This window comes from Glarea lozoyensis, assembly GCF_000409485.1.
Source record: "Glarea lozoyensis ATCC 20868 chromosome Unknown GLAREA9, whole genome shotgun sequence".
NCBI lineage: Eukaryota > Fungi > Ascomycota > Leotiomycetes > Helotiales > Helotiaceae > Glarea > Glarea lozoyensis.
In genome coordinates, this window is record NW_007361004.1 from 327,126 (window position 1) to 449,021 (window position 121,896).

General features: G+C 45.8%; 39 protein-coding genes across 39 annotated transcripts; 22 read left to right on the top strand and 17 right to left on the bottom strand.

The window, feature by feature from the left end:
- Window positions 1-1,609: 1,609 nt before the first annotated feature.
- On the top strand, window positions 1,610-1,846 carry GLAREA_08048 (uncharacterized protein; the record flags this gene model as incomplete). The annotated part of the gene is made up of 1 exon (XM_008090095.1): window positions 1,610-1,846. The coding sequence occupies one exon, from the start codon at window positions 1,610-1,612 to the stop codon at window positions 1,844-1,846; it is 237 nt and encodes a 78-aa protein (XP_008088286.1).
- Window positions 1,847-2,386: 540 nt separating this feature from the next.
- GLAREA_08049 (P-loop containing nucleoside triphosphate hydrolase) lies at window positions 2,387-4,074 on the top strand (the record flags this gene model as incomplete). Its single annotated transcript, XM_008090096.1, has 2 exons — window positions 2,387-2,946; window positions 2,994-4,074. 2 exons carry the CDS (start codon window positions 2,387-2,389, stop codon window positions 4,072-4,074), a joined length of 1,641 nt encoding a protein of 546 aa, XP_008088287.1.
- A 2,588-nt stretch (window positions 4,075-6,662) lies between these two features.
- GLAREA_08050 (uncharacterized protein) lies at window positions 6,663-8,354 on the top strand (the record flags this gene model as incomplete). Its single annotated transcript, XM_008090097.1, has 1 exon — window positions 6,663-8,354. One exon carries the CDS (start codon window positions 6,663-6,665, stop codon window positions 8,352-8,354), a length of 1,692 nt encoding a protein of 563 aa, XP_008088288.1.
- Window positions 8,355-9,698: 1,344 nt separating this feature from the next.
- GLAREA_08051 (heterokaryon incompatibility protein) lies at window positions 9,699-11,483 on the top strand (the record flags this gene model as incomplete). The annotated part of the gene is made up of 1 exon (XM_008090098.1): window positions 9,699-11,483. One exon carries the CDS (start codon window positions 9,699-9,701, stop codon window positions 11,481-11,483), a length of 1,785 nt encoding a protein of 594 aa, XP_008088289.1.
- A 2,360-nt stretch (window positions 11,484-13,843) lies between these two features.
- GLAREA_08052 (Protein kinase-like (PK-like)) lies at window positions 13,844-15,856 on the bottom strand (the record flags this gene model as incomplete). Its single annotated transcript, XM_008090099.1, has 1 exon — window positions 13,844-15,856. One exon carries the CDS (start codon window positions 15,854-15,856, stop codon window positions 13,844-13,846), a length of 2,013 nt encoding a protein of 670 aa, XP_008088290.1.
- Window positions 15,857-17,860: 2,004 nt separating this feature from the next.
- Window positions 17,861-20,295, top strand: GLAREA_08053 (uncharacterized protein; the record flags this gene model as incomplete). Its single annotated transcript, XM_008090100.1, has 3 exons — window positions 17,861-18,047; window positions 18,157-19,588; window positions 19,635-20,295. The coding sequence occupies 3 exons, from the start codon at window positions 17,861-17,863 to the stop codon at window positions 20,293-20,295; spliced, it is 2,280 nt and encodes a 759-aa protein (XP_008088291.1).
- Window positions 20,296-21,197: 902 nt separating this feature from the next.
- GLAREA_08054 (uncharacterized protein) lies at window positions 21,198-21,353 on the top strand (the record flags this gene model as incomplete). The annotated part of the gene is made up of 1 exon (XM_008090101.1): window positions 21,198-21,353. One exon carries the CDS (start codon window positions 21,198-21,200, stop codon window positions 21,351-21,353), a length of 156 nt encoding a protein of 51 aa, XP_008088292.1.
- A 2,163-nt stretch (window positions 21,354-23,516) lies between these two features.
- Window positions 23,517-24,134, bottom strand: GLAREA_08055 (YbiA-like protein; the record flags this gene model as incomplete). The annotated part of the gene is made up of 2 exons (XM_008090102.1): window positions 23,517-23,781; window positions 23,845-24,134. The coding sequence occupies 2 exons, from the start codon at window positions 24,132-24,134 to the stop codon at window positions 23,517-23,519; spliced, it is 555 nt and encodes a 184-aa protein (XP_008088293.1).
- Window positions 24,135-24,635: 501 nt separating this feature from the next.
- On the bottom strand, window positions 24,636-25,166 carry GLAREA_08056 (uncharacterized protein; the record flags this gene model as incomplete). The annotated part of the gene is made up of 2 exons (XM_008090103.1): window positions 24,636-24,861; window positions 24,928-25,166. The coding sequence occupies 2 exons, from the start codon at window positions 25,164-25,166 to the stop codon at window positions 24,636-24,638; spliced, it is 465 nt and encodes a 154-aa protein (XP_008088294.1).
- A 1,399-nt stretch (window positions 25,167-26,565) lies between these two features.
- Window positions 26,566-28,050, top strand: GLAREA_08057 (uncharacterized protein; the record flags this gene model as incomplete). The annotated part of the gene is made up of 1 exon (XM_008090104.1): window positions 26,566-28,050. The coding sequence occupies one exon, from the start codon at window positions 26,566-26,568 to the stop codon at window positions 28,048-28,050; it is 1,485 nt and encodes a 494-aa protein (XP_008088295.1).
- A 1,130-nt stretch (window positions 28,051-29,180) lies between these two features.
- Window positions 29,181-29,989, bottom strand: GLAREA_08058 (Isochorismatase-like hydrolase; the record flags this gene model as incomplete). The annotated part of the gene is made up of 4 exons (XM_008090105.1): window positions 29,181-29,325; window positions 29,378-29,508; window positions 29,576-29,708; window positions 29,775-29,989. The coding sequence occupies 4 exons, from the start codon at window positions 29,987-29,989 to the stop codon at window positions 29,181-29,183; spliced, it is 624 nt and encodes a 207-aa protein (XP_008088296.1).
- Window positions 29,990-30,715: 726 nt separating this feature from the next.
- GLAREA_08059 (uncharacterized protein) lies at window positions 30,716-31,757 on the bottom strand (the record flags this gene model as incomplete). Its single annotated transcript, XM_008090106.1, has 2 exons — window positions 30,716-31,179; window positions 31,226-31,757. The coding sequence occupies 2 exons, from the start codon at window positions 31,755-31,757 to the stop codon at window positions 30,716-30,718; spliced, it is 996 nt and encodes a 331-aa protein (XP_008088297.1).
- A 2,934-nt stretch (window positions 31,758-34,691) lies between these two features.
- GLAREA_08060 (uncharacterized protein) lies at window positions 34,692-35,352 on the top strand (the record flags this gene model as incomplete). Its single annotated transcript, XM_008090107.1, has 3 exons — window positions 34,692-34,784; window positions 34,835-34,963; window positions 35,017-35,352. The coding sequence occupies 3 exons, from the start codon at window positions 34,692-34,694 to the stop codon at window positions 35,350-35,352; spliced, it is 558 nt and encodes a 185-aa protein (XP_008088298.1).
- Window positions 35,353-35,573: 221 nt separating this feature from the next.
- Window positions 35,574-36,305, bottom strand: GLAREA_08061 (uncharacterized protein; the record flags this gene model as incomplete). The annotated part of the gene is made up of 2 exons (XM_008090108.1): window positions 35,574-36,148; window positions 36,209-36,305. The coding sequence occupies 2 exons, from the start codon at window positions 36,303-36,305 to the stop codon at window positions 35,574-35,576; spliced, it is 672 nt and encodes a 223-aa protein (XP_008088299.1).
- A 384-nt stretch (window positions 36,306-36,689) lies between these two features.
- On the top strand, window positions 36,690-39,753 carry GLAREA_08062 (Class II aaRS and biotin synthetase; the record flags this gene model as incomplete). The annotated part of the gene is made up of 3 exons (XM_008090109.1): window positions 36,690-36,771; window positions 36,921-37,066; window positions 37,111-39,753. 3 exons carry the CDS (start codon window positions 36,690-36,692, stop codon window positions 39,751-39,753), a joined length of 2,871 nt encoding a protein of 956 aa, XP_008088300.1.
- Window positions 39,754-46,319: 6,566 nt separating this feature from the next.
- GLAREA_08063 (uncharacterized protein) lies at window positions 46,320-47,799 on the bottom strand (the record flags this gene model as incomplete). The annotated part of the gene is made up of 3 exons (XM_008090110.1): window positions 46,320-46,505; window positions 46,556-47,729; window positions 47,777-47,799. The coding sequence occupies 3 exons, from the start codon at window positions 47,797-47,799 to the stop codon at window positions 46,320-46,322; spliced, it is 1,383 nt and encodes a 460-aa protein (XP_008088301.1).
- An 801-nt stretch (window positions 47,800-48,600) lies between these two features.
- On the bottom strand, window positions 48,601-50,444 carry GLAREA_08064 (uncharacterized protein; the record flags this gene model as incomplete). Its single annotated transcript, XM_008090111.1, has 3 exons — window positions 48,601-50,120; window positions 50,177-50,264; window positions 50,334-50,444. The coding sequence occupies 3 exons, from the start codon at window positions 50,442-50,444 to the stop codon at window positions 48,601-48,603; spliced, it is 1,719 nt and encodes a 572-aa protein (XP_008088302.1).
- Window positions 50,445-51,338: 894 nt separating this feature from the next.
- GLAREA_08065 (uncharacterized protein) lies at window positions 51,339-52,859 on the bottom strand (the record flags this gene model as incomplete). The annotated part of the gene is made up of 1 exon (XM_008090112.1): window positions 51,339-52,859. One exon carries the CDS (start codon window positions 52,857-52,859, stop codon window positions 51,339-51,341), a length of 1,521 nt encoding a protein of 506 aa, XP_008088303.1.
- Window positions 52,860-54,348: 1,489 nt separating this feature from the next.
- GLAREA_08066 (uncharacterized protein) lies at window positions 54,349-54,816 on the top strand (the record flags this gene model as incomplete). The annotated part of the gene is made up of 2 exons (XM_008090113.1): window positions 54,349-54,602; window positions 54,666-54,816. The coding sequence occupies 2 exons, from the start codon at window positions 54,349-54,351 to the stop codon at window positions 54,814-54,816; spliced, it is 405 nt and encodes a 134-aa protein (XP_008088304.1).
- A 3,805-nt stretch (window positions 54,817-58,621) lies between these two features.
- On the bottom strand, window positions 58,622-60,726 carry GLAREA_08067 (uncharacterized protein; the record flags this gene model as incomplete). Its single annotated transcript, XM_008090114.1, has 5 exons — window positions 58,622-58,728; window positions 58,782-59,643; window positions 59,693-60,277; window positions 60,327-60,394; window positions 60,441-60,726. 5 exons carry the CDS (start codon window positions 60,724-60,726, stop codon window positions 58,622-58,624), a joined length of 1,908 nt encoding a protein of 635 aa, XP_008088305.1.
- Window positions 60,727-61,747: 1,021 nt separating this feature from the next.
- Window positions 61,748-63,380, top strand: GLAREA_08068 (uncharacterized protein; the record flags this gene model as incomplete). Its single annotated transcript, XM_008090115.1, has 3 exons — window positions 61,748-61,772; window positions 61,829-61,990; window positions 62,038-63,380. The coding sequence occupies 3 exons, from the start codon at window positions 61,748-61,750 to the stop codon at window positions 63,378-63,380; spliced, it is 1,530 nt and encodes a 509-aa protein (XP_008088306.1).
- Window positions 63,381-63,472: 92 nt separating this feature from the next.
- On the bottom strand, window positions 63,473-64,588 carry GLAREA_08069 (NAD(P)-binding Rossmann-fold containing protein; the record flags this gene model as incomplete). The annotated part of the gene is made up of 4 exons (XM_008090116.1): window positions 63,473-63,606; window positions 63,660-63,822; window positions 63,875-64,474; window positions 64,526-64,588. 4 exons carry the CDS (start codon window positions 64,586-64,588, stop codon window positions 63,473-63,475), a joined length of 960 nt encoding a protein of 319 aa, XP_008088307.1.
- A 916-nt stretch (window positions 64,589-65,504) lies between these two features.
- On the bottom strand, window positions 65,505-68,537 carry GLAREA_08070 (ClpP/crotonase; the record flags this gene model as incomplete). The annotated part of the gene is made up of 5 exons (XM_008090117.1): window positions 65,505-66,456; window positions 66,505-66,761; window positions 66,821-67,902; window positions 67,952-68,338; window positions 68,396-68,537. The coding sequence occupies 5 exons, from the start codon at window positions 68,535-68,537 to the stop codon at window positions 65,505-65,507; spliced, it is 2,820 nt and encodes a 939-aa protein (XP_008088308.1).
- A 1,151-nt stretch (window positions 68,538-69,688) lies between these two features.
- Window positions 69,689-74,102, top strand: GLAREA_08071 (Ankyrin repeat-containing protein; the record flags this gene model as incomplete). The annotated part of the gene is made up of 5 exons (XM_008090118.1): window positions 69,689-70,423; window positions 70,477-70,728; window positions 70,795-72,817; window positions 72,877-73,266; window positions 73,381-74,102. 5 exons carry the CDS (start codon window positions 69,689-69,691, stop codon window positions 74,100-74,102), a joined length of 4,122 nt encoding a protein of 1,373 aa, XP_008088309.1.
- Window positions 74,103-74,373: 271 nt separating this feature from the next.
- Window positions 74,374-76,470, top strand: GLAREA_08072 (uncharacterized protein; the record flags this gene model as incomplete). Its single annotated transcript, XM_008090119.1, has 3 exons — window positions 74,374-74,859; window positions 74,941-75,812; window positions 75,861-76,470. The coding sequence occupies 3 exons, from the start codon at window positions 74,374-74,376 to the stop codon at window positions 76,468-76,470; spliced, it is 1,968 nt and encodes a 655-aa protein (XP_008088310.1).
- Window positions 76,471-77,293: 823 nt separating this feature from the next.
- Window positions 77,294-78,443, top strand: GLAREA_08073 (uncharacterized protein; the record flags this gene model as incomplete). The annotated part of the gene is made up of 4 exons (XM_008090120.1): window positions 77,294-77,567; window positions 77,639-77,752; window positions 77,802-77,977; window positions 78,030-78,443. 4 exons carry the CDS (start codon window positions 77,294-77,296, stop codon window positions 78,441-78,443), a joined length of 978 nt encoding a protein of 325 aa, XP_008088311.1.
- A 1,856-nt stretch (window positions 78,444-80,299) lies between these two features.
- On the top strand, window positions 80,300-82,632 carry GLAREA_08074 (glutaminase GtaA; the record flags this gene model as incomplete). Its single annotated transcript, XM_008090121.1, has 5 exons — window positions 80,300-80,505; window positions 80,553-80,845; window positions 80,894-81,336; window positions 81,388-82,451; window positions 82,557-82,632. The coding sequence occupies 5 exons, from the start codon at window positions 80,300-80,302 to the stop codon at window positions 82,630-82,632; spliced, it is 2,082 nt and encodes a 693-aa protein (XP_008088312.1).
- Window positions 82,633-83,054: 422 nt separating this feature from the next.
- Window positions 83,055-83,918, bottom strand: GLAREA_08075 (uncharacterized protein; the record flags this gene model as incomplete). The annotated part of the gene is made up of 4 exons (XM_008090122.1): window positions 83,055-83,436; window positions 83,490-83,630; window positions 83,684-83,775; window positions 83,898-83,918. The coding sequence occupies 4 exons, from the start codon at window positions 83,916-83,918 to the stop codon at window positions 83,055-83,057; spliced, it is 636 nt and encodes a 211-aa protein (XP_008088313.1).
- Window positions 83,919-84,773: 855 nt separating this feature from the next.
- Window positions 84,774-87,168, bottom strand: GLAREA_08076 (FMN-linked oxidoreductase; the record flags this gene model as incomplete). Its single annotated transcript, XM_008090123.1, has 3 exons — window positions 84,774-84,861; window positions 84,915-86,777; window positions 86,849-87,168. The coding sequence occupies 3 exons, from the start codon at window positions 87,166-87,168 to the stop codon at window positions 84,774-84,776; spliced, it is 2,271 nt and encodes a 756-aa protein (XP_008088314.1).
- An 806-nt stretch (window positions 87,169-87,974) lies between these two features.
- GLAREA_08077 (Kelch motif) lies at window positions 87,975-89,534 on the top strand (the record flags this gene model as incomplete). Its single annotated transcript, XM_008090124.1, has 1 exon — window positions 87,975-89,534. The coding sequence occupies one exon, from the start codon at window positions 87,975-87,977 to the stop codon at window positions 89,532-89,534; it is 1,560 nt and encodes a 519-aa protein (XP_008088315.1).
- A 1,028-nt stretch (window positions 89,535-90,562) lies between these two features.
- GLAREA_08078 (uncharacterized protein) lies at window positions 90,563-91,757 on the bottom strand (the record flags this gene model as incomplete). Its single annotated transcript, XM_008090125.1, has 3 exons — window positions 90,563-91,008; window positions 91,062-91,608; window positions 91,668-91,757. 3 exons carry the CDS (start codon window positions 91,755-91,757, stop codon window positions 90,563-90,565), a joined length of 1,083 nt encoding a protein of 360 aa, XP_008088316.1.
- Window positions 91,758-94,866: 3,109 nt separating this feature from the next.
- Window positions 94,867-97,103, top strand: GLAREA_08079 (C2H2 and C2HC zinc finger; the record flags this gene model as incomplete). The annotated part of the gene is made up of 5 exons (XM_008090126.1): window positions 94,867-95,378; window positions 95,523-95,869; window positions 95,908-96,697; window positions 96,745-96,925; window positions 96,975-97,103. The coding sequence occupies 5 exons, from the start codon at window positions 94,867-94,869 to the stop codon at window positions 97,101-97,103; spliced, it is 1,959 nt and encodes a 652-aa protein (XP_008088317.1).
- Window positions 97,104-101,231: 4,128 nt separating this feature from the next.
- Window positions 101,232-103,208, top strand: GLAREA_08080 (uncharacterized protein; the record flags this gene model as incomplete). The annotated part of the gene is made up of 1 exon (XM_008090127.1): window positions 101,232-103,208. One exon carries the CDS (start codon window positions 101,232-101,234, stop codon window positions 103,206-103,208), a length of 1,977 nt encoding a protein of 658 aa, XP_008088318.1.
- A 908-nt stretch (window positions 103,209-104,116) lies between these two features.
- GLAREA_08081 (uncharacterized protein) lies at window positions 104,117-105,206 on the top strand (the record flags this gene model as incomplete). The annotated part of the gene is made up of 3 exons (XM_008090128.1): window positions 104,117-104,195; window positions 104,248-104,457; window positions 104,611-105,206. The coding sequence occupies 3 exons, from the start codon at window positions 104,117-104,119 to the stop codon at window positions 105,204-105,206; spliced, it is 885 nt and encodes a 294-aa protein (XP_008088319.1).
- An 871-nt stretch (window positions 105,207-106,077) lies between these two features.
- Window positions 106,078-106,566, top strand: GLAREA_08082 (uncharacterized protein; the record flags this gene model as incomplete). Its single annotated transcript, XM_008090129.1, has 1 exon — window positions 106,078-106,566. The coding sequence occupies one exon, from the start codon at window positions 106,078-106,080 to the stop codon at window positions 106,564-106,566; it is 489 nt and encodes a 162-aa protein (XP_008088320.1).
- A 576-nt stretch (window positions 106,567-107,142) lies between these two features.
- GLAREA_08083 (Homeo) lies at window positions 107,143-110,818 on the bottom strand (the record flags this gene model as incomplete). The annotated part of the gene is made up of 2 exons (XM_008090130.1): window positions 107,143-109,608; window positions 109,655-110,818. 2 exons carry the CDS (start codon window positions 110,816-110,818, stop codon window positions 107,143-107,145), a joined length of 3,630 nt encoding a protein of 1,209 aa, XP_008088321.1.
- A 440-nt stretch (window positions 110,819-111,258) lies between these two features.
- Window positions 111,259-112,813, top strand: GLAREA_08084 (uncharacterized protein; the record flags this gene model as incomplete). The annotated part of the gene is made up of 2 exons (XM_008090131.1): window positions 111,259-111,343; window positions 111,399-112,813. The coding sequence occupies 2 exons, from the start codon at window positions 111,259-111,261 to the stop codon at window positions 112,811-112,813; spliced, it is 1,500 nt and encodes a 499-aa protein (XP_008088322.1).
- A 579-nt stretch (window positions 112,814-113,392) lies between these two features.
- Window positions 113,393-114,892, bottom strand: GLAREA_08085 (Protein kinase-like (PK-like); the record flags this gene model as incomplete). Its single annotated transcript, XM_008090132.1, has 5 exons — window positions 113,393-113,503; window positions 113,555-113,911; window positions 114,052-114,114; window positions 114,308-114,717; window positions 114,778-114,892. The coding sequence occupies 5 exons, from the start codon at window positions 114,890-114,892 to the stop codon at window positions 113,393-113,395; spliced, it is 1,056 nt and encodes a 351-aa protein (XP_008088323.1).
- Window positions 114,893-120,289: 5,397 nt separating this feature from the next.
- Window positions 120,290-121,480, top strand: GLAREA_08086 (uncharacterized protein; the record flags this gene model as incomplete). Its single annotated transcript, XM_008090133.1, has 2 exons — window positions 120,290-120,307; window positions 120,416-121,480. The coding sequence occupies 2 exons, from the start codon at window positions 120,290-120,292 to the stop codon at window positions 121,478-121,480; spliced, it is 1,083 nt and encodes a 360-aa protein (XP_008088324.1).
- Window positions 121,481-121,896: the final 416 nt, after the last annotated feature.

The window sequence follows — 121,896 nt, forward strand, 5'->3', positions numbered from 1 at the left end:
TTTGCAGTTTGCTTGTTCAACAAACAGATTCAAGCCGTTCTGGACAAAAAATAATCGAGGAGTGACGTCTGGTGCAGTCCAAGATAGCCTACCCGCACGGACCATAATGATCTCCCTCCTTCTGCTCCCCATTTTGGGTCCCACATCATGCTAGGCAACTTGTGGATATTCACACTCTATTTTATTCCTGTGAAAGCTCATTTGGAGGTCCAGAGCTTGCGAGACCAGAGCTAAAGTCTTTCCTGCATGCACCAATCCGTAAAGCAACAAGTGCTAGCTACCGTTCCTATGTTTCCCAGCACGCCGGCTGCAAACCACTTCCTTCCTACCACGAATTTCGAGATCACATCATACGAATACGTTGAGGACACACTGTGGACTGGCACATACGGGCTTGGGACTGGAGATGGAGGAATGATCAATGGCATAAGCGCTTTGCTTACACATGGCTAGATTAGCATGTTTGTGATGCATGTACCACTGTGTCTTTGTTTGGCAGCATAACATACTAGATGTGTGTTTGCAGGCGGGAGCGCTTGATCTGTTGATATTGCCCGCTTGACTCGCGGTGTTTGATTTATATGTCTGTTTGCATAGCCCCCTAGACGGTATGCTGCGTGAAACAAAGCCGGGCTTTTGATAGAGCCTCTTAGTAAAGGCAGCGTAAAGACATAGAGGCCTTGAAATTGAAAATTCATGGACTTGTCATCACCCTTTTTGAATTTCCTACGTGATGCTATAGATGCTACATGTAGTGGATGGGAGATGGCTCAGTGGTCTAATTGACTGAGACTCATCTTCCAATAGCTTTCTAGCTAAATGGATGTAATTCCAACGTAGTGTGTATATCTATCTTTCGAAAATTGGGGCCCACGTGTTTCCTTTCCTAAACAAAATTTGTCGCGACTGTACATCCATCCGCACACACGCTTCCCACCAGGCTGTCCTAAATCTATAATTCCTAGCATTAGTGTCTTCGCATTAGTGTCTTCATCAGGGTGACATATCAGCCACTGGCGTAGAACCTTTCGATAGAATAATTTCCGTACACGATTCGCTCCTTTTAGACATCACGAGTTTTGGATCCAGGGTTTGCATTGGGTAACCGAGTGGAAGTGGATTGAACCCACTGTTCCAGGAACAGAATCCTCGTGTGGGGATTTTGCCGTGTTGGACCCCTGAATTGGATGTGGATTACCGGGGAATAGTTTGCATTGGGATATTTCTTAGTGATGGTCTCATTATTGTATATATGTGAATAGGGGCAGATCTCTTTGGTATATTTTGCGAGTGTGGTTTTCCAGGAGACTGACCTACACCTTGAATGATTGGTTTCTCACAGAGGGGTACTAACCAATGTAGAGTGTTACAGAGTCCAAAGTTGTACAAGGGAAGCTTGAAAGGTGTTGGTCGTTACATGAAAGGAGAAGCTTTCAAATCTCTAAATATATGAACCAACAACCTAATTCCTGCAGCTAAAAGGCACCCGCTTCAAGGCTTTAATATATCTTTCTTCCGTAACTTCGTTTCTCGATCTTCGACACATGGCAAGTTCATTTATTCAGGGGAGATCATGACCTGAAACGAGAAAAGTCCGACGCGAGGCAACATGAACGACGTCTCATTCGCTGGCAATGCGTCTGGAGGTGGATTCGCAATGGACTTGGCCCTGGAGAGCGTTCGGGACTGGGGAGCTTCTCATCTCACGCCCCCTGGAACTCGCAGGCCAAAAAACGGTGCAGCAGTCGTGAGAGGTGAGGTTGGATCTGTCGACTCTTCTCCTCGATCTCCTCTTTTGTACAACGCGACGCCATTCTATTTTTTGTCCCGTCTCCAGCTGGCTTGACTTCCATTATCATTCCTTCAATACTTTGATACTTTGTTACTCCTATAGCTTTGATCGTCATAGCGGTGAGATCAAACCACACAGACAGCCGGCATCCGTGCGGCTTTCAAAAGGACCTCTCATCCTCCTCTCCAGAAATCACCGCACACTACTGCAGAAAACCCGCGCCGTCGAACCCGCGCGTAGAACCCCTTCAGCCCAGGCGCAGTAACTCCAACATCTAGACCTGAATACCTTCATTTCTGTCCGCGACGATTCTGCGCTGTGTTCTTGGTGGCTTACGGCTACTCGCATCCATACGATCTCTCCAGGTGGACCTTGGGATACACTTTACACGAATAATTCACTTCCACCACGTCGACCACAAACACGGTTTTGACAATTAAACCAAGCTCCTAGATCTGCGCTACTCCACGCCAGGTACCATCGTTAGCAAACACGAAAACCGATCGCGTTCCAGAATTCATTACGTTTCCACTACCGCCGAATCCTACAATAGCTTAATACCCAATAATAAGCTTATAATCCCCTCCTTAAAAAATGGTGTCTGCCAGTCAGCGCCCAAGCGCCGGTGCTTCACCTTCACCACCACCCAATGCGAAATTGCCAGAGATTGACAGAGCGCATCCTCCGCGACGAACAAGTCTAGGACAACTCTTGCGTCGAACAAAATCCAGCGAGCTGAAGGGTAGCAAGAAGCAACAAGCTTTGGCCGCGCGAGAAGCCGAAGCCAGAAAGGAACGAGAGGCAGCTGCGATTCCAAAGAGTCCTCCGCGCCTTCCAGATCTGTACGGCGGTGCGCCTCCTCAGGTCATAGAGTCGTTTGGTGGTGAGGATAGACCTGATTCTGTTGCCATTATCTCGGGGCGAGTTGGTCAAGGTCGCGCATCAATGGACCAAGGACGATCTTCTGCTGCGACGGGCAGTGTGCCTATTCCTCCAATTCCAAATAGTGGGAGCAGAAATGGTGACTGGGTTGATCCGTACGCTCGTACTGAGAGTATGACGCATCGTGGGCGTTACAGTTATGCCAGCAGTGCTGTGAGCACGATCAACAGCCCGAGAAGAGTCAGGAGACGGAAGGATCCTACTCCATTCAAGTAAGTAAATTATTAATCCGGGGCTGACAAATGCTAATCGAATACAGTATCCTGATTATCGGTGCTAAGTCCTCTGGCAAGACCTCCTTTCTCAATTTCCTCAAGACATCCCTCGCACTTCCAGTAAAAAAGAGATCCGCGCGAGCCCCTGAGCCCCTCAATGATGATATTTTCGCACCTCCTGGACAAAAGTCTGGAAACTTTGATTCTCATTACTTGGAGACTGAGATTGATGGGGAGCGTATTGGATTGACGTTGTGGGACTCGGAAGGTTTGGAGAAGAATGTGGTCGATCTACAACTCCGGGAAATGTCTTCATTCCTGGAGAGCAAATTCGAGGAGACCTTCACCGAAGAGATGAAAGTTGTCAGAGCTCCTGGTGTTCAAGATACCCACATTCATGCAGCATTTCTCATTCTGGACCCAATTCGACTGGATCAGAATATCGCGGCCGGAAGACAAAATCCAAATGGCAACGGTAATGGCACGAACGGAAAATACACATCTACCCCTCGCATAGTTGGCGGACTGGATGAGGACCTCGATCTACAAGTCCTACGCACATTACAAGGCAAGACAACGGTTGTCCCGGTCATCTCCAAAGCCGATACAATCACCACAGCGCACATGAGCTTCCTCAAAAAGACAGTCTCCGACAGTCTCAAACGAGCCAACATCGACCCTCTCGAAGCCCTCGGCCTAGACGATTTCGAAGAAAGCCGCACCGAAAATCGCATCGACGAGGCTGACGAACCCGATTCCGAAGACGAAATCGACGATCTTCCTATCCAAACCCCTGAAGCAAGTTCAACCCCCAACTCCAAGCGTTTCTCCTCAGGCTCCGTCCGCCGTCATAAACGCAATGAAAGCGATCCGGAAGAGACACCCTACCTCCCTCTCTCCATCATCAGCCCCGATATGTACGAGCCTGGTATCATCGGTCGCCGTTTCCCCTGGGGTTTTGCGGATCCAATGAATGCCGAGCATTGCGATTTCGTGAGACTGAAGGAGGCCGTGTTCAGCGAATGGCGTGGCGAGCTACGGGAGGCGAGTCGTGAGCTTTGGTATGAGGGATGGAGAACTAGTAGACTTAAGCATCGAGAGGGTAAACCTGTTCCTAGACGATGAGTCGAACGTTTGCCTCGAGCCGAATGTTTACCTATTCCGAGACGAAGACGACAGAATTTGGACGAATCACTTTTTGGCGGCAATCTTTTGTTTGTGTATTTTTTTTTTCATTTGTTCATAGCTGCATACCCCCCCGCTTTGCCCTTGATTTTTTTTGTGTTTGTGCTGATTTCACGGTTGCGGAGATGTTTGTATTACCCTTTTTTTTATGATGACAGATGGCAGATGTGCTTTGACGTCGAAGGGGTTTGTGACGGTGTTCTTTTTGAGATTGACTGAGAGCGAGTTTTGTTGGTGAGATTGATGATAGCGAGGTTGTGGAAGGGGTCGGATGGCGGACGGAGGTGGTTGTGGATATGATCTGTTATTTGCGCTGGCTCGCGCTGTTTTTCTTGAGTGGCCTGTGGTGGTGGTGGTTGGGTTGATTGATGGTGGTCGATGGCTTGTGGTGGGATGTGGGTAGGCGAGCAGGCAGGCAGGTAGATTAGTGAATGCAATTATATTCAATTGAACTTTCGTGTGTTTCTGGTGTGATTTACTTTTCACGCGTGTGAGATATGAGAACGGATTGGGGATTAGGAGATGAGAGATTGGATTTTTTGTGAGAGAGTGGAAAGGATTAGACGCGAGATTGGGGACGAAGAGTCTGGTGTGCGGAGTTTGCAGATGAGGAAGTGTGAGAGAAAAAATGGTCAGCTATGAAAGATAGGTAGAAAGGTAAAGGTAGGTTGAGGGAAAGAGTAAGTGATGCATGTAAATTAGGAAGGTGATAAGTGTGGTAGGTCGCAGGTGCTGTAGCTGCTCTAAAGCCTTGATCTCAAGTTTTGAATGCTGGGCGTGAAGGACAAGGAGGGGAGGACATGTTCGGTGGAAGATTGAGGTGTAGTTTCGAGTAGTTGAAATGATTTTCGAGATGATGCTGAGGGCTATTGTGACGATGAGAATGATGTCAGAATACCTCTGTGTTCGGATATTTCCAGCCGAAGTGAGATACTCCATCTCAACTAAGTAAACGCGTTTTCGAATCAGTAACTCTAGGCCCATAAGAGGAGATGCGAAGTATGTTTAATGCAAAATTATAGCTGTATGTTTCTCTCTTCCCAACTTATTCTTTCCACGCGTTTCTGATGCCGATTCTGAGAATGTTCCTACCTTATTGAATCAATCAATCAAGTGATTTTCTAGGTTGTGTTTAGATGTCGAATTTGTTATCAAGAAGGTGTTTTGAAATTGTGTTTGCAGGTTTTAGTAAGAAAATGGATATGGAGGTGTTGAGAGCAGGATTTTGAGGTTGTAGAAAGGGATGTCGTACGTGGTTTTGAGAGTTCGTGGCTTCAATGTGACTCTTTCTCACTAATGGTAAAGGTAGGACAGTTATGATACCAGTTGTTGACTTGTCAATCTCCTTCGACAATTTTCACTTCAACGTGATTAGTCTGCAGCCCTGACGCTATTTGAGATTTTGGACCCTGGATTTTCTTTTTAGTTCTCCTGCATCATTCTGTTTTTCATAGAATAGATCTGTTCTTTCTGGATAATTCAGGCATACACATGTCCAGCAAAGAGAGACTGATTCTACGATACAGCAGCAGTAGGAAGGGGATGTTGTGGAGTTTGCATTGTAAATATTTCTTGGAGACGGTAAGAGAGTTTCGTGGTACACTGGTACATATGATTTATCCAGGAACTCATGTTTTCATTGAGATCATGATGTTGAGAGTTTTTGCTGGGCGGGGGTCCCGGGGTAGATGAAAGAAAGGGGCTAAGCGAGAAGGCTAGTCGGGTTTGAAAAGGAGAGACTAATCCTTTTCGAGAGCTTTTCAGAGGTGGAGAGACTTGGAATTATGCTCAATCATGATAAAGTGTTATTGAAACACTCCCTAACTCTTTTATAAAGAAAGTGGAGGGAGTTATAGTAATCTTCTCTTGAAAAGTTGATATTTGCAACTTAGTTCCCCTTTTTCCGGACATTGTACTCGTGGCTAGAAAATTACTGTATAACAAATCTAGCAAGATAACTTTCGATACCATTCCTGTTTCTCATCAATTCTCTATGAATATTCCAACTCACAGTTACTTATATTGTACTTCTCAATATACACATGATCTCTCAGAGACGCGAAAGTGGTGATAATTACTTGAAAATCTCGTTCTGATTTAAGTGCTAATTGAATTGTACCAATATATACAGCATTTAATTCCCGAATGCGAAATTGTTATCTTAGATGCTCTTTATTAAGTTACTTATCAACTCGATGAAATGTATTCTGAATCTGCAATTTAAGCGAAAATCACGTTTCCGGCCCTGTGCACGTGCCAAAATATACGTGCCTTCTCTCATTGGATCTATTATCAGCTCAGCAGCTGCCTCCTCAACTTCTTGTTTCAATACGTTTTTGGCACGAACAGCAAGCAGTTGAGGCCCAAGAGATATAGCAATCCGTCGTACCCTTATATGTTTCACCTTCTCCTTGCCATAAACATTTGAACAACTTTTCGAACTCATTTTCGTGTGGATCTCAGGGAGTTTATCGACAGCCTTGCGAGCTCAAGGTTCATCAACGTTTCATTGCTGTGCTTCTTTTAAGATGCGTCTCCTCCACACGAGGTCACTCAAACTAGTCGATTTCTTCTCGCACGATCTGCCACCGTATGCTATACTATCGCATACATGGGGCCCGGCGAACGATGAAGTGCTATTTGAAGACATTCAAGCGGGAAGAGAAAAGGTGGAACAAAAGGCATCATTCATTAAGCTCCATTATACGGTTAATCAGGCAATTGCAGATGGGCTGGAATACTGCTGGATTGACACCTGTTGCATCGACAAGAAAAGCAGTGCTGAGTTACAAGAGGCTATCAACTCGATGTTCATGTGGTATGCCAAAGCAACCATTTGCTATGTCTTTTTGAGCGACGTTAGTCACAGCAGCTCTGTCAAAGATGAAGAAGCTCAGTTTCGCAGGTCTCGCTGGCATTCTCGGGGCTGGACTCTGCAAGAGCTTATCGCCCCTCGAAAGATAGACTTCTATGGCCATGGATGGACTTTCATTGGAACTAAAAGTACTCTATGTGCAACACTATCTGATATCACTCGAATCTCACGCGATATTTTGAATGGCAACGCTTCCATCGAAACTGCCTGCGTGGCTCAACGCATGTCATGGGCTTCTCGACGGGAGACATCGCGACCCGAAGATCTGGCATACTGTCTGATGGGTATATTCTCTGTAAATATGACAATGCTGTACGGAGAAGGCGAGAAGGCCTTCGTTCGGTTACAGGAAGAAATCTGCAAGGAGTCAGACGACCACTCCATCTTTGCCTGGCAGGACACAGATGCTGTAGACAGAGGCGATCTTGGTCATGGTGTACTTGCTCAACACCCACGTTGTTTTCGAGATTCATGGGCAATTTCTGTTGAGGATAAAAGACACAAAAGCAATGGTCCTCCTATTTTTTACATATCCAGGTCGCCAATTGCAATGGTGAATCAAGGACTGCAGATGAATTCCTACCTTCTAACTTTAAAATCATTAGGGGCCGACATTTGCATCCTAATCCTGAGGTGCTGGATCAAACTGCCTCTTCACGCAGACAAGGGATACATTGGCATACTTGTCCGACCCAAATATCTGCATAGCCCAGGTACAATGCACGTACGACTCAGATCAGATATTCTTGTTCTTTGCAAGCACAGGCCGCACCTGACGAAAGAAATCACGCTTTCAAAGGCAGGCTCCTATATTCTTGATAGTGACAAGTCTTGGACGGACCCTGAAGACCTTCAAGTTTGTCACTACACGCTTGGTCGAGTCAAGTGTGACCAAGCCAGCTCGAGGCCAGATTTGAGACTTTCACCAGTCTATATCTCACAGGGTAGTCTTGAGTCGTGGGCGGTGATAGCCTGGACCGCACTCCATCGCCTTAGTGAAAGGATGGAGGCAAGGGAAAGGAAACGTTTGGGAAGTATCACTTTCCATGGAGATAATGAAAATGACTTTACCATTAAACTGGCACTTTATCGGGGCGTCCGGGATAATCAGTTCTTTCCGGACAAGACCACAGTCTACAGAGGCGAAGTATGTTGGGATAATCGGTTTGAGACGGAATCGTGGGTACCTGCAGTGAGAAGTATAAATTGTGGAGATGAACAAAGAGTCCACATTTATGTCGATGAAATTAGTAATATCAAGGAGCCGGACTTATTCACCGGGCTTCTTGATTTTACTTTCCTTATTCGTATCAAACCACGGACGAGCCAAAGACCGACAAGATAATATTATGGCCAATACATGAAGAGGACAGCATCTGATAACATACTATGTACAAAAGTTGTTGTCAAGGAAGAGCCTGACGCATATGTAAGAGCTATGGTCGGAAGGCGACAAGTACGCCGAAGCGAATTCAGGATAAAGGAGCAGTATTTGGCAGTCTCATACCCAAGGAATACAACAGAATGAAGTTTGAAATAGGTACGGTTCTTTCTTTAGCTTTTTGAAGTGATGTTACTGGTAGTGGATCATTAAATAACCACATCTCACATTGTTTCTCTGCTCGGATGTACATCTCAGTGTGTACTACGCCCATAAAACTCACCAAGTTCACTCACCGCCAATCTATTTTAAGACTGATGGGGCACATTCTGAGGCCAAAAATATCAGTAAAGCGAATTTCGAAGACTCCTTCCATAAGAGGCGTCTTTAGCCTTTTAAATAAAGGTAATATTGTAGACCCACTCGGAAGGATTAAGCGAGATTGGTTATTGGGCCAAACTATCGAGGTGTTCTGTCAGACTTGTAGCACACTAGTGGATATTTATAATATGTTATGTAGATAATATCTCGTATTTATCTTCTTGATATTCTCACTTTTAGACGAAGGTAACGCTAGGGAAGATTTATCTGTGATCTAATTCACATCCCTTATTTTGGAACCGATCACTAAATTGTTCATCACTTACATAGGAGTACCATTTTTATACCTGGTCAATCTGTAAAGTTGAAATTCTATAAAGAAGTTCTAAGATAGACGACGAACTATGATCCCTATTTTTCATTGGGACAACTATTCTCGTTTTCAAGATTAACGATTATGATTATGCAAACACTCGAATTCCGGATACTCACCAACTGGCTGATTTTCTTCTGTTACAAATCATTAAGCGGTAAGACACGACCACACGACCACTGATGGAATGTGAATTGTGAACTAATGAAATCACTAACATAGAACCAAGGCTAACCCTTGTATTTTGTTATTTCGTCGGGGGTTGTCTTGACCTTCTATCTAAAAGTAAGTTGGAGAGTGGAATGATATTTCGAGGCTAGTTAAGAGAAGTACTAAATTCAAAATAACTTGTTCTATACCAATAATGATTCTTCTCTTTGAATGCATTCAAGTTACAAATTACAGTATGCTTAAATTCCGGTGTCCTTTTTATATACTTTTTTCAGTGTAACAGAAGCCACACTCTGTCAGCACTAGAATGATCCGATTGGTCGTTTGATAGTTATCACTCATGCAAGGCTTTGGGGCTGACTTGTCTCGTCCACAATACTATACTGCACAGAAAGAAATCATAACGTATTCGATCCCAAAGTATCAAGATATTCCTATGCAAAATGTTCACGTTCCTTCCTTTGGACTTGACTCCCGAATTGCGACAAATTCGGTTCCTGAACCTGCTCCCCGCTTCCTCCTTTGATGCCGCGATCAGTTGCACGATTTTCAATGGCTCTCTCGAAGCGCCTCCTCACTACGAAGCCCTCTCCTATGTCTGGGGAACGGAGTCAGATAAATTGAAAATCAACCTGGTGTATGATGATGCGCAAGAAAACGCAGCATGTAAGGCAGACATTGAGGATACCGGTCTCAACCTCGAAGTGACGCAAAACCTGGCTTCTGCACTCCGCCATATCAGAGACGTCAAGTCATCGCGAATTTTGTGGATAGATGCAATATGCATCGATCAAAATTCAACAAAGGAGAAGTCACACCAAGTAGCGCAGATGCGACAGGTCTACCTCTCAGCACACCGAGTAATCATGTGGCTTGGTCCAGAAAGCTCATTTTCCAGCTCTCTTGCTATCGAATTCCTCCGTAGCATGCCCATGGGAAAAGACGGAGAACCTCAGTACGTCTATCAGGAAGCTGATAGTCCCGCTTGGCTGGCATGCGATGATCTTTTTCTCAAGCGGCCATATTGGAGCCGCTCGTGGATCTTGCAGGAGGTACTTCATAACAGACCTGTGACTGTGCATGTAGGACAGAACACTCTAGAAATCGATCCATTCTTTGATCTTTTCAACAAGTACTTTACCCTCCGCAAGGTCTTGTCCAGCCTGTCAATGAGCGGCTTGTCTGCAGAAGAACAAAAGCAGCTTTCCAAAGACCCAGAGAAATTGAAGAAGGTGCTTGCGAATGATCAGTGGTTTCGGGAATTTGGAGCTACAGAGTCCATGCCGGCTTCTCTAGTGTACTTTCGCCCTCTATTTCAAAATCCTAAATACCTCCCACGTCTCGGCTATTTACTGAACACCTTTCGAGATCAGCTGGCAACTGTTCCTAAAGATAAGATATACTCTCTATCTGGAATGGCGGAGCAAGAGTACGATATTGAGATCAATTATAACGAAGATCCTGCAAAAGGTGCAACCCTTTCAACCCGAGAGCTGTACATGCAGACAACGAGGCAATTGCTAGCCAAGGTGCTGGTCGTGCTCCTGTGGATTGAATCTCCACAAAGGAAGATTGAAAGTGGACTAGATGGTATACGCTTGCCTTCTTGGGTGCCCGGTTTTATGACGGAGCAGCATTTGAATGCGAGGTGCTTGTACACGAAAAGCCCATTGTTTTGTGCTTCGAAAGATTTTCCAGGTGGAATGTGGAGAGATCAATCTACCGATAAAGAGGATGCTCTCAAGAAGAGTGGCATCTTCACTATAAGAGGCGTCCGTGTTGGGCGTATTCGAAACGTAAAAGAAGTGCACGCTACAACAAAGTGGTCTGATGTTGAAACCGCACAGGGCTGGGACAAGCTGAGACTGTTTTGGTACGAACCTATAAGACACGTTAATGGTATGGATTTAGAGATCTCGAATGAAGCTGTGCCTGAAGATGTCATGAAATCAGCGACCTTCGAGAACACTAGTTGGGGTCCTTGTAAGTCAGAGCGAGAAGACATAATTGTTGTCGCGGCTGGCAGTAATATCCCGCTAGTCCTAAGGAAGAAAGATGAAATGTTTCTATTTGTTGGTGGTTGTTGGTTAGTGAAGTCGCAGATAAATCTAACTGAAATGCTAGAGCCACAAAACACCAGCCAGCAAAAGGGGTTCGATGAAATTATGTACGGCAGCATTGTCAAGGAGATAGAGAGTTGTGTCATAGAGAAGTTCGATTTATGTTAGAGTGTTGGCCTAACATCTTATGATGGAGCACCAGTTTTGGTAAAGAGCTAAGCATCGCCGTTATCAAGTTATTCCAAAATCTCCTTACATTTGTTTTAGTTAGAAGTCACTTAATCAAACCCTCCCAAATACAGCTATCAGTTCCATTTCTCTCTGCACATATCTTTATGCAAACCTCTTTACATCAAAGAAACCCACATCCAACATACCCACCATCCAAACTATCCAACGAAGAAATCCCGCAAATTCACTCTAAAACAATAAACACTTACTCACCAAATCACTTCATAGCAACTTTCCAATCCAACATGTCATTCCCAACCACCCCATCATCGGGTCCGAAAAGGCGCAAGTCGACAGCTATTTGGAAAATAAATTTATATCTCCTACCAATTTCATCCACTAACAACCCTCCCCCATAAAATCCATAACCATCTCCAATCCATCCTTCATCTCCAACAAAACTCTTTTCCTCCAGTTCCTCGCCCTCATACTCTTCATCGCCTTGCTCGTAGCCTGGTCACATGTCGTTTTCGCGTTAGGATACATGGATAGTGAGACACACAGATTGAGAAGTGAGCTGGAAACAGCGGCTTTGGCTGGGACTACTACGAACACCGGGCCGAAAGCGAGCTGGGTGAATCGAGGGGATTATTTTCATGGAGGGATATGTTTGAGGTGACAGGACTGGGAGGTGGGATTTAATAGAAAGAGTCTACCCTTGAAACGCCATCCGGGCAGTAGCACAGTGACATTCGATACATCCTCTGTCACACGAACCGCAAAGGTACGGGTAGGAGTTATTTAGGAGGGCCGAAGGCTTTATTTAAGGGGGGTGCTGAGCTAAGCGAGCACCCCTGAGGCTATAATACGCGTGCCCTGCCTATGCTGCGACATCCTCTTTACAACAGTACTCCTCGAAATACTTGAGTATTCTCGGACCTCAATTTCAGAGTCTGTACCATCCTGTTTCCACCATAATCTCAAAGCCATCCAGTTTATGTTCCCGTTAGCTCGTTAACATGCCTCACAGTCTTGCAGTTCCAGCTCCCTCTTTTAAGAAACTGTTCCATCTCCCCATTCAATCTCAAAACACAACATCCCCAATAACCAACCGATTTCCTCAGAACTATAAGTTCATTATATCCTGGTAAGACACATCCAACATCGCAACCCTCAGAAACGAACCCCAAATTTCCACTTTCACTACCACCAAGCATTCTCTCGCCATCCACATCTTCACGACATGCAGAAGACACCTACGCTTTTGGAAACCAGGTTTTGCTTCTTCAATTACCGTAATGTCGAAAAAATTCGCTCGGGCGTGTTTTCAGAGCTCTTATTTTTTCTGCTTACAATTTCAAGTATTATTTTTGATCATAAAAGACGTTTTTACACGGCCGTTGATAAGCTCGTTGTATTGCCCTATGCCTATTCATCATCTAGAAATTACCTACAATGTTATTGATCTGACACCAAAAACGGGTTTTCATTTTCAAACAGGTGGCCGCGAAACTTGAAGACTACTATGGTATTTGCAAGACAGAAGTGTTGCGGAGGATTCATCAGTATAGGTCAAGAAAATTGATTTGAGACAAGGAGAATGAGTAGTGAGGATAGTATGTAGAGACTCGGTCATCTTGGTAAAGCAACTGTCGGAATACTAAATCTTAATCACTTGTACGTTACGGTATAATTGTCGTAAGTATATAGTATAATTCTTAAATATAGTAATAAATAATTATTAGCTATAGTAGTAGATAAGACTTATATAGAGGAGAGCCCTATAGAGCCCTATACGTAACTACCTAAACCTATTTAGGATAAGCGTTATAGGATCTAGCCTATCAGGTGAATGAATTCCCAACGGCAACATGTTGACCGAAATGACTGACTATTGTAGATTTGTGGTATTAAAGAGATGAAAGGCAGAGAGTGAGGGGTGAGCTGAAAAGGGTTAAGAATAGAATGAAGATGAGTTCAGACATAGACATGAGGGAAGTGAGGTTGTGAGATAATGAGATGGAAAATGTGTGATTAGAAACTGTGGATTTGCCCTGAAAACGCGCGTTTGATGCAAACCTATGGCGCCGTCTAAATAGATACAATACATACTCTAAACCCTCTTCTTTTATTGGAGTATAGAAGAAGTGTTTGGACAGATTGAAGAGCGAGCTTGAAAGGTGTCGAATGAAATAAGGATAGGTTCAGACGAAGCCTCAAGGGAACTGATACCATGCGAAAATGAAACGAAACCGTATAATTGAATAGAGAGAGTTTCCGTTGCAACGCCCGCTTAATGCCAAATCCCCAGTTCTAACCCATCTAAAAGAGGTACAATATATACTCTAATCCGCATTCTACCCCTCGAAAACACTATGTTGCAACTCCACCCCGAACTGATCCTTCGCAAGAAACCTCATCTGTTTCTCGATATCATCTTCCATACCGCCTCCGAACCCGAGAATCTGCCTTACTTTACTAGTATAAAACACGATATCACTGCCGAACAACACGAATCTAAAGATGAGATGTTTCCACCCATTAACCACGCGTTCCCCAAAACTGAGGTCCTTGCTATCGACCAGACTCCTACTCGCCCACGAACCCGTCATCTTGATCCGATTCACGGGGGAGCCGAGGAACTGGTTGTTGCCCTGCACGATGCGCATATTGCGGCCGATGAACAGGAGTTCGCGGGGGAAATTGTCTTCTTCGGAGAGGATCTCACGGATGCCTTGACGCATGCGTTCCTGGACCTCGTAATGGCGTTCGGCCTGCGTTTTGCCCTTGAGCTCGGTGGTGATGCGCGATTTCGTGCTGCCGTCGCCGCCGTCGTAGGGTTTCATGAGGGTGGCGCTGGCGAAGAGGTCGGGGGCTTTGACGCCCCAGGCTGAGGTGATGGTTTTGAGGGTGTCGTTGTCGAAGGTCATGATTGCTTTCCAGAATTGACAGTATTGGTGCCGGAATTTAGGTGTCATGGAGACGTAGAGACCGTGGTCGATTAGCACGAGTTCGGTGTGTCCGTTGGGTTTGCGACGGATGAAGATGTTTCCTGGGTGAGGATCGCAGTGGACGAGACCCCAGAGGAACATTTGGGCGGAGAAGAGGTCGACCATTGTGGTCATTACTTCTTTGAGAGAGAGACCAAGACCGCCTTTGCCGTTCTTTCCTTTCCATTGGTCACGGTCTGGTTTGAGGTTCCCTGTTCCGTTGTTTGGTGGGATGGAGGGTGCGGATAGAGGTGAGGCATTTGCTCCTGGAGAGCCTTTAGCGTAGCCACCAAGCCAGGTACCTTGAAGAGTCTCTTTATCCCAGAGACGGACGCCTTCAATCCATTCCGCTGTCATTATTCGTTTGGATGATAACTCGCGGTAGACCTTTGGAATGTATACTCGATCTCGAAGACGTGGTTCTCCTCGAACTAGCTCGGCCATTTTCTCAGAGTTGTTTGCTTCATTTACAAAGTCGGTTTCCAACATCAGTCTCTCGGTGATGTATGGGACGAGAGAATACAGAGGCAAGTCGAACCATTTGGTGTAAACCTTCATGACGACCCTGAAAGCCCATAGATCCCAGCCAACTTGGGACGCAATCTCTCTTTTCTGAACTTTGATTGCCACTTCTCTACCATCCGATAACCTAGCCCAATGTACCTGAGCGACCGAAGCAGAGGCCCTAGCTTTCTTCTCCATTACGCCAAATCCTGGTTCGTTTGTGAAAGATACTCCAAAGACTTCCTCGGGACTTCTCCCAAAGTCCTCCCTTATAACTCTTTCAACATCATTCCAATCATTCTGCGGCGCATCATCAAACATTCTAGCAAACATCTTCTGAAATTCCGGAGGCAAAACTGCACTCTGCATAGCTATCGCCTGGCCAATCTTCAGATATAATCCTCCATTTTGATGCAACAGATTAAACATCCTTTCCGCATTGCGCCGGTGAAGATCTGTGATCGTTCCGCCCGTGAGAGGTTTCGGTCGGAAGTTAAGCTTGTAGTCTATAGCCACTAATATTCCCAGACCGAAAGTTCGAAGTGATCTTGTAATCGAGGCGGCGTAGAGTCGGGTATCAATGAGATACAGAGTGCCCGCCACCGCTCCAAGTATTAAGAAACGTCTACCCCATTTTATCGTTCGTTTGTACTGCTTCGGAGGTGCAGCTTTTCCTAAAGATTCTGGAGACGGAGGCGCAAAAGCAGCATATTGTTGTGTTTGTACGGAGCGTCTAGTCGTGACAGGTAATGGATTGGAAATCGGGTATTGCGCTTTGCGACGGAGGGGAACGAGATTGCTGGAGCTGCTAAATGAGCGTGTACTTTGGTTTCTACATTGAGATGCGAAGCTGCGCAAGCAGATACCTGCTACCATTGCTTCGAGGAATCGACTTTCGCAGGTCTTTGCGGGGCGAACAAGGAGCAAAGTGATGGTCTTTAAGAAACGATAAATATACTCTGCGTCATGAAAAGGCCGCTTATCTCCGACCCCAGAGGGATCGGGCCCGAGGCTCCTTGATTTCGCCGAATGAGTAGGAATAGACGGGTGATAGAACTCAGCGAATATATTTCACTATATGAATGCAACTACACGTAGATTTAATCGTTTTTGTTGGAATTAATCTATTCAAATGAAATATTCTCCTACTTTCTGGATTCTGGGGACTGTCAAAGGCCAAAGGCTTTGCTACTTGGAATGTCATTGGAGACAAGACCGGTCTTGGTGTACGGTAAAAAGATTTCAATTGAAATAATAGAACAGCTAAATATTGAATTATTCAATAGTTGTCAGGTTGTAGGTTAAAGACTAGCTTGTAAGCGCGTTCAATTGTCCACTGTCAAAGTCTCATATTCGGATACCAGCAGCAATTGATTCGTGGTCATGTGTAGTTACTCTTCAGTTTCGTCATCCATGAGACAATTCAAGTATGAGCAGCCGGCAATGGACTTCACCTGAAAATTGACTTGTCTGTGAGCTCTATCAACGAAAGGGATTTCAATTGCTGATCAAGCTCCAGGTAATCTTACTGACCGATTACGCGGAACCGTTTCTAGACGTTTTTGAAGCACATGCAGGAGATATTGCTGCATGTAACCACAAAATACGAAGGTACCACGGTACCAACAAGGAGGTATTTCGTCCAAATACATGATTGGGTGGTGTCAAGGATAAAGCCTTCATTGGGAATTACCCGAGATCATCATGGAACTCGTCTTCAAGAAGGAGCGTGCTGGAAATGTCAACAAAACATTTATAGATAGACTTGCTTACTAGTCCTATGTATGGATCCTAGATTATCATGCGAGAGGTATTGACCCACTGTTGCGATCCTCTCTGGTCATGCAAACATCCGTTTCGTGACTTTCGTCTCCACTGAGCTGTACCTGCGTGAGTATGAATACTAGACTTAGAAATGAAAGGACTTCGTGAAAATAAGTTTTCCATGCATTTATTTCACTTACTCCGTACAGGCCTGCGAACCTAAGAGGTGATGTCAGGCTATTGATCTATTCGATTTCTTCTTGCTTTGTTGGAATATGCGCACTGGAAGTTGGTACATATGCAAGTCAATGGACAGAGCTTCGACTCGCTTGCGACAACGAGCCCAAGGGATGAAGGAGAAGGACCAGATCCAAATCCAACTCGCGCCATTACCTATTCCATTTTGACATATCATCCAACACACAATTATTTTGATGTTCTGATGCATCCCAAATATCGCCAATTATCGTAATTCTGAAGAGACGGTGATACATAGTTGCTCAACTTATCGCCCGTTCTCGCCCTGCTGCAACTTTATCTTGTCCAATTTGCCCCACCCACGATCCTCACATCGCGCATTTGCATTTCGGACGCATTTTTACCGGCGACGAAACGTCCAGGGCAAGGAGATGAAGACCGTCAAGCCTGAACAACAAGGCCAACGCATCTCGACCAACTCTGCGTCTCCTTTCCATCCAAAACACCAAACTTTTGACGGCGTCGACGCGATCTCTAGTCGACACTAATTTTCTTCTTCTTCTCATTTGGCGGTCTTTTTCCATCCAATTCAGGTTTTCGATTGTGACGCTAGCTTAATACCGTTGCATCCCAAGTGGCTCAGCCCCCCGGCCGCCTACCCCCCAACCTCTCATCCTCTCCGAATCCAATTGAATTGCATTCGCAGCCCAGACGGACGCTTCCACCATTGAAGGCAGGGACAGATCCACGCGATTTCGAGCGAGCTACGACATCGCCATCTCATCAATGCCGTCGCCTTAATACGCGCATCACCCCTTGAGCCTGAGTCGCTCATCTTCGACCCGCCTCGTCTTGACGACGACGGCTTCACTCTTTACGATACAACACGATTAGGTCTTCGACCTGACCCGAAGCACCATGTTGCGACCGGCGACCCCTCTCACGGTTTTGCTCTTGCTGGCATTTCTCCTTCTTCTGGTCTCGGTGCTGTCCACGCCAATTATCAAACAAATACCGCTGGCATCTTTCAAAGGGGTGGATTTTGGAGTATTTGGTTTCTGCCGGAGCGAAGGATGTAGTCCAATTGAGATTGGTTACAGTACCGGTATGTAGAATTGTGGATGATTTGATGCGCGAGGACGACGTTTACAATTCGACTCCCGTCTCACTTGGTTTTCAACTATATTTTGCAACGAATACTGATTGAACTGTAGATACTCTTTTCACAGACTCTGATTCCGCGACGTTCGATTTGCCAAGCGCCACCAGAACTACTCTTTCAGCGATATTAATCGTGCACCCCATCGCTGCCCTCTTCACTCTGGTTATGCTCATTCTTGCTGGATCGGCGCATTTCCACGCTCCTTCGCACTCGCCCCGATACCTCCTCGGAATATTCATCTTGAGCATTTTGACCCTGATCTTATCGCTACTCTCCTTCCTCATCGATGTCTTGCTATTCGTGCCTCATATGGCATGGGGGTCGTATATCGTTTTGGCCGCGACGATTCTCATAGCAGCCAGTGGAATAGTGTCCTGTGCAATGCGCCGTACATTGGTTAGTCGGAAAGCGAGGAAGCGACGTATTGCGGAAAACGCAGAAATGAATGGAGAGAATTTCTACAATCGACAAGGAGGAGTAAATACGGCCGCGCCTGCTACCACGGAAAGCAATACTTTAGTGAATGGAGGACCTGGAGTCGATAAATTACCAGCTTTCGCAACATTCGAGATGACAAAACCAGGAGCAGAAAGAACAAGCGATGAGCGCGTACCATTGACAAATAGATCCCCCATAGAATCTTCAGCAAACATTACGCCAGGTACTGGGTACGGGAATGGTCCACCTCCGTCTAGTGGTAATGGAAGTCCACCGCGACCTCACAGGGATTTTGATGAATATGGAAACCCAATGCCAGCGCCAGTTCCAGCAGGTGCTTATGGACAGGGAAGTCAAAGCAGAGACCCATCTTTGAACAGGCAATATTCAGATCAGTCTTCGAGAGGTAGAGGTATGCCGCCAGGAGGCTACAGGGGTAGAGGAGGTTATCCACCAAATGGGAGAGGTGGATACGGCCAACCAAGAGGTGGATATGGAGGACCTCCAAGAGGAGGTTATGGACAGCCAAGGGGAGGATATACACCCAGAGGAAGAGGTGGACCACCACCAGGATATGGACCGCCTCAGAACGGACAGAATTACAATAGAAATCAATCACCTGCCGCAGGATTTAGAGGACCTTCACCAGCGAGAGCTCCAGGCTATGGAGATAACAACTATTCAGCGGCAATTCCTATGCAACCCGTTGACAACAGCACATACGGCGCAGCAATTCCAATGCAGTCGGTTGGTTATACACCTTTTAGACCAGAAGAGGATCGATCGAGTGTCGCACGTGCTGAATCACCTCCACCATTACCTGCAGGTGGATTCGATGCAGGTCCAGTCGGACAAGCCGTAGAAATGGACGCCACTACTGGGAGTCCATCTCATGCACCAAGAGGATACGGTAACTTTGGACCAATTCGTGAGAGTGATGGTGATGTAGCTGGGATGGTCAATTTGCAGCAACAATTACAGCAGCAGAGGGATGGACAAGGCCGCCAGACCATCGTCAGCGAATCAAGTAGATACAGCACAGATGAGTAAGTGACCTCGATAACATCTTAATTATAATACTAATTTTCTCAGGTATGTTCCTCCACGACAAGTTTGGGGTCAAGGACCAGGAGGTCGATCCTCACCTCTAAACCCAAAAGCTCAAACTGCTGAGCTTCCAAACACGGCTGTTGCTCCTGTGCCAGCGCCAAACAGACGAGAGAGCTCCGATAATTATTATGAAGACGTCGATCCTCGTTTCGCAGACCCAGCACCACCACAACCCGCACCGGTGATGGCTCCTGCAGCACCAGGGCCAATGTATGCCAATACATCTAATCTACGCGTGCAACCACCACAGTCTCAACCACAGTCTCAACCACTTCTTGGTGGAGCAGACGGAAACTACTCTTACGAGGATATACATTCCGGACAACGAAGTCCAGCGGAATCTGATCGATCAAATTTCACTTCAGTCTCACAGCGAGGAATAAATCCACGATGGAACCCGAATTCCACCTACGGACCACCAATTCCAATGCCAAATAGACGACCAGCACCGCAACAAGTAAGAGAAGATATGTTACTCAACTCGAATCCAGACTTCATGTTGCCTGGGGGCGGGGGTCGTGGTCGAGGTGGCGCGAGAGGCGGACCAAGAGGAAGAGGCGGACCTCAAGCGACTGGTCGCCCTCCCGGACAGATTCCGGGAATGGTTCCTAACAGTGCATACCCACAAACCGGTGGTCTTTAATAAGTTCTTCTTGGCCTGATACCGACGAATCTTTTCACCATTCAATCATGAAGTTCCCGTTTACACAACTGTCACATACCCCTACCATCACCGACGTACATATTCGATATCGGCATCCTCTTTTTTCCTATTGTAGTTGAGCTTAGAAGTTAGGGCGTTTTCTACGGTTTGGGTTTTGTGTGGTATATTATTTGAAGGTTAAACCGGGGACGGTACGGTTTGTATATATGTGGTGAAGGCTGGAGATGTGGATATTTTGATCACACTTTGAGAAGGAAGGCTTGCTTGTGGGGTGGAAGGCGATGGGATGAGGAGGAGTCCAGGCGCGAGGAGTTTGAAGCACGGGTGAAAAGTGCGCTTGTGTATAGTTCCCATGTGAAATGGCATATACCAGATAGGGGACTAGTCATGGATGATGTCAGTCCGTGGGAGGGGATGGTAGCTAGGCAATACTATATAAATGATAAGTAGTTTAAATATTTTGCTTCAGGGGTTTTGTGATGTGCGGTGTGGGTTCACGGTAAGTGTTGAGGTAGTTAGAATTGAAAATACTGAGATCATTCAATGAATAACTGTTATAATCATACCATCAACAACCCCTACTTCCCGGCCTCGCAGGGCACAAAATCAGTCTCACTCACCCACGCACTCATCTCTAGACTCAAAACAATCGACGTAATATACAACATTACTCCAAGTCCATCCACTACATCCACTACATTTCATCCCCTCACTAATCGAACAAACCATTCCAATTCCACCCACCCTTCCCAACACATCCTACACACCCCCCCTACCTCCTCATATACTCCCTCCTCCACCACCTATTCCACGCTTCTCGCCCCTCGACATATCCCTGTCCCCGACCGAGCTCGTAGAATATAAATGACCAGATTGCTAGTATGCTGAGGAGGAGGAGACCGCGGGTTGCGCGCGATAGGTGGGTTTTTGTGGGGAGAGATGAGGGTTTTTGGGGGGTGGTGGTGGTGGTGGTGATTGAGGGTGAGGGAGTGGACGGGGTTTTGATGGTGGTTGAGGGTGGTGCGGGTGGTGGATAGGTGGGAGAAGGCGGAGAGGCTCGTTTTGTGGGGTTTGATGCTGGGGATGACATTTTGGGTGATATGTGAGATTTTTGAAATGATGGTTTGTTGTGAGGGGAAGGAGATGGGGTTTTAATGGAGTGCTAGTTCTTTGTTTGGTTGGACGGGTGCGGTGATCTGGGTGGATGAGGTGAGCGGTGACAAAGAGAGGTGGTGTGTTGAGGGATATGTTTTTTAATCTTGATCGTGACTTGTGCCTCGAAAACACAAATGTACTCATGAAGAACAACTATCCTCTCTCATAGAAACGACGTATTTCTTGTGTCGCATATCTTACGACTTCTGTTAATGATCTTTGGATTCTCGATATTCGATTTAGGCGAGGACAACAGTCTATCAACTGCAAGAAGTATCTGAAATTAAGTTTCAAATACAATTAGTAATCGTTGAGTCTTTTGATTCCTTTCAATTTGACTGAAAATCATAGATTCGAAGATTTTCTCTTAGGTTGGTGCATCGTTCTGTCTAAATATCTCAATCCTTGTGAAGATATTGTTTTTAGGATATTTTGAGGGTGCAAGAGAAGAGATAAGAGTGATACATGGTAAACTTGAGGCTAAAGGTTTGAGTCAAGGTTTATAGCTTATGAATTTGAAAATCATTTTGTCGAGTAGCTTAACGATAGAACCTACAGTTATAGTATTATCAGCAACTCAGGAATTGATTCTAAATCTTCTTAAATTTCAATGAGGGATGTTGCTTTCTGGCTAGGGTAGATTTTTCGTACAGATCAGATTCACTATTCTATCTTTAATCCAGAATTCTCCATTTTTCATTTCGCTTTCTTGACTAAAGTCCGCAGACTACACCGTCAAGACCTTTTGGGTTTTGATCGCCAGCAATATAATTAAGCGCGCTAGAAATTGTTCTTCAATAGAGAAGCAGATTCCAAGATTCCATTGATATGGAGTTAGAAAAGATGTGTAATCCCTACTATCCGCCAATTATCATCAAGTCCCGCGGAACAGAGAGGAGTAGTTTGTTAGTGTTAAGAGTCTATGAAAACGCTCTTTTCAAAAGTTCTTCATGCTACTTGTAAGACAACTTTCAGCTTTCATAGAACTCTACCGCGATAAATCAACTTTCATGCGATATCAACAACATGGCTCACACGACTTCGAGATTGTCATTACATTACACACTGTGCAATAGCGATCAAACCACAGAAGCCCTACACTTAATCAGAGCAAAATATAAAGCTCCAAAACACTTCGAGAAACCAAACTTCTATTTCCCACACCCTCTAACTCTATAAATACTCCCCAGCGCATAATCCAACAACTCAATCTCCACATTCCGCTCGCTAAACCGTCCGATCTCATATCGTTCCAGACATTTCCGATTGAATTCCCTTAACGACTTTTCGAAGCCCGCGGATTCGGCGTGCGGTAACGAGTGTTTGTAGCAGCGGATGAGCTCGGTTATGAGCGCGAGATTGCGGGTTTTGAAATCCCATTGTGGGGATATGTAGTTGGGGTTGAAGCCGATGGCGGCGTATTGGTGGGGGAGGCCTGGCATGTTTGGAGTTTTGGGAACTCACTTGATGCTGTTGAGGTTGGGGATATATGTGTGTGGGTGCTTTGTGGGTGGGGGATTATGAGTGTGGCGTTCATAATGAGAGAGCCGTATATACTGGCTATGGTAAAGTTTAAGAAAGAATCAGCTTTTGCTGTTCTCGCATAGTTCGCTATGATTCGCCTAGGAACGAGGTCATATTGTTCTTTTTCAGAAAGACGCAAGACCTCGGTAACTCCTATTAATAGAGCGTTAACTCATGTTTTCAATTTTTCTTCAACGCGAAGGGTCTTCCTAGAAGGAAATCTGGACAAAGAAGTGGCGAGTCACAAAGACTTTTGCTGAAGTTGCGTCATGTGAGCACTTTGAGAGACACAAAGACATATGTTATGCCGAGGAAACGTAGATGTTTTCATTGTTGTCTGTAGATAAGTGAGGTCATAGTAATATTTAGTTGTTGTAAAAAGTCATTGTTTCATTCGCTTTACCGCGAGCATGATCAATCTTAGTGACACTGAGTTTTAGCCGGAGCCTCTTAAATGAGTACCTGACCCAAAAGACCAAAGCTGCACTTACTTTCACATCCCTTTCGTTTCCTTTTTCTACTCACTTAATGGATCTTAATCGCTCTCGAACCTTCATCAAAGCATTCCCCAGCTTATTCGCCCCCCAATCCTTCTCATTCCCCTCCGCATTCTCAGAGTCAAAACCAATACCCCATATCCTATCAGTCGGGCTGGCTTCTACCAAAATTTTATCGCCAGTGCCTAGAAGAATATCTTTGAGTTCCGGATTCTGACTGAATTTGAGGAAGTTTCCCTGCTCGACTACTCCGTCACATGACGTTTCCCAGTTATGTCTATCAAATGGTCTGAATGTTGTCAGCATTTTTTCTCTCAACTTGGGACATTCTTAGAGTAGAGATCCGACATACGCGGCTTGTCTTCCCAATGCTTTCGCTTCACCTGGAGTTTCTGCAGCCAGAATCTTTTCGGCGGTGGCTTGGTCGTGAAAGAGAATCGCTTTTCGGTACATCATATATTGTTCCGTCGTTTTGAAAGTGGGTGATCCGAGCAGAGCCGCATCGGTAAATTTACACTCGTACCATTGCTGTAAACACACTTCTGGCTCTTGGCCTTCCCAGCCGTAGAAGTAAATGTGGGTCGCTGTTCGTTTGATTGGGAGTTTTGAAGCTCGAAGAGTTTGTTCGTCCATGTCTGTCATTGTGTGGTAATTGTAAAGTAGTTTTGTTACACTGATGAACTAGGTATTAAATTTAATTGATTGGAGTCGATGAAGTGGTGGATGTTTGGAAGGTGTTGTAGACGTCGTGGTTTCCCCGCATTAATAAATGTCGTGATGGAAGTAAGCGGTATCCCTAAACAGCCAACCTATCATATGGTGAAACGACAATTATAGCGACATATTTTTTCATATTGTTTAGAAAATCAACACCATTTCTGGATTAATACATCAAAAACTTATTTTACTTATAAACAATATGCAAGACGGGTGTCGAAAGCTGTCTTCCACTAATTGAGACAGAGAAAAGCATCTTTACCAATAGACCTCATAACCGCGTTATATGACATGGAATTATGTGGACGATAAAAAGGAGCATCGCTCAAAGTTAAAAAATAATCGTATTAGGATTTCCTCAATGTCAAGAAACACAGAACCAATCCCATTTTTGATAATCATAACATTTCTCGAATTACAGGCAAACTATGTCTGCTTGGCCTCTCGTTGACTAGTAGCTCTATCGAGCTCCGCATCAGTCAATTTCTCTTCCCCAGGCTGTCTGTCCATTCCTGGTCCCGCTGCAGCGTATCTCTCAATATCGCTCTCCTGCTGTTTACGATGTTTATCGACTCTGTCGTGGCCCTTGGCTACGGGATCGTTGGCACCATAGTGTAGGCGCTTGCTTTCGACGGCGCCCGGAAGCTGGTCACTTGAGAAAAAGACAGTAAGCATGAAGTCTAAAAAGTTACAGGTTGACATTTCAGAATAAGCTTACCCGGTACCAGTTTCGACCTCTCCTGTAGCACCGATATCCTTCACGCCTCTTGAAATATCTGTTGGATTGCTGGCAGCACCCGCGAGAGAAGTACCGTTGGCATTGACGTCGCCTTCACCTTCTCCAGGCCGGGGCTTTGATGGTATGAGATTCATCTTTCCAGCGTCTCCTGGAATCGTGGTTCCATCTTTGGCCATGTCAAAAAGGTCTCCACCTTGATGAGGATCTGTTGGCGCCATTTTGTGTTTTTTTGATTTATCAATCGGGGTTAATTATGTGAAAGTGAACGATCAGTAGATAATAGAATGTCTTCAAAGTCTGGAATATCTAGGAAGCAGCATATTGTCCCGCAGCCAGTATATAATATACTGGCCCTAGGAATCACATCTCCGTCTGTCGTCATAGGTCTGACCAATATCCCCACGCAATGGATAGAAATGAGTTAGATAATCCATGCGGAGCTGATATACTTTAATTTGGCGAAGCTCATCTAGGTGATGAAGTCATGAAGATTAAGAGGAACGTTCGGCTTCGGGGTCGGTCCGAGTGGGACGGTCCGACCCACACCGGCCCCGATTGCTTCTCACAACCTCTTTCAAAATTTCAAACTCCAACAGCTGCACAAATCACTGTATCAAGGGTTGAACCTTTGACGAGAACTCGTCCACTTGAATGCACTTGGTATATGTTAGTCCCTGAACCAATAACACAAAGCACATTCACACTCGGAAATTCGTCGATTTCACCCACCAATGCCGTCCATGCCGTACCGGTTTGAGAATCGACGTCGAAGACCATAGTCCAGAGGAGTCTGATTTTGTAATTGCAAAGGATAAGTTGTGACGATTAATACTATGTTATGGTGGCTCTAATGGAACTACTGACCATGATGCTTTATTGCCTGTGGATTTTATAGTTTTTCTTTTCACGCCGACCCCTCGACTGCTACGCGTCTGAATATTGAAAAGGAAGGTCATCCCATGTTGCGAATCGCCATTAATATATCAAAGTTTCACCTATTCACGATAATTTAGAGTCCTCCGTTCTTGGCATCAGAGAGGTAGGATATCAATTTCGACTTTAACGATCTCATACATTTATACCCCTCCAGCTGTTATAACGCAACCGTGGCAACTTGATTGTCATTTGAAATAATATTGACTTTAAAACTCACGGGTGCCCGCATTTCTTAGACCTTCTGGCCTTTGCTAGCGGCTTGTCTGATACTGTTGATCGATCCACCATGCGCCAGAAGGCCCATGATCCAAGCTTAAGCGAGGAAGATCATCCATCCCAGCTGCAACTAAGACATTCACTTGCAACTCCGGTTGTTGCGTTTACGCTTGTTGCTTGTGGACTTCTGGTTGGATAACTTTGCATGAGCTTGCAAATTCAGAAAAGCTACGCAGTTGAACAATCAAAAAATCATCTTCCTTCTTCAACGTCAACGTCTGAGACTTCGACTGTGTCTTTCATATGTGCCTTCTAGAGATTCTTTGCTGTATTCCTCTTTTCTCATTCTGAACAACGATATAGAACATTCATCTTATTTTATTATTCACCTCGAACTTCACCCATATTTTGCTTCGACCGTCAATCATATCCAATTGTTATTCTCAGCACTGCTGAACCACGACTATGGTCAAGGGCCATCAAAGATCGAGAAATTCATGGTCAGATATGGATGTAGAGGACCCTGCTCAAAACGAATGGACCATATTTCTCAACTCCGGCACAACGATATTCAAGAGAGCAATGTTCGGTTTACTGCCTAGTTTTGTTCAACGCAGGTTGCGACCACTCTCTACAAGACAACATCGACTGCACGCTACCTCTTATTTAGATGGTCTCAGAGGAGTGGCTTCATTCATCGTGTTGATGGGTCACTATACTGAAGAAAATCTTGGATGGTATACCGAGCCGTATGGTCTTTACGAAAGTGGAGCGGCTTCTTCACCCCTACAACTACCATTCATTCGAGTTCTATATTCCGCCCGGCCAATGGTTCATATATTCTTCATCATATCAGGCTTTGTTCTAGCCTACAAGCCAATTATGCAAATACACTCACAACAATACGCATCGCTGATCACCACGATATCCTCATCAGTCTTCCGTCGCGCTTTACGCCTATTCCTGCCATCCATTGTCACCCTTTTCATCATGGCGCTAGCTGTGTATTCAGGTATCTCCGATGTTAGATATGCTGCAAGGTCCAACAGTCTCTTCTCGCAATTGCAGAATTGGTGCTACACTTGCTGGGAACTGCTCAAAGCATCTTGGGGAGTCAACAACTTATCATATCCAGCACCGAAATACAATCCAGCACTTTGGACTATTCCCGTTGAGTTTGCCCAGTCCATGATCCTTTTCATCACACTTGTTGGATTGTCCCGCTGTCAAATCAACGCACGATTAGCTTTATTAGCGGTAGTTATGATACTCTGTTTTTATGGTGGCCAACTATACACAGTCGAATTCATCGGCGGAGTGTTAATTTCTGAGGTAGTTATCCTGCGAGAAGGTCATGGCTCTTCCTCCCCCACTAGTAGCCCAACATCACTTCCAAAATACACCTTCGAGAACATTTCTAATTATTCGTCACGCTCGCTGCTTCGCGAAAAGGCTATCAAAGCCTTCTGGATTCTGAACGTTATCAGCGGATTTTACATCGCATCATGGACGAACAACCGTCCTGGAGACCAATGGGGTATCAGATTTCTCAACGCGCACACGCCTTCCCCATATGAAGGCCAAAAAATCTGGTTTTGCCTCGCAGGATTTCAGATAGTTATTGCTTGCACACAACTCAAATTTCTACAAAACATTTTCAACACGAGCATTGCACAATACCTGGCAAATATCTCATACGCACTGTATCTGACGCACAACTTGTGTTTAGCTTTTCTGGAGCCGAAAGTGGTACCCTATCTCGACTCCTGGATTGGAAAATCGACGACCATGAGCCGACATCTTTTCTGGGCTGCTGGTCTATGGATCTACCTGCCTATCATTGTTTGGGTGGCAGATGTCTTTTGGCGGGCTGTGGATGTTCCATCAGTCAAGTTTGCGAGATGGTTAGAGTTGAAGTGCATTGTTGAAGATATTCAGAAGAAGGGTTGAGCGTGGATAACTTCTTGTCAAAATCACACTGTTTAGAGGGTTGGAAAAATAAAGCGAGGAGTTTGGAGTTTCAAAAAGTTATTTAGAAATGGCTGTTTCAAAGGTTATCACCAGGACAGGAAAACCAAATACAAAATCTTCCCATATTCTCTATTGCGGCCCATAACAATAACAGAAGCCAAAATCTTATTTTGTTGCTTGAACACTTAGTCTCGTCATGTCTCGCCAATTCTTCTTGATGTTTTAATGCAGCACTGGCGCGGCTCGGCGCTAAGAGTTTGGATTGCATCGGGTTATTGTACTTTTATTCCTGGAAAAGCAGGAGACCTATCTACCCGTGTTTACGTCAGAAGAACGTTGACTGAGTACGATAATATTGGGTGGCGGAACATGTATTACACAACAAAAATGCTAGTTCTAATGTTGTGCCTATCTCACATGAAACCGCTGTGGCGATTGTTGAATTCAAGATTGATATCTCGCTGCAGTAATTAAACAAATTCTTACAGAAACTAAAAAAAATCCAGAGAAACCGATCTACACAAAAAAACCTTCCATGTCGCTGTTTCACAATTATCTTTCTCCTCCATCTGCCCTCCAAATCCTCGCTTAGCACTTGACCACAGACCTCATCCCATTTCTGTCCAACACAACATCATCAGGGTCCAAGAAAACTCTAAACACTCAAGCAAACGTGATCTAACCCTCGTCGGTGATCTACATCAAAGCGTGTCAAGGAATCGATTTTCTCGCATAATGATCTCCGCGGCTCAAAGCTTGTTTTGTTACAGGGCTTAGTGCGAAACACCCTGGGTTTCGGACGGTCTTGACATTTGGATTTTTGTATGACGTTATTGATGAGTTGTTAATTGTGAAATTATTGAACGAGAGGGTTATGGGGTGTAAATATTTGTGGTTTTGGGGTACAAAAGGCTGGGTTTCTTCATGTTTGATTCCATGGACAGTTGAGTCTATCATTTTTAAGACGATGATCTGTAGGATACAGGCGCACTTTTAGCTTGCATAAAAGTATTTTAAATTTTCTTATATAAATGCTTCCACCACACGAAGATGAGAAAGGGAATAAGAATATTTATGTAGTAAAATCATTCTCCTCGCCCAAAAAATCCTCAATTCCCCTTCAAACTCTCAATCCATCCATCAACAGTCAAAACCTGGTTCGCAAATAGTGGCCAAATCAAATCCGTAGCCGCAGTAGTGGCCTCAACAGTCCAACCTGCCGTAGCATCTTTCAACATCGTAATATTATATCCCCTGAGCACATCAGCTTGAAATCCAATCCCAGAGCAAGACAAGGAATACTCACAGCTCATATGCATATCTAGCCGTACTTTCCATACAGGTATTCGCAGTCAACCCCGCGAAGACGAGATTCTTGATTTCTCGCTGGCCGAGCTGGTAGTGGAGGTCGGTGTTTTGGAAGGAACTTGAACACCACTATTTGGCATGTCATTCCTCGAGTTTAAAGAATTTAAGGAGCTAGTGAGGTGGAAGGAGGACTTACGTGTTTACTAACAACCACATCCCCATTCCCAACAACATCAGGTTCCAACCCCTCATAAATCTTAGCTCCCCAAGCCCCCTCCTCAAACGCAACATTCGTCTTCTGCGCTAGCTGGTTTGCTGTTGGATGTGCCCTATTCACTATCAGTAATACCCCTTCGCCCCACCCACTACATCACAAAACAAAAGATATCACATACCAGCCAGCCAAGAACCCAGGTTTGACCTGTTGATGCAGCCCATAGAAGATGGGAATCTGATTCGCGTGAGCGTATTTCACAAGTGTCTGCAAATGCTTGATGGCATCATTGCTCGCAAGTGAGTCCGCGAGGGCGGCTGTGAGTTTCCCGGAGGGATGGAGGAAATCGTTGTATGGGTCTATGAGAACTATTGCTGTGCTTGGTGGTGGTGCCATGGTTTTGGGGTTTGAGATGAGAGATGGTGATTTGGAATAGAGAAAGCACAGAAGAGTTTCGAGCTCATTTATATACTTCACCTCATTTCAACATACGTGAAAGACATCCCCAACCCAATAATCGCAGCCAGAAACAGCTCATGGCGTATTGTTGCACACGTACTTAATCATCTCTTATACATGCATCCAGCATAACGCCGACCTAAGCGAGCGCAGCCGTCTCCTATTGCGATCCTCGCTTAATTTGCACGGTGTGTCGGACAATGAAAGTTCCTCCTGTTGTGCCCGATAAATCGGATTTAGTCCCGACGTCCGATGTCACTGAGCGGCTTATGATTACTGATCGTGGCTCGGAGATCGTGGGGAATGGTAATCAGGACCTTGGGTAAATGCAGGCAGGATGTCCATTGCATATGCAGGTCGGGAGATATGTTCGCTTAATTTCATGGGGGTGTGGTAGAAGTTTGAGTGCTGGTTGAAAGTTGAGAGTTTGGTTGTGAACTGGCATAGTTGATTTGTTTGGAATATTTGGAGACAGGTCTTGGAAAGTTTTGTGATCCGCTGTCACGGAAAGGCTGATATTAGGGCACTATAAATAGGTGTTCTCTTAATAATTTGATAGAATTAAACGAATGTTAGAGCTATAATAGATCATACTAGCATGATGATCAGCTATAAGCAAAGAAACGTCTCTAGAGAAACAGCCCAGGAGTCTTAGGGCCGATCTCAAAATCCACCTTCAACAAAACCAGGACTCCATGGTCCATGACAAACTTTCAACCAATTTTTGACAATACCCCTCATGCCCAAATTTTCTATGCCACCTCTAACAGCCAGCATCTTCTCAATGCCCCTTAAATGAACCATGTACTCTTCAACCCTAACCTCTCCATTAATATCAAAATACAAAAGACACAATGCTGTGATAATCATCTCATCACTTGCTTTCTCTTCGATACTCCCGTAACTCATCATCTCGTTTGCGTGGCGAATAGTTTCTACCTTGTAGAATAGAAGTGCAGATGGATCTTTAAGCTTCTTTCTTCGGTTGAGATGAACTGCGGAGGTGAGGAGTGTGGCGTGGAATAAAGGGGAGTGGTTGACGGCGAACTGCAGCCACCCGAGACGGGGTGAAGTAGGAGTCAAAGTGTCGTCAAGATAAGACATCCATGGTGCTAGGCGAGTTATGTCTAGTAGCATTAGCAAAATCGGCGGGTAGTGCATGTGAAAACTCACAGTACTGAATGAGAAGTTTTGCAGGCATAGGCGCATCTGGAGTGTTGGGAAAGGAAACGAACTGGTCCACGCCACCAGGAACGTGAATCAGCTGATTGGATAACACTCCCGTGGTTACCGTAGGAAGACCGAGTCTTTGTTCGCTTCTCTCTCCTGGGAAATCAAGTGGAGGGCTTGATCCTGAGACGTGTGTGCGAGAAAGATCGGTATGAGCGGGAAGCGAATCAAAACCAAGGGACAAGTCCGAATAGTGCACGGATGGTGGTTCTATATTAGAAGCTTCATATGAGTACTCTTCTGCACTGAAATCGCCAGACATTGGACCTGACAGTTCCAAAATTGACTCTCTTGTGATGGGTATGGCTTGGGAACCAGTAATGGACCTGCGCCCAGTGGCGGCACTTCGTGCGGCTTGTGAAACCCCATAATTCTGATCTCTTATTATTGGAGATTGATTAGCCACAATACGCACGACAAATGAGATAGGAGATGCGCTACTTACATAGGCTGGGTCGGCTGCACATATACACATTGTGCCGCTACGCCACGTCCGATGCAATCATTGCAAGGCTGTAAGCGGTTGCATTTCTTCTTCCTCCGATGGCACTCCTAGTCTTGTTAGTAACAACACATGTATATGGTTGGACCATGGTACATCTTCAAATATACACGAATTGACGTACAGTACAAGACACAGGAACCCGTTCTCGTTTATTTGAACGTAAGCTGCTCTCCATAACTTCGAAATAATGCTCTACACCAGGAGTTATCCCTGGCAGTATACAGCATCATGACGTGAGTGGGGTTTCTAATAAATAGGAAAGTGAAGCAATAGATGAATAAGTGTAACCGAGGATTGATGACGAAGAAGTCCCTGGCTGTAACCCCACACAGCCTTTCGGCGTTTATGCAGATACCAGATCTTGCTCATCGAAGTTCTAGGAAGAAATTGCGGGTGGTTTCTGGAGCTTTTGGGATGTGAATATCATGTGTATCTTGAAAATCATTCTTGAAACCGGACATAGGACAATGGATCTCGATGAAGGTTGGGCCTACATAAGAAAAGGTTGATTAGCAACCGAGGCAAGTGTGTCCCAGTGGCAGCATGATTGGGCCACACGAATCTGTAGGGCTGAAATTGAATCCAATTGCATCGGAAGCACCGAACGTCCAGGGTCTAGCGCATTGCGGGACATTGGAGCAGCCGAACTGTACGAATAGTAATCAAAGACACGAATTTCTGGTAAGAAACGTCAGACGCCAGCCACAGTCCATTAAAGAGAGAGGCTTGTGCAATTGCTCTGACATCGAGCCTTACCAATTCTTTTCAATCAACAAAAACGCTGGATTGGGTTCGATTTTGTATTGCTAAACTCCAAGAAGGACTTCAATCAAGATAGGACATGACATCAATGAGAGTTCGGATGTTTTCCTTCGACATTGAGTCCCGGGTCGGAACAGCCACAACGCCGGAACAGCAAAATGACCTCCTTGTATTCTGTTGCGACAAATCTCGCAGAATTATTTCGGTCGCTGAGAATGATCTTTTCTTCACCACTTCGTCGCTCAATTTTGATTTGTTTCCAGAGAAGACAACTTGTCTCCGCAGTGACCCGCTGACTGGCGAGCAAAATTCCATGGTGACTGATTCTGGCTTAACCGCAACAGAAAATGTATGTGGCAGCCGGGCTCGCAGTCCCACATAGAATCTATCTGCCCGAAATATATCATTCTCGCTTGAAAACGACACAAATTGGTTCAGAACCGAACAGACAACGGAGCTCGCTATAGCTGTAGGGTGCTAGCCAGTGGCATCGAATGGTATATGCCCTAGATATCGACGCCTTTGGAACCTTTGTGATCGGCCCAGCAGTTTCTTCGCTTTAGACACTGATAAAAATGGGCTTCAGTGCGGCTGCCAACTTAAACAAGCAGGTTGTCGAATGTCGTTTGCTCGCGAGCGCCAGGTTACAGGACATAGTACTTCTCGAACAAAGCGATGTAACTCTCTCACACACTGTGATCCACTAGTAAACTATTACTAACATCGAGTGATAGGCGATTTCCTCATCTAGTGACACTTGACCGAAGGTATTGCTATTAAGCAGACCCGGCTGGGGCTCTGAAAAGCCTACAACCTGGCGATACGGCGCTTTGGAGTCCGAGGTTCAAGGGCTACCAAGAGTGTATTGGCCCAGTTCATTAAAAGTGCATCGAGCAGCCTCGCGCCACCCGAAATTGTCAAGGACTTCCCTGAATATGATTTACATATCTGGTAAGTCGCTCTATGGCGAATCGAAGCATGTCCTAGGTCCAAAGAGCTTGAGAAGAGAAGAGAAGAACGATTCAACGAGCCAATTGATAAGATGAGATCTTAGCTCTAGAGTAATATGTAAGATACATGTCTCTCTTTACTTCGTGGCCAATTTGGGGACCAGAGGATAGGAACTTCGAGATCTCATCAGATAGAAACGCGTCGTAGTCAAACGATAGGCTCCTGGTGAGCTTGTACGGTCCGTACTCGCAATTGAGATACGCTTCTTGGGTTTCAACGCCGTGAAAAGGTTGATACGGTCGAAGTGATGAGCTCAGAGTGATAAGGTGTGTGAGATCTCGAAAAGTGGCTCCGGCAAGTATAAGCACGGCCGTCTCGAGGACTGTTGTAAAAGCCTACAGCATCTTGTGCGTAGGAAAACAGGACATATTCTGCGGATTATACTCCTAGGCTAAATAGCTGGACCACTAGGGTACCTAAGAAATACTCGCTCATAAGATTCGGTTCTAGGTTATTGAAGCTTTCAGATCATGTCGAAGAAACTGCTATATCAGATATCAAGTCACTGTGTGGCTGTTTAGTCTTGTTGGTTTGCAATGCATTTGAGGAGGTGAACACTGGGCATAGATGAAGAAATCCAATTGAGGAAGGTCGACACCACGTGATCTACAGCCACCTTTCACCAGCAGCGCCCAGCCCCCAAACTCGCAAATTTGTGGCTGGAGTACGAGTATTTCAGGGGTTCCTACGTTGCTCCTCTCCCTTTGCCGACAGTAACAAAATATTGACTTCGGAACCTACGAACTCCTTCTCCCTAATTGACGCATTACACCAAACACAAACAGCATCACAGAAACACAAACCTCCATTTTGGAAGCCTTCGTGTCTCCTTGTGCATCTTCGGAAAACGGAAGCAAAACAAACTCGGCCTATCACCTGAGCCCAAACTTGCGACAAACTCCTAACACGTTCTGAAACCAACAGATCGCGAGATTCTGCTGTAAGAGGTCGAATCGGCACATCAACGTTCCAGCACCGCCACTTCCGTTGCATTGTTCCTGTGGATCCAAAAGCTTGTCTTCCCTCTCGAACGATCATCTTCATCTGTAAAATATCATTGAACTTCTAGACTCGAATTGAGGAACTTCACTTTTACGATACGACTGGAGCGTTCGATACGATTTAATTACAATGGCAACACTTCAAGCAAGACAGAATACGTTCGTTGATCCTGATACTGGGGAGGTATTCTATACCAATGGACACGGCTTCTGGTACACTAGAGTAAGAATGAATGAGTCTAGATTCTGGAAGTGAAGCTAACAATTTGCTAGGAAGGAAATATTGTAAGGTGGAGCGTCTTCTTCGGTATCCTGTTCTTGTTTCTTGGGTATATGGTTGGGGGTTACTGGCATGCGAAAAAGAGAATTAATAAGGGTCTCAAACCTCTGGCATACCATCGGGTACGTCTCAACAACCGCTTGGAAATTTGAAGGACACGGCTAACAGTATGCAGTGGCTTCTGAACCGACAGCAACGAGCTCGATACGATCCAGCATACCAGAACCCATCCGCATACTACCATCAATACCCACCACAACAGTATGGAATGCAGCCATATGGCGGAGCCCCTCCACCTGTATATGATCCAAACTCAGCCATGCCTCCAACATATCAACCACCGGTTGGCGCGACAAAGGTAGACCCTACGCAGTGGAGAGCAGAGCCAACACGACGACCAGCCGAGTCTGGCGAAGCTGCTCCAGATTATAGCCCTCCCCCAGGACCTCCTCCAGCAACCAGAATAGAACCAACCAACACCGGCGCCAGCAACAACCCATACAGACTTTAGAACAAAACCCGCAGGCGTGGTTTGATTGTGTAATTAAGAAACCTTAGAAATTTGTAATCGGAAGCGAGGAGTATAATGGAGTATACATTCTGGGACTGCATACATAGGAGTTTGAGCGAGCAAGGAGACCATTAAAGAGAAGAGGGACAGAACTATTAAATTTCAACTTATTGAGGTTATAATGTTATACAAGCCTTGATATCTTCCAATCCTTCCTTTCCTTAACCCAGATCCATTGCGTCATAATCTTCTTGTGCTTCGTCGGAAATCTCTTGTTGTACACCCATGGTTACCTGATCAGTTGGGCTTTGAGGGACATTCCTATCGGCCATTGTCTGATACCAGTCGCGGGCGTCGACTCCATTCGCAGCTGCTTGGCTGGTGCGTACATCATCTTGACGTTTCTGCTCCTGTTTGGCTCGCGCCCTTGCTCTTGTCTCAATAATGGCCTTTCTCACGCTGTCCTGCTCTTCAGGAACAGTCAAAGAGCTAGGTACGCGGTAGAGAACGAGTTGACTATTCCCAGCGAGGTCTCCATCGCCGCTGGCCAGTAGTGATGACGGAATGCGGGATTCGCGGAGGTGTTTCTCAATGTCAGGAAGAAAGACCAATTTCCCGTCGTCAGACTCGCCGCTGTCTGATAATTCGGCGTCGAGGTCGTAGATATATACTTTATGCTTCGAATCATCTAGTTGCATTACATCCTCCGCTGGTGGGTGCGTCGGCGCATTCAGTTTTGGGGTCGAGCTTCTGCTCGGCTGTTCGACAGGAACATAGAGCTTCTGGCCATTGCGCTCTGCGACCCTGTCAGCTACAAGAACATTGAAGCAATCTGTAATTGAACAGGAACACATACCCAGATTCAGCAGACTCAACCGCTTGGAAAGGCGTTCATTTTCCGTGGTTTCTGCCTTCCTTTTCCTAACTTTGCCTGTCGCTTGCACACGATCCATCCCATACCTTCTCCCGCCGAAGCTCCCTACACCCTTCCAACAACACCTTCTTATCTCTCACTTATCAATGCGAGGCGGCGTGCGCAACCCAGATACCAGATCAATTAATTCAGCCTCTCCGTGGTCGCAGTTCGAGTCACCGATATCGCGTACGAAGCCCTATCAGTCGCGGGACGAAGCAGTGAGGGTCGGATGAATGTTCGAGGTCGTGTCCGTCTGCCTTTGCGCTTGGGACAACTGAGTCACCTGCGAGATCCTGCGAGATTCTTCTATGGTCCCGACACCGCGCCCACGCGAACAACACATGGAATTTTGAACGGGCCCGACACAAACTTCACTCTGCACAGCGCTGCGTACAGAAACTTCTCGAACTCCGCATTCAAGATGTCGGATCCGCAGAAATGGACCGCCCCCGTGGTGCGCAAGACCTTTTTGGACTTTTTTGAAAAAAAGGGTCATACTGTCGGTATGTAGCGGGGTAATTCTGGAGGGGGAGATAATTTTGGGAATGAAGTTCGCAGATTCTGTTTACAGCTTTATTGATATCTTGATGGCTTCTACCTTCTTGCAAGCTGTGTCAATAAGGAAAATGTAGCTAATTATGGTCAAATGCAGTCCCCTCGTCCTCAGTTGTCCCCCACAGCGATCCGACTCTCCTCTTCACCAATGCTGGAATGAACCAATTCAAGCCAATCTTCCTAGGAACAGTCGGCAAGACTGATGATATGGCGCAATGGAAAAGGGCGGTGGATTCTCAGAAGGTATGTTTGGCGGGGAATTGTGGGAGCAGTGCTGATGGTCTCAGTGTATTCGAGCGGGTGGAAAGCACAACGATCTTGACGATGTCGGAAAGGACGGCTACCACCATACTTTCTTTGAGATGTTGGGGAACTGGTCTTTTGGAGATTACTTTAAGGAGGGTGCTATTGGAATGTCCTGGGAACTCCTCACCAAAGTTTATGGTATCGACCCCGATCGTCTCTACGTAACCTATTTCGAAGGAGACGAGGCTTCTGGTCTTGAGCCAGATTTGGAAGCCAAAGAACTATGGAAGAAAGTTGGAGTTGCAGAGGATCATATCTTGCCAGGAAACATGAAGGATAACTTCTGGGAAATGGGTGAAACTGGACCTTGTGGACCTTGTAGTGAAGTTCATTATGACAGAATAGGTGGAGGCAGAAATGCTGCTCATCTGGTTAATATGGATGATCCTAATGTTTTGGAGATCTGGAACAACGTTTTCATTCAATACGATAGACAGAAGGATCGATCACTCAAAACCCTACCAGCGAAGCATATTGATACCGGTCTTGGCTACGAGCGACTGGTTTCAGTGCTCCAAGACAAGCTGTCAAATTATGATACCGACGTCTTTTCACCTCTCTTCGCGAAAATCAAGGAGGTTACTGGTGCGCGGGATTACACCGACAAATATGGAAAGGATGATGTTGATGGGATCGATACTGCATACCGTGTCATCGCTGATCACATTCGATTACTAACCTTTGCGATATCCGATGGAGGTGTTCCCAACAACGAAGGAAGAGGATACGTGGTGCGACGTGTTTTGCGAAGAGGCTCTCGATATGCTCGCAAATATTTCAATGCTGAGATCGGTGCCTTTTTCTCCAAGATTCTTCCTGCTCTGGTAGAACAAATGGGCGAGCAGTTCCCCGAGATTGTTAAGAAGCAAGACGATGTCAAGGAGATTTTGGATGAAGAAGAAGAGGCGTTTGCCAGAACACTGGATAGAGGAGAGAAGATGTTTGAGAAATATGCCGCCTCAGCGATCAAATCAAATACCAAGAAGCTCTCCGGTGCAGATGTTTGGCGTCTTTACGATACCTTTGGATTTCCTGAGGATCTCACAAAGATTATGGCTGAGGAGAGAGGTCTCGAGACTGATGACGCGGAAATTAAGATTGCGCAAGAGAAAGCCCGAGAAGCCAGCAAGCACGTAAAAGAGGCCGCTCATACTTTTGCGAAATTAGATGTCCATCAGATCGCAGAGCTAGACAAACTTAACGTTCCAAGACCGGACGACGAGGCCAAGTTTTCGAAGGGTGACACCACCGGCAAGGTCCAATTGATCTACGATGGAGAGAACTTCTTGAAAACTACAGAGGGTTTACCCGCACAAAAGACTTTTGGAATCTTATTAGACAAGACCAACTTCTATGCGGAGCAAGGTGGTCAAGTTTACGATACTGGAAAGATGATTATCGATGATGTTGCCGAGTTCAAGGTCTTGGATGTTCAAGCTTACGGTGGTTACATTGTGCACAATGGCTACCTCGAATACGGGCAGCTGAAAGCTGGTGATGAAGTCATCTGCGAGTACGACGAGTTAAGAAGACAACCCATCCGTAACAACCATACTGGTACACACATCCTAAATCACGCATTACGAGAACATCTCGGCGACGATATCAACCAGAAAGGGTCTTTAGTTGACCAGGACAAATTACGCTTTGATTTCTCGCATAAGACACAAGTCAGCAATGCTGAGCTGAAGAAGATTGAAGATTCATCAAATTCATACATCAAGCAAAACTGCAGGGTGTATTACCAAGATGTGGATCTGGAGACTGCGAAGGGAATTGAGGGAGTTCGTGCTGTCTTCGGAGAGACATATCCAAATCCCGTTCGTGTGGTTTCAGTGGGAGTTGAAGTTGAAGTTCTACTTGCGGAACCTCGGAACCCGGAATGGCGAAAAGTCAGCGTAGAGTTCTGCGGTGGTACTCACGTTGAGCAGACTGGACTGATCAAGGATCTTGTCATTGTTGAGGAAAGCGGAATTGCTAAGGGTATTCGAAGAATTATTGCATACACCGGTGACGCTGCGCACGAAGTTCAGCGATTGGCCATTGAGTTTGGCAAGAAGATCTCTACTCTGGAGCAGCTACCTTATGGACCTGAAAAGGAACAGCAAGTCAAGGCTATGCAACAGGACTTGAACAATCTGACAGTCTCTACATTAACCAAGGAGGAACTGAAGACCCACTTCACCAAGGTCCAGAAGAGTGTTCTTGATGAGCAAAAGAAGAAACAAAAGGCCGAGTCGAAAACTGCTCTTGATACCGTCACTGCCTACTTTGCTGAAAACAAAGACAGCAACATCTACGTTGGTCAACTTCCAATCTCTGCGAATCCAAAAGCCATCAACGACGTCCTTAACCACTACAAGACCAAGTCCAAGGACAAGACCGTCTACCTCTTCGGTGGAAGCACCGCCGAGTCTACAGTCGTCCACGGTGTCTACGTTGGTACGGAACACGCTTCTAAGGGCGTCACCGCTGAGAGTTGGGCTGCGTCCGTGAGTGAGGTTGTTGGTGGGAAGTCTGGTGGTAAGGAACCCACGCGTACTGGTCAGGGTACTAAGCCGGAGAGTATTGGGGATGCGGTGGATCTTGCTACTAAGTGGTTGGAGGAGAAGCTTAAGCTTTGAGCTGTCGGAGGGCATTTGTAGAGTCTGGGTGGGGGTCTTTTTGGTGGGATAGGGGAATGGACGGGTTGGGAGGCTATGTAAGCGAATATGGTCTGATGTGAATGGAATAGAATACCCTTTATGATGTCAGTGACTTTTTTGTGCACGTGAGCGATGAGTGTGTTTTTGGATCGCAGATTTACGCTGAGATTTTTATCATAGTATCAATCTCAACCAACAGAAACCACCTCCACCTAAAGAACACTTCATTTTTGGTAATTGGTTATATTAATTCGACTTCAAGAACTTCGAATGTAGAACTAGGAGCCCAAATTGGGGGAAACCCTCAACTTTTTGGTCTGGTATTGACACCTGGATTACGGGAATATGAGTTTTTATTCATTCGTAGACTATGTTCGCCAAATTCACTTTCAAAGGATTCAATGAAAGGAGAGTATATATAACACACCTGTCTGCTGTGTATGGAATGACAATATAACGAAGAAACTACACGGTGGATTGATTGCCTTTCGGAAGGTCACGTAGGGTCTGGTATTGTATCTACATCATATGAGCGGGTTACTGATTTGAATTGTGAATATTAGTCCTTCGCCATGAGCTATGAAAGTGTTGGTGAAGTGTTGATGGTGCATGGTTTTGCCGAAAGTGATGTTGTCACCGAAACTGGTTTTGCTGCTAAGAACTTTAGTTAAAAGATAAAAACATGTTTCACTATGCACTATTTGACTTAGAAGTAGGAACAAAGAGGTTAGACGGCCATCAACATAAAACTCCTATCACTTGATTGCTCTACGTGCTGCTGTGCTTATGTAGTTGTTGGTCATGCGACGACTGGGCGTAAATTTTATAAATCGGATTGTGGCGATTCATTTCCATGTCTACTGTTCTTTGTGAACGTGGGTAATATTGTACTTAGTATGTACCTCGATAGCCAATCGTAGTTATCTCTGGCTTCTGTATTAAGGAGCGAATTGAGCCTTTTTTATACTGAGATGTATAACATTGTTAGCTAAAATGAGTGAACTCAGGAGGTCTTAGGCTATGTATCGCTCTTTGTAGGGTTTATGATACCGTGTTATAAAGTAGATAGCTTGAATTCAGTTTGCTGTTTCAAACTACAACCCAACTTATTCCAACATGTTAAGCAAATAAAAGAAACCCCCTTTCCAAACTCCTCACCAAACACCACTACCAATCCTTCAAGTCTTCTTTCCTTACAGCCAATTCCTCTTCTGTGAATTAAATCCCGTTCTTCAATCTAGTTGAGTTTATTGTTTAGACTACAAGAGTTTAACTATCAGGTTTCCCGGCGTGAGTTTGTCAGAGACTATTGAGTAGTGTTTAGCGGATATTATTAAAATTAGGAACAAGTGGAATTATAATCTTTAAGCATTAGAATTATGTAACAAATCTGATAATCTTCCGATTCAATATTTTTTTTCCCGAGTTAAATACTATTACACGCTATGTGATGTATCTAGGAAGGAGTCTCTACTTCAGCCACGTTGTTAGCGTAATATTTGCACCTCAATTCCCAATCTCTTGAAAGACTGGACAAATGCGCTCTAAGTATAGGAATTCCCGGGATAGGAAATATGAAGACTGGGGGTAAATGGCCAAGAAGAATAATTGGGAGACTCAAAATGTGACTATCTGGTTAAGATGTTAATCTCGAATGTTTGATGGAGGTTGTGATTTTGCTGCCGAAAGTAATACTGTCACCGAAACGATATTCGTCACCGAAAATTTGAGCACTGTTGCTTCACTATAAACTTTCAGCTTAAGGTTGGTAATGAGTAATCTAGATACTAGAGATGATTGTCAAATTAGGAGCTGTATTTAAATGTTTACTCGACACGGCAGACCAACTGCCAGATGAACAGTTGGGGTGAAATCGCACGGCTATTCGATTACTGATTTGAGGATGAGATTAAGCTTGCTTTTATATTGCTGAGTGCAATAATTTGAGCCAAGGTGACTGTGCTTGAAGTTCTGGGATTTTGTATTCACTCGTTGTAGAGCTTTTGAAATCATGTAAGGAAGTAGGCGATTTGAATGTGCTTTTAATTTATTACGAAACACTCCTCGCTATACCTATTCCCCAAAAACCAACGCTCTCTTTTAAACTCTCACCAGCAAGCCCCCTAAATTCAGGAAACAACTCTACTTAATACGATTCCTAACGACATTACTAAAAACCACTGTATAGCCCGAAATAGATGCATGCCACACAAGCGCTCTATGAACTCTTCCCAGCTCCTCGCTCTTGTATGTCTTTTTAAGTAAGATAAAATTCTAGGATGATAAGTTGGGAATCTCCGACCGGAGTGTGAATATCAGAAAGAAAACAGGGAAAACGGACCGGGGATATTGTCACCGAAATGGATTTTGTCATCGAAAACATGGCGTAGAAGATCTTGTTATTTCGAGATTTTGGCAACCGAGAGGTGGTAGTAGAAACATGCTCTGAAGGTGTTAGATGGATGTTGAGGAGGGTTTAGGTGGGTGTATAAACCCAAGAGATTGAGGGCCTGTTCATTCACCATAATATGGTCAAGATTATATAATATGTGTTTGTACTGCCAGGGTGCCTTGCCGACCTAAAAACAGAGCCTTTACTGTTTTCGACGTAGTTTTTGGCCGTCCCCTTAGCTTTAGAGCTAAGCAGGGTCAACCCACTCTACCTCAGTAGTGTTCCCTATAAAAGATAATGAGTAGAGAATAGATTGTCTAATTTGTATAGGAAGAGTGAAAAGGTGGTTAGGACCACTTTGTTTCTATATTATTACACAAAACCACAACAAAACTACGACAAAACTATAACAAAACCGCGACAAAATCTATCTATATTACTTAACTTCTTATAATTAACTCTTTTTATTTCTCTAATATTTATATACTACTTAGCTAAATATTAAGGTCCCTTACCGCTTCTAGTCGCCTTATTATACGCTCTATAGGCTCTATAGGCTCTTATTTTTTAGGGCATTTAGGGGGTACTTTTAGGTGTGGAGGGTCTGTCTCTACGGCCAGGTTGTGGCTTTTAACTACATCGTAAGAGGTTAGGCCTCTTATTAAACCCTACCAAACGTCGAGAATCCCATTATATAATTTGGTGGCATATTATTGTGCATAAACAGGCCCTGAAATAGAATATGTAAAATTAATAGAATTGATAATCGAAACAATATGGATGCGATGTATAGAAATAATGTCGAATAATTTAAAACGAAACAGGAAGCAAAGGACGAAGGTGCGATATTTGAGCCTCGCTTGCTGGTGTGATATTTTTGAGAATGCTTACTCATGAGGTATACACTCACAAGAAGCTATGGGATGTATGATTTGATGCTTGTTGGTGGACGATTGTTGTTGTTGTTGTTGTTGGGGGTTAATTTAAATGTTTTAAGTGACTATATTCTTTGTGGATGTAGTGTTCAACTTTGCCGAGTGTATTTTCACTTTTCTCGAGATTTAGTATTGTATGGACTGCTACTATGCTACAACTATAATATCACTCAACTTATATCCCCTTTGAAACAAATATTACTCCTCTCTATCCCTACAATCTCAACGAATAGGATAAGGTCCTCCTTCCAAACACACAAAGCACTGTATTTACAACTTCTTTCGATTGTTGATCTGCGGCCAAACGAAAGTCTAGTGCTTACTGGCCAGCTCTCCGCTTTGGACCTATCTGTGTCGAACAACAAGGCGTCTTAGGATGATGGAAAGTGTTCTAAAACTTAGAATCTAGAGTGAGTTATTGTAGCAGTGTTGAGGAGAGGGGTAAAAGAGGTGAATAGTCCATCGATGGATATTGTCACCAAAATTTAATTCAGTACCGAAACTTAGCGCATCATCCGTTTCTTATTCGTCTCGTTTTTTCCCATTTGTCGTATAGTAGAATTTTCTAGTAATAGCACTTGATAAGAAATCCTATGTGAAACCTTAAGACCATGTTTCTGAGCCGCCCTTAACATCCTCACGCCAGTCGGTGGAGTTGATAAATGCGAGAGTGTTTTGCCTGAAACTAAGGCAAGGAGATCCAAGGCATTATTTGTATAAGAGAAGACTGAATAAGCGGACTGGGATTGAATGTTTTCAATACTGGTACTGGGAAACTAGTTTTGATGTCTTTATTTTAATCTGCCATTGTCTTTGCGATGAGAGGGAAAAGGAATTTTCGTCAAAAGAGACTTTTGGGTTTTGTATTATGAATTTTCACAAATACACAATCTCAGATTGCTTTCTGCACTTTACAAACCCCTCGGAAGTTTCTTCTGTTCAGATATATTGCTCTACTCTAGTCTACCAATATACAGAAAGATGCTCTTATAACACCTTCAACACTACCATAATTTCGAATTTCTAAATACATAAATTTTAAAGAATACTTGCTTGGTCATATAATCGCAAGCCCTTCTCTACGTCATCTCTCCTACTAGACCTACTAATTCCAAACACGGCAGACTTAAGTCATGTAAAGTATCTCGTTACCCACCTACTTTGTCTCAAAAAGTCTCAAGTGAAGAACCCTTCTGTCACCGAAAGTTGTGTCACTGCCGAATATTACCACGACACCCTCTTCTCTATCCTTATATAACTCGCTTCTCATTACTACCGTAGATGGCAATTTATTACCAAGAACACTGACAAAATCGGGCCTATTACTTCGTGTAACCTTTTCAGGGATCTCCTCCTCGTATCATGATTTCGTGTACATCTATCATCGTAACGATTCTAAGCTAGCTTTTTTCTTCTATAAGGTGATTGCTCTAGATTGAACTTGTGGTAATTTGAAGGGGTGATAAAGGAAGAGAATAACGAAGAAATTTGAGAGGGGTTTTTGACGTGGGTGTGTTAGGGAAAGATTTTGATAGTCGCTTTACACCTTGTTTTGATACTCTGGTCGTGATTTAATATAACAGAGAAATATGTGAAACTATATCTCACTTATTTATAATGAAGTTTTACAAGTAAAGTTGTCCGAAGAGTTCTGTGTTACACGCTAGACTGTTCACATTAATCTTCTTCTCTACTTATATCGCCCGGTTGGAGTTTATTCTCTTGGAGTAAAGACGCTTGTTATATAACAGAACTCTTTCTTATGACCATGAGTATCGCCGACAGACAGAGTATTACGAACTCATTGTGAATCGCTTTGGCTAATTCTGGTTGCTTTTTCCCACCTCCCAAGACGGTGGATGGAAGTGGTAGTGAATTTGCCCTAGCGCGGCTGATTCACTTGGTGACTTCAGAAACGAGAGTGCTGATCCACATTTTGAGATTGTCACCGAAAACCAATTTACCACCGAATGAAATACTCTAACCACAACCCTGCGTAATTCCCGTCCATATCTGCGAATATACGAAAGATTAATACCACTTAATTTAATTTTGTAGTCAGCAATATCGGGAACTCAGATCCCCGGTTCCTCGAGTGGTGCATGCTTCGTATTCCAACGTACAGCAATATCGGGAACTTGTAGGTTGATCTACGAAAGAACCCAAAGACAGAGAGTGAAAGGTAAGTATCATCCACTAGTGGCATCTTCCAGTTTGAATACCAATGAGCTACGGTGGAAGTCGGTGCTTTATGTGAACACTCACCAATAAAAACTGCTGAGGACAATTTAATAGAGCCATGAAGATTGACTTGATTTAGTGTTTCGTACTTCTTCGTGCGAATAAAAACCTGTGAGATATTTAAGCAGATGGTAAATTGTTTTATGACAAATATTTTAGTGGGCTTTATTAATAAGTAACTTCTTTTATCCTCGGCAATTAGCAGTACAAATAAAGTGTTTCCAAATAGAGAATGCAAGCTGAAATTGGAACTCCTTCATCGATTCCTAAATCGATTACTTCCTTATTCACTAGTACAACTTAGTTGAAGAACAAACAAACATTATCCCTTGGACAGGCAGCCCATGCAGTACGAATAGAAAGCAACCTAAGGCAATGTTCCTCGGGGCATCGTACTTGACATGGTATACCGTGTGAACATTGCAGATTTTACAGATTAATTCCCACTGAAATCAAGGATTTATATTTCGAAGGAAAGAACTTTATGATGTGAAGAAAGGGAAGTGTGCTCGCTGTCGCCGAATTGTAACTTGCTGCTGAAATCTTTTGTGCGTTAATTTGAAGGCGACGTCGAAATTCATAAATTCAAACCGTAGAAAGGGTAGTATACTTAAAGTTGGCCTTACAAACCTTCTAGGACGATTTCTCGAAATACGAGTGTTTCTGAATTGATAACTCAAAAACCCAATCAAATTTCTATCGTGGTTGTCGATGTTTGAAGTCATGGGTTATTTTGACGTGGATATATTGACCTTTGCGCCATGGTTGTGGAGGCAGGGGAAGTTCGATCAGATGATAGAAAATTAGTACGGAAATATCTTTGAGAGCATGTGCCGACACTTCATTACTTCTTAAGGATCTATTTTATCTAACTACTACTCGGATCTATATTCAAACCACCCCAATCTCCTTTATCTACACCCACAAAACCATTATATTACCTCCACCACCACCTTCTCTTCATTCTACATCCAAACCTATCTCTCCCTCACAACATCCCTCCCCTCACCCACACATCTCAACCCGTACCTCAAATCATCCCTGACCCTCTCCACTAAAGCGCTATCCACATCCCCCTCCAACCAAGTCAAACTAACAACCAACTCCCCGCCCACCACACTAGCTACGTTGATGCCTACCAACGCACCCGTGCCCATTCCCGACTAAATCAAATCAGTAACACTCAAACAAGAAACCAGAGATATGTACTTACCTGCGAAAACAAGACGCGTTCGACGTTCCAATCTCCCGACGCTGGAGGAGCGAGCACGCCAACATTACTAACCTCAAACGTACTCTCCCGTCCCTTCCCAATCTTCGACCTGAAGAACTCATGCATATCACTGATATACGGCAGCAATCCCAGCACCACATCGCGCGGCGCCCTCGCCAGTTCAACCGCCATGTTCTTCTTGAAGTCGCGCGCGAGACTCCAGATCTCCTCCGTCAGATTTGACGACGCGCGCAGGCTGGTAACGAGGGAAGTCGGGTAAGTGGTAGATAACGCGGAGACTTGAACGACCATATCGTCTTTCGTGCCTGTGAGATGGCGGAGCGAGTACGGCGTTGTAGACGTGAACGAGCTTCCTTGCGGCACATGATTGGTGAACGAGAGGAGGGCCAGGGCATGCAGGAGACCCGTGAGCGTCGTACCATTTTCCCGACATTCAGACAAAACAACTTTCATTAAATCCGCTGGGAGGGCGAAGAATGTCATTCTTGATTCCCCACGCGCGAGGTTCGTCGCCGAGATAGGCGTGCTGGTCCACGGTTGCAGCGACGGGAAGAACCAGGCTGGTCTGATGGACTCCCAGATTTGGAGAAGGAGGTAGCGGTAGCTTACTGTGAAGGGGATGAGGGCTTCGATGGGGGGAGGAAGTTTGGTTGACGATGGAATAGGGACGAGCAGCTCTGGAGGGGAGGAAGAGGGGGTGTTTAAAGCGGAGGCGAAGGAGCCGTGGAAGAGTTTGCCGCTCATTCCATCGCCGAGGGCGTGGTGGAATATGAATGCTGCGTCGAAAGTTGAAGGCTTGGTTTCGGGGGTTATGATGAGGAGTTTCCATGGTGGATGGACTTCTATGTCTGAGAAGCGGGTGCTATGTGCTTGCTCCAATGTTTCTGCGAGTTTGCTCTCGCGGTCTGAGGTGACGGTGATCCACTCGATACAGCGGTCGAGGTCAATCGACTCAACGAGCTTGAAGGACGGCTTGAGAGCGCCTTCGTTGATGATCCCGTGACAGAGTGCTGGGTATTGAAGAATCACTTTCGTGAGTGCTGCTTGGATTTGTCGACGAAGGTTGGAAGTGGAAGTGGGGGTGCTGTATCGAGCAGTGGCGCCAACAGAATGATAATACCCTAAATCATGTCTCGCCGTAGACATCTGCTCCCTTCATATATATCAGCTCAAGTTTCAATACTGGCTTGAGAAACTTACAGCAATCCCACCGGTCTCGCCATGTTAAACTCCTGAATTGAAGATTTTTACTCGTCAATATAAGTAGGAAACACGATTCTCTTTTTCAACTTTTCCAAAGAACCTTCTTCCTCTTAATATAACAAAGATCCCTTACCAAACCTTTTCAATTGACATAACGCGCGTCAAATTCCATCGTCTGTTTACTCATCCAAGAAACTCATTTCCGCAACATCACGTACACCGAGCGAACCCCCGTCTTTTGTACTTATATCCGAGACCCCACTTTTATATTCTCCCTATTGAGTAAGGACCTTTCAACATTGATGCATCTCTAATCAAGAACGTTTCATAAATCTGTGTCATTGTAAGCAACAGATTTTGAGTGGAATATCATTGTAATAGGAATCAAAGCCTGCGGTGTCTGAATCTCCATCTACCGAAGATGTCAGTCGTCGCATATATATACCTTGGCGCCAAGTATATCAGACTATCTGGGCACGATAGATCTAATGCTAATCAACTCAACTCCTGCGAATGGGGACAGAACGAAAAAATCATGCTGAGGGAAGTTCTAAGAGTTACCTTCCGGGATGAAGTAAGAGTACAATCCGATCCCTACTCACTATACCTATACCACAAACTCCGCACGACACCCCCCACACACACTCTAACCTCACAGACATCTCAAAAAATCACCAAAAAAAGACACTCAAAAGTTTCTCGAAGCGGAGATAAATATATTCATCCCCCCATTCCATCAACAAATCAAGCCCAAACATCTCGCTAAAATACATCAAACAGCAATCATCTAACAAAACACAATCCAGAAAGCGAAAAAGAGTCTACGTATGACTCGGGTATCTTCTCCCATCCACGCCCCTCACAGGACTCTGATGACTCCTATCCCTATCCCTATAAGCCCTCCGATCAGTCCCCGTCCCCCTTGTCCTCTCTGACTCTCGCTCCCTCTCACGCTCATGATCACGTTCTCTGGTCCGCGGTCTCACAAGTAGATCTTCCTGACTGTTCCGGCGACTGTGATGTCTTGTAACCCTGTCTCTATCGCGGTCACGTTCGCGATAGCTTTCTCGATCGCTGTGTTTTTCACGGTCTCGAGTTTTGTAGTCTACGCGCTCGTCGCTGCGCTCGCTTCGATGTCTAGAGTGACTTTCATCTTGTGAGGAATCTTTACTGGAGCGACGCCAGGCCTCAGTGACTTCGCCGAGGTCTTTCCAGCTAACTTTGTTGGCGTTTCGAGAACCGCTTCGGGGGTGACGGTCTGTCTTTTCTGCTTCTCGTTCCCGGTCTCGTTCCCGATCTCGGGTTTTGTCCCTCTTGCCAAGCATGAATGGTGCTGAAAGTTTTCCGGATAAGTCGATTGGTATAGGTTGACTTCTTCTTTTATCTTCCTCCTCTCTATCTCTTCTCTCTCCCGATCGACCTACTCTCCTTCTTGGATCTGGTGGTGTAGGAACGGACGGAGCATGTCTAGCAGAATTTACTTCCTCGTCTACTCGAGCTTGATACGGGAATGGCTGTGAACGGTGTCTTGGGCGTTTTGCCTCTTGCGATTCATGAGGACTCTCACGTTCAGACGACGCATCGGAAGACAAGCTGCCTCTTCTGGAATGCCTAGGGTGGCTATGTCCTCTGGCTCGTGACTCATGTTCTGGCGACTTCGTAGGTAGGTCTACCGGCACCGTCGTAGGAGAAATCGGACTGACGTTCTCGGGCAATGACCTTCGCCTGGTTCGGTGGACACGTTGGACCATCGGCTCTTCTGGAGCTAGAAATTGACGTGCGCGATAAGTAGGAGAGTGAGACAGCTTCGGTCGAACAGGGCGGCCTCCTGCTACAGGGACGTGTGAGTATGATATCGGTCTCGTTGACGGTCTAGATCTAGAATCTTCAAAGTAACCCGAGTCGCCTCTGGGTCTACCTGCTCGGACGTGTGCATAACCGGTCTGTACCTTTGGCCTTGGGGGAAGATCCGGTCGCGCAGATGCAGAATCCACCTCAGGTGTTGCCCGTTCTCGTAGTTTCGCAGCGCAGTCACTATGCCATTTCTCTATCGCTACATCTGGTATCAAAGGGAAGGCCTCTTTCGGCAGGTCGACAGGAAAAGGCTCTCCAGTATCCGGGTGTTTAATCCCAAAGTTTTGAACCGCATTCTGTATAAATGGCACATGTTCCTCTGGCCCCAACAATATCTCTATAGACTGCCATCTCACGAAGCCTCGCTTGGTAAGCGCAGGTACTGTCGGAGGGACGAAATCGTTCGAGGAGGGTTGCAGAGTATGCTGGCAGCCTATCGAGGCGTAAATCCATGAAATCGAAGGGTGCGGGACGTCGACGAAGAGGGCTGTAGCACAACGTCTATTAGTGTCGCTTCATGTTTGCAACTAGAAGGGAGCTTACAGTCATAGTTGCCTCCCACAGCCTTGTAGAAACTCGCAAGCTTCGTCGGGGTCAACTTCTTCTCCGTGGTATCTCCCACTGAATTACTCTGGCACCCAACCGTCAGCCGCTCGTCGCAAACAGTCGCGCGCAATGACCCCTCTGCTAGCGCACTTACAATATAAATCGCGATGCCCCTCAACAGCGCATCCAGCACCTCGGTCGGCTTCTTGTTCTCATGGAAGAGATAGCCATAGTAAGCTTTGGCATCGACTGAAGGTTGCGACATCGCCAACAGCACTGCTTCTGAGCATGAGTTGGGCGCGCCGGCATGTTCTGATACAGCCTTATCAACGACGCCCTGTCCGAGTGAAGCAAAGGAAGGATTTCAGGCGTCAATCACCAACGGGGATGTGTTGTTCACGGCGGCGCAAACAGAGATCCAGTCACAGCTGCTGCTCGAAATAAGCGGTATCACCCGCGCGTGGACTGAGGATGCATACTACAATCAGCGGTGAAACAACATGTCATGGAACTTATTCCACTTGGGGGCGGGTATCTGCAGCATCGCGGTTCGCCGGTGTTGTACGAATTGATGAACTGAGCGTACGTGTAGATCATGATCTGAGATGCGTATGATTGATATCTTTTGTTTAGAATGACAAAGGTACGAGATTGCGGAAGAAGTAGATCATCAAACATTGTTTGGTGGCATTCGGCTGCCCCCGCGTTGGTTCCCGGGAGCGGGTCTCGAGGCGATCACCCGGATACTGGAGATTGGGGGGGTCTTTTAGCGGATTCAAGCTATCTGATTTTCAACTCGAAAAGTATAGGAATAATCTCTTAAAATGTTATTGCATCGACATCAAATATGGCAAATCTTGTACTTTATTTTAAATTAATTAATATTAGATCTATTTTTGGGTATCTTTCGTTGCTTGCCGAGTCCTATATTGCTGACTCCAATTCCACAAAGCAAAACCACAAAACTCAACAATCCTGCATCCAAACACAATTGCGCCGCTCGAATCAAAAGTTGGCTGTTGAAAAACCCATTTTGTATTCCAACATTCCTAAAACCCCGAACGCCATACCTAACCCAGTCCCTGCCAATAAACCTAGCACAAGAAAATCAAGCTCCCGCTCGCTTCAAAAGAACATGTTAAGAAAGATGGATATGAGTTCATGATCTGATAGCCTGTGCCACACCCGAAAATTCGTACGATGGTGGAAGATCCGTTGCATGGTGCGCCAATACACTGTTGCCAATCAACTCTTCCCGTGGCATCTCGATGAGTCTCGGTCGAAGAAACTCATCCACTTCCGCCAGTTCAGCAGCTGCTTCTGCGGCAGTCATCTCTGGACGACTGCTCAAGTTTCCAGCAGCACCGATTTGGAGTGGAAGATGAAGAGCCACCGTAGATGCAGGTACTCCGGCGCCTGGAGTGTGGATTGAGAGTGAGAGGTCGAGAACGTAGAGGCGGGAGGTGATGCAGTTGTGGAAAGTTGGGATCCAGACTTTTGTCGATGGGAGAGTGATTGGTACGAGAATCTTTGCGGAGTAGTATGCTGCGGATTCTTTTGGTACGATGGGTTGTGAACAGTCGGAGAAGTCAGAGGAGCTGGTTGAGGAAGCGGAACCACGTCTGATGGTTGCTGGATGCTTAGTCCACTGTACAGATTCGACGCAGCGAGAAGAAACGCTGACTGTGCTGTCGTAAACTCCTCGGTGGATCTCGAATGCTGATTGTGCGTTGCGGTGGGTTGGAATACCTGAAGTAGGTCTGACAGCGAAGAAAGTGGAGGCTGTGATCTTGGTGCTTAAACCTCCAAGTCTAGGTGGCTGAGCTGAAGAATCGTGAGGATCGAACCTGAGCTGGACCGTTGCCATTGTTGTAGCAGGTGTGGAGCTCGAAGATGACGGCGCTGGGAGTATTATGGCGGCTGGCTGAGCTGCTGATACTGTGACTTTGCCAAGCTTTCCTGAGAACATTCCCTTCTTCAACGCCTTGGTCTTCGATAAAACGAATTGATCATCTTCAGCTCCCACGATCAAAGGAGCTGCCTCTGCTTGAGCTGGGATAACTCGTATTGGCATGTTCCTTTCCACAAGAACAACTTCCCGCGCGTCTTCCTCCCGGCGTTTGACTACCTGAACTCGAATTGCGTATAGCACTTTGCTCATTTCTGGAGCCATATCCGACTGGCCTCCAATTAAAGCGCGGTGGCCCATGCTGGGAGGCAATTGCAAGTGAGCTTCCGTAACATGATCAGCGGTGTTTGGGTGGGTGCAGGATCGGGGGAGAAGACGATCTGGAATGACGAAGTTGTACGGAAATGTGTATGTTCGCCCAGATTCAGCAATACGTGGTTGAGGATACTCGGACTCTGAAACTGGCATGACCAACTTTAAGAATCTGTGAATTGCAGTGGTCTTGGTACTGGCGGAGGCTGCAGGTGACAAGTTGTCCACATAAGTTCTGATTGTGCCTTCAAGGGTGATCTTGACCTCATCGAAGCGAGCATTTTGGGGTGCTGTGATCTTGACATTTCCTGATAATGCATCGTACGTGGTATAAACTCTTCCCTCGGTGTGATCCTTCAAATCGATTTCGATATCTGGGCGAGCTGGTCGTGCGACTTTTTTGGTGTAACCAGCCAAGGAGTTGGCATTGGAAGTGATAGATGCTGCGTAGGAAGACATCTTGAGAAATATAGTCGTTTGGAAGAGAGAAGGGCCGAAGAGCTAACTCAAGAGCTCGCGTGAGCTCCTAATTATATATCTGATAGCAACAGCTTGGTGATGGAAACTTGTTATCTTATCCAAGAGAATGCGGGGAAGGTGGTGCGGGTTCTGATAGACGAGGTTTGGTACTCAAGACTTGGCCTGTAACTTGGCTTGAATGTACAAGTTATCGATGTTGTCTGTGATGCTGAATGTCAATAGAAGTAACGGGAGGCTCTTCCTTATATAAAAGTCATGTCGGAGCTTACATGGAACAAACTTGCTAGCAACTAGTACAATTGAGAAAGGCGTAGGCCTGAGTCACTAAGACTCCTGGCATGGATCCTCCGCATCTCCTTGTTCATGTTTGACTGCCCTTGCCAAAGGAGAACCTCAGATCGTCAGCCGAGCACCGGAACCAGGGTGTAAGTGTGGGAGTGGTGAGGTGTGGTTCGAGGTCGTCAGACAGACATGGCTTCCAGCATGGTGATCCACTCGCTAAAGCTTAAAGGAGAGCGGGAACCCAAGCGCAAGCTCATCCACTGCATGTCGAGATATGCGCCCTTCATGTAGGCTCGCTTGACTTTAGATGATGTCGACACCGCGTATCTTTGGTAAGCATCAAATTGATGAATTTGGCTCTTTGAATTTCTAAGCATTCGAATAATTGCGGCGTTAGGACATGATCCATTTTGATGGACAGCATATAACCAGGAGCTGATAGATAAAGCACTTCGATATGTCTGAGAGCGACAATGGTTCTATTCCGTATTCCGCATTGGCTATGAGCACTATTTTATTATTCAGCCAAAGCCACAAAAACTGGTAGCCTTTTCTGTCTCCACCATGACTCCAACCGGTCAGATCGTACGGCCCAATATAGGAGTAGCCCTATCCAATAGTAATTCCGTAACGTGTACGTGCTGCTTTCTTCCATCTGGGGAAGACCAGATACCGAGAAATTGCGGAGTGACATTCGGCGAGCGGCATCTTGAGCATAGCTCTCTCTTAACGGAATACGGAAACAGCACAGTCAAGTTACTAACTCTGGATCTACTTCTCCGATTCTTCAATGTTATTCCTATATAAAGCTCAATCAGTGCTTTCCGTGTCAAGACCTGCCTACAACGAGATACCCACGACGCTTCTAGAATTGTCCTATTCACTCGAAAGCCGAACTCCGTATACTTGGTAGATGGCCGTTCCAACAAGCGGATGACGGAATCCACATCAGCAAACGGAACGGCAACCTCCCAAGGCTCGTAACAACCTCGCTGGTACGCTAGAGAAATTTTCTAAAATGACACCAGAGAATTTTCTGGACCCGCACCGCCAATTCTCACCTTACACGGTCAACCTTCGACAATACTTAACTTACACGGTTTCCTGTGTGTCGTGATAACCTCAAAAAGTTTCGAGCGTGCAACCATGTGAAAATTTGCAATGCAAAGGCCGGTCGCTATGAGTAATGGCTCCGCAGAAGCAGGCCAGATTGCAAATATTGACCCACGATGTCGTAAAGAGTCTTGTCTATGGCAACGAGACAAAACAATGTGGATATTTTTACATACTCGTTGAATTGGTGGATACTCGTGTTGTACGAAGTACTTTTGATACTTGTTTCACAGAATATTTCGAGAAAGGGCGTGGTTGCAGAGATTTTTGGCAGGCTCTAGGAAACGAACTGTCGGGAACGATTGAAGCACGCCCAGGCTTCACTGGGTAAGTGCTTAGCCCACTGCCCGAACCGTGCCTTCATGTTCGGCAAAGCTAATAATAAGACAGTGACGCCTCTTACATGTTGCGCGCCTTGTGGTTGACATTGAATAGCGATTTTCATGAGGATGACTCGAATGTAATAAAAGTAGGAGAGTTACTCCGTAGGACTTATGCAAGGCGTATCGTTGTTCACACCAACGGCGCGCGCATTTCATAAGCACATCATCAACCAGCCCACCTCTCGACGGCGCAGCTTCTATGGCTGAACTTGACCGCTATTGAGATTTGGAACCCGCGGAGAAGAATACTCCAAGGACCACTGTACAATCCAGAACATTTGCCAAACTTCGTCCCAAGCCACTTTTCACTCACAAGAAATCCAAGCATTGGAAACATCTTACGACTTGATCATGCTTCATCGAGATATCCAATGATCGGGCAATGTCCGCCGAAAAGCAACAAGGCTGAACGTGGCTATTCTTTTGGCGTCAAGAGCGCCCTCTTGGGTTCATTTCGTTGCCGTTCTTCCGACTTGGACGCCCTTGACCAAGCGAGACGGAATCAGGAGAACTGGTTGTTGATCGATGTCCGCAGCCGACATCGGGGCTACCCCAGACTCGCTTCGGACTCCTTTTCTCTGGATTATTGACGTGGGGTCATTTGCTGTTATTGATTTTTTGAGAAAAGCTGTTTGGGTTTAGTTCCGATGTGCAGCTATTGCGACTACTATGTTGCTCTCCGCGGAGCCAAATGTGATGAACTTCGATCGTGCTTTCGGGAAAAACTGTCTGTACACTTTCAAGCATACTGGGCTATTATAGGAGCATCTTTTCAAAGTCACCGAGAAATCTCAACTAAAAGACTATACAGTAAGAGAAGCTCATTGCTGAGGGTTTAACCGCATACCCAACATCACTGAAACCTACGCAATCGACGGAAACCAATGCATATGTGTCCAATACATATTGTGGCATTCTCGAACTTCTGTCAGGCGAGTATCTAAGAGATCCTTCAACGCAGTGCTGTAGCTGAGAACTATTAAGAATCTCGAAATTGCAACTTGACAGCAACGAAAAATTCTCTTCAATGAATGTTCATTTCTAGATCTACGTATGGAGCACATCACTATAGGAACAGTTCTCTCCAACTGTCTTAAGCGAGCTTCACCCCCTAAATTTCCAAATTCCGGATTCCGCAATCTGCTCTCTAGCATTGACGAAATCTCCGTTCAGTTAGCAAGGTACCTGGCTGATGTCCTGAAGCGCTAGCAAAGTGACTCATTGGTATCGACACGAGCGAGTTGGCTTGTCCGCCATTAGCAGTGGTGATGAGGATCTCCGCAAATCTTTTGCATCAGGTCGGCATGAATAGCATCATCAAAATGACCATATCCGAATCCCTTCGTCCAAGGTCCATACACTCTCTCCAGCCATCCCGCCACGACGACGTTCAACTTGAAAATCTCTCCTCGAGCTACGACCATCTGCTCTATCCCTCATAGATGAGCTTCATTCTCTTTCCAGCAAATGCTTGTGGATTTCATAAAGTACAGCATGATCAAGCCCACCATGATCATTTCATCGCCGATCTTCTCCTCATCCGCTCCGAAACTCAGCACCTCATGTGCCAGGCGGATCGACTGAAGCCGATAATAGTACAACGCTTCCGGATTCCACAACTTCACTCATCAATTGATACATACAGCAGCGACGAAAATTGTAGCTGAATACATTGCAGTATGACAAGATATCCAGGGCAACCAAGAGTCGTTTGCTGAGGTGAGTAATAACGTGGAAACTCCTAAGGTTAGTGTTTTTGTTTCGGTACAGTATGCGTTTGCTTACAATAGTCCAGCATTTATTCTTTAGTGAGCGATTCTCCTCGAATCTTGAAAAGGTCCATTCCAAATACGTCGGGTAGAAGAGGGTATGTGGCGTGGTTAAAAGTAATAGAAATAGGAGGAAACAAGTTACGAAGCTTCATAATGATTTGATAAGCGAAAGATCGGGTGGTTCTTCAGTGCTTTTCGACACTTGTCCAACGTCCGACTAAAAGAAAACAACATCTCCGCCAAGCCTCTCTTATATATCCTAGCAAAGTTTACAGCTGGCACCACATGAAAAAACTTTTCTCCTGGTACGACAGCAGCGACAGAAAACGTTTGATATTTACGATACAAAAACAATTCACCTCCCAGCGCTCGCCCCAAAAGCCAGAAAAAAATCAAAACAAAAGAATATTACCCCCAGCTCCTATCTCAGACGCTAGCAGATTCTGGTCCCATAACTATCTACCTTCGAGATAGATACCTATGAACTTTTAACCTTAACCATTTGGCTCGGGGGCACTGGTTGGATGGGCTATTCTGATTGGAGCGAAAAGAGTTTGTTTTGATATATAAGTAAGAATTTGGGATTGGGGTGGGGCTGGGAGAGCCGATGGTTGGCCGGTGAAGGTGAGGTTGTTGGTGAATGGAATTTTTAGGAGGGGGGGTGCCAGCCGTTGGCGAAGCATATTCATACCCCAGCTTTGGGTTGGTAAACAGTCCGGGGTGGAAAATACAGCTCTCGTCCAGATCATCATCTAACCCAAGCGATTTTTGACAGCTTTGGTACAGAAGCTTTTGGATTTGTGAGTAGCGGATTCATTCTGCCCGGTATATTGATGGTAGATCCGATCTATAATTTAGACAATGATCTCTTGTACTTGTATTGTTTTTAGGACTATGTGGATTGAAGACCATCACCAAAGATCAGTAGTTATCATTGCTGTTCTCTTGTCAAGTACTCTCATACAATCACTTCTCCTTTCATACCTGATAACAGAAAGCAATCAAGTTAGATGTGCCAATCGTCAAAAGCTAGTTTCGCAACTGACATAGTGACTTGGAAAGTTTAGTACCAACGCTTGTGCAATTCTCATGTCAGTATTTGGAGCTTGAATTCTCGCCAATCAAGTCTCTACCAATCATACCAACGAGTAATCCAGTAGCTGTGCATGATCTGGCAATTATTTCTGCTATTATTTTCTATCACCCTATCGAGACGTTCGCCTCGAACACAGTGGAAAAGAATTCAATATATACCCCTGATTATCGCTGAAATAATCCACAATTTCATGGACAACATAACTTATAACCCATTGCGCTGCGTCAACTGCTATCAATTCACAATCAAAAGTAATTCGAAATGTGACCTTAGAAGGTTCGCATAGCTAAGAATTAAATGCATAGTACGGTACTTTTGAAAAGTTGAAATTTCGACTCCTGCCTTTAATCGACGCCCAGCTAGTTTCGGCAGCAAAGAATAATTCGGTGACAGAAACCCAACATTTAATTTCTTTGGTTTATACAGAAATGAGCAAATGGTTTACACACAAGGAGTTGATCTGAGATTCTTGTGTGTTCTACATTCTCAAGTACAATCCTCCTAGGACTGTTGACTTTATGAGGTCCTTTCTCAATTTGCACAGGGAATGATTTCGCAATTGGCTGTTCTTGATTATCTTTTTTCTCAACTACATTGGTGGATTCATAAACATCTGATTACCGGAAAAGACATCCACTGTTGATCCCATAAGGGGTCACGGTCTGAAGTTAGCTTCTCTAATCTGTAAAGATTCCTTACGAGCCATCATATGACGAGAAAAAAATGAGTTACATATTATAATATCTCGAAATTTCACAAAAATATTCATCATAATATTTTAACTTCTGCTTACAAGTCAAGCAATCTTTTACATACACGAAGAAGGTATATTACATAATGGAAGATCTTGTTTGAGTTGAATACCAAGATTCGAATAACAGACAGATAGAGTGATAGAACAGAGATGATGGCATCCATCCTTGACGCGGACTGAGAAGACGCGCGAAACTCTTGCTGACACTTTGCAGACCATATTTATCGGCACGATAAGCGCTCAAGCCAACAGAAAGACCTCGAAAATTGATCTCACACATGAACTATAAACAGCACTTTATATTCATTTCATCTACTCTAACACAATCCCACAATTTCCCTTCAGCACTTGAGGAAAATACCCTTCCTATACTCGCTCTGTCTTACTTCAAACATGACCTGAATACCGACAAACAGCGCCGACCACGCCGTGATCAAAAAGACCATGCCTATTTCTCAGTTAGCTCAAAGTTCACGTTATCACATCAGATAGAAAACTCACCTGAATAATCCTTGAAAATCCCATGAACAATATTTTTCAACCCATCAATACCGACAGCAAACCCAACCAAGTTTGCCGCCATCATCAACATCAGATTTCCGACCGCGCCAATCCCACAGATCACTCTATACGCTGTGAGATTATTCTCCCATCTACGTTTGGGGAATGCGTAGCCCGCCAGGACTTCTGGTAACATGAAAAATACAACTAGCCATCCCCAGACCAGAAGATTTAAACTAATATCGTGCCACAAGGCGACGAATGTAAATACTGCGGCGTAATTTATCGCAGAACGCACAGAGCTGAGCCATGTTTTGGAGCTCGCTCCTCCTAATGGAATGTATATGTACCGGATCAACCACCGGTTATAACTCTTGTGCCACCCTCTCCAGAACGCTACCGTCGATGGGTTATTCGAAAGGCAACGAATCATGTTTTCCGGTGGATCAATACCGTCCGCAAGAGACCAAAGACGGAATAATCGCCATGGTAGGAGAAGCTTGAGCCACAAGACGTGCAGATTGAAGTAAGAAAGGAGCGAAAGTTGAGCAGGCGTGTAGTCTGACCAATTAGGATAGGCTTTCGAAATTGCAACGCAGTAATCAAAGTGGAGTAGTACTTCCATCGCGAGAAGAGTAAGTAAGAAACGAATTCCGTATTTAATAGTACGAGAGAGTTCAATACTTTTGGCGGGGTATCGAAGTTGCGATACATAGTCGTTGAACGTGATGATTGGTCCCGCAATGTATAGAGGCGCATAAATTGCATACCCAACGTAATTTCGAAAGTTGTAGTCCTTGTTTTGGGCAGGTATGGTAACCCGATCTCTTTCGGAGAGGTTTGAGGGGTCGAGCTGCTTCTTCTTGTGCGTATTAGTAGAGTGACTTCATTAACACGAGCGGGAATCTAACCTCTAATGGGCTACTCCCTCTCATATTCAGACTCCAGTAGTAGTCCAAATTAAAGCTGATCAGCCGCAAAACCGTCATGTTGAAATTGATGTGCCAGCGGGGCATTATTCCGCAATATCTATCAAGCCATCTAGCCCATGCAATTATGCTCCCACCCTGTTCAATCGGCCAGAAAAACGAAGCCATCTTGACAAACTGATAACCGTCCGATAGTTCATTCACAAAAAGAACCCCGATATTGAATATCCATGTCGCGGCCGGTAGGTATGCTCGGGGTATGCTAGGACTCGTAACCATTCGATAGTTGGCGTACAAAATGATGAGTATCTTGAACACAGAAAATCCATGCAAAGCACTCATAAAGAGCAGGGCAAAGCCAAAATCGAACGATGCCCGCTGTACTATTCGAGCATCTCCCTCTGCTGCAGATACGTATGAGCCACCATTCGTCCGCGGGGAGCCAATCCTGGCTGGTAGAGGCCGAATATTGTTATACAACTTTCGAAGGAGGGGGTGGAAAGCTAGGAGAGCTCCAATGTATGGTAGGTTTCGTCTGAAAGTGAAGTACTGGGCATCCGAAATATCCTGTCCAGATCAGATTTCATGTATGCATGCATGTGCTGAGAGTACGAACAATTTTGCGACCCGGTATCCAACCTTTAGACAGCCATGGCTCGTATTTGCGGTAGTTTGGATCGGACGCTACTTTATGTCAGAACCATTTCCTACCAGCATGTTCTGTACTCACGTCTAGACACATCGTATGCAATCCAGAACATGTATGGCACAACAACTATAAAGACCACATAATAAAAGTAAAATTCCACTGTCCCCCATCTCGAAGGTTGAGCTACTGGTCGGCCGTGACGGTCTGTCTTTACGCCCAAGCCTGGAATAGAGTCATCTCGTTTCGAAGCCGAGGCTTCATCTCGCGTATCTATAACACTCTGGTATGATGCGGTGGACGGCGTCGTAAATCGAGTATCGAGCGTATCGAGAGCGTAGATGCTCTTTATGTAGGAGAAGACACCCATCTCGCCTTCATCGAGCCCGTCCCAGGAGATAGAAACACCAAATTAATGACAAAATCCGTATAATCGAACAAGCCGTAACTTCCAAATGAGTGTATGATTAAATCTTGGACATCCGCCACAGATGAAGCCGCTCGAGTTGTCCTTGGTAGGATAGATTCATTTCAGGGGACCAAATAAAATCCCGAGGCACCCGAATAGGGTTAGCGTAAAACCCCCTGCCAGTCTATTTTGGGTGTCACGAAACTTTCGAAGAACACTTCAATCCACGTTCACCACCTACGAAGCATGTCTCATCACCAATGTCAAAAAATCTTCACTTCCCAAATGGATCCTCCAATGGGAGAAGCGAGTCTATTCTGAAAACGGTGTCTCACCAAAAATCTGCAAATATGCTCCATAACTACGTGCTGATACATTCATGCTTCATCGACCTGAACTCTGTTATCACTAAATTACCATCAAGTAACAACTCCAAGCATCGAAAGTCAAAAGCTCTTCGGGGATACCCGTGATGAGAACTTTGCGTTTGAATCGTCACTGCGGTAGTAGGATTCTCATTCCTTAAAACCATGGTGGCCTCCTGCGACGCCTGCAGCGATAGATACCAACTAAGTAGACAGATGTAACACCGTTCAGCCAAAGGAAAAGCGAGACTATCTAGTTCCGGTGTAATGAGGATCATGTGTCTAGTCTGAAGCTGAAATATGAAGGACAATGCAATTTCCCCAAGAACATTTCATAATTCGTGTTAGGATCGCTTAGGGATAACCTCTTTGGTGCTGAAAGGAAATGACCGGCCAGTGAATTGCAGGTAAAGCATTGTCGACTTACCATTATAAGTCCACTAATTCACAGCTGCCTCATATCAAGTACATTTCTACCTTGGTCTACAAAAACCTCAGCACTTTCTTTAATGGCAGTTTGCAAATCCTCAATCGTATAGCTTTTCTTCCACGACATCCCGACAACACACCGTGGCCCTAGCAAGATAAAGGAGATCATCAGCATAAAGACGGGTACTATGGCATACCGTCGGATCGGACTAGGTGAGTCTAATGGATCATGGTTCATAGAATTCGAATATTCATTGCTGACAATGCAGATGAACGGGAATTTTCATTATCATCTCCTGCTTTTCCCCCGGTCCCCTTTATCAACATGGAAGAAAACGACCGCTTGCTCAGGGAGAAATGGGACCGTGAAGCAGAGGGCTCCATTTGTGATCAGCTAGCTCAGAATCCAGGGAAAGCTTTCTACGACCCGGGTAATTTGCTCTAACGTCTCGTAATGAAAGATCACTAATGCTGATAGACTCGTGGAAGATAGTGGCGGCTCAAGCAAAGCATAGCAGCAGGTGTGCAATGTGCCAGAGATTCTACTGCGCGGGAAGATATGATGTTACATCTGCCAGATTTTTGAATTATAAAGTGGTCAATGATAGCTTCACGACACCAGCTACCTTTACGTGCTTTACTAGACTTCCAGTAGAGTTACGTACCCAAATATGGAAAGAAGCACTTCCGGCACTGAGGCTAGTGCAACTACATATAAGACAAAGCATGCATTATACTGCTGGGGAAGCCTTTCAACGATGCTACCAGGTTTGGGAGAGTATGCAGAGTGAATTGGGCTCCGATACCACACTTCTTACAGTATTTGCCGAGTCAAGAGCGGCATATCTCAGCCCTTACACGCCCATGCGAAGGTCGTGCTCTCTTCCAAAAAATACAATACCTCTGGGATTACAACAGCGGTCAAACCATGGAAAGCATCCTGAAGTCTACATCGATAAGGCTCACGACACGATCTTATTGGAGTACGGCTCGACAGATCCTACGTGGTCTCTGGAATCCTTTCCTTCCTCATTTTATGACACTCTGGGGCTTCAAAACATTGCCATCGTCCCTGAAGATGTGCGGTTGGACCTATCAGTTGGCTCCGGTTGGACTATTCTCCGACAGTCCTTTTCATCGATGAAAAGTCTTCATGTCGTCCTTCTGTCGCCGACTAATTTTGCCGTGCATGAAAACGCCCTTCATCTAGTTGATGTCTCAGCGGATTGGAATTATCGTAACCGGCATTATACCGGGTTCACCAGAGGGCCTGTATTACCCCGTATGGAATGCAGCATGACGAGAAACATCAATCCAGAGATTTTCTATCCGCGATCTCAAGTCATACATGCATATGCAAAAGGAGAAACCGAAGAGGAAATAAAGAAATGGGACTCCATTCCAGTCAGTACATCCATCCTCGCCATTAAGGACAGGGAATTGTGGTGGGCAGAAAAGTTATATGTCACGCACAGGGATTCAAAGTCCGACCGTCCTACCCATTGGATAATAATCCCTAGACACCAGTTGAGTGCTAGTTATTACGTATATGAAAACAATTGGGTTACGGTTTTGTGGGACGAAGAATCTGATTATGGCCTCACTGATCTGTTCGCGGAGCAGCTCAACAACAATTTGGGAAATCTTAGCACCAGCGAGGAATTTCTTGTGCCACACATGAGACACAGCCCACATGGAGAAATTGTCCTTGCTCGAAGATCGGACGAATGGAAGCCTTACTGGTGGCAAAGTCATCGAGAGGATTTCTCGACAAGATATAATGCAGATGGTCAAGCGATCATAACAAGGGGGTTAACCTAGGAAAAAATTGAAAGAAGCACAACAAATACAGAAGTCTTTCCGAAGAATTCTGTTCAATACTGCTGCATTTGTACCCTACTCGTGATCTTCTGTCATATGTAATTCTCAACTTGCTTCTCAGACCATTCCCAGAACTGCGATGCAAGACCAGTTCCCCCTTGGTCTTTGCTTTTGCAAGACAACGCAATATCTGCTCTTGGCGTTTGCATCTTACCCCACGGTACAGCTAAAGTTGCCAGTATTAGTAGGAGATACCTCTAGGAAGTGTTAAAGGCTCACCAAATGTACCATTATTCTCCATCTTGATGTCCTCAGACAACCCCCCGTACAACTCCGTATAAGCGCCATATATCGGTTCCTTCAACACTAAATTGACCACCAACATCTGCCATCTTGGAACCTGATTATATAAATCCGTCTTCAAATTCCCCGGATCCAGACTCTTCAAGCACATGTCAGCCATTTCCAACAATCACCAACTTCGCTAAACTTACCAAACTCAAAACCCCTTTCTCACCAACCCTCCTCGCATACTCCGACGCATGCAAGATATTCCCCGCCTTACTAACCCCATACTTAAACCACGCACTCTTGTCTTCCCTCTCATACCCCAGATTATCCATCTCCACGCCCCCTTCCGGACTAAACCTAGCCGCTGCCGAACTAGACACCCAAACCACCCTCACACTTCCTGGACTTGCCGTCTTCGCCGTCTCAATCAACAAGGGCGTCAGTAATTTTGTGAATAGAAATGGCGCAACGTTATTCGTGCCTATCTGCATTTCATACCCCTGTTTCGTCGTGCTGCCTTGTGGTGGAACCATGACGCCGGCGTTATTCCACAAGACATCTAGTCTTTTCTCACGATCCAGGAATTCCTGGGCTGAGGAATTGATGGTGGTTAGATCACTAAGATCCAGGTGTAGGTAGACCAGCTCGCCGGCTGAAGACGGGTGCTTGGATTCAATGGTTTCAATCGTACGAGCTGCTTTTTCTGCATTTCGCGCTGCGATATATACTTTCGCGTTACGTGAGTATAAGATTTGAGCGAGTTCTAAGCCAACTCCGGATGTGGAACCTGTGATGAGGAAGACCTGTGAGCTTGTTAATTGGCCATTCGGTTGGTACATTACAATTCAAATCACCTTTCCGGTTTGGTCCGGGAGATTCTTCTCGGTTAATGTTAGTGCTGACGGCGATTGGCCCATATTGATAATATCTGTATTTACACTTTGTTGATGAAGGTTAATGAGGATATCCTTATAAACTTATAAAGTACCACAGGAATGTAAAACATGCCGCTGCCGAAATTGTGCAAAGCTGGAAATAACGTCATGGGTCCGTGCTCCCACATCTCTCGATATATTCGAGCAACTCAACGAAACACATTTCTTTGACATCTTATCTACATATAACTGAAAGGTGTGGCTTCCGGAAGCTCGGGAATTAAGTAGATTCCTGGATTTTCGTGGTCCTAAGTCTACTGCATCAGCGTTCTACGTAATAAGCTAGCGATTTGCACGACATGAAAGCTGCAGTGTCGTGTTTCTAATGGACTCGGGTTGCAGATGAAAAATAGCGAAGTTAGTTTTCATGTTTGAGTTACATAATATCTCAAAATATAGAGATCGCACTAGCTTCTGGTATTCGTCAACCTATTCTGTAACCCACTTTCCCCATCCCCTAAAAGCCTTCGCTTAAATCTACGGAGCGAGCCACCCTCGCCACCCCCTTATGGAACGAGTTCAAGACAAAAAAGCGGCGACTCGGTCTTGATGAGACAGACATGAATTGGCAGTTCGTTCCGCAATGGATAGTGTCCGGATGAAAGCTCTGACATTCCATATTTTTTGAAAGCTTCACATACTATTGAGTATTTCCTCAATTCTTCTCATCACCCACCCTTCGAGTATCCTTCTCCCCTGGGTATGCTCCTCATTCTGCCTTTCTGACACTCACTGCTCCAAATAATTGAAAAACAGCATGCCAGTGGTGCTAACTTGGTCAATCCCTCCATTTGGGAGAACGTGCGAAATTGATGCCTTTCAGCCCTCCACTGTGTCCAAACTTTCTCAGCGGCGTGCAAGAATGTCTCAAATGCTCAAACGAAATTCTTCTCATATTTCACACTTTCTTCTCAGGAGGATCCATCTCTTGGCTATCCGATGAGACGGTCCCTCCCGACTGTTTACAATTTGGTTTCGCTGGAATACAATAACCCTGTAGCGTTGTCTTGCCTGACTGCTTATTTCCATTGGTTGCCGCGGGTCTCTTCGAACTGGTCTTGGTAGGTCGTTTGGTACTGGTTGGCCTGGACCTCTTTGTGCCGGTAGATGTTGCGCGTCTCTTTTCGACTTGTGTTGCGGAGTCCTCTACACCAGGTGTTGCGGACGGCAGGGGAAGACAAGCAAGACCCTCAACGGGGCATTTTGGAATTGTCAACGCTGGATCGCAGAGAGGAACGCAGGCTGAAACGGTGTATGATTTCTTGGAATTACACTTTGTGTACTTCTCAAGGCAATAGTAGTCCTTCGGACAGTTGCCCGTCGAATTCGACCCGAATATGCATTCCTGACCCTCTATCGGTGGTGTCTTTTTCTCAGATTGGCTACTGACTGGCTCTGGTTTTAGACTGTCGTCCGAAATCACAGCCATAATGTCAGCTCCTAGGTGTGGTGGTGGACCGGAGGTAGCTGGGGGGAGCAGATCTTGAGCTGGGGCGGCTGTTTTAGTACCATTAATGGTTGAGTATCCTGTTGAATGAAGAACACATTTGCTAGTATCTTCCCATATGGCTTCTGCAGCATAATGCCAAAGAGCAGTATAGTTGTACACGGTTTGAGGGGTGTAAAAGATTCTGCAGTCCGCCGCTTCGTACAAGAATTGTAGAGGTATTTCTTCGCCCTTCCTAACTTGATCTCTGAGGTTTATGCCAGCTGAGATGATTGGGGAAGCTATAGTTCGATTTCCTATGAAGTTTGGAATGTCTTCATCAAAATGTTCGAGCACCGTTTTAGCGAATTCAATTTTTTGATCGAGGACTTGCACATCGTAATATCGAGCTCCTCTCGTAAGACTAAGATATGTTAGCGGATGAGCTCATGAATCAAATGATTGAGTGTACCCCGGGGCTTGCATTGGGCCATTTTGCGGAAGCCCACCCGCCACCACTGTTCTTACGCCAGCTTCATGGTGCATCATTTCCATGAAAATGGAGCAGGCAGATGCACATATTGAGTCTGAGAGAATGATGATGTCTTCAGCAGCGTATGGCTGCGCAACACTCGCGACACGTGTACCATACCCGTATACAGTAAACACTTCTTCCGGGTTTCCTACACTCAAGGTATTAAATAGTGTGTCAGACAAGTTGAAACGTTGCTTAATTGGGAATCAAATGTCAGTTTACGTAGCCATATTCCAGAATGGGTTGCTCTTACATCTATCGTAAATGTATCCCCATTTGACTGATGAGGTCCGAATTCCTCTGCCCACGAGACAAACAGCTCATTGGTGTCAGCGTTGATCCGGTTTGACGAAACCCATTCGTCAGCAAGCAACGTATAATATTCCTCCTTAGTTTTATTGAGTGTTTCGAAATATTTTGTTATTGCGCCGCCTATGACGTTGGCGGATTCTTGAGCTCGTAACCTACTGCCCCCATGAGGCTCAATGCTAGGAAAGAATTGCTTGAAAGTGTCATAAGCAAGAAGTGTAACACCACCAAAGTTTTGTTGGAGATCAATGACAACTTTCTCCATTCCTGCGCTCTTGCTCTTTTCCAAGAACTCTCCTACCGCGTTGGAAAACGCCATGACGCCTTCGTCTTGAGCTTTGAAACTTGGAATACTGAGAACAGCAATTGATGATTCTGGGAAGAAATAGCCAGATACAAAACCGGCAGAAAAACTTCCAAGATCTTGCTGTTCGATGTCGGGTATCGGGTAGGCTGCATGTTCCCATCCTGTTGGTTCTGCAACATCGTCCGCCGATGCTGTCGACGTAGAATCCGAAGTTGCAGACGATTCCGTAGAAGGGGTTTCAATTGAAGTGGCTGCTGCAACCGATTCGGATGAAGATGAGGCGCTTGGTAACGGATTCCAGTCTCCATAAGGTTGATAAGAATCAGGAAACAGCCCAAGCACAAAGAAGTTGTAAAAGTCGCCTCCGGTTTCCAGGGGACCAGTCTCAAGTGGGCCATTGTAACGAGCTATGAAGGGTAGAGAATCAATCGTGAGCGTTTCGTTAATTTGGATGGTCGCTTTGGTTCCGTCTTCCAATGTGACTTTTAGCCAATCGTCTGGAGGATAAAAGTTTGCGTTGCCGTTCCAGGGACTGAGAAGGTTTTGAATCTCACTTGCAGGACTCGTCATTAGGAGATTGTACTCTGTATGAGACTCGAGAGCGCCTAGAGAGTTGAGCGCGCCAAATGCTTTGATGTAGTCCACGGCCGGACGATCGTTGAGAGTTGCTATCGGAGAAATTGTAAGTGCAGGATTGTCTTGGAATTCAATCAGATGATCTATTCTATCGTTAGCTATGTTTTGTTCGACTTATAACTAGGTGCTTACCAAGAATATAAGGCTTAGGAAGTGCGATGCCATCTAAAGATACTGAAACAATGTCTATCGGTGCCCCAAAAGTAAATGCTCCAAGGATACCGTTGATGAGGGTCAAATGGTCGTCATGGGCAGAAAATATAAGCTTTTGCAAGGAGACTTCGAAATCAAACTGGTTTCTGTAAGCACCATTGTTGATACCAATCTGAATGTTGTCAAGACCGCGAATTAGATCAACTGCAGGCTGTTGATATCCGGTGGGAGGGTTCTTGAGATAGCCCAAGGTCGACTGAAACTGAAGAGTGTCGCGATAATATTTTAAGAACTGTGTTGCCACTGCTGGATTGAATGGGACTGAGAGCAAGCATGCTTTGACGTCGCTTGCGAGAAATATCCTTTCTGTTGTGCTTGTTAAATGACTGACTCCAACGACAACTTTCAAAATTCAATACGTACCATCGTTTCTGACAATATCTCCGCAAGCGGTAGATGCTGGATTAGGTGCTGCATCGGTTGTTGTTGCAGCTGCTGAAATTAAAGTGAATTTTAGAGAAAGGAAGGAAGCAAGAAGCGACAGTAGTTTCGTAGCTCGCCACATTCTTACTATTACTGTAAGTTAATCAAAAAGCGAGTGCTTTCAAAGAATAATGAGCAAACAGGAAACGACGTCAGAATGCGGACCGGCAACATGTTGATGGTGAAAAGAATGTGCTGCCAGAAACCAAAAACTAATGTTCTGCTGTGCCTCACTGTGTAATTAATTTGTTGGAATGATGTTTGAGTATACGATTTGGATCCACTCCACACCGGGTAGATCTCAGCCTTCCAATGAACCGGGATTATCGAGAAGGATTTCCCAATCTGGTACCGATGGGGTCTCAAGGCTGACTTGAGTACCTAGGTATTGTTCGGTTCATGACGGATTGCGGGACTCGAGCAAGACATCATAACTTTATTTGAGCCGCAAAACTTTGGTATATCATGAGCCGTTCCCTTCTTCCTCAGAACAGTCTCAATATTAGAATCGTCTTGCAGCGCAGCCCAGAGACGATTCACAAATATACTACTTTGTATTGTGGAATCGCTCGTCTGCTCAACGCTCATGTCCGAATGTACCTCTATTAACCCTGGCTTGGGGGCGAGAAATTAGCCTCTGAAAATCACGGTTGTTTGGTTGGTACAAGGGTGTTGTAGATTTTGTGTTGGTTGGCGTTGTTGGTGGCCCCATTGAGCGACCTCTCCAGAAACACCTAACTACTCCTGCCAACGCACAACTGTCCGTCGCAGCAACTGTTGTTGTTTCCACTCTCTATTAAGCATAGAAAACGAGCCAAGTTTTGATTCGACACGGTGGCGCTACGGTACTGAAAGGTCGCGACCATACTGACCACCAATTATGTGAGCAATGCCCCACCACTATGCACCACCCCTAGTTGTCGACCACGAGTGAGTTTTGAGTGTAACCCATCACCCACACAGCCCCTATGCTACTTGTGAGACCACGGTGCCTATTGTTTGGTTGAATTAGAAGGGTTGCAGTGCCAAGAATCAGTGCTGATCTATCTAAGGAAGTTGGCGCTTGACGTCCGAGAAAGCTTTTGAGTCCATTCCGACATTGAACGGTTGTTAACGACTCATTGGATTCTAACGACAACCGTGATACTCGCTGGATGGTATAAGAATACATTATATCTTATATAGCATATTGTTTGCGTATGCGGCAACTTACTTCATACGGACAACCTCATTATGGACCCATTCTCAGCTTTGGCAAATGGTGTTGCTCTTGCCGAAAGTCTGAAGAAGTTCTATCGCTTCGTTCATGATGCCAAAAATGCGTCTGCAGAGCGGACTGAAGTCCAAGCACGTCTCAATAGCGTGCAGGCCAGCGTACAAAGCACAATGAAATTGCTTGAGGACTCCCTTCCAAAGTTACAGGGTAGCGAAACCCCAAATTGGATAAAGGATCTTGAGATGAAAAATTCCCCAATTGAAGGCCTACGATCCTTGATGGATAAGGTCATCAAGGTATTAGAAACAAAGAAGGGAGGTCTTCATAGGCTCTGGAAGGATCTGAAATGGCACTCTGAAAAGAAGCACCTGGAAGAAGACTTCAATGCCATGGACAATTTCTGTGCCAGCATTCAAAGAATCATTCAAAACGCCATCAAGGATGATACAAGTATTATCAAGGAAGGCACTAAAGCTATTAAGGAAGATACAGAAGATACCAAAGAAAGGTTGAAAAGAATTGAGGATAAAACTGATGCAGACCGTAACGAGAAAAGGTTGAAAAAGGCACAGAAGGAACGCAAAGAAATTGAAGAATGGCTGTCTACGCTAAATTTCCAGGCCAGGCAACACGAGATACTCAGAGGAGCCGCGGACACCGGAACGTGGTTTCTGGATCTCCCGGCATTCAAAATTTGGAAGGAGGGAAGGCTAGATATTCTGCAGTGCTACGGAGCAATGGGTACAGGCAAGGTATGTGACCCGTCGAAATATGCGCTTTCGCCTCCTTCTGATGAGATTCCTAGACTGTCCTCTCGTCTATCGTTGTTGAACATCTGGTAAGGACTATGCCAGACATACCTACGCTGGTACTATATCTCGAAGAAACACCAAAAGAGTCCCATGATCCTGACAATCTTTTTGGCAGCTTGGTTAAGCAGTTAATTCAACTCAGAGGTCCAGCCGATCCGATTCCTAACAAAATTCATGAAGCTTGGGAGAAAGCATCCAAAATTGATGTGCCACCGACCCCGGAAGCGCTAGAAGAGTCATTCAGTGTAAGCCACCCTATTTTTGCAAGTGTTGCTTTACACGTGACTATGATTCTGACTATTCTCTTCTAGCGTCTAGTGGAAGAGAAAGACCGTGTGCAAATAGTCATCAGCGGGCTCGACAAAGCCACGGAGGAATCGCGCCTTTTCGTTCTGAAGTCGCTACAAAAGAAAGCTGGCGTGAAACTCTTGATATCGGCCAGACGAGATGTAGCATCGACAGATAATCAAATAAACTGCAGTGTTGAAAGCTGCAAGAACAAGGCGCTTGACGTTTATTACACATGCAAACCGTGTTTGAATGAGAATAAGAATAATCGATTCGACATCTGTCAAGACTGTCACAGAAAGGACGTCTCATGTCCTGTTGACGAAGATCACGAAGTCAGCCTTCCCAAGAAACTTGAAGTTGTAATAACCGCCCCGGACGAGGATTTGGAGAAATACATTAGGCAGAAAATCGAAGAGAAGATGCCGCGGACGGACAATGACATGGACCCTGATATGGAATCATCAGAGGCCGAAGCAGAGGAGCTTGGTAAAGTGTGTGCCCAGAATCCTGGTCTCATGGATCACATAGTTCTTTCCATTATCAGAAATTCCCACGAAAAATTCCTGTTAGCGAAATTATATACGAAGTCGTTGATCAGAAAATGTTCGAAAAAAGACATCGATGATGCGATAGAAGAGATGGACAATAACAATTACGACATAGCAGAGCTTATTGATCACCTGTTTGAAAATGAGTTAAACCAACGACTCGCATCACTGTATGCCGAAGAGATACAAATCGTGAAAAAGACGTTTTCAATCATTTTCCATGCAAAACGAGATCTCAACTTCAGAGAACTACAACACGCACTTGCGGTTATTCCGGGAATGAAAGCCCACGACGGACAGCGCTTGGTAGCAAAAAATAAGATACTCAAATTGACAAAAGGATTCATCACAATTGGCCAAGATACGGATCAAATAGTCCGATTCGATGATAGAGTTCTCAGAAACTACTTCGAAAAGAAGCGTGAGACTTGGTTCCCAAACGGAGGAGTAGAAATGGCCAACATATGTCTCGATTATTTGAGCATTGATGCTTTTTCCAGACCTTGCCCTCCCAAAGAATTCGCGGAGAAGGAGAAAAAACACGACTTCCTAGCTTACGCCGTTGAGAATTGGGGACATCATGTTCGACTTGCCGCCAAAGAGGTTGGAGCAAAGGCCGCGCAATTTCTCCAGGACTATCAAAGAATTCAGGCTTACATCCAAGCCGCGTGGGAGACAAATGTGCATAAAAATGAGAAGTGGGATGTACGAAAAAGGATCCACGCGCTACACATATGTGCGTGGTTTGACTTGTGGGAGATCATACCGCTGCTAGACATGCCTCTCGATATAGATGTGCAAGAGGGCACTTATGGACAGACACCACTAATATACGCATGTAGAAGGGGAAACATGATTGTAGCGCGTCGTTTACTTGAACTAGGCGCGTCGATCGATATAGATAAAAAGGGGGATAGGTCCGCGATGCTTGAAGCCATTTCTAGGAAGAATTTTGCCATTGTGAAGCTACTTTTGGAACCCAACCACAAGAACACCGCGAAGGTCAACACAAGGAGCTCGAAGAAAGCTGACCGGCCACCTCTTATGGTAGCCATAAAAGCAGGGTGCGAAGACATCGCACTTGCTCTGCTCAGCCACCCTGACATCGATGTGAATATCAAGGATAAGTATGGCTATACAGCACTATCACTAGCGAGTTTCGAAAAACAAAAACGTGTTGTCGACACGCTGGTAAGCTCTCGGTTCTCTGGGCTAATTGATTTGAACGCCCGCGAAATTACAGCCGGGCGATCAGCACTGATACTTGCGGCAAAGAAAAATCATGCAGAAATCTTGAAGACTTTGCTGAATGCTGGGGCAGACCCGGATCTGAGAGATCTGAGAAAGGGTACTGCGATTTTCAGATCAATTGAAGGCAGGGCGCTTGAGTCCTTCAAACTGCTTCTCAGCTACCAGGTAGACACTAAGCTCAAAGATGAACGAGGTCGCACTCTAATGCACCACGCTGCCGAGCATAACCGGGTCGAAATGATAGGTAATTACATATCATGACAACTTCTTCGCATCATACTGATACTTTCTGGGGAACTATAGAACTACTGAGCTGTGCTTCAGGCCCTTCAATGGATGTTAACGCAAAGGATGATCTTCTTATGACTCCATTGCATCGTGCCTGTGCTTTAGACAATTTCGAGGCAGCTGAAAGGCTACTTGATCTTGGGGCTGACTTTACTTCCGTGGATTCTTTTCAAAGAACGCCATTCATCGTGGCATGGCAGTACAGAAGCGAGGAGGTGATGCAGTTAATTGAAGACAACGCCGCCGGCCGAAACACCAACACAATCATAGATATCAATGTAGAAGACCTCCCAGTATGGTCACTGGTAAGATCAAGATCACTTGACTTGCTTATCCAAGCCGAAAAGGGACGGGAGGCAGAGTTCAGCTTTAGAGAACCAGGAACAGGCAAGACCTGCTTTCACTGTACGCATACACTCTCTTTTCTCCCCCTTCAAAGCTCCTATCCTAGTGGCTAGATTTTTAGACGTAGTTTTGAATCTGTTGATAACAAGAAAAACGTATGCTAATTTGTTCTAGTGGCTATTACCGGCGACAACACTGGCAATTTTGATCAGGATGATATCGCGTGCCGAATCATAGAAATCCTATTGAACTCGTGCGCAAATGATTTGTTGGATGCAACCGACGACGATAAACAGACACCATTACATCTAGCATCAATCCGAGGATACGTTAAGTGCGTTGAACTTCTCGTAAAACATCATGCTAAACTTGACGAAGTCGACCGCTTCGGCAAGACGGCTATCTACAGCTCCTTTGTGAACGGAAATTTGGTAACCACTGTGACACTCGTGGAAGCTGGCGCAAAAGTATCAGAGGGTGGTGGTGTGAGTCTCCAGAAGATTTTATTTGCAGCAATAGATTTCCAAAGCGTGATCGCCGTACAAAAGCTTTTCGAGGCTGGTGCAGATGTGCTGGCACAAGACGAGAACGGATTAACACCCAAAAAGAAAGCGATTCAGACAGGCAACGATGAGATCCTTCATTTGATATCAACGTCAAGAAGCTTGTATATCAAAGAGGTGCCTAGCAGGAAAGTCACCGAGCTGCAAAATGATGTAGCAGAGCTACGAGAGTCAACAGCGGACGAGCTGATCTTGATGCCATCACCGCCCACAGACTTGAAGACTATTCCTTTCCATGGCTTCCGAGCAAGTGCTGTAGAACTAGACTGGAACACTGAGGAAGATATGGAAAGTCAAGAAGATAGGAGGGAGCTCGTGCCAGTGTTGTGCTAAGAGTCGTTTTTATGATATGCGTGCGTGTGTGCTTTGGCTGGGATATCAAATATCGACAGACTTAAGCCGAAGACTCAACTATAAATGAAGAATCAGAAACATATAAAACATATGAAACATATAACGATGTATCGTTGAGTAAATAAACGCGTTCTGCTGTTTGATGTATGATTTTGGAAGTTTGGTGATAGGTTTGGTCGCACGAGTCGAGATCTATGCTGGTTCTATACGGACCCCAATTATCGCTCACCTCACTCCTCCCTTCTTACTCATGAACATCCAAGAATACATTTGCAACTGCGACACGTCTCCCTCAAATCCGTGTCACATTCAGCAACAATGTAAATATACACCAGTGGAACACGCCACAGAGACACTTGGTGCTGCAAGAAAAAGGAATCGAATGCCTTCCTTCTTTACTTTCCAACAAGGTCGCGATCCGCATGGCGCGACAAATGACAGCTCCCCTCTCCTCGGTCGATTTCGAGCAGTACCGGATGCACAGCGACAAGGCGGAAGAGGCAGATCCAACAGCCTACTACCAAATCTTCGGAAGGGTTATGGATCATTGTTCGGGAACCCAGGTCGAGTTGAGGATGACAGCGACGAGAGTTCAGACGACGAGGACGGCGTGGTGAAACAATGGACGAGGACCTCAAGAGACCTCTGGATCGAACCTAAACAAATCGCTGTTGCGAAAGTTGTAGACAAGTGGTGGACGAGATGGATGGTGTTGATCATTATGCCCGCGATGTTGGTGAGTTATGCGATTGGCGACTACCACAATGATATTGGCCTCCATTGATTATATTGAAATGTACTAATATTATACCACTAGGCGGTAGGGTGGTGTGCTCTTCCTATTCCACAATACGAATTACCATACGACGACAACGCGAGGGGCAGACAATTCGTCCCAGGGAACGTAGGGCATAAAATACCAGGTCATGGAGAAGCCCTAGTGGAGATCAACTTCTGGTTCTTCCTCTTCGTTTACTATGGCTTCTACAACATCACTGCATTGATTTGGATCACAAAGGTGTTCAATATCTATAGCTTGAATTGGTGGCCGCAGGCCCTAGGATTTCCAACAACCGTCTCGATGATAGCCGCATTTTCGATCGCAGCGCCCATTCCAGTTTACCTCTTTCCTGGCTCGAGATTTCTTACCAACCATAATACAACTTGGATCTGCTGGACTTTTTTTACGATGTCTTTGCCACTTTTGATAGCCTTTGCAATATTACTCAATAATGAACGCCATCTCGGGCTTCGTCAGTCGTTATCAGAAACGCAGAGAATATTTACTTCTTCCTGGTGGACTGGTGATGATACGATCCCCAGCAGAGACCGTCAACGAAGACCACCCGTTGCGCAGTCAACATTCGATCCAAATTCTCCACTAGAAGTTGTGTTAGCATCAGACCGAGTGCACCAAAGAGTTATGAGAAAGCGGTGGATCCCAGCGAGCTTCGTCAGGTTTATATGGTTTTGTATGGCACTCTTTATTGGAATGATGGCATATGTTCTAGGAGAGGCGTATGCGGAAGTCTATTTGAGGACCTTGCCACACAATACGCTTCACACGATTATTTACGTATATTCCTGGGTTATCACGGTTCACTTGTTAGATGGACTGGTAGGCTGGATTCTTGGTGGTAATGATGGCGAGCGCGTTGGGAGCTACCCACTAGGGTGGATATTCAAATTGTGGGTAATACTTACTCTTGACTTGAATCATAAACTAATACAGAATAGATATTTTAACCTGACATATCAGACCTACGTGCGCGCTCTGTATGCCCGCCTTCGCTCTCCAGAACAATTTATCTACCTCCAAATTTTGTCTTCCTCGTTTCTTATAATTTTCATACCACTCACTATATCGAAACCCTTTCACTACATGTTGACTATCCTTTCAATGAACGGTCAATCGTTGTCGGCATATCAAAAGTTTTGCGCTAGGAACGTTTTTATTCGAGGCATAGCCGAAAATGTGTCGATGCTGACATTTATTGGCTCCATACTTGTCCTCCATTACGGCAATAACAAGGCTGTATATCCATACTTCGCCTTTGAAAGGGCTGATCTACTGCCTCCTCCCGATCCTAACGGATCTCCTATCGGAGGCGGCGAAAGATACAACTTCAGCCTTACTCTATGGGCTTCTATGGTTACCTGGGGATGCGAAATTGCCGCTGGTTGGGTTACAAGGAGAATTCTCTGGTATGGCTGGCACGTGGACGTTACAGGCGAGGCCAAAGCAGATATGGGAATGCTTCCAGAGCTTCTTCCGACTGGGGTCGTTGTAATGGTGCACGTGTTGCAGAACATGCTATTCTCGATTGTGCGGTTGCGATTTCATTAGGAGCGGATTTCTGTTGGAGACTAGCGTTGAGCATTTCTTGGAGGGAGTTTGGAGAGGCGTTCGATACCCAGAGTTGAAATTTTGGCTTTATTTATAGCGATTGAATCATTCTATTAGACTTAAATTCGAAAACATTAATACTCAAAATGGCAGCCTACGATCATTTCTTCGCCATTGGTGCCACGCTCGAAACTGTTGTCTCAACAGATAACAATGCACATGTCTGACAGACAGCCATCACGGCCATCAATCTCCGATAGACAATCGAACTTCCTGCTCGCTCTCGGCATAAGCATTTGCCCGCGCGTCTGCTGGGCAATTGCATGTTTGGACCTCGAAATCGTTTACGACTCTAACCGAGTGCGAGTCGATTGGCACGTTCACCGACCGGAAAAGTATCACAGGTCAACACATATCGATAGCAACTAGTACTTATGGCTCAAAAGGAGGCACAGTATAGTTTGTACCTCGGCCGGGCCCCGAAAACCGTGGACATAGTCTGTCAAGGGTTTCACAATGAGTTGTCTTTACGCCATTGTCTAGGATGAATCGGATGGTATATTGCGCCGTAGACACGCGTTGCTTGGGACGTTTCCCAACAAAATCTTAGAGTTGTCGTATTCCAATTCGTACAGTAGTTTTTATTCAAACGTGAAGAGTGAAGTATTTCAAGTGAATTTATATCCAAAACCCCTTATGTAATTTGCTTTTTCCTATATCTCCGTCTTCCAACGGAACCCAACATCACCACCTGACAAAAGATCCCATCCGCCTCGCGTAATACAAACTCAAACCATCCCTCCTCAACCACCCAAACGTAAAAATGGTCAGCGCGCCGCTCCGTCTAACGGGCTTCACCAAGACCTCTGCTCTCGTCTACTTCTTCCTGTCGGCTGGTCTCTTCGCTATCTTCTGTCTCGCCGAGCTACGCTGGTTGCACTGGCAGAAAGATGCGTATACGGGCGCGACGGGCAGGGACCCGGTGTATGCTGGGAAGGGACTCGTCTGGAATAGTCCTAGGGGTCCGGGGGAGGGGTTTCTTTATAAGAGGGCCTTTTTGAGAGCGCTGCAGCAGGTGCATTTGTGGAGTGTTATTCGTGAGTTGTATTTCATTTGGTGGTGTGCACGGGCTAAGGGGGTTGATGAGTTGGGCTAATGCGATGAGTAGCTGCTGGGATTTTGCTGCCGTTACAATTTCTTCCTATTGTGAGGAGGAAGTATATTACTTTACATCGATGGGCTGGAAGACTTTTGTTTATCCTGTTGATGATTGGGAATATCAGTAAGTCAGCCCCAATCACGTGGGAGGACCATCATTGATGAATGAATAGCTGCGTATAATCTTGGTATGAACGCTTTCGGTGGAATGCTCGATACAAGAATGTTCACGTTGATTTTGTTGGTTTGTACAACCCTCTCAGCCTACAAAGCGTGGAAAGGAATTCGTGATCATCGAATTGATATTCACCGAGCATGGACTATTAGGTGTTGGTCTTATGTTGGATCTGTAAGTTATCATGCCTTCTGCCGAGAGCCCCTCCTAATGTTAACGGACATAGATCCTATCTCTCAGAGTATGGATGGTCATATTGATTGTCGGCATCATGAGAATTGCGCCAGATACATTCTACGTCGCCATTTCATGCGCTAAAATGGAATTCATGTTTCCAGACCCTGTGGACCGAGCAGCCATGTACGAACGCCATCCAAGTTGCTTTAACCTGACCACTGCGGCAAGCGAGAAGACTTACATGGGAATAAGCGCGAACATGAAGCGTGTAAACCTTGAAGAGACTACTGCTATATTATCTTTGGTATTTGGACTTGCGGGAATGATTGGGCTCATTATGAACATTGGGTTCGTGGAGACTTATCTGAACTTGACGAGAGATGATGATGAGAGATTGAAGAAATTTAGTATGGCGAAGAGGAGAAAGTTGGGATTGGAGAAGCCTGAGGGGAAGGAGGAGTGAGGTGTAGGTGTTTTTTGTGAAACCATATTTGGGACTATTAGGTGCTGAAATGATAGTAGTGAGTTTTCTTTAGGTTGTCTTTGGGTTCTTGTAACCAAAATGGTCAGTTCAATGCACCGAGTACAAGTGCCATGTGTCCTCGAGGTACAAGTGACCTTCTAAAGTCTCTCCAATGAGCTTGAGGTTTTTCAAAGTATAGAAAAGTATATGAGGCTTCGGACGAATTCTAGTAATTTTACGCACAAGGCTCGGTAAAGCACTTACCAGCACATCACCGACGATAGCATATGACTGGCAGCTTACTGATAGAATGATGCAGTACCTTTCTTCTGCAAAGCTCCGTTACCTCGTGGCATTGCCGGTAATACGTTACTAAACATGTGGTCTAGAAATGTAACGCTCTTTTCGGTGACACCCTCACCTACTTTTTCGGAAGCAACCTTGTTGATCTACATTGCAGTCTCCAGAATTCAGTTTAAGTGTTTGATATCTTCACTTGACGTCCATCGCGACGATCAGGAGTAATGCGTCGAAATTTTACGTAGATATTGCGGATTTTAAAGTTTCATATGCACGAACTATGGGGTTTCTACACGACTTATAAAACGACAGACTCAACTAACAGCGCAAAGAAAGGTGTAGACATGCGGGGTATGTTTGCCTTTTCACGTACAGAGTCAGCAAGTGATGGGGAATCCTAGGAGCTACTGCACATGAGACTTCGAAAAGGCCCTTTTTGGCAACCTCGCCGTTTGATTTGGTTACTTTGCAGACCTGCCATTTGTCAGAAGTAAGTACGTACCAACCCCTTTATCTGTTTGTTCTCTTATTCTGTGTCTCAGAATTCAACTATAGTAATAGGTGTTCACGGGGTCTGGCTAGGTCATCTATTGATACTTCGCCATTGGGAAAGTTTCATTACCATACACTTTTCTTGTAAAACTCACAAACCCCACCAATGCGAACCTGAGTCATAAATCAGCACAGCTTCCAAATTAAGATTTAACCATTATGACGAGCTTTACCCATCAGATGAACTTCCTATTGGAAAAGATTTCTATGTTGAAATGTCTCTGCTGAAATTGCGGGGAACCCTGAAGGTGGGGAGATTCAAGGTTCAAGTCCGTTCTGCGTAGTGTGTTTACAGGGAGGTGAAGACGCTAATTCAGCGCGAGTGTGGCTGGGTCCCGGTGATTTCTTCTCCATCTTCATCTTGCTAACCTACTTGTAACCTAAGGTCATTCATCGCAGATCGCAACAGCTCGAGCACAGAGAAAGATATCCTTTTTGAGTCTGCACGAGATGTCCAATCTACACCGTCTCATCGCCGAGCTCGCGACCTTGAGCGACATTATTTTCCCAAATTTTCTTCATCATCGACCATGCTGCTGCTTCTTCTGATTACAAGCTCACACTCTCAGATACCAGGTTACACTATGTATCAATTCCAGTAGCATCAGAGGAAAACAAACTTTCCATGTCTACCAAAAACTATACACAAGTGCTTGTAGGTTAAGGCACTGAGTAGTCCCTACTACAAGGTGTGTCCGAGTAACCACCCTAGAGTGTTTGGACCTGCATCTTCATCATGCATCTATAACTCTTTTGCTTCTTCTTTGCGTGCTTGTGACCTTTACACTACATCTTCCTTCCTCATTCATATACTTGTATCTCAGTTCCTTCTCCTTGCATCATTTATACCCCGCCCTCGTGCGCGTGGTGTGAGTTGAGTATTTGGCCGAAGAAGTTTATATTTGGTAGATCAGATCCGTCGAACGTCTTACTTGTGAGGCTTTGGCCGTTTGCTCAAACTTCTAGAACTCATTCCAAATATTTGAGACGCGCGTTTTTATCAAATGTGGTTGAAGAAAGTTCTTCCTGCTGCCTTTCTGGTATGTGTGAGTTCAGCAGACCAGCAAGCTGCTGGATCATCTTTCACACCAGCACGACCACCAGCCATTCCACTCGCGGTCAAGTCTCCTTACTTAAACACGTGGCTACAAGCTGGAAGGGAAGGTGGTAATGGGGGGTATCTCGCAGGCCAGTGGCCTCAATTCTGGGCGTATACACCCTTTTATCTATTATTTTGGCATTTCTGATAATCTATAGGGGCCAAATTACAGCCTGGGCGGGGATGATTCGTGTCGATGGCGAAACTTATACTTGGATGGGTTCTCCAGGACCTCAATCGGTCACTCAAAAGGCTTTCAGTTATACCGCTACAAGCAGTCAGTTCACAATGGATGTTGGTGGGAAAGTGGAAATGAATATCACATTCACATCACCCATCACACCTGATGATATGAAGAGACAGTCACTGTTGTTTTCTTATCTCGAGGCTCGAGTTTACTCCATAGACGGAGCAAAGCACAAGGTTCAATTGTATACTGATATCTCTGCTGGTAAGTACTTTCATTCTGCACTCAGATCAGCCAGCTAACATGAAATAGAATGGGTAGCAGGAGATCACGGTGCAGTAGCTCAATGGGGCTACGGAGTCACTTCTGACAACGTTACTTACCACAAAGTTGCTAGACAGACACAACTCGAGTTTAGCGAAACTTCTGATCAAGCAGATTGGGGTAACTGGTACTATTCCACAAAGAACAGAGACAACCTTGCCTACCAATCTGGCTCAGACCGTGACGTCCGTGGTCAATTCCAAAGCACCGGAAAGCTAGCCAATACCAAAGATACCAATTACAGACCTATCAACCAGCAATATCCTGTTTTTGGATTCTCAAGCGACTTTGGCACGATTCAGCAGGAAACTCATAGCACGTTGTATACCATTGGCTTAACTCAAGAACAGGCTGTTCAGTTTGATGGTGCTTCTGGTGTTGTTCCTCTGCCATCTCTGTGGACGAGTTACTTTTCAAGTGAGGAAGAAGCTGTAAGTATTAATGTCCCTTTTCTGCCACAGTTTCACTAGCTGATCGAGAAGGTCGGCTTCTTCTACAACGACTACGGAGGAGCCAGCAGAACAGCCAGAGGCCTCGACAACAAAATCAACCGAGATTCCATCGCCGCAGGAGGTCAAGACTACGCAACAGCAACAAGCCTCGCAACCCGACAAGCATTCGGCGCCACGCAACTAGTAGGCAACCTCACCAAACAATACCTCTTCCTCAAAGAAATCAGCTCCGACGGCAACACCCAAACCGTCGACGTGATCTTCCCCTTCCACCCCATCCTCCTCTACCTGCAGCCCTCCTACCTAAAACTCCTCCTGGACCCCCTCTTCGAAAACCAAGAAAGCGGCCACTATCCAAACATGTACTCGATGCACGATCTAGGCTCGCACTACCCCAACGCAACCGGCCACGCCGACGGCAACGATGAACCGCAACCGCTCGAAGAATGCGGCAACATGCTCATCATGACACTCGCCTACTACCAACGCACGCTCGATATCGCATACCTCTCCGCCCACTTCCCCATCCTAGATCAATGGACGCAATACCTCATAACCTCCGCGCTCATCCCCGCAGACCAGATTTCCACCGACGACTTCGCAGGCTCGCTCGCCAACCAGACAAACCTAGCTTTAAAAGGTATAATCGGGACCCGCGCCATGGCAACCATAGCTAATCTAACCGGCCACTACGAGGTCGGCGCGAACTACACGACCATCTCCTCCTCTTACATCCAGTCCTGGCAAAACCTTTCCACAACCCCCCTACCCATCCCACACACCACACTCTCCTACAACAACCCCAGCACCCACGGCCTGCTGTACAATCTCTACGCCGACCGTCTCTTATCCCTGAATCTCGTGCCCCAGGGGGTCTACGACATGCAAAGCGCGTTCTACGGCACGATCATGGAGACGTACGGCGTACCGCTCGACACACGCCATGGCTACACGAAGGCGGATTGGGAGATGTTCGTTGCCGCTGTAGCAGGGGAGAGCACGAAGGTGATGTTTATGGAGCGGATTGCGCGGTGGATTGACGAGATGCCGATCGGGGCGCCGTTGACGGATTGGTATGATGCGGGGAGTGGGGAGTAAGTTCTTTTTTTTTCCTTCTTGGTTTATGTTGTCTATTCTTCTTTAGTCGTTTTTGTTGTACGTGAAAGTAAGAGAGGAACGCTAATTAACGTGTCTTTTAGTTGGCCGATTGGATCCGGACACTTCACAGCGAGGCCTGTGGTTGGGGGGTTCTTTGCTTTGTTGGCGTTGGATTGAGCGACCTCGTAACGTCAGCTAGAATATAGGCCGTTTGGTTGAGGATATGATGTTGCGTTGGAGTATGTTGCATACCTAGGTACCTGTGACGGTAAGTACTCATATATGATTATTTAAAAAGTGTTATGTCTCTAGGCCTACACACCAATTAAGAAGGAATTCGTACACATATCAAACCATGACTTGGCATAGACCCATACTGCATGTGACAATATCCATTTTCGCGCTAATAGTACAACGTAAGAAACTCGCTATGGTTTCCTTTTCTCCGAACGACCCCGAAATATGCCCACAACCCGTCCTGTAATACCGCGATTCTTCCCTCATCCCACAACTTATATCAACACTCATTGCTTGTCATCCAATTTTTCCCTGTCAGGCGTGAAGCCTTTCCCCCATTGAGGATTTGAATAGCTTGTAATCTATCGGTCTTTCTTTGGGGTAGTATCAACAGGTGACTTCTCATCGCCCAGTCTGTTGTACTCGGCGCTCAAACCTTGGGATTGTTTCTTCAAGGCATCAAAGTCGCGGGTCTTGTTGGCTAATTGTTTCTTCAACTCGCCAATCTCATTGGCACCAGCCTGTCCTGCCTTTTCCAATTTCTTGGTTTGCTCTCCTCCAACCTTTCCGCTACCCTCATATGCCTTGACCTTCTCTTCCAGACGGAGGACGTCGAGGATCATGGTGTATGTTCGGTTGAGAATGAGGGAAAGGAAAAGCGTGAAACCGCAGAGGTACATGTTGCGTTGAGAGTAGAACTTTCGTGCTTGGACCTCCATACGCTCGTGGCCCATGACCACAGTTCTACTGGGCTGTTAGCTTGAAGTTCAGTAGCATAGGTGGCATGAGATACATACCCGCCTGCGTTCTTGTTGGTCTCTGCGAGCTCGACTTGAACTCTGTAGACACGGTTGACACTGTCGATAAACAGAATCAAGATGAAGATAAATGTAATCTTCATTCCATATTGCAGTTTTGCAACCAATGGACTTTCGGAACTGTTCAAACTGTGAGCAAATAATTGGCAGAATGGCGGGTGGAGAGATCATACATGAAAGTAAACATTCTGCGGCGGATCGTGAATGGCAGAGGCACAATGAGAAGCATGAATAGTGCCATCTCTGCTACGAGGAGCACGAAGACCTGCGGGCGACATTGTCAGTAAAGCTTTCAACAGAGGAGACCGCGCGGGGTAGCTGCAGAGGTTGAGCATGCGCGAGAACCGCAGCGTAGCCTTGCTCTTGATGTTTGGGATATAGACATACCAAGCTGTAGTAGAGCGTCATCTTGGCGGGTGTTTATGATCGGTATAGCTCGAAGGTGTTGTTGATGTCTTCGTGGCCTGATGGGAAGTCAGTCTCCGTCTATTTAAGTGCCGGGACCACCAGCTAGCCCACCGAGAATACCGTGAACTGATATTTGCGGTGAACTATTAGCAGATAGGGTTAACACTTACAGCGACCGCTAATATAGCTACGATTGATGGCGGAGTGGGTGGATGAGACGGTTCTTGGTTGTTATTGAGCGAAGGTGGTTGTGCGTCGCGTGTCGTTTTGTTCACTTCGAAGCTCTCTGCTGATGACGTTGCGCCCGACTCTTTCAGCAGCCAACTTTCAGGAAATTTAGCGAAGCCACAATAATGATCTGACCAGGGAACAGGGGAGCACGTGAATCGAGACCGCATCACGTGATTGTCCTCGAACAGACGTGAGAACACTTTCGAGGTTTGTCCCATTTCCGCCAGTATAAATAAGTATTTTAGCTATGCAAGCGAACTTAATCACAATCATGAAAGACTCAGCCGATGCTTGAACGGGGTTAAATTTGTATTATCATCCACTATTTCTGGGGCTTAACCCAGTGTACTTGATCTAGGTGAGACAGATAATTGTGGATGCTTTTGATAGGTATCCTGTAGAGTGAGAGCCGTAATGTTCATACAGCAGCTTCTGACCATTGAACGCTCTCAGGAACTGATCTGTATCCAATGACAGATCCAAGACATTATTGCCTTATATCTGTCAATAGTTTGATGCTTATGGGACAATTCCCTGCGGATGCAGACTTTCACAAATAGATCATGATAATTTCACCGCTGTTTACACAAGATTCGTGTTCGATCCAGAAGTTAGGATGTCATATCATCCTTCAGCTTCGATCTCGTAGCTGTTAGACTTGTGTTTTGGCTGAAATCGGAAGTCCTTGTTGGCCGGGCCAAGGTACATCTCGCTATAATTTCATTAGCAAAATATTTTCAAAAAATGAGACGGGAAAACTCATACCTGATCTTGATCCAATCCAAGTAATTGTCACTGGCAAGCAGAGTCTCCATCTCATTCCTACCTCTATAAGCGGGAGGTCTATCTTGCAAGTTTGGTGGAAGATGGTCAAGTATTCCAACTGGGACATATCGGCACGCGAAGCTCAGCCATTCCAGCAAGAATCTTCGAGTGGTGCCAACACCAACTTCGTCTGAGCCCCAGGTCTCTAAACCATAACGCACGAATTTTTCGACATATCCAAGTCGTTCTGAAGCAGATTTGTCTAGGTATTGCCCCTTTTCAATCTCCTCGAACAGCCATGGTTTGATTAGAGCACCTCTAGCAATCATGACTGAATCCACCCCCGCGTTCTGGACACTATCCAAGTATTGGACGTGTGAATAGCAATCTCCATTTCCGATAAAATAAAGCTTTCCGTCGGCTGAATTAGACAACGTCCGGGCATCTGGTTCCCGGACAGTATCAGTGATCTCATCTTTCTTTTTGTTGTAAGACGCAATAAGCGCAGAACATTCTGCAATGTAAGACCAGTCCGCATTTTTCGTGTATCTTTGCTGTCTGCTTCGGCCATGTAAAGTAATTGCAGCACAACCAGGAGCTCCAATTCTATCTGCCGTCTCAATGCCGCCGAATGCTAAACGCTCGATGGTCTTCTGAGCAGTCGGTTTCGCGGTCATTGTTCCCATTCTAATCTTGGCAGTGATAGGTACCTCACCAGAGACTGCATTCATGCCCCGAACCATCTTTTCTAATTTTGAAAGAGAGTCAAGTAGAGCAGAACCTGCTCCGGACTTGTACACCAAGTCAATTGGACATCCGCAATTCAGATCAATCAGTCGCAGATGTGGGATATATCTTTGCATAACTTCTGCCGCCTTAAGTGCCGCCCAAGCTTTGTTTGCGGATACCTGAGCACCAAATTTGAGATCTTTGGAGTTATCGTAGTTCTGGACAATAGAGGTTGGGTTGTACTTTGGTGGTGATATCTCACTTTCGTGGGCTTTCATCAAAGCCCACTCGGATTTCTGTCCCTGAATCAGAGGAAGCGTCATTGCCATCTCCGAGTATGTGAGCTGAGCACCAAGTTCTACACACATCCGTCGGAAAGGAAGATTACCCTGTGTCGTGAGAGGTGCTAATACGGGAGTCTCTGGTCCAAAGTATATTCTTCTCTTCTCTGATGGTAAAAAGGGAGGTTCGATGTATTGAGCTCGGTTCTCTTCTCTCTGGTCGGCCAGGTTCTCCTTTCTGGCTTGGTAGACTTTCTGCATCTGAGCGGCATCGGCTTCCATCCATTTCGTGTACTGATCTGCCTTTTCCGTGACGGTTCGCTTCCTGCTCAAATCGAGTTTATCCTTCGTAGATATGATGTTGAAGATACCCTTTCGGTTTTCATCATTGCCATCTTGCGGCTCGATGAGGTTTTCGTTCTCTATTAAGACCAATTCTTTTCTACCATCTTCTCTTTCAACCTCCTTGGAATGGCTTCCAACAAAACGACATTTCCAACCCGCATGACACTTTCCATTGACTTCCCAAACTGGACATTTGCCATTGAAGGTCGTTAAATCCTCGCTCTTTCCTTCCCGCAGGTATTCCCGCAAATCATGGGACATTCTGCACTTGGCTCCAAATTGGCATTCCTTGGGAGAGAATTCTGAATAGTTGGCGACAGTATTGCATAGTTTGATGGTGTCAGACCAGGATCCGAATTCTCTATTCTTGTTCTGACCCTTTTCTTTCCTCTTCTTTTTTCCACCTGCATTATTGTCTCGCGCATCTCGAGGGCGGCCTTCCGCAGCGTCGTCGTCAATCTGATTGTCATTGCTCTTGGCTGATCTTACAAAGCTGTCTATGAGATATCTAGACCGGTCAGTAAGCGTCTAATGATGAAGTGAGTTATTTCCGAGTTAGTCGGTGCTACTTGAACTTACTCTGGCTTTACTAAAGCTATCCCCTTGACCTTCTCCCGCGCATCAGTTTTGGGTGCTTCCGTGTCCTCATTTGAAGCAGGAGCTGTTTTTAACCGTTTCGCAGGCGATTCTTCAAACAAGTCTTCAGCAGCTATATTCCCATTTGCTACCTCAGGACCGTGGCGCTCTACCTTTTCTGCTTTCGTCGTTGCCGAGTCTTCGTCAAAGATAGGTTGGGGCGGATGTGCTTTTTCTAGTGGTGCTTCGGCTGGCCTTTTGAGGGATTGCTCCGGCGCAAGTGGATTTGGGATATCCGTAGGTATCGAGGGTTCTTCCGCCATGGTTGGGAGCAAATTGACCAACAAGAAGAGCCGTCAGAGGCTAATTGAGATGTGATAGAGACGGTGAAAACACGTCTACAAAGCTGCTATGTAGTGCCCCTCAATTTTTTAAGCTTAGCTTATCGGGGACGCTTATCTTAGCGTTCTTCCCCAGCCACAAGCAGCGCCTTCGTACCACCACCACCACCACCTGGGCAGTCTAGGTATCCAATTCGCAACTGAAAGTGTGGAGTTCGAAGTGCAAGATACCTAGGTATTTCCTTATTGGAAGTAAGTCAAAATTCAGTGAGCAATATATATATGAGTATTGCTGTTTAGCTGCTTCGACTAATCCCTTAGGATGTAACGTTATGAGGTGCATCTTTTCAAGTGCAGGTAAGTTTGTTCTGTTCGCTTTTCTCTGTGGGCCACAACGAGGGCAACCTTGAATCCAGCAGCAGTCGCACCCCGCACATCTGCTTGCCACAGCTACGCTCTGTACAACAGAACAAGAGCCCAGATCTCTCATTCGAACCTAATGCGATTGTGGAAATGGCGCATTATTAGACGCGACATACATCTCACACCATTGAATCATCTGGCTCCAGGTTCTGCTGATGCGGGCCCTGCAGGTCGCTTGAGACTAGGAAGTTTAATTGCATTCCCTGCCGGAGGTTGACCCTCTTCATGCGCTTCCAACTTCAGCCTCTCACCTATGTCTTTCCTCTCTTTCCTCTCCTTACATATCCTCAACACCACAGGCTTTGAATAGACAATGCAAAGCAAGAGTCGGCAGCCACAGCTCTGGAACCTTCAGACCATACATCATGGCTGATTCTCAGAGATCCGACAGATCAAGTCGACCTGTGGTAAAAACAGGAAAGCTTGTTCGTTCTCAGAAGATCATTCAGCTGTCTCCGTCAGACACAAGACCGCCAGACATCCCCGAAAATTCGGAAGCACCCCGACGAGAACATGCTACACCAACCAGAAGCCATACCCCAGGCCATCTGTCGACGAAGAGTCAGGATAGGAGGAAGAAGGCGAGCGATTTGGCGTTACGGCAACGCTCCCAATCGCTAAATCAATCGCATCCAGAGTCTCCAAAGTCAGCAAGGTCGCCAGGAGTACATAGTGGCAGAGGTACTCCCCGACCTGAGAATCCTCTTTCTCCACCAGTTACCAACCCGAATGCTCCTCCGCCCATCTCTCAGTCCATGGTGGCCAGCCGACCACTAAACATACGGTCGACATCCGCCATTGCGTCGAAGCCGAAGCCAGAAGGTGTCCCATCCCCAACGCCAGCAAGAGTTGTCACTCCTGCGCAGCGTCCAACACGTGGAGCATATATTCCATTCCCACCTCTTCCAGATCCAAAAACCGCCCCAGATGTACAGCCAGCGCCAGCAAGTGGCATGTACTGGTCGCGTGCCCCTGTATCTGGCGCCTCACATACATCATTACGAGCACATACCACTACACTTATTGGATCAAACATATATATATTTGGGGGCTGTGATGCTAGGAGTTGTTTTAACGAGTTATACGTCTTAGATGCAGATGCATTTTACTTTTCGAATCCTTTTGTTTGTGGAGAGATACCCGTTCCATTGCGCGCGATGACCTGTACAGCGGTTGGGAAGAAGCTGGTAGTATTTGGGGGAGGTGATGGACCTGCATATTACAATGATGTATATGTGCTAGATACTGTCAACTTCAGGTGGAGTAAACCTAAAATTGGAGGAGACCGGCAACCGAGCAAGAGACGAGCGCATACAGCATGTTTATATCGAAATGGGATATATGTTTTCGGAGGCGGAGATGGAGTTCGTGCCTTGAATGACGTTTGGAGACTAGATGTTGCAGACACCAACAAAATGTCCTGGAAATTGATCTCAGCGCCATCATCCAGCTCCTCCGAAGACAAAACCAAACCCAAAGCTCGAGGCTACCACACCGCCAACATGGTTGGTAGCAAACTCATCATCTTCGGCGGCTCCGACGGCGGCGAATGCTTCCGCGACGTCTGGGTTTTCGACGTCGAAACACTGGCCTTCTCCTCCGTCCACATCCCGCTCTCATACCCCCGTCTCTCTCACACCGCCACCATCGTCGGCTCCTACGTCTTTGTCATCGGCGGCCACGACGGAGTGGAATACTCCAACGAAGTCCTCCTCCTCAACCTCGTGACCATGGTCTGGGATAAACGCAAGATCTACGGGCAACCCCCGAAACCACGTGGCTATCACGGGGCAGTCCTTCATGATAGTAGACTTATCGTCGTGGGCGGCTTTGATGGCGGGGAGGTGTTTGGCGATGTACAGGTTTTGGAGTTGGCGGTGCATGCGTATTATAGTCAGATTAGCCATTTTAGTATTGATGTTTAGCTTTAGCGTGTTATCTTTTTGATGGGCGGGCGTGTTGGGTGTTGAAAGCTGGGCTTCGATTATGGGGTTTATGAATTTATGATAGGATTCTCTATGGTAGGTGTATATAGTCTAAATAGGGAGCGTGGGGGCATGTAGAATATAAGTATTATACGTTTAAAAACATCTGTTCGATCATCTTTTTTGACTTTGATATACACCATCACCGACCTGACACTCCTGAAATGGAGATATTGAAATTGATATAAAAAACAAAATAAGGACCTTGTCTACCTAATTCTTTGAAAAACAAAACAAGTCTCGTACATCTTTTAAAACCACAATATCCACGAATTTCGCGAAATTACATGAGATCATGTAATAGTAAATACTGAACATATCCTAGGGATACCCTTTAATACCACTCACATACCCATTTCCCTTTCAAAGGACTCAAAAGTATAACATTCCAATCCCTCCCCGCGTCGCTAACTAAGCATGATATACAACGTACCTAGTTAGTTATAGGTATCTCGTTTAATGGATTCGCGATGTGATAGTAATAAGAACAGTAGGTCATGGAATTATAAAAGGGGTAAGGAAAAGGGGATGAATTTACTTAGTGTATATAGTATGTTGTAACGATTTGTTGTGTTCAAAGAATAAGAACCTGTGGTATACCCAGGAATTGAGGATCTCTGTGGTTGATGGGGATAACCATTTAAATCGACAGTGAAAGGGTATAGGGTGTATATCTGACGACGTCTTTGAGGAAGACTAGGCTAAGCTTAATAGCAATATAAGAAACCAAAACCCGTCTCCTAGAAGCCACCTTCTTATAATGATAGAGATATTCAAGCCGAATTTGTCACGAAAATCTTACAATGAATTGTAACCAGATAACTTTTTCGATGATTGTGGGAAGCTATTTATACACATTCAAACCAACAAATGCGGCAAAACCCCTCAAACGCCAACAAACAGACACACTCACCAACCGCTGCCTGTAAATGCATTAAACCCTTCATCTCATCCCATATCTCTCCCCCTCAATTCGCAGGACTACTCTGCTTATCATAATGTTCCGAGACCTTAACATCATCCGGCGACTTTGCGGTATTAATCGCATCCTCGCGTCGCTGTTTCTGTCTGGCCTGGTTCTTCGCCTCGATCGCTTCCGCCTCTGCGTAGTCGATCTTGCCGGCGCTCTTGCTCTCTCTTACGATGCGGTTCTTGGTTTCGACTTCGGTGGGTGAGGGTTTGGATTTTTCGCGGTGGTCGTCGGTGTTTTTGTTTGGGGGAGGCGTGGATTTGGGTTTGGAGGAGCTGGAGGAATCATCTGACTTTTTGCTGGAAGATGAGCCTTCGGATTTTTTGGATGAGGAGTCTTCAGACTTTTTGTGATCGGAAGAGTCATCCGACTTTTTATGGTTAGAATGAGATTCTTGGGACTTCTTGCGAGCGGCTATCTTGCGCTCCTCTGTTGCTACCATATCTGTTTTCACAATTAGTATGGTTTTCAAGGTAAGATGTGTGATTGAGAAATACCTCTCCATAGATCCTCGCCTTGATATGCTTCATGATGGATACGCTTCTCAATCATATGCTTATGTTCTGGGTCATTAGGATCCAGAACCTTGACTGTCTCCCATCTTCCCTTCCCTTTACTGGCATCACCGACCTCAAATGCCGCACTCGCTACTAATACTGCAAGCGTCAAACCCTGTGCATACACACGAGCTTGCACCAACTTCTGTGCGCCCGTCAAGTATTTGTTCCTTGACACCATGCCAAACGCAATTCCCATAGACGCAACCCATGATGCTGTGACAATCGAGTATCGGTTATCCCGTCCCCAATCCTTTACACGCTGGAGTGTAGACTCAGATGCCCGTTCTGCTTGAAGGGCCTTTTGGGACTCGTCCAGGTAGAATGTTTCGGGGTGTGTGCTGTCTTGGTAGGCGCGTGATGAGCGATCCGCGTTGATAATTGCGGCAAAAGTTCCGGACGAGGTTACGAGGAAAGTTTTTAGAGGGAGAGTGAGTTGGCGGAAGGTATGGAAGCGTCGGTGGGCGAGTGTAACTACTGAGCCGCCCTGCAGTTTGTTAGATTTTGCGCGGTTTGGTGGGATGGAGGGGTTGAGGATGTGCTTACCAGTGCGAGACCGAGAAGTCCACCTTTGATACCGCCGCTGAGGGTGGCATTGTAATGAGCTTCTTCTTCTTCTTTGGTGAGAATCTTCATATTGGCGGTTGTAAATTCAAGGTTTTGCACTTCTTGCTAATCCTAGTGGTCCGATGCAATTGCAGTTTTCTCACAAACTGTAGAGGAACTATTCGAATATTGTAATCGTCTGTGAGATTGAATTGGTGTGGTTTGCTTCTTGTATGGTTGATCTTTGACAAGATTAACTATGATATGGTACCTGTCTTGGCTGAGAATCGTCGTCAAGCTCTAGCTTCGATGGATGATGCGATGAATAGGAAGTACAACACCTGACTGGTGGCAAGAAAACCGATGTGGACTGGCGCTGTTCCCGAATATATATCAATTGCATGCAAATTGCACAATTGGAAAATCTCCGGAAATACAATAACTCGTACGTTGTGTCGGTCGTTTACGGTTGAGTAGTAAGCTCTATGCAGTGTCGGCAGCTTGAGTCGCTGACATCACAGGCTGAAGCTTCGAAAAAAATGAGGTGACGTGAATCCCGTTCAAATCCCGAGGCTTCTCCTTTCCTGAAGTTGCCGGCGAGGGAGCTCTGTAATTGGTGTAGTAAGCGAGTCTGGACCAGAAGCCGACTTTGCCTGTCAAGGAGATTTCTCGTGACCTTGAGAATCACGAAAGTATTCCGGTCGTATGTTCTTAATTTCGTTGTTTGCAATCATAACTCTCTCGCTATTTTGACAATACATGAGACTTACAAGTTTCTTATTCCTGCGACTTTGGATATTCTTCCTTGACCCAAAATCTTTCAGAAGTCTACCATAGCCAATTCGATGATACAGTAAGTGTTACTCCCGTCCTCTCCGACTTGATGGTGCAGATTGGTTGCTACTTGGGAAACACCTATTATAATCACCTATCATAATCATCCAGAGCGAAATGTTGTTACTTTACTGTCCGAAATTTGCTTCAAGTTCGAAAGGAAGAGCATTAAGCATATGGAACTGGTACCGACAGACGTATTTGTTAGATTCAAGGGCTGCTCATCAGCTTGAAGCCTCGCCTAGACCATGTTGCCAACGGTTTTTGGATCCGATAAGGTAACTCTCAGGTAACAGAAGCAATTCAATACATTAACAGCAGGCCAACAATAGCCTAACGGAAGGTAGCTTCTGTCGCACCCGCCGGTAGGACGAACTGGGTCATTCCGTGATCTCTGCATGCCATTTAGAGGTGGTATCACCGTCGCATTGGCCCAGACTTTGGTATCCCACTCGAACCTATCTGATGCCTTGCCAACAACATGGGCTCAAGATGGGTCGCGGGATGGAGTCAAAAGGCTACGACTTCTCCGGATTTCCAGTCTTTAGGAAGATTTGTAACCATTGTGCATCCAGCCTTGTGCGTACCCCAATACGCTATTGGAGTCACCTATACCCTGAAACGTACAATGGACAGTGTATTGTATACTGGTATCCTTCTTTGCCGCCTCGGAGAATAAAGCATGTTAACAATACTGTTTACATGTCTTCAAGTAATCCACAGGCAGACGCTGCTCGAAGTCTCTCGTACTTTTCACTCCTGCAAACGCAGGCTGCTCCCAGCCGATTCGTCGTGGCTGTCTTTACCCAGTAAGGGAGGCATCCGGATGTCCCAGCCTACAACTTATTGGTCTGTAGACAGTGACTGTCATTCGAAGGCTTATTCATATCTTTGGAATCGCCATTGCCTTGCACCCAACGTGCATCAAGTTGCATCTCTCGACGGTCGAATCTTGGTCGCGGATTATGATCTCGAACGCTTGTGGACAATGAAGGGGCTGTTGCAGGCGCCAACCCAATAGTAATAGATTATTGCATCACCAACGCAGACATACACAAGGCAATTGTCAACATAGAGATGGTCGGCTCGCTTGTGATTCTTGTACGGCTGCAATAACACGTTCAATGAGACGTTCGAGAAGTGACTCGACCGAGAGATGACTAGTCGCCATGCCACCTCTCGCCAATCATTGCTGGAGGCGACGGGAATTGGGACAGCTCACCACTAGCACATACACCAGCTGTGAGTCTAGTTACTTCGCGCCTAGAACGATACCTTAAGCGTTAATGTGGCCAGAAATCTAGCCTCGTTGGGTTTACACCTTTACGGTAGTGCTGCTCGAGAGATGGATTAACCAGAAGAAGAGAAGCTCGCAGCCGTTATGATGTTTAAACTGACTGGCGACTGCTGTTGGAGATGGAGGGTGACTGTCGAATGGAATCCCATCGCATTCGTGGTTACGTGGTTTAAGTCGGAACTCATCTCCATTATTTCCATCATTACAGCATAACCGTATACCTTCATACAATATAACCATAACCCCTCGAACGATGCCTTCATCACCGTAATCGAACCGCCAACGTGTGCACATAACACCATTATTACAACATAATACCTCGGACGGTGTCTCCATCACGGTAATTCAAGCGCTCCAACGTGCACTCGCTCGAGTAGTTCCCATCCCAACTCACTTGGCTTCCTTCGCCTGGTGTCCCCGGCCTGAGGAGCTCCAATTTATAGCGGCCAACACCTCCTGCTCCGAGTTGAAGGCCCCGTTACAGAAAGATCTCTCGCCCATCTGCCTTTGTACACATACTCACCCCCCCATTTGTTCTAAATTACTTTGTTAGTCCTATAGCACTAGTCATAACCACTTTCTTATTCTAAACGACCTCCGTGGGGCACGGCCGGTACTGAGGACCGTACGGAATAGATATAATCACCCTCGACCTCACCGCCTCGATCTGCTCTTGTGTCACTTCTAGAATTCATCTCACCGTTCAGAACCTCGAAAGATCCCACTCACTGCCCCCGCTCGCATAAAGGCAACCTTCAACTCAAAAGCGTGGGGAACAGCTGTAAACCCCCAAAGACCAAACGCCGACACACCTGGACACCTACACTCCCCAGCACTGGGCTTAATCACGTCCGGTTGTCTGGGCCAACGGCAAAGGCAAACCGCCTTATACTTTCCCATCACTCACCTGTCCCATTTCACACCTCTATTCACACTCTCACATCGTCAACCTCCCCAAACCGAAGCATTCTTTGCCTCCTTTGATCATTATCCCCCCGGCCACTCGCTCGCATCGTTTCCATCTCGCCGACTCCATTACTCGTTCTCGGCGGAGCGCTGTAGCCCGCCATGTTTCATTGGTTGAACGCCAAAACCCCTGCTGCTAATACAGCCGCACCGGCATCTCTGCTCGAGTCCACGCCTTCGCCTGCACTTACACTCGACGACTCGGTATCATCCTCACCTTCATCTGGATTCTTCAAGCAACCAGGCACGCCGACCAACGTGACACACTTGGATCTCGGCGACGATCGTTATAATATGCCCTCATCCTCCTCCCCTATAAATATCGCCACGCCTTCTCGAAATACGTCGTCGTCGCCATCGTCGCAGGGTAAGAGGCCCGTTATAAATTATCCCGACACCGATTCGCGGACCTCAGCCATGATGAGTGGCACCGCTTTCGACAGCAGCATGGGGAGATCGCGACAGGACTCCTTTGCGGGCGCGAGACCGATTGCCATGAATAACGCCAATAATCGAGGCCACGACGCACGACAGCGACGGGAGAGCATGGCAAATAGTTTGGTACAAGGCATGAGCTGGGGAGGCGTTTCGGTAGGAAGCTGGATCAGAGACGAGTGAGTCAATTTATTTGTTTCCTGAAGAGGCTCATCTGGCGTCCCGATAGACTTGTTTTCGTGTTTCCAACGGCGATCAAGTCATTGATTTACATTACATGTGTTGCGTTGCGTCTGGGTAGCAAATGGCTGACGGGTTGATAGCATCATGATGGCCGGCACTTCTCCATTTCCATACCAGTCTCCTTCCTATCACTCCTCTTCGTACTTGCCAAAACTCGAAGCGAATTTCATGAAGGACTTTAACTGCTGTGGCCTGATCCTACCTACCTTGCACGATCTACTACAACACTACGAGGAAGCCCACGCCCAACAGACCCCTCAATCGATGCGAACAGCTTCAGCTGCGGCGCGCGCGCGAGACGGTTCCACCCCGAACAGCAAAGCTGCCATTGCAGCTCAGGCAGCCTCGGCCGTCCAGCAACAAGCTCAGCAACAGCAAAATCATATCCCATCGCCTCTACGCACGACGAACTTACAGCTACCTCAAGGTGGGGCACAGGTGGGCGGAATCCAGCTGATGAGACAGCAACAACAATCGCAACCCTCCACACCGGTGCAAAAGACGCTCAGCCATTAGTAGATACAGAGATGGATGGTGTAGAAGATATGGAGATGGATGATGCTGTTGGACCTATGGATAATGTTCCAGATACACCTATTCAACAACAACATCCTATTCAAGCTGCGCAACCATCGCTCTTCGGACAACAGCAAAGACCAGTCCTAAATCTGAACTCAAACGGCATGCAGCACCAAGGTCTTCGAACGTCTCAACCCCCCACTCCAGCAACTTCAGGCTTCGGCTTCCAAAACAACCCAACGGTTTCCTCTGTAAACACCCCCACATTGAGCACACAGCCTCTCCAGCAACAACAGACATTCTCTCCCGACCCATCTGTTCCAGGTACTCCTGCTGAGGACGAAGAATACTCTCAAATGCAGATGAACATGGCACAAATGAACATGATGAATATGATGAGCATGAATGCTGGATTTGGATTTGGTGGAAACGACATGGGCCTCGATTTGTGTATAGACGAACCGGCAAAGCGATTGTACAGTCCAAACGGAGGGGTCAGCAACCGGGCTTTGCAACAGCAATTCTCGCAATTCAACTTGGGTCAAGGACAAGGACAGGGTGGACAATACGATCAGAATAATGAGATGATGCGAGCCTACAGACAACAACAGATGATGGCTCTAAATGCTATGGGAAATCCTAGTGCGGCTATGATGATGGCAGCAGAGGAACACAAGCCGTTCAAGTGCCCTGTTGTTGGTTGCGAAAAGGCATACAAGAACCAAAATGGACTCAAGTAGGTATTGAAATTCGACATGCTAAATCTTTTTTAACATCCATTAGGTACCATAAAACTCATGGCCATCAAACACAACAACTTCACGACAACGCTGATGGAACCTTCTCAATTGTCAATCCCGAAACATCCACACCATACCCGGGTACCTTGGGCATGGAAAAGGAGAAGCCTTACAAATGCGAGGTCTGTGGCAAGCGATACAAGAACTTGAATGGTCTCAAATATGTAAGCATAATCAACCGAATTTACCGGAGCCTCGGCTAACAATCTACAGCACAAGCAACACTCACCTCCTTGCAATCCGGAGCTTAAGCTTAACAGCCACATGGCCGCTGCTGGTCTAGGTGGCATGGCCGTCAATGTTGCAGGTCTTCCTGGCATTGAAGAAAGTCAAATGATGTGATTGCAAACATATCAAAACTCGCCACAATCCCGTCATCCAATTCGGATCAACGACAAAATCTACATTGCTCTCAAACGGCTCTTTTCACATTATATCCTTCGGCGTCTTCATTTTCCTAAAAAGCATTGGGCGGAGTTAAAATCCATACGAGTTCTAAGACTATACCCCGGATAGATTGATTTGGGCGAAGGTTTGGGGCCTGCATAGAAACGCGAAATCACGACGCAACGAGATCGAATACGTATATGAAGCTCTCGACTTCACCCCGCATCGAAAGGCACGATGCATATCCTTCTCTGGTCATATTTCGCCTCACGGCCAGGGTCGCTATATTTTCATATTACTTTTCCTTACAAAAAATTACAAAAGTCTCGTCTCTTCGTGTTGCTCTTTCTTCTCTATTATAATGGTGCTCATTGTAGCACGTGGCGTTTGTAGGACATGGAAAGATGGACGTTGGTGGTGTTTATAGATCTATGCTTGCTTGTTCTCTTTAGTTGTTTCCTTTTGTATTTACCTCAAGGGCGGTTTGGCTACCAGTCACCGGGCCCGGAGAATTCCATCCTGGTGCTCAAACTCTTGGACTTTGCATTTTAATTTTCACAGATTACATATTTGCAACGAGGGGGCTGGGATATGGAATGGTGGAGGAACTGCTTTCAATTTGTATATGGGTTGTTGAAGAACAACGCGAGTTGCTTCTGAGACATTTGTTATGACGTATAATCTGCTCTCCTCTTTCGAAAGGGGAGATGTTATTGTTTTTGAGTAGTAATCACAAACTCCATAGAGAGGGCAATAAAATGTTTTTGAGTATTAATCATGGTTCTGAGGAGTATTTAATCTAAGTGGGAGATGCCACTCCTCTTCCCAGAAATAATAAACAAATCCTCGCTCTTCATAACATCCCCGTTCTCTTTTACTTTTACAGACTTTTGAAAAATACCAGGACCGTGTAAATTTGTGGAATGTGGTATTTTATGGAGCTGCTATGTGATCGAGATTTGAGATTCCGTTTAAAGTGATCTACTATGTGCTATGTCACTGTACCTTGTGACGGAACTTTAAATATATGGGCAGGACTGGAAATATATTGGTTGGCCAATTGTGAGGAGGGGAGGGGGCATGCCCCATTATTGATTGTCGATCTTGAACGTGTGTACAGTACAGTACGAGCACGATGAGATGGGTATGTATGGATATGTGTGAAGGAGGGGATGTATGGATACGTATGAGGGGTGTACGGGTATGGATACGTGAGAGGTTGCGGTTGCGTTGGGCCGTGGAGATATTGATGGGGGATGGGGATGGAGAAGGGGATGCGAGGATGGGGTTGGTGGAGGATTAGTTGGATGATGGGGTTGGTGATGGTGTGGTGGATGTTGTTTGATGGGACTAAAGTTGCCCGTCAGTTCCCCAGATATTAGGTTTTGGTTATGGGGTCGTTTATGGTGTGTTGGTGCTTATCACTGGTATGTACTGTACCTCCGTAGTGCATTGATAGTATCAATTGATATTTATCTACTGCCTTACAAAAGCTGAAACCTTCAAGGTTGATATATCGCAATAATCACACCCAGGCTAGGTATTTACATGTCTCGACGAACACGATTCGAGTCAGATACTCTGGGATGTAAGTGACATGGTTGTACGAGTAAGGTCCTACATATATAACAGCTTTCCTGAGTCGTTGCCGTGTGAACTTTATGTTTTGACATCCTTTGGTAACTCGACCGGCCACTTATCCAGCCCTCAATTCTGTGTTGAAAACGAAACGAGATGAAACCAAATCAATGGTCTGGTGTGTAACTAACAATACGACGTTATACATCGTGACACCTCCTAAGCGCTGGGAGTACATCACTTGACGGATTCTTCAGCGGAAGCGGGCTCGGCCGCGAAACGTGGGAAACTCAATCGAGTGGTATCTCCTTGGGCCAATCATGTACATTTTCATCTTCAGCACATGGCTCAACTTCCCTTTCCCAGGAGTACGAAGTCCCACAGACTTCTAGAGCGCCGTAGATACTACCTGTAACTCGCGGTTATCGATGTGCTAGTCACCCGGGCGTATCTATCAAAACACGAACGCCGTCAGATATCTCCTAAAGCCGATATCTAGTACATGGGAGATTCCCGTGTGTTACGCCGTTCGCCGCGACAGCTTGATGTCATGAATGGAGTCCTTTCGATGGGGAAGCGTTAGGGTTTAAAGCGGGTTGATGATGGTGGTGGCTGGCGTGATGGGGAGGTTTAGAGTTCTAGAATAGAGGGTGCGAGTCATGTTGTTGGTTTGAGGGATGGGGATGAGGAGGAGGATTGGGTTTACCATTCAGCAAATAGATGTGTCCGAAGAGACGGATCAGGTATTTAATTTCTGGTTTCGTCTCCCGATGTATAAGTCGCGCCGTCAAATACCGTCCTTGAACTTCGGAAGGTCGTCGGATGCAACGCAAGCCAGTGGAGCCCAAAACAATGCGTAACTCACTCACGATGTCTCTTCTCTTCTCTCTTTCCCATTCGCATAATGGTTCGGCGCTTGGGGAATTCATGGACATGGTTTGGCTTGGATTGCTGGACATATGGAGGTATATGATTGGATAGGTGGACTTGATTCAGAAGGTGGATTTGGGAATTGGAAATGTGAGCACGTGGATGGTTACCACAAAAGGGGTTAGTGGTGTGTATTGGACCCTGCATAACTGGTAGATGGTTAGGTAATTTTTTGCTGGGGGGCCGGGGGGATTTATTTCGGGATTGGGGGTTGAGATGGAGGGAGTTGATCATGGGATATGAGCGTTTGTTTAAAGGTGTAATATTGCAGGTCGGAAATAATAAATATCTATAAGAAAGACTAAATAATAAAGCGTACTTATTTAACAACAAACAAACAAAAAACATCCCACTTCAAGTCCCTACCTCGAGTCTCACAAGCATATCCATGACACGCTTCTCACCTCTCTAACACCACACCGCTACCCACAACCACGGGAAACCGACTCCACCAGTCCACGTCTTACCAACCACCCCGAGTCTCGAACGCGCTTCCCGCGGCTCTTGGGATTGCTGTTACACATAGTTTCGGTACCTTACAGCGGCTTTTCGATGTATACTTATAGACTAAGCTTGCTTCGTACAGTATCCCTTTGCCACTCCGTTGTTGTTGGGAAGCTCCGAAATATATAGCCGAACCGAGGTGATTATGCTAAGATAGCCGAGCGGTCGGATCGTTCGGTTGGAGTGTTCTTGGGGTGTTCTGGAAGGAACTTTTGGGGCAGGGCTGAAGGGAGGAAATTGTCCGGGTTCGTGGATACGAGGACAGGAGGTGGAAGTGCCGAGGGGACGAGTGTCATGTGGAAAGCTATGGATTGTGGTAATTTGTTTGGGATGGTGGAATGGATTGGAGTTTGAAGGATTTGGAAAGATAAAAAGGGGATGGGAGAACCCCTTTTTTGAGGAGTGGTATCTGGACGGGTGGCAGTGATTTTGGTGTGATATTTGGAAAAATGGGTGGATTTGTTGGCTTTACAAAACTGTAGAAAAAGGTCTAGATATTTCCAATTGCTAGCAGCTCTGGATTTCTTCGGATGTGGTTCTGTCTCCTTACGATGCATCTTGATAGACTGAGATTCATATCACGTGATGCTCCGCACCAGGTGCTTCGAGTCAACATCGCTGTTCCTATATACCAGCTTATTTTCCACTACGATCCGTTACGTACACCATCGCAATTGAAAATTACGAATAATATACCCGTTACAATACGTTAAAGTTCACGGGAGTACTCGTCCAAACATGTTGCCTCTAAAAACGGCCTAGGAAACTGCCCCCATGCGGGGAAAGACGTACTTTAGGAACAAGGCTGTATTGGCTGGCTGAAGAACATCTGTCGGGCAGCAACACTCGCATAGTCTGTCACAGCCGCTTCCTACATCAAAAATCTATCTTGTTTCTTATTTCTCTCGACTCTCTGGTTCCGTTTCCGCCTCTCTGACATCACGGTCACAGTCGATTCGGGAAGGGCTGAATTATTCGATGATCCGGAACAAGGCTGCATCAGAAAGAGATACAGGTTGCCTCAGCTACCATTGCGTCTAGTTATCTGACTGTCTGAGATCAGATCAAACCATGGCAGAAGCCACCCCCAAACCGTTCAAATACCCTTTCATCAACTCATCAGAACGTCAAATCAGACTCATTCACATACAACCCGGCGAGGGTAATGACATGATTTGGTGCACTCTAGAGACGGTCAGCCTCGAGGACAAGCCTCGATATGAAGCTCTATCTTACGAATGGGGAAAACCAGATACGACAGGCCGGCAAATTCGTATTGGTAATAACGTTTTCGCAGTGCGAGAAAACTTGTATTGGGCCTTATGTCGCCTTCGACGGGAAGTTGGACCGCGTACTTTCTGGGTCGATGCCTTATGCATCAATCAAGAAGACACTAAGGAAAGAAATCACCAAGTTGCGCAGATGGGTAATATTTACTCTCAGGCTTTCAGAGTCGTTGCTTGGATTGGAGAACCACGGGAAAAGCATCTCTATCGCGACAGGACTGCCAAGGCTATTGGGTTTATATATAAGTTAAGCAACGCTTCAATGGATGAATACCCACCTTACCTAAAATACGATGGCAGGGTCAGACGGAATACAGTACACGAGATCGAGTGGAAGGCGCTTTGTAAACTTTGTATGAAAGGATACTGGTATCGTCTTTGGATTGTCCAAGAGTTAGTGCTCGCTTCCGACTTGGAGGTGCAATATGGCGCTTTAATATTTCCTTGGCAGATCTTCAAAAAGATTTTCCGACATCTAAGAGGATACTGGGGACTTGGGCAAAGTCCGCTCATAGACAGGATTGTTGACTCGCTTCCTTGCAAGATCGACGAGCGTCGAAACGGTCGTCTCCGAACACCTAAAGATCCAAGCCAAGGCTCTCTGTTGTTGGACTTGTTAGGACAATTCTCTCGCTCTTCTTGTCTGGATATAAGAGACAGAGTTTTCGGGCTATTGAACTTATCTCGAGCCTGTTGCAGAAGAGCCGTACCAGTTGACTACTCTATGACCATCTTGGAAATATGTGTGCAGATACTCGAGCACCATCTGGTCGGGCATGATAGTAAAAATGGAGGAGAAAATGTAGCTGCGGTTCACACAATCCTGCGAGTCTTCGAATTAGAAGTCCATGCACCGGTGGAAACAAGTCAGGTCTATCGTGACTTCAGTTTTTGTGGTTTTATTCCGAGGCGTGTGGGGAAGCTTCCCCTTCACGTGACTCATTGCGGAAAGATTGTCTTTATCAGGCCTTTGAAAAGTCTTGTGATACCCTATACCCAACGCGGCGATTTGGGGAACGTTGGTTCAGTAGTGCCACCTTCGAAGGCGGTTCAGATATCCTCGCTACTATCTTTTGACGCGTTCGGATCGTTTATAAACGCCGAACATGGGATCTGTTATCTCAATCCAAGGTCTGATCACACTTGCAACAGCATCACTAGCTCGAAAACCCGTCTTGACGAGTCAAAGATTACTATAACCTTTCGCCTTTACCTAGCATGGTTTCACTTCAGAATAGTAACCAAGAGGATGGTATCACAACTAATTGCAATATTACCGATGTACATACAAGATTGTCTCCGATCCCTGAAATCAGTAGCAGCGTACATTGGAGACGGTCAACAATTCCCGGAAAATGCGTCTCATTTCGCAAACAGCGAAGAAAAGTTCTGGACATATATCCGACATCAACATCGCAACATTTGGCGGCAAGATCCACAAACATTCGTTGAGCAGCACCAAGAGACCCTCGATCGTATTTCGAAATGGAAAGACTTGGACCTTCACATCTTTCTCACATCAACCGGAATTCTAGGAACCGCTACAAGAAATGTCAAGCTAAGAGATAGGGTATATAAAACTCGGCACGGTGACAGAAGGCTCGCGATTTTGTCCAGGGTTTCAGACTTTACGCAGGTTTCGGGGAAAGGATTGGAGATTATATCGGATGTTTCGTTTCCCGATATGTACAAAGAAAACGGCGGGATGAAGTCTCTAGAGGTTGATATGGCTACTCTGCTTTTTCTTTCCGGATATTTTTGAAAGTATGTGGTCACTTGGCTGGTTGGATTAAGAAGTTATTCATTCGCTTTCGCAAGAGTGATTGTTTGGGCGGTTTCAGATAACAAGGGCACGGTCAACGACCAAGTTCTAATTCTGAGAATAGGTGACACCAGTTTTCCAAAGACATGCCCATTGAAAATTGATGGCGTTCCACTACCATCACTCAGGTATTGCCAACATAGATATGGGTCTGGTCAATTAGTAACATTTTATTTGTGGCTGCTGTCCATTTCTGCCCCAATTATCTTTTAGACATATCTACTCAAATGTTTGCAAACTTATCCAAGTAAATTTCTTTTCGTACGACTTGAATTGGCCTCATGTAAGATTATTCTGATGCTAAATCAGGAGATTTTACAACGAAGGGGCAGCAAGCATGGTCACTTGATGTTCGTGTTTGAACTTCAATAATTAAAATACTGATAATGTGGAAAGAGGAGTGTTTCAATCTCTTCGTAACATTTGCATATCTAATCGACAACTTCTTTTAAGCAGTGGAGCGCACTACATAGCTAGTCGAGTTGAAGCTTTCTTGTCTAGGGCGATTCCATGACTGTGTTTCTCTACATCCAAGGACATCCATTAATTGGCACCGTAGAGAAAGTAGAAGTGGACACAAGAGAGAATTCGAAAGTCATATCGAAAATTACTATGTCCGTTCATTCCTATGTGTATAACGAGGTCAACAAGCGCTGCTCCGAATAAGCCCGGCCCCCTTTAATAAGGTTCTTCGCTTATGAGCCATAACGTTATGTTTAACCCGAATGAGGAAAGGCACGCAGAATAAGTGCGCAGCCACATTATATACTAGCTGATTTACCGTTCTCGAAGATTAATATCCTGATCATACATGAACTTGGTTCAAGTTTGATATAACGAGAAGCATAATGTCATCCCAAGAAGTCCCAATTCCGAATGGCCCGGAACGTCAGCGAATCCTGAATGTGCTCGCCCAGCGACGATACCGTAAATTACCCTAGCATACTCTGTTCATGCATCGTGTACTCACTTTGAATAGGCCAACGTAAGCGAGAGCGGCTCCAGTCTTTGGAAAAGAGACTCGACGCTCGATTGGGAAGTGCTAACACAGTGTATCCTTCCGGTCGGAAAGTACAGCTGAATCATCCAATCCAGACTCCGCTGTCGGTACCTAGCAACCCAGCGGCCACCATCGATGCTTTGTATGTTAATTGCCCGGACTTTTCATACGGAGATTCTAGAGCGTCTTGTACGTGTCTAACACCGTGTGCGTCGCTATGTAATACTGTGGAAAGCTCGTCATCACAGGAAACAACATACAACAACCTTCCACAATACGGTACGCCCCTAAATTTCAAAGTCAAATCTCCAGCTGAAACTCTACTTGCTGATTGATCTATAGGCAACACTCCACAAAGCGTCCCGTCAATGTCAAATTCCATATCCCTAGCCGAACTTCAAGATCTTGAAACCTCTCAATTCACATTCCCAACAGAACACGCAATCGAGATCCCAAGTCTCCAAACCATGGAAGCCTCACTTCGAATCGCAAACCTCCTCGGACTCGCAGACGACTTCTTTGATCTCACTGTAACCCGCGTCCTCGATGTCTCAAAACTCCAAGTCCCGATTGACCAATTACCAGAACACTTACGTCCCACAACAGCACAACTTCTCTTACCGCATTATCCAGCAATAGACGTGCTGCCGTGGCCTGCGGTAAGAACGAAACTTATTGGTCTTTTCAGCCAGCCTGATCAGCTTAGACCGCCTGTCGCGAGAGGTCCGATGGCGATGATGCGGCTGATTCATGCTTTTGATGATGAGGCGGAGGGACTGCGTATTAAGGTTGATACGCCGGGTGGGGAGTATGATGAAAATTCTTGGGAAATAGGACAGGCTGTTTTCAAAGATTGGTGGTGGGTGCTGGATGATGGGATTGTGGCGAATTCGAATCGACTGAGGTACTCGAGAGGAGCCTCGAAGTTGCATCTCTAAGGCTATTATTGTAAAATCGTGGCAGTTACTCAGATATCATCTCGTTTCTTTAATAGCGTTATTGATGGGGTTAAAGGTTGGTTGGACAAGGAGTCAAGTTGTGCTTGCTGGGATACCAATGAATGCAGGAATTGAAGAACTCAAATAGAGATTTCTCATCAAATTACTGAAATCAAGTCGACAAATCCGGTCTTATTCTATGATGTGCTACATTTGCGCCGTACTAATCGCGATGTAAGAGACCCTTCGAAGTTCCTGATGTCTCTTTCGATATCTGACGGAAAGCACACAGCATTCGTATCAACTAACAACCTTAGATATCTACCTAATAACCTATGTCGTATGATATGTATCGAGTGGCCAAATATATACAAATATTTGTTGAAGGTTAAGCCAATAGTTCTTACTCAAACCAGAGTCGTTCCTCGAAGCTTATTTGACATTTTTTTACTTTCTCAGTTTCCATCAACATGCAAAACAGTGTCAACTAGGATCTTCTTGCGAGTTCAAGTTCAGGTCCAAACTTCCAAGACAACATTGTGATTTCTACTAACATTATGACGAAGTGGTTAACTTAGATGGGAGACGGCTAGAGCTTTCGACTTAGTCGTCTCAAGGATCCACGATTTTCCTTTGAGTTTAAGCATAACGTTATGGTAGCAGCCTCACTGAACGAGATGAGCCGTCTTGGCTACAAGGCGGAAACACTTGCGAATTCGTACTTCCTGAGCGATGGTTTTGCCAACAAAAATCTATAAAGACAAGCCATTCAGACCAGAAGATCCCACCGTCGCAACCCTTCATTCCCATCAGATCCTCACGAATATTTCTCAACCAACCACTTTTTCACCCTCACAGTCTCACCCAAAACATGTCTCCTCAACCCACATCTCACCTTCCATCCATCGATCCCTCCGCCCCAGGAACCATAATCCGCACCGCCCTCCTCTTCGAATCCGTAACCACCATCGGAGCAGGCCTCTACTTCCTCCTTCTCCCCCACCGCTACCTCCTCACCACCATGGGCGCCTCCACCACTCAAACCACCACCACCGCGGTCCAAATGACGCAGCAATTCGGCGCTGCGAACATTCTCGTTGGCACCGTCGTCGGCCTGTTTGTGTCCAACTCTAGGAAATCGATCGAGGCGCGCCAGACGTTGTATGTCGTCTTGCTGGTCTTTGAACTTTGTTACGTGCCGCTGTTATTGTGGCAGGCGTTGATGGATGGGGGGATGCCGAGGAAGGCGTTTTTGGATGCGGTGAAGATGTTTGTGGTTTTTGTTGCGTGGAGGGGTTTTACGATTGGGTGGAAACCGGAGTGGTTTGGGAGGTGTGTGGAGGGGAGGAAGAGGGAGTAGGTGGGGAACTGTTCTGGTGCGGTTAGGTGTCGAAGGTTTGGCTGAGATTAACACTCATTATTACCACTTGCATTCTTGGACTATATTAGTCCGGATCGTTTCAAAAAAGCGTAGGCTATAGGGCCGAGTTAAGTATTCGAGTTGTGAAATCGAGCCAATGGCGATGTATAAGAGGATCTAGACTGAAAGTTTGTTAAATAACGCTTCAATTACAAACGAGGACAATCACTTCATAGGGCGGATTAAGATGTTGAGGTGTTTCTAATCATGTTATCTCCTGTCATGAATTTTTCGAGGTTACCACTAGTTTTATCACAGCCATTGGTAGGTGTAGAAACACAAGCTCGGATTTCGTTAAAATACATTATCTATCTAAATTTTGTACCTCCTCATATCCATAATTCATAGCCTTCAATCCTCCTTTTGCCACAACATATTCACATTATGCATTACCCCAACCCATGAAGTCTTATTCTCTCCCCTCTCCGTGGTGCTCTGCTTACCACAACAAAAACATACATGTAAGCCCATTCTCACCACACTTTTATAGTGTTCCACCAGGTGTTTTGAAGCTTATCAAGCCTTCTTCTCTAACCTCGTCGTAGTGCTCTGTTTACCACAACGAAAACAAAAAGTTCTCTTACACGTGAATTCATTTTCGCCACACTTTCGTAGTGTTCCACCAGGTGTCTTGATCGTAATAATAGGACCATCTGATTTGTTCGACGAACGGCTTGGCCGAACTGGAGTAAGAAGCATGTCCATTGGTGAGCTGGATCTCTCGATATGTGGTTGAGAGAGTATCGCTTGTGACGAAGATCCTGCTCCAGACTCTGCAACCTCGTAGGCAGAAGTACCATTCATTCGCTCTTTACTGCGCGTAGGAAGATCAAGTAATGGAGTGCTTGTTCGCGGGACCGCAGTGTGTCTGTTCTTGACAGGAGTTAATGCACCACTTGTCGATGAGAACTCTGCAATAGCTGATCTCGGAACCCCCAATGCTTTCCTTTGTTTGGAGCGTTTGTTTCTACGGTTGACACTACTTGTAGCTGGTAATACAGATACAGGCTCTGAAGTTTCGGTCTTGATTTCAGGTTTCCTTCGAGAAGAATGTCCTAGCAGAGAAACAGAAAAGTTGGGTTCATCTGTCATTAGTTCATCAATCTCGTCATCACTACCTTGAAAGACTTCGAGCTTTCTCTTCAATCCAGCTGCTGATACAGCAGGTAGAGCTTGAGGTACTCCTGCAGTTTCCTCACGCTTTACTCGAACAGTTGAATCAGCTGACGGTCCTGCAGTCTTCACTCGAGACGAGAGCAGAACAAAGCCATTTGTAGCCAGACTTAGTTCATCTATGCCTTCGGAACTAGATTGTCTCAGCCTTTCGGTTGTTCGACTTTTTTTACTGTTGGCTGGAGTCTTGAGGTCTTGTCTCGTAGTCGTATAATTCACTCTAGGTGGAGGAAGCATAGGAGATGGGGTGCTGTCCTTGGTTTCGTGCACCCGAGCAACACGCTGTATGCTTCTGTGTACGGAATCCAGGCTAGCAGCTGAGGAATTTGCAAGATTGCTTTGAGGCACATATTCCGCCTGGCGCCTAGTAGAAGCCTGTGAGTCAGGGATACTCGAGGGTAGAGATGACCGTGGAGGCAAAATCATTCCTGTCGTAGAACTCGAGAGTGGCACCACTTTCATAGATAATGGAGTGGCTGGCTCATGACTTCCTCGAATACCAGCAGTGGAGGAAAACGATTTGCCAGCACGACTGATAATGGGGAGGCTAAGATCAGGAGATGCGAAACCGTGCCTATGTAATTCTTCATCGATATTTGGTTGACTGGCCGTAGATCCAAGCCTTCTCAATTTATCTAATGCAGGCTCTGAGCGATTATCATAATCTTGCGAACTGAGAACAGAAGACCTGCCGTCGGCTCGATGGGTTTCAAATTCCTTTTGGGCTGAGGCATGATTCACTACTAATGATGAGACGCTTGTCATTGGAGTATATGTCGATGCGCCAGCAAGGACCCTTGGTGTCAGGGTGCGATCCGGATCGGAGCTAGAAGTTGCTAGGTGACTGCCGCGCAGCGTGTGAGAATTATAAGGGTTTGATGACGATATTGAATCTGCCACGCGAGTAACATTACGCCTGATTTCTGGTCGCTCAATCGCAACACCGAAATCAGCACTATTACGTGCTCGTTGCAACGCTTCAAAAGTTGGGTGGAAATGTTGGACATGTTCGAGGAGATCTGCATAAACCAAGAATCCATGCTCTCCTCTGTAGTTGCAGCGAGGCTCGACACAAGGGTACAACGCCGTACGGTGATGTTGAAGGAAATGGGAAGACAATGGCGATTGGTTCTCATCTATGGTACGATCTAGTCGGTATAAGAGAGCAGTGCGCCCGCGACAATCGATGTGAGGACAAGGTACACCTGTGTTCTGGACAATATCCGAGTGATTGAATGTATCTTCTTGACTCCTTGAAGGCTGTGCGGAATCACTGTAACGTCTTGGTCGTTGCGGATTGTAGAAGTTGTCATGGTCTGGGTGACTTCTCTGGCTCAAGTGGAGCATCTGGTCAGAAACTCTTCGGTTTCCATACAGATTCATGGAATGTGATGTCGGTCTCCATTGCCGAGCACCCTCGGCATCGGGATCAAAACTGGTATCTTCGAGTATACCAGCATGTAGGGTAGGGTCGACAGCTTTGATGGTATCTACTGCTTGAGACCAACTGATAACTTTCGAGTCGCGTTGAGCTGGTTTCCTAACTCTTGCCGGTCTTCGGCTGTTGCTGTTATCAACGGATCTTGAAGGAGGTCCCATTGCAGCTGACATGTGCTGTTGAGGCTTTCCAAGAAACGGCGTATACTCCCGCCGCTCCTTCAAAGATGAACGTGGTTGATGCGCATCCAGACGTGCATAGCTAGTAGAAGCAGATTCAGATGGTTCTGATTCCTGTGGTTCATTAGGTTCCAGGTAAGAGTATTTCCGAGTATAATGCTGTTGCCAACTCATAGCAGGGTGGTTAGGATACTGAGCACGTTAACAGGATTAACAATGTAGACTTAAGACAACTTACTTGTGCTCCGAGACCTAGCCAAAAGCTTTGATTGAGCTTGGCACCTCGCAATCTTGCTTTTTTGACACAGTCTAATAAGATTTCATCATCTTCAACAGTGAAGTTGTTTCTGATCCTTTTCGAACCCTGAGTTTTGGAATGTTTCTTGGAATTATTTGTCGATCTTTTGGAGGGTAAGGGCGCCCAAAGAGAATGACCAGCGTCTGGCGATACGGACCTTTCATTCTCAAAATCTGCAGCGTGTAACTTTGCTGATGGTCGCGTCACTGGTACCGATAGAGGTATATCTGGAACACGCCACGGCGGCTCAATATTTCTGTCATCATGTCGGAATGCACGATCTATGTGATGTGGTATACGCCATAGTGGTTCAATATGTTCCTCAGTTCGAGCGGGCGCATTTTGACGTGATACGACATCTAGAATCTGAGACCCCAAATGAGGCCCGAACTGAGCTATGATTTCTGATCGTGAGGGCAACTCTGATTTTGGTGTATATGCAGGAGCTACACTTGAGCTTCCTGGTTTCTGAACGAGTCCTGAGTGCGCATGCGACAGTTGACCTGATGATTGGGCCAACCTTCCACGAGCCTGTGTTAAACCACGCAAAATCAGATCGTCCTCCAACATATCTTCTTCGTTTTGACCGTCTTCCGAAGCATCGTCCTCATCCTCATCATCCTCGCCATCGTCGTATTCATTCTCATCTGTTTCGCTGGAAGTCCTTGAGTCGTCCTCTAATTCGGTAGATTCGTCCACCAAGTCGTACCTCCCGCCACGATTCTGCCCTATATCTCTTTCATTCTGCATCTCCATAAGATGTCCATTGTTCACAACAATCTCTCCTGTTGCCATATCTATCTCATCTCCAATCCCCTCAAAGTTTCTTCCGTACTTCTCAAAGATTGATTCGAACGTCGATTTTAACTTGTAACTTATCCGCGCCTTTTTCTGCTCAAAATCCAACTCCGCAACTGGTGATTCGTTGGTCGCCATCGCTTCGTGCTCGTAATGTTCCTCCTCCTCAGAAGATTCGTAATCTCTCATATATTTTCGATCATTCCGATTTTCATTATAATAATGTGGATAACGATTGTCGAAGGTGTGCGGAAAATTGCGGTGATGAGGAGAGTACAGTCGCTGTCGCTTGCGGTGGTGCTCCATGATAAGAAATTGAAATTGTTGAATTCATCGGATTGAGGTGAATAATTATGGAATATTATATGTGGAAGTCGTCGCAATGTTTCTCTCAGCAGCCGTCACTTTGCGACCGCACAACGCGACCTCAATCGCGTCCAAGCGCGCTATCCATTTGATTGGTGCGGGGTCGTGACATCCATTTAAGCTTATTTTGAGACCCTGTCATCCACGTACTCCGTACCTCAAGGCTGCGGTCACAGACAGCTTGCGACCAAATTCGGACAAAGCCTATTACCATGCTTGGTCGAGCTGTTTGGACACTCCTCCCGTTGAGCTACTGGCACATTCAGCATACCGAGCGGCATGATGCATGAGAATGCTACAAAGCTACAGGAGAGTGCGTGATTCATATTATGTTTGCTGAATAACGGCCTAAACCAACATACTCAACCACAAACGCCAAAATGCATTGTCAAAAATGCAGGAAGCCTTTAAAGCTCGACGGTTCCCTAGATGATCTGAACCCGGCTGCTTTCGACTTGCTTGTTGGTCAGTCTCCACGAACACTTTCTTCCCAGTAGTTGCCGTCTAATGCCTCCTTCAGGAGCTTCGCAGCAGCCGCCAAAGAATATACCTTCGTCTCGCCCCGCCTATCCCCAAGAGAGGAAACAGCTCTACGATCGAGTCTCGAAGGACGCCAAGTCCCCTACATTCAAGAGACACACGTCGAACCCTCGCCGAAGCGACGCCTCCTCCTCAGAATATCGTCAGGGTCTTACGAACCCCGCGATGTCGTTCGTCATGCTCACAGAGTCGCAAGTGGTCCCACCATCGATAATCAAGAGCCCGGAAGACACAAATCCCAAGCGAAGAGCTCACGACGATGGCAAAAATTTGGATGGGGGAGATGATGAAGGCAAAGCTATGTCGCAGGAAATGGAACGGGTATCGAGGCTATTTGAAATTTTGTCTGCAAGATCTGACATCGATCACCCAGTATGTGTCGAATGTACAGAGATGCTGGTTGACGGTTTACAACGAAGGCTTGAGGCTCATACAAGAGAAAGAGATGCATATAGCGGGTATCTCAAGGAAGTGCACGCTAGTGTCCCGACTGAAGAGGAAGTCAAGGAATCACAAGAACAACTGGCAAAGGCACGAGCCGATGAAGCAAATGCCGTAGAAGAACTCAAGAAACTAGAAAAAGAAAAGGCAGCAGTCGACAACGAGATCTTAGTCCTTGAACAGGAAGCTAGAGCACTCGATCTCGAAGAGGAGGAGTTCTGGCGGGAGCGAAACGCCTTTACCGCAAAACTAACAGAATTCCAAAACATCCGCGATAGCGTAAACCAGCAATTCGACCACGACTCACAGCTTCTCGAAAAGCTCCAGCGAACAAACGTATACAACGACACCTTCTGCATCAGCCACGACGGCAAATTCGGCACCATCAACGGTCTCCGTCTCGGCCGCCTCTCAAACGTCACAGTAGACTGGCAAGAAATAAACGCAGCATGGGGCCACACGCTCCTCCTCCTCGCCACCGTCGCCGAAAAACTCTCTTTCAAATTCACCGGCTACGACCTCCAACCCATGGGCTCCACCTCGCGTATCATCCGTTACGACAATGTCTCCCCCTCCACCTCGCGCACCTCTTCCACGCGCTCAACCCGTCCTCCCACCAAGAAAATCCTAGAACTCTACTCCTCGGGCGACATGCCGCTCGGTCTCACATTCATGCACCGCAAATTCGACACCGCGATGGTGGCTTTCCTAGCATGCATGAAACAACTCGGCGATTTCGTCGAGCAGGAAAGTTCGCGGGGTCATGAAGAGGGAAAAGGATTGTGTTTGCCGTATAAGATCGATGGGGATAGGATTGGGGACGTGAGTATCAAATTGGGTATTGCTCAGGATGATGCGTGGAGTCGGGCGTGTAAGTTCACGCTTACTTGTTGTAAGTTTTTGTTGGCGCACGCGAGTAATTTGAATGTTATGAATAATAGGCGTGGGAATTGATGGGCGAGGGAGAGGAAGAATCTGGAGTTAAGCATCCTGAGGAGTTGTATTTTTGGCTCATTGTGGTAGTAAGGCGTCAGTGTGGGTATCTCCAGCAGATGCTGGTCATGGGCGTCCTAGACTGGGTTTATGTAGAACAGGCAACATATTGCTAGAACAAATACACGAGTCAAAATTATAATATAAGGGGCTGTTTGTCACATAGCATGTACGGATCGGCGACAAAATTCTCTCGAGTTGTGAAGAGAAGTCTATCTACATATTAATTTCCTACGCCTGCTTTCAACCGAACAGACGCATGTCAGCAGGGTTTGTAGGGATCAACTAATCAAAAAAACGCCCGCCCATGTTTCCATAAACATATCCTCTTTCTTAGACACAACCTTGTGTCTGCGATGCTTGTAAGTATTATTCGGAGGGGGAAGAGAGGAGTAGCCCAGATTTTAAAGCCCAGTATGCACGGGCTCCGTAAAGCAATGTCGGTATCTTGAGATGGGCGAAAACTATCCACCCCGCTTGAAAGAGGGAGTGGTGCCTGTAGCGAAGTCATTGCCATCCGGGGTGTTGGCTCGGATAGCTTCAGATTGCGGCGGCGTTTGAATTGCTTGCGGGGATGCGTCCAGCTGATTCGTCTTGTCGAACTGGTGCAAAATACTGATGTGCCATGGCCTCTTTGGCAGTTAAGCGCTCCTAGTGAACTCGTTAATCAAATATGAAGTATCAAAAAGAGACGTATAATACCTGGTGATCGTATCGTAGCAGTTTGTCCAAGAAATCAATGGCCTCATTCGTCACAAACCTTTGATTTTCACTATTGACGAAACTGTGCCAGCTCTTCTTCTGAAATCTGCCCAAGATGTCGTCGTATTGGGCATCCAATTCAATCTCGTACTTGTCGAGATAATCAAACAAATCTTCAGTACCAAGAACTTTGGCGATTTTCACGAGTTGATCAGAGTTGCTGTTTCCGTGGAAAAATGGCTCCTTTCGAAAGATCATTGACGCAAACATAGCGCCCAGAGACCACATATCAAGAGAGTAGTCGTACTCCTGGAAATCCACCAGTAGTTCAGGTCCTTTAAAATACCTTGAGGCGACCTAATTTGGCGTTAGAATATTTATCAAGGGGACAAGGGAGGTCTCTGAAGCTGCGGCGCGGTGACACAGCCTGTGGCCTTCAGGACTGATCCTCATAAGGTGGTCATGGTGTACGGCTCGACTCCATAGTATGAACTTACACGAACGTTGTATTCTGTGCCTTGGTGATAGAACTCAGCAAGACCCCAATCAATCAATCTCAACTATAACAAGTTAGCATCACGCCAGCCCCCATCACTCCATCACCGTCCTCAACTCGCCTTTCTGTTCTCGTGGTCAATCATGACATTATGCGGCTTCACATCTCGGTGCATGATACCCTTGCTATGGCAATAATCGAGAGCCTATTCACCATCAGCACCCCAACCTCAATTGTCCCAGCCGTAGTCACCCTACCTTTAGGAGCTCATAAATGTAGTATCGGACGTCGTAGTCAACAAATTTTGGGTACAAACTCCGGAAATCGGTATTGTTGACGAATTCGAATATGAGGGAAGGAGTTTTGCTCTGCATCATGTATGAGTCGTCTGTTTCTTGATCGGAAGGAACGAATCCATCGGCTCCAGTTTTACCCTTCCCAGCTTTGGGTACAATGCCGAAATGATTTGAAGAAGGAGAGAGATTTACTTGACTGTCTCGAACCACATCCAGAAGTGCGACAATATTGGGTCCACCAGATAAATTCTGCAAGATCTTGATCTCCCGCTTTATCTTCTTCTTCTTGACCGGCTTCAGCACCTTGATAACACACTTTTGGTAGTTGACAACATTGATGCCCTCGAAGACTTCTGAATATTTCCCTCGTCCTAATAGATCATAAATTAATAACGGTGAGCGGGAAATGTAAACAGCAATCTAGAACGTACCAATCTTGCGCACCACCTCGTAGTTCTCCAAGACCCCCCAAGTGATGTTTACGCTGTCATAATCCCAATAGGACCGTGGCATCTGCTGGTTAACATCTGCGTAAACGCGCGCCATTCTGCAGCCTGCCTTCGAGGCGCAAGGCAGTATTGATTTGTTGGACGCGGTCGCAAAGGATTGTTAGTGTCGCGATAACAGCGATACTGAGAGTTGAGGAACAACACGGTTCAAGACTCGAAATATCGAGTTGTCGACACCGAGACCTCAGGCGGCAGGGTCGTGAACTGTGGCCGGCGGGGAGTGGTGGGGTTGTTGAGGATGGTGAACAAGACTGCGGTCGAAGGTTGCTGTGGGTTAGATTCTAACCCCTCGTCTATCATCTAAGCCCGATGATGGTCCGTGCGCAGAGCCTCTCCTTTCCTTGTAAACGGCCAACTTCACATGCACTCGCAACTTTCAAGATCACCTTGAGTGAATTATCGATATCAATATACGACAACGGGTAGTCCGCACTCCAAGGTTATCGGAAACACATCCTGCTTCCATGGCGACATTTCAACGAACTATACAAATGCGATATGGGAACGTCGCTCCGATGTATGTCATCGCGACCGACGCGCCTACTAAAGAAACAACTTCCACACGTACATTTTTCAGGTCTCTCATTTGCGGATGGAAAACACAGAATACCAGGCTCCGAGACAGCCTCTACTATTCAGGTTTATACTCTTCTCCTTTCCCATGTTTTGAAAGCAACTCCTCACATTTCGCGTCACTTTGAGCTTTATTATACATGACCCGTTCAGCGCGTGCGCGAAAAATACCGATGTGACGTTGATCGTTGCAGGAGAATACCCTCTTTTAGGCAAACAATGGCCCGAAGAGTACTAATTTTGCCTTGAAGGCTATGTCTTTTCCCTCTGACCCATTGGCAACGGCGCCGTCAAGAATTGACTGAAAGCCAAATATAAACATAGCTCCAGACAACAATGGCAACTTTTTACAACGTACCAATTGCAATTGTACTTGGCTGCAAGAACGTGGTAGTGTACAAGGCTCAAGAGCTGGAAGATTTGTGATCAATAGTGCATGCAGCTCCGCACTAGGCAATTTTGCAGGATCGAGCAACAGCTGCTATTATAGACAGGTTTTTTCTCTCCCAGTACTCTTGCTTTAGCTCTGGACAACGTCCCGTTGGAATATCAGCTGATTGGTGCATAACATTATCAAATACCATCTCAAATCATTATAGCATATTTCGAGGTTCAAAAGGTCTTGAGAGCTTCCTCCTGAGAAGCAACATTATGCACGATTATTGCTAACCTCAAAAAGTTTCTATTAAATCAGGTTACTGTCCTGTATACCATTTCAACGTTTTTAGGGGTTCTTTACTGTTTTCTTGGGCGTGTTCTAACCTATGAAGGCAAATTGAACTGCTGGCGACCAAATAAAGTCGCCGAAGAACCCAGCAAGCAAGGCTGACTTCGTCATGTCAGACTCCTGCAATAATTTCGCCGGTCTAGTGGGACAAACCGGTTGTAGGTGAAGAGAACCGCTTCTTGATAAATATAACGGGAAGACACTACTAAATCTATACAGCTACGTGATGTAAGATTATCTATCTACTTCATTTCGTGTTACTGGGTTGGTACCTGTGCTGCAAGCTCATTGGGATGTTTGTTCATCTTACATTTATGTTATAAGGTGGTGTCGCCGACTTAACAGTTGTGAGTTATGTTACTCCCACTGTTTATAGGTTCGTGGACATCCTATAGCTTTGTTCCTTCTGACATTACCCGAGACAGTAAGTTTGCATCCAGAATCTAGTGCTATCACTGAAGATGACATCCTTTTGGATCTATCAAGCGATGCTAGGTCAAGGAATATGTTACGAGGGCTGACCTTGTGAGTATGGTCCTCCTCGTTATCTATCCGTAATACTAAGCAGTTATCAGAACTCTGCGCTGTGCACGTCGTTTGAAACAATGCCGCGTCCTTGGTTCAAACCTATTGGCAGCGGATGAGATACCACTTTAAGTCCAGTATCGACCAGTTCCTAAGGCTGAGATACCAAATGGTCCTCATCGTGGAACAGTTCATGATCATGACCATGGCCACCTATGGGTACAAGATACATTCGACACAGCAATCTTACCGTTAGTCTCACACAGCATCTGGCTGTGAGATTTCTGCGATACTATGTCACTATTAGCCCAGCCGTTACTCAGGTGCTCTGCCTCTGGGTTGGGGTCGTCAAATTTACTAATGCTGCGTAGTCCTTTGAACACACAATTGTCTGCCCGCATGAACCATCTTATCACCAATTCTGTGTTCAAGCTGGCATCCGGTGTCATTATGCGTGTAATCCTCTGTCACTTTTGAACAATGTGCAACTCCCTCGCACCGAATGCGTTGCTACCGTGCGACATGCTTAGCCTTTTTTCATTGCATATCATTTACGCTGGCTCTAAGCAAATACTTCTCGTTTTACCGATGGTTCCTTCCAGATCGAAAATTCATAAGTCATCCTCATCGCATTGACCCCCAACAACGCCATTAGTCCAAATACCTTGGTTTGAGTTAAAGCGGCTTATTGGTACGTCCGGTGAGTATAATCCTCCCCTCGTATTGCAGATCCCCCTTGTTAATGATGCGCCGATCATTCAGCCTCCCCTTTATACGACGATCACTTCTAAACGTGCCCGCAGGTCTAAGTATCAACCATAATCTAGGAAACATGTCTCATTTTCCGGACGTCGACAATATCACGGCTTTTAATTATCGCAGATCCATGTGGCCATTTCACGCCCGAATTACCAGAATGATCAAAGCTGGTGGGTGGCAATTTAGGCAGCAAGTTGGGATGACAGAGAGGGAAGTGTTGATTGTTGAAGCTTTTAACCAAAAGGGAACTACGCGAAATTGCTGCTTGTGGTCTGGGGAACTGCCACAGTCATACTGCAGGTTGATAAGAGAACATCTAGACATTATCTCGGCGCTGAAAACTCGGCCGTACGATAAACTGGTAGAAATATGGCAGACTTCAGTAGTGGGAAGGGTTCATGGTCCATGGCTTACGTTACAGCAAGTCCCCTACTACTGTCGCCGGAAGAGTAAGAGCGATTCTAGAACTTCTCAAGGTCAAGGGATCTGATCGTCTCATTGATACTCTTGACTTGGCTATGGGTACTACGTTCTAACCTTATTACTGATGAGCTTTTCGGTTTCAATCCTTTGGACCACTTCCTAGTACGTTGTCTTCTTTGCCTTTCTTCACTTCACAGGATAATATATAGCATCTCATCTCGTCCCCTGGTTTCCTTCTTGGGAATCCAAATCTGGCCGCAATCGTGCCGAATATCAAAGCGAGCGAGCGACAGATTCACTCTGCGATTATCATACTAAACCTACCTTGGCGCTCCATCTGAACGACGTGTTTTAAAGGCCGAATTCTGATGCCAAATTAATTTTGTGTAAGTTTCATGGACTTAGCTGAAGAGTGAATACACTTTAGGTAGAAAAGAATTTCAACCCAAATTGGCACTGCTATTTATCATACTTCGCTTCCCACAATGAGGTTCCCAACATGTGGTCCGTGGATTAAACCTTTGTCCAGACTGGTTAGTAAGTACGACTCTGAACATGACCATACTTGAACTTCACGATGAAAATATCAGCGATATCGCCACCCTACCGAATCAGGATTACAACGTGGAATACGAACAAGACGAGCCTGATGGAAGTGGCCAGATATCATCAGTGAGTCTTCAATCCGATTGTAGTATACCTAAATAGGGTACGGCTCCTGATTCTCAGCAGTGGTTACTGTTGAGCTCGGTGTGAGCTGATCGTCCTCATTCATATTCACTTTATGTCTGTGCATTGTTGATAAGCTTCTTAAATGGGCATCTGTTTCGTTACAATTGGTGCTGACGTAAGCTCTGGGCTTTTTACTGATGGAGATTCCAGAATTGAAAAGGTGTATTGTTACAGTCAAGTTATTGTGTTGAGCAAGCCAATTCGCAGAAAAAGTCACCGTGGTTATAGGTCGACCTGTTTTTGACTCTTGATTCAATACCCAATTCTCAGGGCTCTCTGGTCAGCATCAACCATGGTCGACCTCGCGGAGGACAAACTAAGTGGCAGTCGAACCAGAATAGTTCTTCGACTAGGTTAACGAAATATCGTAATTTAGTGGATCAACTTACAACATTATGACTATTTCGTCAACTATTTTAAGTGAATGAGACTTTGAGCTCTATTCGGAATAGACTTGTTATTTAGTCTAAGATTTGCGGGTAGGTGAGTGCCACTTATTTTGTCGTCCACGAGCCGACAAAGCAACAGTGAACCGACAAGCCAGAGAGTTCATTAGTCAAATAGGGTTCTTTTCCGAAGCTTTTAGCCAGTGTCCTTTCCTTGCTCATTTGAGGTAAGGTTCTTGAGATTAAGCGAGCTTTATACAGTAAGCTAACACTTGCATTCTACATCAGGACTCCTTTAACAAGCCGCGTAGATGGGCGAATTATGGTCTTGTTAGCAAGAGCTCTAACGGGATCACTCTCGTCTATTGTTCATATCTCCAAATCCAGACTAAATCTCGGCCTCAATTCAGATGTAACTCGGGGCATTGAATGCCAGCGAGCTTCGGCGCCGCGAAAAGAAGCCTGATGTCAGATTAGGACGAGCTCCGTCAATGAGAAGCTTTAGTGATCGAGCGAGAGATACTCGAAATCGTTTGACGAAGGTGTATATTAAGTAAGTGATCTCCCATAGTCATGTTAGTGCTCTAGTGCTTGCCTAATAACCTTTCAATTAAGACAATCAGTCTACTACCAAAGTCTCTTCGGGAACTGAAATCCTCAGGCTTAAATTTGTGGGGTTCGAATTACCATCATTGTTGACTCTAAGGGTTTTTGAAACTGCTACCCCTTCATCAGCGACCGGAAACAATACTACGCTGGGATATGCCTAACTCGCTTAGCGGTTTTCATATTATCCTATTCTGTTAGGTTATCAGTCGAAGCACCAACTTGAGTTAAGCTTGTGCGGTAGTATAAATTCGCCTCACATCATCACCGTTCATCTTATGACTGAATATGGATAGTACACACGACCCTTGCCCAAACGAAGGAAGACTCCATCATCATGTGCAATGAACTATTATATCCTTAATTGTACCTAGGTGTTTTGACGAAAGTCAACCGAAATGAGGCGAACTCTTCGAATTATAAAGAGGGCGACTTCCCCTCTTCTGTTTCAATTCTTTCTTCCTCAACACAACATAATCCTCGAGCAGATTTCGTGAAATCTCATTCTGAAGCCCAGGCAACCTTTTATATTACACATTCTTAATATCAACCGTCTTTACTTCATCATTACTACTCTTCGCACTTGCAATCACTGCTAGCGTTGACTTGAGTGCCATTGTCGTTGGCGCTCCTATCCGTCACCGCCATTCCAGCAGTCCTCTTCGGAAATAAGGACTCTTGGTCTAGGAACTCTGGCGGCAATATGCCTTTGGCTACTTGTGTTAGGACAAGAACATAAGTCTACTACCGTCTTTGTTGATGTCAGCAATGTAAGTCATCCTCAACATTAAGTCAACATCCAGACTTCGGTCGCTGACGTTAGTTGTAGGTTGTCTTTATGGAGATCTCTGATTCGCAGAGTCTGCACAGCGAAGCTCTTCTGTCTTCTCTTAGCAATGATGGTCATGCAAAACAGCAAGACTACAATCGGCTGAAGAAGTGGCCTACTCTCGAGAAGGGCAAACCTTTTCGACCGAAAGCTATTGGTGATAGAGGAACTTCTCAATCAGAATATTGCGAAAGAACACCTTGCATTCAAGGATTTCTTGAGAATCCCGGTCCCGCATCCTCATTCTGCAAGCAATATACAGCCACTGTAGAGAGTGCAGAACCTCAATCCACCTTACCAAGTTTCATCAATGGCTGTTTGTCAAATACAGTTAGCATTTCAAGCGCCTGTTCGTGCTTGGAGAGTTACCCTACTGTATCCTTGACCTCGGCGGACATCAGTCTGAATACAGGTGTTCCGCTGGTCTCGACACCCACTTCCCAGAGAACACCAGATGTTGCATCATCAAGCTATTCGGCAGCTGGCAGCTCTTCAGTTCGCAACATGGCAAGGGCGCCAATTGATGAGACAAGCATCCCAGTATCAACGGGCAATGGTGATAGCCAAAGTCAATCACCATCTTCGTCAAAGTCAGTCTCGACTCGACCACGGAAATTTTCACAGACAAAGATTACGTCAAAAAGGACGCGTGTGTATAATATGACAACCACGGGAACTGACGCTCGTGGCTCGTCATTCACCTCCGTACTTCAAGTAACCCCATCGAAATCCGCCTTGAATATGACCCAATTACTTAGTTCACCGACAGCAAGCGTAACCGGTAAATCCATCTCGGTTTCGACTGCCATAACTACGAATGATCAAGGCCAAACGATCTCGTCTGAGGTCCAGGTTACGTCCGAGAGCTCTCTAGCATTCAGAAACTCCTCAACTGGCAAGGTACGACCCTCTGGAGCCTCATTCAACTTTACTCAACCTGGAGTAAATACGAAAGATACCGCAATGATGTCGGGAACCCAAGATCCTCTTTCGTCGTCGCGCTTGACAAATAACAGCCTTGCGATGCCTCCAATCGTACCTGTTGTTTTCCCTACACAAGTCTAATCATGTCGACTTTCACAGGCACCGCAAATAATGTTTTGTTTACCTCAGTTGTCACCCAAATAGTGACACCTTCTTCGGTGATGATTGTAACCGTAAGCAATACGCTAGGATTACCTTCTACGTTTAGTTCATCTGGGACATTTGTTAGCGGGACACCTCTGTCAGTCTTTGCTCCCCAAATCATTCCACAAATCATCCCGGCTTCGATGACATCTCCCCCAATCACTTCAACAATGCCTTCTGGAACCGCTCTTCCCCTCTCAGATGCTTCGTCTGCGTCAATCAGCTCTGGTCTACCACCAAAACCGGTACGTTATATCTTAAAGTTGGGCTAGGCAGACACTAATAGACTGCACGCAGTTGTGCTATTTCAGCGGAGACTCAGACTGTATCCCACCCTCAAATATGTCCGAATT